The sequence below is a fragment of the Mya arenaria genome, chromosome 4, assembly GCF_026914265.1.
Source record: "Mya arenaria isolate MELC-2E11 chromosome 4, ASM2691426v1".
NCBI classification, from domain to species: domain Eukaryota; kingdom Metazoa; phylum Mollusca; class Bivalvia; order Myida; family Myidae; genus Mya; species Mya arenaria.
This window is the reverse complement of record NC_069125.1, coordinates 52,481,148-52,625,326: the sequence shown is the minus strand read 5'-3', so window position 1 is coordinate 52,625,326 and position 144,179 is coordinate 52,481,148. Positions and strand designations below refer to the sequence as shown.

Genomic DNA, 144,179 nt, shown 5'->3' with positions numbered 1-144,179 from the left:
ATCGTTTGGATTGTCTCAATTCCGGTTATAGCGATAAATAGCCATATACTATCAAAAATGAAAAGCGAGTCTCTGTCTGGTTGTATGCAACACTGATAGCTTTGATCCACGCTACAACATTCTCGCTACGTGTATAGTTACATTAGCAGTTATAGATATGACTATCAGTTCAGAATGACGATTGTTCTGAGTTCCTCTAGTTCCTACTGCAGAACAGCTATTTAACTCTTTGGCCCTTTACACAAATCAGTATGTGTAATAAGAAAACTCCTGCAGAAATGCGGACGTGTTTCATCCTGTGTTCTTGTTACGTTTTTTAACCCCGCGTATTGCAATACAGAGGACAGTTTCACTTTCAGCATGACCTTGTGAAATCACCGACTATTCAAGTTGCTGAGCAAGCGAGATTGTCTCTCAAAGAGTAACCATTCAAGATTTAGAGATGATTCTTGGAGAATCACAGGAGAGAAACAATTCCAATAGATTAACAGACGAACACAACAAAATGATCTACCACATACAGTTTTAAGGAATTGTCGAACAAAATATACCATTTATATCACATATGTATAACCGTATTTTGGAGACGCGGAACTCACTATAATATTTTGATAACTGCAAAGTGCTTAAACATTTCAGGGATCATGTAAACGGTCGAGGCTTGGTTGTCAACATGCTTGTTTTATCATCGAAACATATTCAAACCTAACAAACTCGGTCACATTTTGTAATTGACTGCCAACAGCTACCTAATGCAACCTTAAAGTGCTTTAAGATACTGAGATCGACTTTCAAAACAAATGTGTATAAAGTGCTTTTCTTACGATAATTTGCAGATCATTATACACATAGTCTCTTATTGTAAAACGCATGAAAAATATGCGTACATTTTCAGGAACCTTTCAATCACAATGTTACTGATATGCACGCTGAGAGGTCCAGTATTTCAAACACAATGTTACTGATATGCACGCTGAGAGGTCCAGTATTTCAAACACAATGTTACTGATATGCACGCTGAGAGGTCCAGTATTTCAAACACAATGTTACTGATATGCACGCTGAGAGGTCAAGTATTTCAAACACAATGTTACTGATATGCACGCTGAGAGGTCCAGTATTTCAAACACAATGTTACTGATATGCACGCTGAGAGGTCCAGTATTTCAAACACAATGCTACTGATATGCACGCTGAGAGGTTCAGTATTTCAAACACAATGTTACTGATATGCACGCTGAGAGGTCCAGTATTTCACGTCAACGAAAGTGATGCTCTGTTTTTGTATCTATAACATGGTTTATTTTTTCACCAACAATGGGAAGTAATTTTGGATGTCGGCTAAAGCAGCTGAGCCAAAAACAAGTTTTGGGTAACCAGTTTTAACCTCCCCTAGACTTTATATTTCTGGGCAAACGTGCATGCTCAAGTTCACAATCACCTGGACGCATGAAGACTACCATTCAAGGAGGAAAACGCCGTTACTATCAAGTTTTAGTCGGCTAAAATGTAATACTACACAGCAAATTTATATCAAACGATTGCAAATACAAGTTGGGAAGGGCGCTTAGAGACATTACTTGCAACCAGTTTGAAGGGGGTCAGCGGGCATCTTTCCCCTGGAATTTTCATTAGACGGTGCAATTTGGCGTATATTTCATGAATTGTTTGTGCTTTAAAACCCTAATATTTTACACAAATCATATTTAAAATTTTAACAAAGATGAAACATTCCGACCTTTTTTCAAACATTACGTCTTGTACTGAACTGTAACATTTGCTTTACATGTAACTATTATGGGTACTATTGTGCCTTACCTGGGTATGGGTTGTGATTTTAGATCAAATTTCACAATTAAAACGTATGTTATATTTTTCAGTTATTTTTTTAAGTAAAACGCACTTAACGCTAGGTACGCCGCTGGTTGGTAAAGATCGACCCCGATCAGTATGCAATTTTCCCGTTATCAAATACATCACTGAATAGATTTCCATGTATATATATAGGACTATATGTCCGATCAAGCCTTTTTGGCACAGACAATCCTAGAAAATAAAGTGTTTTCTCATTAAACATTGTTGTTTTGTTCGGATGCTATAAATAATAAATGATTGACCAATCTAATAACAGTCGCATTCCGGCACACCCTAGCTGATTTGTACAGTAAATTGTAACTGTTCAGTTTAACTCATCTGTTTAAAAAATATTCATGACTGAACTATTGTGAACAACGTTTGTCTGTCATTAGTCTTTCTGTCAGTCTTGCCGCCCATCCGTTCGTCCGACCGTCTGCCTGTGTGTTGGCAACAGTTAGGGAGACATCAATGCTTGTGGCAAAATGAAGCTTTCATATATGTCTTTATATATCAAGCTAATTCGGGTTATCTTGGGTTTAAAACTAAGTCTACTCCGATAATGAACTTTGTTAACACACACGAGACCAGAACGGTTACCAACTTTGAAAATAAACTTAAATTATTAAATTATTCTAAGACTTTATCTTCATAAAATCTCTAACAAATTCGATGCTGGAAATCTTGAGTAACGAGGTAGAGTGACAAGAACGCAAAGCCACAATTTTGCCTTGTCTCAATCTTTGTGTTAAAGTCATTGTCTGATATTTATTATTTAAAACAGTATTGAAAAAGTTTGATACTGCTTGATTTGATGGATAAAACTAGTTCATTAGGTCTTTTGTCACTAAGTAAAGTGATGGAAATCTGTTTACTTTGATAAGCGTTTCGAGGCCAACAAAGGCCCTGATGTTAAGTTATAAGTTTTGTTCTGAAAAATACCAGGATCATGTATGTTTTCGTTTTGGGTTTATTGCCTGTGCACTAATAAGGTCTTAACTATTTCGTAGATGGAAAGAGGCGAGGAAAGCGACAAAGAAAAGTTGTCGCATTTACAGCGTACTTGACCCATGAAATATCACATTTTGGACGTGGACAGCAAATTGAATATGACGACGTTTAGACCAATGGAGAGAATGGCTACAACATCAATAATATCATGTTCAGTGCACCGTATGATAGAATATACGTGTTGAGCTTCTACCTAGCGGAATTTAACATAAAAGAAAGACGGCGTCGCTGCCCTCCTGGTCAACGAGCTGATCGTCTTACATGGCATAGCTGACGGCGTACTACCAGGCCACGACGTACAAATCGGAAACCTCGCAGTTTTAAAGCTCACAGCAGGTCAGGCAGTGTGGGTCAAGAATAAACTTCCAGATAGTTCCACATATTCAACCAACGATTATAGGTTACATGTATCTTCTTCTCGACATATCTTCTGCACTAGCATTTCATTAAGAAATGACAAAAGAAACTCTTTGTGTTAAAGTGTTAAAGCTTACTGTTCGATTCCGACGTTGAGGCGGTACAATTATTCGGTGTTAATTCATTAAAATGGCCTTTTGACTGTGCTATAATTGACTGATTTACGAGCATGACTCGCTTGGTGTTTTTGCAAACAGTTGTATGGCTTGTAGGATTTGTTGAGTTATCTTGTCATTAACTTGTATTGCATCTTGTCTAAAGATACTAAAAAAATGGTTTAGTTCTTTTTTGTTCGAATTCCTTGGTGCATTACTTTAATACTGACATCAATTAGATCTTAGTTAAGACAAAGACCACACCTACTGATGGGCAGCACATCCTCTTGAACAGCTGGCACATGTGTTTGTTCACCAACCGGATAGAGTTGCCCAATGAGATCCCCGTGTTCGTCAGGCAGAGCAGCTACCAGGGCGGAGACGATTGTTAACAGGCGTCCTTCGAACGTTTTCGGGGCGACACTGATCGCAAAACTCTTAAGCAACCATCTCCACACCAACTGGCATACTCGGTCGGTATCGTGCACCATATATTGACTACACAGCACGGATTTTCCCAATGCACTTGGCATGATGGTAATATTAAGGATAAGTAAAGTAGGTTAATTGGTACATAATTGCGATGTAATAATGAATTGAAACTGGCTCGTAAGTCTCTCAGCGAAAGAACAATCAATGTTTGTGGAGCGTCGCTGAGAGCAAACAACACTACATCATTATTGAAAGCACACACAATAGGACCTGCCGTCTTGACAAGTGAACAGTTCGGACAAAAATGTAGATTTTCTAACATAAAACATTCTATTATAATAATTACGTACACGTATGTATAGAAACAATTAAAATGTGCATACACGTCTTTCCATATTACAATATTTAATCAATACAATAAAAATGAAATTCCAAGAAAATCATACATTTGTCTTGTCCTTGAATACAAAATCGGGAAGCGATCTGGCTCCTGTGGCTATTGCAGTATCGGATACTAAGCGGTCTTTTTTGCCATTTTAAGCAGCGTTTTTATCCTTACGCACTGCAAGAATAAGGATCATTTATAAACATCTTATGGAAGTGAATGTTTTAACTCAGCAATTTAAAAACATCGTACTGAACTGTGGACATGAGGACACATCCTGGTAGAGTAAGATTGTGGAAAAATGGCTTGCGAATAGTGAATGTTTTAACGCAGCAATTTAAAAACACCGTACTGAACTGTTGACATGAGGACACATCCTGGTAGAGTAAGATTGTGGAGAAATAGCCTGCGAATCGTCTATCTGGTGTGATGTTAACAAACTTTTTGAGTGATGGTATTAAAGTTCTGCGCAGAATGTCGATTTGTCCAGCGGAGGTGTGCCTTCAAATATTGTTATCATATTCGTATTCAATGCATTAGACAAAAACCAGACGAACAATTATCGCTATGTGTGGATAGGAGCACTGTACACAGGGGAATCATCTATTTTCTTGATTGGTCTATTCATACTATTCATATTAAACCATATTAAACCATTGGGACCATTAATTTTGAGTGAAGAAGTTAGATATCGTTCAACATTAATTACCAGTTTAGTGACCCTCTTTATACTGCAATTGTTTTAGACATTATCTAAGCTTAATACGGCACTTTTCACGATGGTTGATATGATAAAATCCAAACTGATGATTTGGTTTTGATACTATCCAGGTCCACCTGGATTTTTTTTTATTCAAATTGTGAATTTGTCCTTAAATGGATATCAATACCAGTAGGCACGTGGTGTAAATATCGTTATGGTCATTGATAATGTAATGGGTTTGCAAGGTCATGGTCTTGTTCATAGTCATGTGTATAGTACATACGGCAATAGTAAATGCATTACACTGTAAGTAGTATCGGCCATTCAGTATTTCAGCCAAAACAAAGCCAGTCCAGTATGCAAGTTTCAGGGACACGCCGGGTGGCAAATCACCTACTGTGGTTTTTGTTTGTTTTCTGTATTCATTTTTTTGCTTTGTGGCACAAAGATCAACATGTAATTTACTAGCATGCCAAACATGCATAAACATTGTTGCGCTCGTCGCTAAAGTTGAATGCAATTCTTTACAGTTTATTGAACTGTATGTAGGAGTGACAAGAAGATCTAAGCCGTCTAATGCTTATATAGATATATCAGTTAGAGACTATATTTTACTTGTCACAAATGTTTTAAAACAAAAGGTTCGTATTAATCACATAAACTTCATTAAAATTGTAATACATCGTGTAGCTGCGGTAATAAATGAACAATGTAATGAACAATGTAATTTTATAACGAGTTCTATTTAATTTCATTGAAAAGCTGATGCATTTGTATGGGTATCGTGTTGATAATATCATGTAGTCGTAGTAATATATTTTTTTATCTAATTCGCTCCCCATGTCCACTAGGGTGATTAGTGCAATGGTTGTTGAATCAATGAGTCAAATTGTGGGTGGAACTATTGCACAATAACTTTTCCCCTTGTTTTTGCACTATATTAGCGAACTTAAACAATACTACTAACTAGTCATTTGTTTGTAATCAGCCAACGGTTGACAGAAACCAACATGCGTTTTAGTCTTGTTTGAAGGTCAACCAAAAAGGCATAATATAAATAGTACACATATTTTGTTTTTACCTATTTCTTCATTTTTTGAGAATAGTGATTCTGGAATATTGGCAATTGTAGCAGATTTCAGAATATGGTTTCAGAGAAAAGTTCTCATTGTAAAAACGAAAAACTTAAGCAGTCATAATTTTACAAGGACATGAGGTTGAACACTCAAATGTTTTTACTGACTACTTCATCGTTCGAAGGACGTGCGCCTTACAAACAAAAGGTATTGACCGAAATATGTACAAACACTTACGTTTCAATAACACCAAGACTGCCGAGTCATAATTTGGCTTAAGTTTGCTCCCGAAGAATTTGTCTACCAGAATGTACTGTTACGACCACGAAACAGAAAAAGCGAAAGCGAAAGCTACAATAATCTTAAAACAATACAGATCAACATTTATTTACTAACAGTAACATTATTCAAAAGTAATTTGAAAGAAGTAACACAAGTATCCTTACCGTTGAGAGTATATATAATTATTATCTCGAAATATGTCACCTGTATCGTCTTTTTGTCATGATAATCTAAATCATCATGCTCTTGTGAGATAAGTTGTCAACAATTTGTTTAATATTGGACAGCGAGAATGAATATTTAATGTTGATGAAATATAGCTACCATTTACAAACTGTTCATTTTATTTTTTATAAATTATAAACAACGAAACCCATTGTAAATTAGAGATGAAACGAAAATAAGCCAATTCATAATCAATTTCAATAGTCCTTTTTAGAATATTACCCTTTAGTAATGTCAACAATGTTCGAAGATAATTCAGATATCATGTGCCTTTTTGGCACATAAATGAGAAAATGAGAAAGTTAACCTAGATTACTGGTGGATACAGACTCTGGTTTAAATATAGCATTTTTCGTTGTCTATGTGGGTTGATCATATGGTTCTGGCGTCTTAACTTTATTAAGCAATACCATGTCATGGTGCCAATTCAAATATTTAGCAACGAGTGAAATGAATCAGCTGCTCGTATACTGTTTACACATACAGCTCCGTTTGCAATATGTTTGCGTTGTCCGCTTCGTCTGGACATGTGACATTAGTAGAAGAAGGCGGGATTATCTTGATGTAATAATACAATCTGGTTAAGATGTCATTGAAATCAAACAATTCGTCCAAGCTGTGAAATAATCTGTTTTTGTCATTGCTTTAAATGTATATCGAAAAAAGACAGAATATTTATAAAAAGTTTGCGAGTACAAGCTGGTCAAGCTAGTCAAGATGGAATAGTTAAATAGTTAAATACCCATGTACAGAGGTAGGGTCTATTTATCCGCTATGAATAATACAAAAATGAACAATCTAATAATAATCTAGTTTAGGCACGCGTTACCTGATTTATATAGTAAGTTGTAAATGTTCATTTTAACTGAACTATTGGATCAATGGTTTTTCGTCTTACGTCTTTATGACAGTTTGACCACCCGTCTGTCCGTTTGCAAAAGTTTGGTCTTTTAATTGTGTTAGTGGGACGCGCATTCTTAAGGCACATCTTGGCCTTTATGTTTTTGTATATCAAACTAGTTTAGGTAATTTTGATTTTAAAACCAGGTCAATTCCGGTAACGAACTTTATGAACACATGGCCAACAATTTTTGGCCAAATTGGAACATTTTTTTTAAAAGGACTTATTTATGTGTCATTAGGTAGAGGTATGGATACTCTGATTACTAAGATGAGCAATTGGAGATGAGCAAAGGTCCTCTTGTTTAATTATAAGTTTTAGTTAGACAATTATAATATATTTTCGTGTAGGGTGTTTTGCCCGTGCACTTGAACGGTTTTACTATTTTGTAGCGATATAGGAGGCAAGGAAAGCTACAAACGACAAAAATGTCGCATTTGCAGCGAACTTGACCTATGAAATTTCCCATCTTGGACGAAGACAGCAAATTGAATATGACGCCGTTTCGATTAATGAAGGGATCGGCCCTCGTCGTCGACTAGCAGATCACCCTACATGGCATAGCTGACGGTGAACTAACAGACCAGAACGAATAAGGCGGAAACCTTGCTGTTTTAAAAATCACGGCAGGCCAGGCAGTGTGGGTTCAAAATAAACTCCCATGTAGTTCCGCATTGAACCAACGATTATAGGTTCTCTCGGGATATCATCATCACAAGCATTTTATGAAGAAAGCTACAAGAACAATGACGAGGGTTTTTGAACGAGTTGCCTTTTTTCGTATTCTTTTGCGTATCACGTTGAGCTACAGAAAGTGCGGACTTATAACCTGCAATGCAGCTCCATACATGAACGACGACCAATTTAATCGTATTTTTAAATTACGCCTATACAAGAACGACGCAGTGACATAAGAAACTTTTTCAAATATCAAGCTTATTACTTTAGACAAAGAACACATGGCAGACTTGCCTTCCCTCCTGGCGGGCAGCATATCCACTTCATTCCTTGTTGTTTGTTTGATCCAGTGGAGGTGTGTCCTCCAATAGTTTTATCATATTCGTATTCAATACATTAGACAGTAACCAGCCAAACTATTATCGGTTTGTGTGGAAAGGAGCATTGTACACAGGGGAATCATCTATTTTCTTGATTGGTATATTCATATTATATTAAACCATATTAAACCATTGGGACCATTTATTTGATATGAAAGAATCTATAGCGTTCAACAGTAATTACAAATCTAAGCGACTCTCTTTAAACTGCAATTGTTGTAGACATTACTTCAGCTTATTGTGGTATTTTGCCTCATGTTTGATATGTTAAAATGCAAACCGGAGGTTTGATCTTGTTCAGGCCCTTCTGGTTTATGAAAATATAATTTGTGAAATTTTATTTATAACATCCCTTCCTTAAATTGATATTAAAACCAGTAGACACCGAGATGTGAACATCGGTATGGGCATTGGTTATGTAATGGGTTTGCAAGTAATACTTATGCCTATAAGAAATACATGACTATGTTGAAAGTAACAAGGTCTTAGACGTCTATATCGTTTACATATATGTTGTATGTATAGATCTTTCGGGCGCAGAGCGTACGTTTATTTACTCAGTATTTACTCTTATTATACATTAACTTTGGTATTGACGACAGTACGTGACATACTAGACAACGACCAGAGGGACTGAACATTTGTTTATGTTCAAAATAGTTTATTCTGTACCTTTAGTTACTTTTTCCTCTTCTGCATCGTATATAAGTAACATATAGAAGTCATGACGGGTGTCAAGCAGGTCAGATGGGTTCTTCGTCGCGTTGTTCAGTAACGCATCGGTCCGAAAAAGGACCTGCAGCCGCTCCACAATCTGGACAAATATATACTTAGTAAAGGCTTACAAATGTTTCGTTAGTGGTAGGTAAAATCATATGATCCTCCGCCTTGATAAAGAGAATATATTTCACTTGCCACAAGTATTTTAAAAAATGTTTCGTTTTTATCACAAATTCTTCATTAAAATGTTACATCCTGTATCTGCCGTAATACATTTACAATGTACTTTTATAGGGATTGCTATTTTATTTATAGAACAGCAGATGCATCTGTATTATTATGGTGTAGACGATATCATAGAGTCGAAACAATTATGTTTCTATCGAATTAGTTCCAAATGTCCTCTGGAGCGATACGAGCAATGGTTATGTTTAATAATAATTAAAGTAAACAGGAAGTGAGTGGAACAATTGCAAAATAACGTACACATACAGGTTAATAGTATTCAAACTGTGTTGTTTACCCTTTTCTGCCTATTTAAGTGTTATAATATATGTCATGTGTTTCCGGTCCGGTACCTGTGTCACCAGGTTACGAGGTTTGTCGAGTTACTGGCTACGTAGCATGCCCTAGGGTCGAGATTTCAGTCTGGACCGGAAACACATGATTGATATGTTTTCTAGTATACGTTTAATTACTTTTTTTGTAAAAAAAACATAGACAAACGCCTTTTTTGTATTTTTCATCAAACAGTGAGCTAGAATAGTGATTCTGGAATATTTTCAATTAGCATTTTTCATATTTATTCAGAGAAACTGAAACGCTTAATCAGGCACTGTTTTACAATGACGTGAGTTTGAATGCTCGAATGTACCTACTGATTAATCGTTCGAAGGACGTTAGCCCAACAGACCCCAGATCAAAGAAGTGTGCTCTTATATTCAAAATGAAAACATCTTAAACTTTATACGAAAATCCTAAGCAACGTTCTCTTAAATTCAATAAATATCTTGTCTATTTTAAAGCGTATATACATAGACGAACTAGAACATTCAAAATCTTGACAAATACATGCTGAAATATCATAGACGAAAACACGTTTGATTTTAATGAATCTAGGTCACCATGCAGATGGAATTAGATTTTTAAACAAATGCCAGGGATTGAATACCAAATACATGAGTACTGAATTTAAAATACCTAAAAATGTAACAGTTTATATAATTGAATATGAATATACGAATTATTGTATTGGTCGCATTTTTGATGGACATCCGTTTATTCAATAATTCATGTGTTACCATATATCTATCCTTTTGGTGCCTATTATTTTGCCGTAAAGTATACATTGATGGGGTTTCTTTGATCCTTTGCCTGCATCTGCATTATTATTTTTATTATTATTATTGTTTGTAACAACTGCATTGCGTATTGTCATGTTACAACAACTGTGCAATGTGCATTTATATTTTGTGCACGTCACTTATGGTTACTTTCGTGACACCCGAACAAGTATCCTTACCCGAACAAGTATCCTTACCGATGATAGTACATGCATATATAATTGTGTATTATGATGATCGTCTGCATCGTCGTCTTGTCATCATAATCTTAATCATCTTAATCGTATATGATAAGATGCCAACCATTTGTTTAATATTGGATAGCGATACTAATTACTTAATAGTACTGAAATAAGGCTACCATTTTAAAGCTCTGTTTAAATTAGTGTTATACAATATAAAGAACGGGACTTGTTGTAAATTATGGATGAAACGTAAAACTGGAAGCAATATGTCAACACAGCATGTCTGTGTAAACTGATTCACCATCCCTTTCAATAGACCTTTTTAGAATATTTTCTTTTTAGCAATGTCAACAATGTCTGTAGAGATTTCTGCTTGTCTGTGCCAAACACTTTAAATTGTTAACATAAATTGAGAATGTTTGCTTAGCTTATTGGCGAATACAGTGTATGGTTTATATATAGCTGTTTGTTTTCGTTGTGGTGCGGTCATATGGTCCTGGCAACTCCTCGGTATTGATATTCACGAATCGCAATAGTTAAACTAGAGCGATTTATGAATGCCCAAATACAGGATGATTTTACAGTATTACACTGCCGTGCCAATGTGCCAATTCCAATATTTAGTTACGAGTTCTAATTAGTTACTGTTCACATAACGTTTTCCATTCCTTCTGGACATGTGACCTTCAAGTGCTAGTTTAGAAGACAAAGGTGGAAAATGTCCATATAGAATAACACAATCTGGATGGGATGTCCTTTCAAGCACACAGTTTATCCAAAAATCAACAAAATATATGGCTTAAAGTGGTTATTGCAAAAAACAAAACATACAAAAATAATACCGAGCCGGTGCAATGGGAACATGGGCAACATAGAATCATACCTTTCATACGATGTATGTAGTGTTGTGCTTCCAAAAGATCTCACATTCATGACGTAATAAAAATAACGTTTTTGCCATGGTTCATGAAATGGAGAACTGTTTTTTTCTTTTTTTTTGCGGATTGGCCGCATTCTTCGTCAGCGTTCATCTGATAAATACGTGTAATGTTTAAGATTAGAATCTATACATAATACATTGGTGTTTATTTTTTTTAATTTATTTTCAACCATAGAATAGTATATAGTTCAGCCTAAAACATACGTAACACACCAATACCTATTCTACCTACCCTTTTGTACTTTTCAATTTTAATTTTATGCAAAACGTTTTGAAACAAAATTAACAGGCTAGAGATTTTAGCCCTAATTTACTTTAAATATAACAAATTAAGGTTAATGTTAGTCCATTTACAACCACAAACATAGCCTATTGCTACCTATTGTGCACGCAATCAAAGTGACCAATTTTAAAGGCCCATATGTACAGTATGAGGTACAGAACGAGAGCAATATCGAATAAATAACGTGTCTAAAAACTACTGACTGCTAAATATTTATCTTTAGTAAAGTATAATATCACAAGTGAAAGAACACGGCATCACATAACATTTAATGTGCCCTCTTTTTACACCAAGTCAGCGGAACATGGCCCCGTATGTCTTCTTGCATAAGGTTGATGTTAAATGGATCCCGGAAACGATGAAAAATGACTGTGCTCATCTATAAAGTGCAAATCATCACAAATGATAAAGTAACCCCCCCCCCCCCCATCTACCACCACGAAATCTATTTCGCCTATTACACCTGGCGCCTCGTTGCCAGTTAGACTTGGACTGGAGCTTCGACTCCGCTTCTTTCCCCTATTGACCTCCTCACTAACTGTAACTTCAGGGGAGTTACTTTAACCTTTTTGTTGTGCCCTGGTTGTTCGTATTTACTTATAACACGTACTGCTGGTATAAGTCACTCCTACATGAGATGCTCTTACTCCTATGTATATTGCTTGGGCTGTTGACGGAGCGCCGCTTAGTGAGTCTCCACTGGCGGGCAATTCATCCACTTGAACAACTGGTAAATGTTCTTCTTTCCTTAATAAACCGTACCTTTATTAGTGTACAACTCCGACTTATGTTTACATATTTTGTTTCCAGCATATACTATAGTCGGAATATTGGAGAGTGCCGGCTAAGGACCACAGAGGTCCCACATCACCGTTCGCGCCGTCCCAACTGTCCTTATAGGCCAATAGCACATCCGTCTGGAACCTTATTAACAGCTCCTCCACAACTGCAACACATTGCAGACGACACTGCCAGATCCTGCTATACCACCGCACTTATGTTAATGTTCGAGTAATCGCTACTATTATTATACTGAAATGTGGAATAACATATTTACCATGTAACAAAGAACAGAATAAACAAAGTCTACGGTTATATGAATACTATTTTAGAAATCACAGCAGTTACTTTTTACGGTCTTAATTCTTAATTCTTGTATTACGGAAAACGTACAGGTTTTAATTTTTGCGACATCTGTTTTATTTCTTTACAGAGATGACGCATTTGCATGTTCATGGTGTTGATAAAGTAGTTGAAAACACTAGTTTTATCCAATTAGTTCCACGTTAAAGTAATGAATATGTTCAATTATTCAGTGAATCAGAAGGGAATGTCGAGACTTATGTATTATTGTAATTGTATAAAACTTGCGATGTCAATTAAGACTAATGATTAGTGACTTTCTGTTACCCTGACAATATTCTACAAAACCAACTATATGTGCGTTTGTAGAAGGTCAACCAAAATAAATATTCATTTCATATGGGCGAATGGTACATAATTTGGGTATTTTTTAATTCTGCTGACTCGGATATACTTAACTATTCTAGGTTCTTGGTAATACTTTAAAAGAGAACCAGAAGTATTCAGAAATTTATATTATTTGCTTAATTACTGAATATATACCTAAATAAACTTTTGCACAAGCACACCCAATCCATATGCATGCTTATAACGTGAATTTATGTGTTGTTTTTGTTTTTTGTTGTTGGTTTTTTTGTGTGTATTTTTTTTTTTTTTTGGGGGGGGGGGATTATCCCGTATTTTTACTTAGGTACTTTTTAAATGCAAATTTATTAGTCGTTTTCGGAATCTATATTGATACCAAATTAGTAAAATTGCATATCTTAGGAAGTGAAGTACCATATTCCTGTTAACGTATGAGCTTTTTATGCTGTACAGATCCTATAAAAGTTTTGCATCCTCGGACTGTTCATTTTTACAAAAGTTAATGTTAAGTAGTATACAAGTATATTAACTTTAGTATACCGACAAATAATAGCATATAGTTTATGCTGTCGTCACAAATCACTTAATGCCGCCGGCCGACGTTGTAAATGCCAGTTTTCACTAAATATCGGCCGGTGGCAGGACTGCGGCAGTTACGATCGGCCGGCGGCAGTCGGCATTTTAGACGTTGCCAGCAAGCAGCTGAGATTTTAAGAAAAAGTTAAATTTCTGGCGACGTCGTGGCGATTTTTTCTATTTTTGTAAATCGGCAGGTGGCAGGGCGGGCGCATTTTTTTGTTCGCGCGGTGGCAGCAAGTGACAGGCGGGGCGCAGGGCGATTTTTCCTCCGCGATCGAGACCTCAAGAGTCTACAAAAATCGGCCGGTGACTGCTAGAAACTAACTGCCACTCTCCAGCACCCGGCCTGCCACCGCTCTGCCACCGACATACCAACGCCCGATTTCAATATATCGGCCGGTGGCAGCGCGGAGGCTGGGAGGCGGCAGTCAATGTCGGTAGGTGGCAGGACTGCGATCTGCCGATTTCAGACTACCAGACATTAGTTTATAATGAATTGACTATTACCATAGTTCCCATGGCGTTCTTAATTGCACCAGATCGACTAAGAGACTTAAGAATAGCGGAGTTAAGATGGCGGCTTCGAAGAAATGAACGAAGACAGCAGTTTTTTTTTCTCTTCGGGGCTGGCGCCTTGCCCTTTCCCTTATTAACACTGACCTTCGACCGCATATTGTGATGTTACAACTTTTACAACTATGAGAAATCAAGACCACAAGGTATGATTTATATATCAACCGAATATCGGCCTGCCACCGTCAGATTATCGGGCGGGCGCAGAGCGGTGGCAGCTAGATCGCTCAATCGCCGGCCGGCGGCAGTTGTAAATGGGCTGTCCCCCGCCAGGTCGCAGGGCGGTGGCAGTTTAATTCTAGCTGCCGCCGCCCTGCCACCTAACTGCCACTTGCCGGATATTTTGGGGTGTCACGTTTCCCGCGAGCTTTTGAAACCAACTGCCGCCGACAGGCGGCATTTTGTTGGCAGTTATATGTGACTGCTCTCAGCGATGTGTAAAATATCGACCGGCGGCAGCCAACATCACGACTCTGCCGATGTCTAAAATCGGCCGGCGGAATTTAGCAATTGTGACGCTAGCATTCCACAGATAATTTTATCAAATCACTTTAAAACCTTAGACAAATAACCTTAATCAATCAAGTTACAGATTATTAAGATCATTTAAGATTTTGCGTTCTTTCGCTAATGATGTATTGTAACTTGCCCAAAACGTCGCAAACATTGATTGTTCTCCAGCGGAGATACTTAAAAAACAATTCTCTATTTGTAATAGCCTTCATGTCATGTTAGTTTATGCACCACACGGACCTGTTTAAAATACATTTTCCTTTTTCCAAGACTCTCTATCCAAGGATTGGGTTAATGAGTTGATTTGAATATTCAAGGATACACTGTAATTGATAATTCGTTCAGTCAGTTAAATACGCGTTTGACAATATTCGCATTGTGTCATGCCTTAAGGTAGCTACTGTCAGTCAACAGGGCTTTCTATCTGACTAAGAGCTTTTACGAGAATTGCAATCGGACGTGATATCATCTTGTTTTATGCAAACACAACAATCGCAGTAGAATGTGAGATACGCTTGTACACGCACTCACTTCTTCATGTGTATGTTTTTTTTTTAAATTTAGTTCATCATTGTTTAACAATATATGTGTCATCTGCACGGTGACCATATGTTTTACCATTTATATTTTTAATCTTCGGACCCCTAATTGTTAATAATAGTCGTCTTTAATGTTCTAGAATTTCATATTTATTCTATGTTAAGTAAAAACGGAATTTAAAAGTTCGTGAGCATTTTTGTGATAATTATGTTTTGGAACTTTCCCAGCAGGGCAAAATTCTCTGAACTTTTGTCTTTGAGAAAAGTTAAAGTTTCGTAAAAAAATAACAAGTCTTGACCAGTGCTTGGACTTTTCTGAAGTCTGATATTTGATTAAACTGTTTTTTGGATTTAATTAGTGCTCATATAGAGTGTTTACTTTTTGATGTGGATTAAATTATGTGGACATTAGATAACCAGCTGAAAAAGGACAACATTTGTTCATTGGTCGACTGAATCCATCTTTTCCTTCTGGAATTAAAACAGCTTATTTAACGCGTGCTTAACAATTCTCAGTAGAACCAGTAATGAGATAGGACATTCGCTTTTAAATGCATGCTGAAAAGAAGTCAATCGGGAAGTTTTCTTTTTGCAAGAATCAAGAGGTCCAATATTAAACGTTATTAAACACTTTTTCAGTTGTAAAATGACATCTTTTTTATCACAATGTATTCAGTAATAATACGTTATAACACTCGCGGGTGTTTAAAACAAACAGACTTCTGGTTAACATGATCACACGCTCATTAAAGGGATATAAAGCAAAACTACAACTGATTGATATAATTCTCATAAAACATTGAAGTATTGGGTTATTCTTCTAGGACTATTGTAACTGAAGTTGAATCTGTGTACACAGGTATGCTGAATTTACACTTTGTTTTCGTTTCTTGGTAATTGATTCCAGAACAGTGTATAAACATATTGGCCTCATGTTTAGTATTCATTAGAATTGTCATGTGGAAAGAAATTCATCGATTTCAGTAAACATGAATGATTTTAAGTGATTGTTAGACTTGAATGGCGCATTTTATTCAATAGAAACTGTTTGTCTGTCAATAAATGGCCATACTGTTTACTGTCAAGCGAAACGGGTTGATTTTGCATCCTTTCGCTAATGATGTATTGTAACTTGCTCAAAACGTCGTTCCACAAACATTGATTGTTCTCTCGCGTAGATACTTAAAAAAGCAATTCTCAGTTTGTAATAGTCTTCCAATTTATTTGTAGCATACGTAACTGGTCCGTTCTATTGCCCTCATGTTAAGAACAAGGGTAAAAGCGTGATATATGACAATGTATGTTGCATGTTACAAAACATATTTGATAGTTTATTAAAGTATCATCAATACAACATATATACATCACCTATTAAATATACATTAAAATATGCATTGCCACTCAGTATATGAGTTATAAGAGACTATAGCACACAAAAACATAAAACTACATATTACTTATTTAACATCTAAAATCGATATATACAAAAGTAAGAAACTAGAAACCAATGCTAATCTTGTTTTAAAACTTAGTTAAATCAAACAAAATAAAATACTGAAAACATGCGCCCAAACGTGCACACTTACGAAATGGGTGTAAAAAATCGAATATCACCCCGGTCAGACCGTAGATGTACTGATTAGCACTCATTTCTAGCTTAACGTAAAATAACACAGTAATTTAAGTTTAAAAAACAACAACAACATTACTTACACAAATAAAACATCCTATAATTAAGAATATCGTTGCAGGTTTTGGCACTAAGTCTTGACAACATGTTATTTGCTAAAATAAAAGACAACTTATCTATATCGGACATACTTTGAAATAATGGATTAAATGTGTTCGCCTTTTCTAACAATGGCATTCGTATATTATTATACAACTTACAATAGAATAACACATGAATTTCTGATTCAACAGAATTGCAAAAGGGCAAAGACGATCATTTAGGGCAAGATTTTCATATCGGCCCGTTTACACTCGAATAGGGGCTACCCCGCATCTAAATTTACTTAACGCTGCCCTATGTTTTGGCGGCATAATCAATTTACAATAATTTTCAACGGAATAGTTAATTTTATACTTGCAATAGTTTCTTAACTTATTTCCACCCCTTCCACGTATACCTTTTGGTCTATTAATAGAATCGTGCCACTCATTGATATACGCTGACATCATTTTATCATATATTTGGCTAACAACGATGGATTTTGTTGCATGGTCATTCATATTAGTATATATATCCAAGTCAAGGCTTACCATTTTCTCATTTACATAATAAAACCAAGATTTGTATGTATTACATGCCTTGCCGTTTGCCCAAAGAGCTATTCGTTTATTGATACGAGACACAGGTGTATTACACAACCTAAACCAATGTCCGACCATAGATTTCCATTGACGGATAATCGGTGGTACCCAGGCAATTTCGCCTGAAACAGCATCATTAGGTGTATATTTTCCAACGCCGAGAAAGAAACGCATGGCTCTATTATGCACGGCGTTGATGCATGAAAACGATTTTACACCCCAGATAAATGCACCGTAACTTATAATCGGCCAAACAATAGAATCATTTAATTTAGTGTATGCGTCATACGGCATACCACCAACGATTTTACATTTAGCAATAAGAAGCCCGAGCACACGGCTACCACTCTGAGCAACGGCTTTAGCAGTCACATTATAATCAAGAAATTCATTGATAACAATGCCAAGGTAAGTATACTTATCAACTGCATATAAACTGTAATTGCCACACTTAAAGTTGAAATTTGTGCGTTGTACAGGTTGAGGACGAAAGTGAACTATATTACTCTTTGTTGTATTAATAGTCATGTCATTAATATTACACCAGTCAGCTAAACATGTCGGTCGGTGCTGAGTTAGTTGTCTTGCATTGATTCCGATCAGGGTGGCACTGCCTTACTCTTAAGTGTCTGAAGTTAATTGCATCACAATTTATCGAGCGATGTTGAAATAATCTCGTTTGTTGTACTTCGGTCCATCTGAGTTTACTTATATTGACTTTATATATAAATTGTAAAACTTTATTTGGTAGAGAACTATGTTTATATCATACATAAATGTAATTTAACATGAGGATACCATTAAAATTTAACTCTTTATTCATGATTGGTCACACAGGGTATCTTATAGTTTCAAACGAATGAAGGCAAACAATTATTCGAGCCCATTTGGAGCAATTTTGCTTTGTGTGTGCTTTATATCATATATGACCGAAAAAGACCGTTGATTAGTCTGAAGACCTTACACAACGCCAAGTAGGATTATTTTGGTATTCTTTGTTCCAACGTTAACATTGGCATATTGTGTCTAACATTATAAAGCAGAAGTACGAACTTTCAAAATAACACCAGTTCACATTGGAAACAATAATCATAAACGTGGCGATAATTAAGAGAGACACGAACATTGGAACACTTTGGTCCTTCTTTCGACCCGTCTTCATTTCATATTGTCATAATCTTTGACCAGAATATTTATTTTTCTAATAATTTCTTTATTTTACTTGGGCCAGTTAAGTTAGACAGGGACTAGAGCTTCCTTCGTCTACGCAACTTTACCGGAGTGTTTTCCGGCACTATCGGCGCCTTCATAATCGCTACTTTAGTGTTAATCATGCCATTGCCGTCCGAATTCAGATGTAACGGATTCAGCTCCTGTTGCTGGAATTACTAACTCCAAGAAGAAACGCTCTTGATCCGATGCTTGCTGCCGCGGTTGTGTGGCTAAGCGCGGCTTGGTGTCCGTCTTCTCTGGCAGACAGTACACCTTCTTGAACAATTGGCAACACTTGTCCATAAACACCAACCCGAAACTGTTGCGAAGGAATCTTGGCCAGGATACAGACAATGGATTATATTAGGGCATATGAGGTCGTAATGAGGCATCGGGCGGACGTTTTTGATGACGATATGAACGAATTATTTGGTTTGAAATGTAAGGCGTGTATTCATTATATTTGTTTTACATGAGAAGTTAAATGAATTTGGATACCTTTATAATTTAACGTTAATATTTAGGTAGGAATGTACCATATTTACGTATAATTATTTTGTATTTAAATCATAATATGGAGTTGTCCTTTGATATATAAAAGCGTAAACAACGAGATTGCTCAAGCACTACTGGAAGGCTAGAGTGATATACTTGTTAGCAACTACACTATCAATTTATGTGACGGGAGTAAAATAGTGTAAATATTCGATCGAAATATGAAATATACTCAAGATCTTTACCTGGTAAGACCTTGAAAGTGTCGCTACAAAACGAATATATACTAATATTCTTATCGAAAAATATTTTGGTTGCATCGAAGCATAATAATTGAGATACAAGATACATGATACAAGAACTTTTAATTTTTAAAGTCTTGTTCATGAAAGCAAAACACCTTAGCTCAAATGAGCTATTTTTTCGACAAAAATAACAAACAAACATAACATTACAATACATAAAGATGAATTGGTGACCTGGTAATAAAAGCATATAGTTCAAGAAAGGTAACACATGGAAAACAAGTGTTTACAACAGCCATTTATATTCATGCAGACATTTACAAAAACTAAGATGGATAAGAGCGCTGAAAATAATAATAACATTGACTAGTTTTCCCGGGTGCACGACAATTCCACGGGCGCACCGATCCACTCGTTAATAAACTTTATAATGGTTTAATATTTCAAGAATATAAATTAAGGATGATAATAATATGCTTCTGAAAGAGCTAAGATGTACGTAGCATTATTTACATGGGAATTACAACATGGTTGAGTCAAGTGTAGTTAATAAAATAATACAACATCTTGTTAAGTGTCTGTTAACCATCCCACTGAAAACAAAACTCCTTTTCCGTTAAGGCAAAGTACAAGTTATTCATTGAGACACCTTATACATCTCAAATATCTTTTCTTATTTAAGTTATTAAAGATCATTTGCACTTTGAGAATTGACAAGAGGGACCAGGGTCGGATCATACTAAATTCTATGTAGTTTTGAGAGCTCTTTTTTCCTTTGGAAGGCTGCTTTACACCTGAGTGGCCTCAAAGCGGAAACAATTCTTACCATATTTAGTTTTTCTTACTGATGGGACATATACACAGTTTTCATATCTGAGATTAAAATAACATGTCTTAAAAGTTACAATGATTTGAATAATTGGTGAGATACCGTACAGACATGTGCAGGTCGATATGTCCAAATGCAAATGGCGTGTGCTTAGAGAGAACGACTGTTTCAAAATGACTATTATATAACGATTTGTTGAAAACCGCATTTTCTGCTAGTAAACATTTCAAGGAATAAAATAACCATTCATTATTATTTAACATTATTTTATACTAAATATAATGTTGATTTGTTCGGCTGAGGTGATGTATTCCGATATTTGTATCACATTCGTTTAAAATACATTAGCCGGATATCAGAAAAGCAATTACCGCTAAGTTCGGAAAGAAGAACTGGACACGAGGGAATAATTATATGTCCTTTTTTGAATTTCCATACATCATTTTTACCGTTGGGACCGAAGAAATAAGATATAATTCAACAAAAACTACCAGACAAGTTGCTCTCTTTTATGGTCCTTGTTTTGGCACTTTGTCCGATATTTAAATGCAAACATATATGCAATTCCTGTCTTGATCCTGTCCAGGCCCGTCTGATGTTTTATAAATGAATTTGTGAATATAATCATATCCTTAAATGGATATTAATACCAGTAGGCACTAGATGGTAATATCGCTATGAATATTGCTAATGTAATGTGTTTTCAAAAATGAGTGATGTACTACATGTTGTTGTATCGTAAAGAGAGCGCATGTTCTGATAGTTGTTTCTACAGTGCGCAATTCTTTTAGCAAATTAAAATATTTTCGGTACGGTTGAAAACAATTTTCTTAAAGAAGCATTCAAGTTTTTTACTACTTGCATTACAATTATGTTTTCTGTTTTATTTTAATGTTAAATTGATAAACGCAAGTTTTAACGCTGTTTATTTTTATGTTTAAACTGTGGGTATGGTAGGTTTAGCTGAGTTAAGAGATATGGTAAAGCCACAAATGAAAATTAATGTCTTGATAAAGGGGCTTCACACGTTTATTTAAAGTATTCCGAATTTGCATATGCAAATATACTGCCACGTGTTTTTTTTTAATTTGCAATAGACAGGGTTAGATGCAGTTTTATTGGCCGAGCGGAAATTCCTGACAAATTAAAACCTCGAATTCACATGACAGCCCTTAAATGACCTGAGAAACTAAGGGAACGTCCGCACGCTGTTCCGTTATTATAAAAGATGGCTACCGAAGTAGACGGCAGTTTCACATTCGATTGTAAAGTATGTTCTTTGTGCAAAGGAGATTGAAAAAAAAACCGGTTCTAGGTATCGCTTATGGGGTTCGGACTTTAAAAAGGAATACATTTATTACTCTGACTTGAATTGCATATGTAACATAGAAAGGGCATTTTTTATCATTTGACGACTCCAAAGCCCATAAAAATAAGGATGGCGTATCTACATTCTTTTGATAATGTTCATTGCTTTTATGGCTCTAAACTCTGAACTCTAACGTCGGCAGTTAAGATACTAACCGTCTCTAGCACTTCGTAGCCAAAGAGATACCCCAGTTGCTCAACAAGTACGAACATTTTTTGTGTATGTTTGATCTTAAGCAAAGTATTATAGAATCTACCACAGTAACATCTGTGTAATGTACTTTGTTACATCATATTATTAATCACATCATATCATGAAAATAAAGTAATTCAGTCAGGTACTCTACCATGTGGGTTAAATGCCAGTTTTTTTATTTGAAAAAAAAACCCTCCTAAATGTCAATTTTTAAAACATAAGAATGCAGGAATGAGATCATTAATAAACTTTTATGTTGAAAATTCCCCTACAATGTTGACTGGTCCAGCGTTTTCACGGTAGACAATGTCAACCAGGCATGGCAAGTTAGTAACACTATTTTTACCCAAGTCGAAGACACTGTTGCTCCGGTAAAAGAAGTAAAGTTAAAGCAAAAGTCGAACCTTTGATAGATTTAGAAATAATTTAGCTTGTTATTTATCAAACAAACTAGATGAAAATAAAAATATTCTTAAAAACTATGGAAACACCCTAAAAAATAGGGTTTAGCAACAAAATAAAGAGCTGTCCAAACGATAAGTCAAGTATTGAAAACATTTTTTTTTTATGCAAAGCAGATAGCGTGTCATTTGAACACCTATTTACCTTATGTCACGTCTTGTCTCAAAGTTACCCACCCCTACTAAGTTTTTAACACAGAATCTCAGATGTTTAAGCATTTAAGCTGAAAGAAATCTAACATCAAAACGTGTTTCTCTCCGAACTATAAGTGAAGAGTTTTTTTAAGGAATTATGTTCTCTAAACCTTTCAAAAGTATTGGCTCATATATCATTTTCAAGCTTCTAAGAGACTCAGTTTCTTTTTAAAATTTCCAACTACTTACATAAGTCACATGTCCATTTTAAATCATGATGTTTCAGTTAAGCTTCATTTTGCCCAAAATTATCGCCCTGTTAGCATTTTATGTATTGTCTAAAAATTTAAACAGAAAGTTTTTTGTAAAATTCTTGTCAAGTGTCAAATAAGCTACTCTATAAACACAGTTCTATTTTACAACCAGGTACTCAACAGACTCTTTCGTATTCATTTAACTGATTGCATACGTTAACAGTCATTGAAGGGTCTTTATACAGGAATTACTATGCTGGACCTACAAAAAGCATTTGACACTATTAACCACAAAATACTGTGTAAGAAGTTGAGAGGGATTAGGATGGATTTGGTTGACTGGTTTTGCTTTTATCTGTCTTGCACGATATTAGTTATATATTTTTATGTTAATGCCTTCTTCTGAAGAGCAACTAATAACATACGGCGTGCCTCCGGGTAGTATACTTGGCCCTCTACTTTTTATGTTACGTCAATGACATGCCTAAAGAGACTGTTAAATATTGTTATACGCAGACGACAATGCAGTTATTTTCTCCCACGAGAACCTTGATTTCATTTCTAGTTGTTAAGAGCAATTCATAATCTGTAAATATATTTGAATATCTTGTATGAGGAAATAAAGATTTGATAGATTGATAAACTAGAAATGACATTGCAAATGAATGTGTTAATCCCTAATCATATACCAAGCGCAGACAGCGCTGACGGTTTTAGACACTTGTAGAAAGAAATATAGAAATAACACATTTATATGAAATACCATCTTATTTATGCAAAATCGCACCACATTCATTCTATTCAAATACCTTCTTTATTAGATTTGGCGACATAGTATAGAACACAGCCATTGAAAGACCTGAAGAGCTGTACATCACCGTCTAAGACGTCCTAATGGTCCCCCTTGGCCAACAGCACATCCGTCTGGAACCGTACTAGCAGCCTCTGGACATTTTGAACTAGAAGAGATATCTGCAAGAACCTGATGTAACACTGCCGCACTTAAGTTTTTATTCGAAAAATATGTTATTCTTAAACTGAAATTTATTTGTTTGCGACGACCGACACTCTTTCTTTAAGTTCTAGAAAATAAAATATTGCAAAAGAAACCGAGTGTACGTCCCAAGTGAATGCTAATTTGCATATCACAGCAGTTGCTTCATAAGAATTGTCTCGTAAATCTGTATTCTTGCATTGCGGTTATGTAACGAGTATTACTTTTCAAAATTGAATTTATTTTCGGTAAAGAGTTTGAGTGATCGTCGCGTTGATGTTACTTGTTGTTAAACAATGCTTTTATCAAATAATTTTCTTATATCCATCTGGGTATTTGAGCATTTTATGTCCAATTATTTCCTTAAACAAGAAGTTAATTTGGGGTAAGCAGTTGGACTTGTGTACAATTATAGTTATCCATTGTTTTGGCACCATATTTATGAAAATATATAACATTTTGATGTATTGGTAGAAGGTCAACTCAAATTCACGTTATTTTCATAGAGAATGGTACACAGATTGGGCGTTGTACTAGTTTCGCTAATTTTGATTTTCTGCAAACTTATTCAAAGTAGAATCAGTGGTTTTCAGCAAAAACAATAAAATAATTCAAAATGTAGTACACATATAAATGAAATGAATACATATCAATTTCAAGGCTGCTAAACAATCCACTTGTTACAAATACTAAACGACTGACGTGCTTTCTAGTCATAATTGCCATTTTTATAATCGTCATTATGTTTACTTTCATGATATGCCTAATTACAAACATGCTAACATACTCATTCTTGTGTTGCTTTCTCAACAGTAAGGGTGTGATCGCCGTGGAACGCCATGTAGGACAAATACCTTACAGTTAATAGAATATAATAGAATCGACAAAAAACTATCGGAGGATCGACTGCATAAGAATCGCAACCTCTTGATCTGCCAATGTTTTTTTTTCTCTACAATATTGGAAGGCTAGAACAAATATTTCAGAAAGATAAATTATTGTTACCATTAACAAACGTGAGTGTATATACTATTGTTACAAAACTTAAACCGAAACAAAAAGGTTGATTTTAAAACATAAAGAAAACCGGAAGAAAGTTGTCCTGTCCGAAGCAAAAAAATGTTGCGTTATGACTGTCACGGTGGAAAAAATGAATCATCGATAATTTTTTACAATTAAATGCGATTTGATGGGTACAAAGAACGGTTCCTCTTCCAGGGTGTAGAATTGGAATGTATAAAATGGCAAGCGATGTAACTTAAGTTAAATGATATTCAATAGCCACAGGCGAATGATGGCTTCCCTTTCTTATTTTCACTTTCGTCATATTTGATACAACTATGATTTTACAATAAATGGTCAACACACAGTTAACCAACCTGTTAATAAGGAGTTCCCAGAAAACGTTCGATGGTCACCTGGCGACGATCTTCTACGACTTGGAGAATCTATGCCTGACCAATATGGTAGCTTCATGGGAAATTGCACAACTGTTCAAGTGGATGTGCTGCCCGCCTCTGAAGTCGGTCCCTAAGCGTTGCTCTGTCAACGGCCCGGGAAGTACAAACAAGAATATCTTCCAGGATGAATTTGCCCTATCAGCAGAAGCTGCATCTTCGTTACTTAATGCAGAAGAAAAGGGCATAAACATACTGAAAGTAGATTTAATGAAGGCGACGTTAGCGCGAAAAAGGTGTCGGGGCCAGTCCTGGTATCATGGGCAAAACTCGCCAAGGAGTAATCATATGCAAAAAAGAAAACGTGATGGAAGTTTATGACATTTTGAGTGCTTATAATGGAATCATACGAACGATTAGTGAACTATTCTTTATTATGAGCAGGTTTATGAAAGCCACTCATTTTTCTTTGGATTAATAAAAAATGTACATTATATATTGTCTTGTGTCTATGAATGTCCTGCTTCTTTTTATGGTACTTATCCGAAGTGCAGTGCACAGAATCCATAATTTTGAGTGAAGTAGTTTTTAAGTTATTGCCCTTTGTTTTTCATACTTATTTTTGTCCAGAGCAAAACTGGAAAAGTATTTCAATTATTGAATTCAAACAAATAGATCTCATTCAGAAGAAGTGATGTGCACAGGAACCATAACTCTGGTTGCAGTAAATTGTTTTAATTGTAAATTGCCATTGTCATCCTTTGTCATCAGGCAAAATTGATACTGTTCTAAATCCGGTGGGGGCTATGGCAGTCAGTGACTGCTATTATTATTTTAGATGTAACAATTCTGTAAGGGGTGGGGCGATTTTGTAATTATTTTCAATTATTTCGACTGGCATCAGTTGTTCTCAGTTCAAACTGTCCTTATATAAATCTTACACCACAATGTTTATTTCGCCAACTACTCCGGACTCATCTAGGACTGGCGCTTCTTTCTAATCCGCGATTTTTCCAAACTACTTTTATCGTGGAAATCAAATCGAATTCATCAACTGCCGTGCATTTTATTGTTAATGACCCTGTTATAACCGACACTTCCACAAGACGCCTTAACCATATTGCACATTGCAATTAATATAAATTGGTTATTGTTTAAGAAAATTGCGGATGTGATTTCCTCCATCCTGTCCCCATCTTATGGTCATATTGCGTTCTTGGTATGATTACTGTCATACTTTGCCTGTACCTCTATTTTACTGGATTATGTTTTTCAAGGCAAATGTTCTCAATATGTTGTGTTTGCTTTCGATACATTTACAGCAATACGTGTAGCATCGTGTTGCTTTCTTTCCAGCGAGCGTGTGATAATCGTGGGCACACACATATATGTAACCGTTGATAGAATAGAGATGATAAAGAACTCGTTAGTTATTGCCGGCATCAATTCTTTGCCATGAGAATCTTAATCATGATGATCTTAATATGATCAGTTGGAAGTGATTTATATTGAGCGGGTGTACTAAATATTTCAGTGATGAAATATTGTTACCATTAACAAATTGAAAACTACATTGTATTGTTTCACAATATAACAACAGTCTCAATGAAGATATAAAAGGAAGAAAACAAAGAAACGTTATACCAGCACTTTTGAGTATAAAGATTCATTTTCTTTTTCATTTGACTTTGCTACAATATTTCGAATTCAGATTATTTGTGCCACAGATTTTGAACTGTTAGCAAGAATCCAAAATGTTTAATAAGCTGAATTTAGTTATAAAGAAGAAATCTAGCTTGAAGGTTATTTAGAGAACTTGCCATGGAGTATACGCTTGCGAATATACAAATTAAGGGGTTGTAATTTTTAATTTCCTATAGAAACCATGGCTTGGCAAGATATTCCATACACCGAAAGACAGATTCCCTTCTCAATTACATTTATGTAGTTCTTGAAAAAATTACTTATCCCCCAATTTGTTTCATTTTGATTTGCTAGAATGATCAAATGTATTTTATATCTATTCTTCCCATGTCACTGTAGCCGCAAATACGTGTTGAGCTTCATTTACACGCGCATGTTTACATTATAATAATGCACAGTAAAATTTTACCGATTTTAATCTTGAAATGTATCGTTAGTACCATACATATTCCCACCCTGTTAACCGACGCTGTATTTAAACATTTATAAAGAATGTTGTAAAAACAAACAAACAACGACAAACAAGGGTAATTGTTGTTGTTGTCGTTGTTGTTGTTAAGTTGTGTATTTATGATGTAATTAATAAAACAATGGATCTCGACAATCCTCTCTTCTCCCAGATACTAAGCACATAATGTTAATTTACATTTCAGAAAATGTGTGTTTGTGTCGTCCGTTCCGTTATCCGCATGTTTTGGCCATGTGGCCTGATGCCGTCTAATGAGAATAGACGATGGTCAATATATGCCACTTGGCTTCTCCTTGTAGTTGATTTAAGCCTGATCTAGCGATTCGAGACAGTGAAATATCAATTAAGTCTGTGCTTGATTTAGCTGTGTGTTGCATTTACCAATGTTATAAATGAATATTGTTATGGGCTGTATTGATTTTGTGCTTACAAAACATCTCTCTTACAGCAATTGTCTTTGTGCATTAATATTCAAAACGATATAATTGCATTCATGCTTCCTTTGAGAACTGTTCAGCTCGAATGAATAGAGTTGTTTTAATTCCAGACTGAATTCATTAGTCCGCTAACATATATTATTTCGACAGGTAATCATTATGTTCATAAGCGCAACACTATGAACTCCAAATGGCAATGTAAATATAACACTTGTTTAATATAGTCAACCATTTAAGCTTGTTTGTTCTTCTAGAATCTGAAGCATGTTATTATACACTCATCGTTTATTTTAGCGCGAGTGTGGCGAAAGCTGATAGCTTATAGAATCACTCTCGAGTCCGTACCCTGGGTAGAAACTAGTGTGTCCTGTTTTGAGAGGCCAACAAAAGTACCTCTTGTGGTAACGAACCATCGACCTCTTTACGACTAGACCATTTTCACCCCTGAAGCATGTATTGGGAACAATAAAATTATCTTAGAGTTTAAAGTGTCCACAAACTAAAATAAACAAAATCCCTAAAAACAGACGTTGAAATAAATGGAAATTAATGACAAATCAAAGGTATTTTGGTATCCTCGTTTTCTCTTTCTAGAATGCATATTTAAGTTGAGAACAATAATATCGATGTTTGTGTGTCACAGATGAACACTTAAAACAGCAACTGCAGAACAGACCTTAATGTAAATGGAAACGAGTGAAAGTAGTAATTACAAAATTGCCAGTGTTTTGTGTCAAAACAGCTATTGACAAGTACATAAACGCCCATTATTGTAGAAATCATGCTGTGGTTTCCTGTAAGAATAAAACAAGCGATACGCATGATCTACTGCAATTCGTGTAAAACTGCTGAGTAGATAAAAAGTCATATGCAGCCGATTGTATAAAACTCGGAGAAGTTGTACGAAGGTTACCTTTAGGCTAGTTTCCAAATTTTAATGATGTGATTGGTTAATATTAATATTTGGATCAACACCGACCAATCGATAAACAATTTGGCCAACTTTCACCAAACCAAACAATCAACCAGTTTTATACAAGCGGCTGCTGGCTTACAATTCGAGGTGTGAAAGCGAATTTTCCAACAATAAACGCCATGACGGTGTTTGAACTATTTGTTAACCTAAAATACAATCTTTCATTAATGCACAGATTACTAACAGTATCTCTTTCACCAAACAATTAAGAAATACTTAATGAAAAGTGGGTACATATTGTAAAGAAACCACGAAATTGCAATCTTTCACTGCTTTCTTCCTTTTCAGAATGTCGGAGTAACCAAATCGGTAGCATTTCGCATACAAATTATGTGGTTTGAATATCCTTACATGTGGGAATTTCAACCATATGCATTTGAGCCGCAAATTTATTTAGAATGACACACATGTAATATCGCCATTGTTCACATTTTATATCAATTTATGATCAAGACTAAATTGTTTGGTGAAATAGAACACACAAGTGTAATTTTCCATTTATTTTCAAGCATTGAATGACACATTTTTTAGCATAAAATAATGCATGACGTATCAATACGTATTATTGGTTTCTTATAATTATGCAAATTATACACATGTTAACAACAATAAAAAGCTTACAACACACTAGTGTTTAAATTTGCGTTGTATAATGATCATGAATTTATTTTTATTTTATTAATTTGTTGCAAAGCTGTAATAGAGCCTTCGTCAACCTAACCCCTCGTACTTCGTTATTTTGATTTCATGCGAAACTTCCTGGTAGACCATTTACAAGCTAGATATCACACACACAGAAAGACTAACCCTAAACCATAAATACTTGAAAACTAAAACAACCAAGTTCAGTTCTAGTTCACGACTAACCATTGACATAGACAGTTGATAACTATTATATTAGTGCATAAATATACAATCAACGTAACCGATACTGGAGGTCGACATGTACAGACAGAGGTACAAAAAGAGGTACAGGTAAAGAACAAAAAGGTTTCAAAAAAAGGTCTATAAAATACTGACATCAGATAGATAATTATTACGTAATATCATGTATATCACAAAGAACACACAATCACATCACTTTTCACTTCTCTTCAATGAGCCCTAGTTTCACACCAAGCCAGCGGAACTTGGCCCGTACGTCTTCCTGCATGAGGTTGAAACACATGGCTATAACCGCCAGTCCAAATAGGAGATAAACACAGCATATAATTAGTTTCTTCCGGCTATCTGCGTTCTCCGTTCGGCTGATGGAACCCGGAACATAATCACCAAATCCTATTGTGCTCAATGTTATAAAGCAGAAGTAAGAACCTTCGAGATAATCCCAGTTCTCCCACATAGAAAACATTAATGCTCCCCCGATAATATAAATGGCGATAATTAAGAGACTCACGAATATAGGAACACGAATTTGCTCTACCTTATGATCCGTGTTCATTTTAGGATTGTCATAATCTTCCACCACGATATTTATTTCGCCTATTACTCCCGGTGGCTCTTTGCTAGTCGGACTAGGACTGGAGCTCCTACTCCGCGTCTTTCCCCGACTATCTTTCCGCACTATCGGCGCCTTCAGGGGGGCTACTTTCAGAGTATTTGTGCTCTTGTCGTCCGCATTTAGCTGTAACGGATGAAGCTCCTGTTGCTGGGATAAGTCACTCCTGGAAGATACGCTCTTGCTCCTAATGGTACTGCCGGGGCTGTTGACCGAACGCCTCTTAGTGACAGTCTCCTCTGGCGGACAGCACATCCATTTCAACAGCTGGCACAAGTGCTTGTACAACAGCCGGAAACAATTGCCAAGAAAACTGCCCATGTTGGTTAGGCAGAGCAGCGTCAGTGGAATCCCAAAAAGTGCGTAGAATATCGTAACGAGGCGACCTTCGAACGTCTTCGGGGCGATATGACCGTAACCTGAGGTATACAAATGTAACTCGTTTATATTGGCCAAAGACATGTATTTGTTGATATTGCCAATAAATCGACACTGATCAATTTGCAAAATACGTTTTTATTATAACCGTGGAAACAATATTGTATCACTTTTGACAAAATGAAATAAAAATGACATGAATGTTGACATTTGGATATAAATGTGCCGGAGATCTTATATATATAGTGCATTGCATTGCCAGACGATTTTCGTGATTCGTTTTGTAACTACAATATCAATTGATGTGACGGAATTAAAAACGTGCTAATATTTGTATAGGGTAAGAATTATGTTGTATCGGAGCGAGCTATCCCAAAGTCACTCGAATAAATATCAATGTAACATCAATGTAACGTTAGTGTCACCCTGATCGGAGAACTGCAAGGCATCCATCTCCGCACCTACTGACATGTTTGGTATCGTGCACCATCTATTGACTATACAGCAAGTTTGTCTCATACACTTGACATGATGGAAATATAAAGGACAAGTAATGTCTGATAATTGCTGGCAAGTGGCGGTGTGAAGACTATTACAAATTGAAAATTGCTCGTAAAAATCTCACCGCAGAAGAACAATCAATGTTTGCGGAGAGACGCTTTGAGCAAACAACAATACATCATTATTGAAAGCACGTACAATGTGACCTGTCCACTTGAGAGACGACATAATGGCAATTGCTTGATAGACATATAGTTTCTGTCGAAGAGCATGCACAATATAATATTTGCAATCTGTTAATATTATAATATACCTTATGTACACATAAGTACTACTCTTTTTGGATTAACTTTTTTTTATAAATACCTCAATCAAAAGACAGGACAACTAGCAGAGAATCAATCAATAAAATTACAGTTCATAATTATTTACCATTATATTATGCTGTTGATTTGTTCGGCGGAGGTGCTGTATTGTGATATTGTTATCACACACCTTAAAACGCATTAGACGGATGTACATTAAAGTTTTCATCCGTTACAGTTCTTGTTTTGCTTCAGATACACTCTTTTAAGTGAACGAAGTGAGAAGTGGATACGTCCAAATATTAATGGCGTGTGATTGGAGCGAGATTGTCTCAACATGTCTATGTAGTTTGTTGCAAACTTTCTTTTATACTACTCAACATTCAGGGATTAACATTACACTCCATAGCAATATTTTATAATCTTACAAAGAACATTATTTTGTTTCGTGTAAGTGTGCCTTATGTTATTTTCATATTACACGTCAGAATCATTTATTATAATCGACGGAAACAAACGAACGATGATCGCTAAGTGTGGAGAGAAAGAATGGTCACAGCGAATGATTAGTTGTCTTGATTGGTATATTCATTCATCATATCAAACCGTTGGGACCATTAATGTGGAATGAAGAGGTTAGATAACGTTCAGCAGACCAGACAAGTGGGTCTCCTTATCCCGGAATGGTTGTCGACATTATTTGTGATTGTTTTGCCACTTTGTCAGATGTTTGATATGTTAATATACAAACGGCTACGCAACTGTGGTCTTGATCCTGTCCAGGCCCACCTGGAGTTTCATTATTTCATTTGTGAACATAATCATATCCTTAAATGGATATTAAAACCAGTAAGCACGTGATGTGATTATCGGCATGGACATTGCTAATGTAATAGAATTGTAAGTGTCATGGTCTTACTAATAGTTCAAATGATAATACAAAGTATTTACGCTCCATCTCGCGCTGTTCGTAATGCAATATATACTACAAGTTCAAGGTAAGTGTCCAAGCACCTACTACTTTATCTTGAAGCCCACTGATCAAAAGTCTAACTACTTACAGACAATTTCTGTTTTGGAATAACGATGACGGACCATTTGAGAGAAACAGAGGCTCTCCACCGCTGTCCAAGCAAGATAAACCTACGTGTAAAGTAACCTCAAGTTGTGTTGACGGCGATTAAATAAAGAAGGAACACGTCGAGCAGAGGGGCTCGACATCAAGCCGTCCTAGCCGGCGTTTATATTAACCGATGATTCAATACCTATAGTAGTCGGTACTGTGTATTATAGACCCGGCGAATGAGTGGGGCCAAAACATCAACTCAAAACATCCGGCATGTGTTTATATTCACCTACAGTTAAGGTATGTAACCAACCCACTGAACACCGACGTCTTATTCGTTTTAATTATTCAAATGCTTACCTATTGTAGTGATGACGGTGACGGAGTATAGGAGAGAACCGGCAAATGACCAGAGGGGCTCTACATCACCGTCCGAGCCGTCCCAACCGTCCTTCTTGGCCAGTAGCACATCGGTCTGGAACCGTACAAGCAGCATCTCCACAACTGGAACAAATATAAGAGGCGATAAGTGCTAGTTCCAGATAATACCATGAAAACTACACGGACAATATTTTCATCTAAACATTGATAAAGACCTATTTTTTATGGCAACGTAAACAAATAAAGTTTTTTAGATAAACATTTATATGCACCCTCCAAATACTAAGTTGCATCCCTTTTGTTATTGTTGCATCACTGTAAGGATTACTTTTCCAAATTCTATTTATTTTCGCTGAAGAGTCGCCGTGTTGATGATATTTGTGGCAAACAATACTTTTTATCATATTAGTTCCATATGTCCATTTGGGTGATTAGTGCAATAAGTATATTCAATTATTTAATACATCAGATGGGAATTAGTGATAGTGGGTTGGACTTGTGTACAAGCAGAATTGTCCTTTATTTTCATACAAACGTTACGAAAACAAATACCATTAATAACTATTCATATGTTATTACTCAGCAAACGATTTCCTAAAAAAGTACGTGTTTGTTGTCTCGGTAGAAGGTCAAACCAAATTCAAGTACTTTTCATTTAATGGTTCACAAACTGGGTATTGTTCCATCTCAGCTTATTCCGATGTAGCAATCTTGGTAGAGGTTTAACTGCACTATTTCAAAGGAGAATGCATTATTTTCACCCCTCCCCCCCACACCCATATTATTTTTTTTCAAAGTATCATACACCAATAAATGAAATGGTTTTCCACCAATTTCAACCCATTTTGATCGCAAAAGATTAAGCTCAGCAGATACCTTACAACTGTAAGTTTTTTCATTCTTGCACGACCTTGGCTAGTATTCATAAAACATCTCATGTCATTTCTTAACTTCAGTCTATTTCTCATTTATCTCATATTTAAATTTAAGTATGACTATTGTTTTGAAAAAAGTATGTTTATTCAATAAAATCAATGAAAATGAAGTATTTCAGATATTATTAAGTTATCAAATCAAATGAGCAGTGAGATACTGAACTTAGGAAAGTGACTTAAGATAGGAAATGACTTAAGATTTATGGATACCGACCCTGTTATCGTTCACAGTGGCGGGTCCAGGATTTAACGTTAGAGGGGGTGTTACGTCGGGGAAAACAAGAGTCCGCAGAAACGAAATTTATTTGGTTTTAAATGTTGGCAGAGATGTTTCGGGGGTACTTCCCCACGATACTTTAACAATTTCTAGTACAAAATAATTATTTTTTGGCGTATTTTATCCCTTTCCCGACGTGCCGAAAACGTAAACAGGGGTTTGGGATTACAGTGATACCTTGTCTGTGTAATCTTTTATTCAAATTATAACTGCGCATGCATTTTTGTTTCATGCAAGGCAAATGTACACGAAACATTATGTTTTTTCTTTCAAAAAATGCACAGTGACTAACATACTTAGTCTCGTGGTGATTTCTTACCAGCAAGGACGTGAAAGTCGTATTAGCGCGCTTATAGAACAAAGTACACGTTATCATTGAAAGAATAAACATGACTTAAACCGAGGGTCGACTGTATCATCTCCTTTTCATGAACATCGAAATCGAAATCAGCTTTATATGATCAGTTGCCAAAGATTTGCACGGCGAGAATAAATACGTAACTTAGTACCCAAAGCTGTAAAATGTAGAAGAATACCAATAAATGCAAACTATGTAGTTCAGCATTTCTTTGTTCAGGTTGCCAACGTAATTTATAGTGACCCCTTCTAGAAGAATTTACCAAAAGTTATTTTCCAAATTCAAAAGAAAATTCATTTTATATATGCCAAACATTTTGGGCAGTTAGTAAAGTTGAAAAAGTTTTCTTATTTGTATAAATATGGGCTCTGGATTATATATACGTCTAAACCTCATTGTTTTGTGATTAATACAGACTGTTTTCGAAATCCAGTTATCATTAAAGTGCACTAACCTAGCGAATGTGTATAGATCCTAGCATTACCTAGTCAATGCGTAGAAATCCTAACATTAAGTGTGAATAGTATACGTGAAGTTAGCGGCCTAGCGTTCTAGCGGCGTGAAGTAAGAGGCATAGCGGCGTGAAGTTAGCGGCCTAGCGGCCCGGCGGCCCGGCGGCCTAGCGGCGTGAAATTGGCGGCCTATGCCGATAAGCCTTGATCGATTTCCTAGAAACTTGTTGAAGATCGTTTCAGGATGTTAATTTATGAATAAAAAACATTAACATGTCATTGTTTTCAAGGAAAACGCATGAACAATTGCTTTGAAATAGAGAACAACTTTAGGCCGCCAGTCCGCAAACTTCACGCCGCTAGGTCTCCAGGCTGCTAGGCCGCTAACTAACGTTGCAAGCTGCTAACTTCACGCCGCTAAGCCGCTAGGCCGCTAACCTCACGTGCATCAATTATCTGCATAGAATGTGTTTATATAGTTCGTTCCTTGTGGACATGTACCCTTGCTGAACAAAATTCATTAGAGTATTGAAATAAAAGATAGCTGATAAGTATTGGGAAGTTACATATTAGACATATTTACTATGGTCTAACGTTCTTAAAATGACAGGATCAAATATAAATAACAGCACATGATTGCATCATCAAACCCGCGACTTTGAATTCTTGACAAACAACCCTTGAAGCAAACAAGGCTTGTCTAGGGATCATTTTGGCGAACAGGCTTATTAGTTAACCATGTTAAAATGCTCTGCAACAATGCAATTTTGTTTACCAAAGTTTGTTTGTCTAAGGGGTTTGATCATCTATACAAGTACTATAATACATTTACGTACTCTAATATTATATATTCATATATACTTATTGGTCACATTTGTAACTGGTTGGCAACGGTGGCTTAAAGTATTTGCCAAATGACTTAATAATATAACTTAAAAGTAGAGAGGAACCTGACTACTAAAACTAATTACCACGTGTGTAGTTTGGTTCGAAGAATATGTCACGGCTGTCAGTGAAGTTCCACAGCTCCTGGGCGTACAGGGCCCGCCGCTTGGTCATCAGGTGACGCTTTTGGATCTCGTGGGGCGCCTCTAGTGTCTGGAAAATGAAGCCACCCAGAATGGAATAAGCCACCACCAACGAACACAATCCAATGTTCGAGAAGAAGAATGTCATAAACTTTTTACAGCATTTCTTACACCGTTGTTCGCAGGTCCGCCTGCGTATGGAATTGTCTTTCTGGCTGCAATCCTGTCGGAATGTTTGTATATCGCTTATATGGTCCTCCGTCGGTGTGGTGACAAGGTTATCCGCCATTGACGACGACGGGTCTGTGGCGTACATGGCCAACCGCGCGCCGTTCCTACTGTTAGGCCCTTTCTCAATGACGAATTGTGCTGGCCGCTTACAACAACAGCAGCACCAGCTACGCGTTGCTTTTCCTTCCTCTCGTTTGCTTTCCTTAAACACACTTTCTTCATTTCCACCTTCTGACATAATTAAAAATTAAAAAGAAATTAATACTGTTAGCAAAGTACTCTTTTTATTTGTCGTTTACATTTGTTACTGATGAATGTGATAAACATTACTTTATTGAAGTATATCCTTGTGCTTTTTAATATTGAGTTATTATCAAGAAAATGCATCCTCCTTTATATGTAGCATGTGTATCGCACTGTCAAATGTGCGGAAGTGTCGACACTTTATGAAGATTTCCTTTCACTTTGATTACATACAGATCCATGGAATCCAATTCAGACTTATTGCAGTCTCAGCAGCGATATCCGATAAAAGAGTTCCCTTACTCTGGGAGGACCTATTGTGCTGATGGCGTCATTTTATTTGAAAGTTTCTGCAATTAGCATGCATCGGTTGACGCAAGAGTTTTCCGAGCGAGTGATTCCTTTTTACATCGCTGTAATCGCTCAACGACTTGTCCAATCTGAAAATAAACGTGTTTCTTAGTTTAGTTATTTGACAATTGATTTATAGGAATGAGATCAATGTGTCTTTTATTTTAGATAATAGCCTTCCAGTCTGTTGGCAATAAAACAAAGGAACCACGACCCAGGCCATACATTGAGTACGGAGAGACAAGAAAAATAACCTTACTTGCATCTCCACCCTTACTAAATACTTCACTATCAAGTATGAACACCACTTCTGTAATCAAATGGAACAAGGAACACAACACTGTACTATTACAAACAACCGAACATTCTCTAGATCCGTTGAAGCACTTTTTGATGATTTGTAAATTGTTGCAGTCCTACATGTGACGCTCTCATTCAAAAACAATACATACACATTTATAACAAAAATAAATTTTGAATAATCAACCTTTAACTACTTACTAAATAATGCAATAATGGAAAATATTTATGACTGAAAACAAGATTGTAACCGTGTATTTAACAGTAGAATAAGCAAAAATATTTAATGATTGGTGAATGCTAAAAGATTTACTGTGATCTACTATAGTCTCTTAAGGTAGAAATACCGTGTTTTATGCACAATTCTTTCAAATTAAATTCGGCATTCTTCATAAGAACCATTGTTTTCGACAATTGTTCATCCTTTAAGGACTATTAAAACAATAGTATAGTAAGTTGTGGTAAATCTTTTTTGGGAGTAAGAGTGCATCTTTCACATTTCCAATTGCAAATTCAAAACTCCGACAGTGTCCGTATACAGTTGTTGTATTGACTGTTCAATTTTGTTGTCTCATAAAATTGTTGTGACATGTTTTATTTATTCAATTATTTGAAACGGTTAAGTAGGGTTTCACGCCATACATGGTTTTTCATCATTAGCATTGTTTGATTAGATGATTATTCAAACTTGATCAGGATAAAGCAATTGATTTCATCTCGTGTTAACTGGAAGTCCCATCTACGTCATACGGAACATGCATTATTTATATTGTCATATCAGCTGAAAACTACCTGAAATTCTTTGTTCCTAAATTTAATTAATGCGAAATAATGAAAATCTAATACGATGTTTGTATAGTATGGTAATTGTACGTCATGGCCGAACGCAGGAGAATCGATCGTGAATGATTACAACAACAGAGCTTTAACAGTTTATTAAATTCTTTTAACCAGATTTGTTTCTCGTTTTGATCTTCCGTATTGGAGTAGCTTGATGAATTTTCCTATACAAAGGAAGGCTTCATGAAACCAATATACAAACATAATTTCTTGTTCGACATAAAACAGTTTCCGAAAAAAAGTCCTCCAAGAATCTGTAACAACGATCATTATCTTTCAGGGACGCCGAAAGAATTATAAACCCTGAATGTCAGAACATTATATTACTTTTATTAAATGCCTACAATTAGATTTTAACATATACACATGTTTTATTTTTATCATAAATACGCGTGCCACTTTGATTGCACACCGGTAGATCATATGTAAAACAAAGGAACCTAGACTTTTTCTAGCAATTAGCCATTAATGAATGATATAAACTGGCGCTTCTGCTTCACAAGAAACAATAAGTTCCATTTGATTGTTTATTTTATGTACCAGATTATCTTTTAAGTCGAAGTATCTGGCATTTCCATTTCATTCCTGCACTCCGACGGTCTAAAACGATGGACAAGAAAGTATATCAAGGGTAAGATGCACGCAAAGGTTTTCCTTTCTTTCTTTTTTTTGACAGAATCCATTTGAATATTCTGTTACAAAAAGTGTCTAACTAGTTTTGCAATTGAATCCGAGGGTCACTTACCTGACAATACTTAAGTAGTAATGTAATTTTCATTCTAGATTTCAAATTTCTTTCTTGCCATTTTTTAAACCACTTTATATTTGGACATTTTGTAAGAAAAGAAAGAGAAATCACACCTGTATGACTATTAACAATACCGTAGATACCAGTAGAGCTTGTTTAAAGGCACATCGATCAAAACTCAACAAACGCATAATAAGTAATACAGCGAGACACCCAACAATATATTCATCGAGACACCCAAAGAGACACTTAACAATATACTCAACGAGACACATAACGATACACTCAACGATATACTCAACGAGACTCTCCACGAGACACAAAACGATATACTCAACGAGACACACAATGAGAAAATCAACGAGACACACAACGATATAATCAACGCGACACTCAACGAGACACAAAACGATACACCCAACGAGACACAAAACGATATACTCATCGAGACACATAACGATACACTCAACGATATACTCAATGAGACTCTCCACGAGACACAAAACGATATACTCAACGAGACACACAATGAGAAAATCAACGAGACACACAACGATATAATCAACGAGACACTCAACGAGACACCCAACGATACACCCAACGAGACACCCAACCAGACACTCAACGATATACTCAACCAGATACCCAACGAGACACCAAACCAGACACTCAACGAGATACCAAACCAGACACTCAACGATATACTCAACGATATACTCAACGATATACTCAACGACACACTCAACGAGACACTCAACAATTTACTCAACAAGACACTCAACGAGACACCCAACCAGACACCTAACGATATACTCAACGATATATTCAACGACACACTCAACGAGACACTCAACGAGACACCCAACCAGACACTCAACGATATACTCAACGATATACTCAACGAGACACTCAACGAGACACTCAACGAGACACCCAACCAGACACTGAACGAGACACTCAACGAGACACCCGACCAGACACTCAACGATATACTCAACGGTACACTCAACGAAACACGCAACGAGACACTCAACGATATATTCAACGAAACACCCAACGAGACACTCAACGATATACCCATCGATATACTCAAAGAGACACTCAACGAGACACTCAACGATTTACTCAACGAGACACTCAACGAGACACCCAACGAGACACTCAACGAGACACTCAACGAGACACTCAACGAGACACTCAACGAGACATCCAACTAGACTCTCAACGGGACACTTAACAAGACACTCAACGAGACACTCAACGAGACACTCAACGAGACACTCAACAAGACACTCAACGGGACACTCAACGAGACACCCAACAAGACACTCAACGAGACACTCAACAAGACACTCAACGGGACACTCAACGAGACACTCAACGAGACACTCAACGGGACACTCAGAAAGACACTCAACGAGACACTCAACAAGACACCCAGAAAGACACTCAACGAGACACTCAACGAGACACCCAACGAGACACTAAACGGGATTTACAACGATACGGGATATACAACGATACATTCAAGACATACACTCAACGATATGCACAACGAGAAAATCCACGAGACACTCAACGGGGTGTACAACCAGACACTCCATGGAATATACAACGGGACACTCCGTAGAATGTACAACGAGACACTCCATGGAATGTACAACTAGACACTCCATGAGATGTACAACTAGACACTCCATGGAATGTACAACTAGACACGACATGGAATGTACAACTAGACACTCCATGGGATGCACAACTAGACTCTCCATGGAATAAACAACTAGACACTCCATGGAATGTACAACTAGACTCTACATGGAATGTTCAACTGGACACTCCATGGAATGTACAACTAGACTCTACATGGAATGTTCAACTAGACACTCCATGGAATGCACAACTAGACACTCCATGGAATGTTCAACTAGACACTCCATGGAATGTACAACTAGACACTCCATGGAATGTACAACGAGACACTCCATGGAATGCACAACTAGACACTCCATGGAATGTACAACTAGACACTCCATGGAATGCACAACTAGACACTCCATGGAATGTACAACTAGACACTCCATGGGATGTGCAACTAGACACTCCATGGAATGTACAACTAGACACTCCATGGAATGTACAACTAGTCACTCCATGGAATGTACAACTAGACACTCCATGGAATGTACAACTAGACACTCCATGGAATGTACAACTAGACACTCCATGGAATGTACAACTAGACACTCCATGGAATATACAACTAGACACTCCATGGAATGTACAACTAGACACGACAAGGGATGTACAACTAGACACTCCATGGAATGTACAACTAGACACCCCATGGAATGTGCAACTAGACACGACATGGAATGTACAACTACACACCACATGGAATGTACAACTAGACACGACATGGAATGTTCAACTAGACACGACATGGAATGTACAACTAGACACGACATGGAATGTTCAACTAGACACTCCATGGAATGTACAACTAGACTCTACATGTAATGTTCAACTAGACACTCCATGGAATGCACAACTAGACTCTACATGGAATGTTCAACTAGACACTCCATGGAATGCACAACTAGACACTCCATGGAATGTTCAACTAGACACTCCATGGAATGTACAACTAGACACTCCATGGAATGCACAACTAGACACCCCATGGAATGTACAACTAGACACTCCATGGGATGCACAACTAGACACTCAATGGAATGTACAACTAGACACTCCATGGAATGTACAACTAGACACTCCATGGAATGTACAACGAGACACTCCATGGAATGCACAACTAGACACCCCATGGAATGTACAACTAGACACTCCATGGGATGTACAACTAGACACTCCATGGAATGTACAACTAGACACCCCATGGAATGTACAACTAGACACTCCATGGAATGTACAACTAGACACTCCATGGAATGCACAACTAGACACCCCATGGAATGTACAACTAGACACTCCATGGGATGCACAACTAGACACTCCATGGAATGTACAACTAGACACCCCATGGAATGTACAACTAGACACTCCATGGAATGTACAACTAGACACTCCATGGAATGCACAACTAGACACTCCATGGGATGTACAACTAGACACTCCATGGAATGTACAACTAGACACTCCATGGGATGTACAACTAGACACTCCATGGAATGTACAACTAGACACAACATGGAATGTACAACTAGACACGACATAAAACGTACAACGAGACAATCCATGGGATGTACAACTAGACACTCCATGGAATGTACAGCTAGACACTCCATGGAATGTACAACTAGACACGACATGGAATGTACAACTAGACACTCCATGGGATGCACAACTAGACACTCCATGGGATGTACAACTAGACACTCCATGAGATGTACAACTAGACACTCCATGGAATGTACAACTAGACACTCCATTGGATGTACAACATGGGATGTACAACTAGACAATCCATGGAATGTACAACTAGACACTCCATGGGATGTACAACTAGACACTCCATGGAATGTACAACTAGACACTCCATGGAATGTACAACTAGACACTCCATGGAATGTACAACTAGACACTCCATGGAATGTACAACTAGACACTCCATGGAATGTACAACTAGACACGACATGGAATGTACAACTAGACACTCCATGGGATGCACAACTAGACACTCCATGGGATGTACAACTAGACACTCCATGAGATGTACAACTAGACACTCCATGGAATGTACAACTAGACACTCCATTGGATGTACAACATGGGATGTACAACTAGACAATCCATGGAATGTACAACTAGACACTCCATGGGATGTACAACTAGACACTCCATGGAATGTACAACTAGACACTCCATGGAATGTACAACTAGACACTCCATGGAATGTACAACTAGACACTCCATGGAATGTACAACTAGACACTCCATGGAATGTACAGCTAGACACTCCATGGAATGTAAAACTAGACACTCCATGGGATGTACAACTAGACACTCCATGGAATGTACAACTAGACACTCCATGGAATGTACAGCTAGACACTCCATGGAATGTACAACTAGACACTCCATTGAATGTTCAACTAGACACTCCATGGAATGTACAACTAGACACTCCATGGAATGTACAACTAGACACTCCATGGGATGTACAACTAGACACTCCATGGAATGTACAACTAGACACTCCATGGAATGTACAACTAGACACTCCATGGGATGTACAACTAGACTCTACATGGAATGTTCAACTAGACACTCCATGGAATGCACAACTAGACACTCCATGGAATGTTCAACTAGACACTCCATGGGATGCACAACTAGACACTCAATGGAATGTACAACTAGACACTCCATGGAATGTACAACTAGACACTCCATGGAATGTACAACGAGACACTTCATGGGATGCACAACTAGACACCCCATGGAATGTACAACTAGACACTCCATGGGATGTACAACTAGACACTCCATGGAATGTACAACTAGACACCCCATGGAATGTACAACTAGACACTCCATGGAATGTACAACTAGACACTCCATGGAATGCACAACTAGACACCCCATGGAATGTACAACTAGACACTCCATGGGATGCACAACTAGACACTCCATGGAATGTACAACTAGACACCCCATGGAATGTACAACTAGACACTCCACGGAATGTACAACTAGACACTCCATGGAATGCACAAGTAGACACTCCATGGGATGTACAACTAGACACTCCATGGAATGTACAACTAGACACTCCATGGGATGTACAACTAGACACTCCATGGAATGTACAACTAGACACAACATGGAATGTACAACTAGACACGACATAAAACGTACAACGAGACAATCCATGGAATGTACAACTAGACACTCCATGGAATGTACAGCTAGACACTCCATGGAATGTACAACTAGACACGACATGGAATGTACAACTAGACACTCCATGGGATGCACAACTAGACACTCCATGGGATGTACAACTAGACACTCCATGAGATGTACAACTAGACACTCCATGGAATGTACAACTAGACACTCCATTGGATGTACAACATGGGATGTACAACTAGACACTCCATGGAATGTACAACTAGACACTCCATGGGATGTACAACTAGACACTCCATGGAATGTACAACTAGACACTCCATGGAATGTACAACTAGACACTCCATGGAATGTACAACTAGACACTCCATGGAATGTACAACTAGACACTCCATGGAATGTACAGCTAGACACTCCATGGAATGTACAACTAGACACTCCATGGGATGTACAACTAGACACTCCATGGAATGTACAACTAGACACTCCATGGAATGTACAGCTAGACACTCCATGGAATGTACAACTAGACACTCCATGGAATGTTCAACTAGACACTCCATGGAATGTACAACTAGACACTCCATGGAATGTACAACTAGACACTCCATGGGATGTACAACTAGACACTCCATGGAATGTACAACTAGACACTCCATGGAATGTACAACTAGACACTCCATGGGATGTACAACTAGACACTCCATGGAATGTACAGCTAGACACTCCATGATATGTACAACTAGACACTCCATGGAATGTACAACTAGACACTCCATGGGATGTACAACTAGACACTCCATGGAATGTACAACTAGACACTCCATGGAATGTACAACTAGACACTCCATGGAATGTACAGCTAGACACTCCATGGAATGTACAACTAGACACTCCATGGAATGTACAACTAGACACTCCATGGAAAGTACAACTAGACACTCCATGGAATGTACAACGAGACACTCCATGGAATGTACAACTAGACACTCCATGGGATGTACAACGAGACACTCCATGGAATGTACAACTAGACACTCCATGGGATGTACAACTAGACACTCCATGGAATGTACAACTAGACACTCCATGGAATGTACAGCTAGACACTCCATGGAATGTACAACTAGACACTCCATGGAATGTACAACTAGACACTCCATGGAATGCACAACTAGACACTCCATGGAATGCACAACTAGACACTCCATGGAATGTACAACTAGACACTCCATGGAATGTTCAACTAGACACTCCATGGAATGTACAACATGGAATGTACAACTAGACACGACATAAAATGTACAACTAGACACTCCATGGGATGTACAACTAGACACGACATGGGATGTACAACTAGACACTCCATGTAATGTACAGCTAGACACTCCATGGACTGTTCAACTAGACACTCCATGGGATGAACAACTAGACACGACATGGGATGTACAACTAGACACTCCATGAGATGTACAACTAGACACTCCATAGAATGTACAACTAGACTCTATATGGAATGTTCAACTAGACACTCCATGGAATGTACAACATGGAATGTACAACTAGACACGACATAAAATGTACAACTAGACAATCCATGGGATGTACAACTAGACACTCCATGTAATGTACAGCTAGACACTCCATGTAATGTACAGCTAGACACTCCATGGAATGTTCAACTAGACACTCCATGGGACGTACAACTAGACAATCCATGGAATGTACAACTAGGCACTCCATGGGATGTACAACTAGACACTCCATGGAACGTACAACTAGACACTCCATGGGATGTACAGCTAGACACTCCATGGGATGTACAACTAGACACTCCATGGAATGTACAACTAGACACTCCATGGAATGTTCAACTAGACACTCCATGGGATGTACAACTAGACACTCCATGGAATGCACAACTAGACACTCAATGGAATGGTCAACTAGACACTCCATGGAATGTACAACTAGACACTCCATTGGATGTACAACTAGACACTCCATGGGATGTACAACTAGACACGACATGGGATGTACAACTAGACACTCCATGGGATGTACAACTAGACACTCCATGGAATGTACAACTAGACACTCCATGGGATGTACAACTAGACACTCCATGAGATGTACAACTAGACACTCCATGGGATGTACAACTAGACACGACATGGGATGTACAACATGGGATGTACAACACAACTAGACACGACATGAGATGTACAACTAGACACTCCATGGAATGTACAACTAGACACTCCATGGAATGGTCAACTAGACACTCCATGGAATGTACAACTAGACACTCCATTGGATGTACAACTAGACACTCCATGGGATGTTCAACTAGACACGACATGGGATGTACAACTAGACACTCCATGGGATGTACAACTAGACACTCCATGGAATGTACAACTAGACACTCCATGGGATGTACAACTAGACTCTATATGGAATGTTCAACTAGACACACCATGGAATGTACAACTAGACACGACATGGGATGTACAACTAGACACTCCATGGAATGTACAACTTGACACCCCATGAGATGTTCAACGAGACACTCAACGGGACAATCCATGGGATGTACCACGAGACACTCCACGAGACACTCCATGGAATGTACAACGAGACATTCAAAGAAACACTCAACGAGACAAGCAACGAGACACACAACGGGCCAATCCATGGGATTTTCACTGAGACACTCAACGAGACAATCAGCGAAACACTAAACCAGGCACACAACGAGACACAGAACGAGACACTCAACGAGACAACCAACGAGACAACCAACGAGACACACAACCAGATACTCAACGAGACACTCAACCAGATACCTAACGAGACACTCAACCAGATACCCAACGAGACACTCGACCAGATACCCAACGAAACACTCAACCAGATATCCAACGAGACACTCAACCAGATACCCAACGAGACACTCGACCAGATACCCAACGAGACACTCAACCAGATACCCAACGAGACACTCAACGAGACAACCAACGGGACACTCAGTGAGATACTCGACGAGACTCTCACACTCATAGAGTAACACAGCGAGACATTCACTAAGACACACAACAAAACACTCAACGAGACATTCACTAAGACACACAACAAAACACTCAACGAGACATTCACTAAGAAACACAACAAAACACTCAACGAGACATTCACTAAGACACACAACAAAACACTCAACGAGACATTCACCTAAGCACACAACAAGAACATGAAGGAGACTCAAAATAAAACATTCATAGATACAGAGACATATAACGCGACACTCAATGAAACACGCAATGAGTAACACAATAAGACACTCTACGTGATATACGACGGGACACACAAAGAGACACACAAGGAGACACACAAAGAGACACGCGATAAGAAACACCATGAGACACTCAGCGAGAAACTCAATGAGACACAAAATGGAGACACGCAACGAGTCACACAACGAGACACACAATGCCGCATGACAAATGATTACGTTTAGAATATTTTCGTAAAATTACTAGCCTACATACTGTGGTATTTTCAAAGGATACGATATTCCGCATAAACCTATCTATAAAATATATCTCACAAACTTTACCTTTGACCACACGTCATACTTTTGTAGGATATTTGAAGCAGTTGGCTAAAAAGTGGTACACGAAATAAAACCGGAATAATTCATTTCAGATGGTTAACAATATGAAAAAAGGACATCGTTCATATGGAGGTGAAGTAGCGGTTATTGGCAGATTTAAGATGTTAAAAAAATAATTTAAGATGCAAAGAACAAAACATTACATAATAAATAAACTTAAGTTGTACTTCAAAGAACTCCGTCCGTGTAATGACAAGACAATACGACACATATAGAAATAAGATTGTGTACCGTTGTCATATACCATATCCCTTAAACTGGAATGTTTTGCTTTCGTTGATATAATTGGGGGTACATTTGTCACATTAACATGCTTTTTTATTTGAACTGATGTCGCCTAGCACTGAAATCTTATATTGTGGTTATTGTTATCAGATTTCGGGAGCGGATACTTTATAATCTTGAATCATCTTTGATGTGAGTAAGAGGAGTCAAACCAGATATTCAAAATCATTCTTTTTATCGCCTGATGAAAACCAATACTCCATTAGATAAATCTGTATCTCGCCTGCTGTCGAGTTATACAGACTTTCATGCACCTCTGGAATAAACATTAACCTTTGTTTCCTTTAATTCAATTGGTTGTGACTAGTTGATTTGTAGACCTCTTGAGAAAAAGGTATAAGCATCTCCTAAGTGTTTTAAGATTTTTTAAACAGCTTGTATTTTAACACGAATTTCCATGCCACTCGGTCTGTGTCCAATGAAACATGTTGGATAGGTTTTTTTTTAGAACAGGAATGTCTTTTTTATGAAAATTATTGGATGGAACAGCAAGCTATACTTTGATAAAATGCTATCCCGTTAAATTGACACTCGCTGAAGCCACACATATTATCATAAATTTACCCAAACTTATTACCCATTTGCCTCTAGCCGATTTTGCTTTATTGTCTCTTTACGTAAGGCAGTTGTTTTCTCGTCTGTCTAATCAAGTAGCAGCCGACAATTTTGATATCAATATATTTTTCCATTGGACTAAATGTATTACTCGAATTGTCATGGCGTGGTTTAACAACATCATAGCAATTAGTTCAATATATCCTTTGTCGGCAATTCAGAATGCAAAGCTTTTACGTAATTGTCGTCGCATTGTTCATATCATCCTGACGCCTATCTATATTATAAAGCAAGCTTATGACTTTTGTAAAGTACACAAAGCATAGGCGCGAGGTCGCGAGTAACTCGGGTTGACCTAACGTAATTATACAAAGTTGTACTAAGCAGTAACCTCAACGTAATAGGCTGATGTGTGTTTTCCTTCACAGTGTTTTCGATTCTTTAAATGAGAGTCTTAGGGTTTTGCTTTATATGTTTCTGCAACTGCACTTAAACATTATTTGAAATTTGATTATGCAAATCGTTCATAACGCATTACGGAGCTGCTGTGTCGACATTGTTTTAACATGTAACGCGACTTGTCATTATTGTTGCATTACTATGCATATCTGGTAACTCCGATCTGGGCAACGTTGCAATGACACACATCAAGTTTATGCGAAATATGCTAAACACTGTGATTTGTCTTTCAATTTATCAATCGTGATACTTCTCAAGTCGCCTGTATTATTTATGCGTGTTGCAGTCTTGTTTAGGGAGGCATTATGTATTGTTTACCCGGCAATTCGAGCAAGTCCGTTTGCAAGTATATGCCCTAAATTAGTCTGACTATGATATAATTAAAACAAAATCTGTTAACAGCAGCAAAGCTAGCTGTGAACCACTGCAGAAAAGGCATGTTGGTTGTGGATCATAGGACAGGAAAAGTGCCGTATGACAATAGCTCCACTTCGTATTAATAACACTCAAGCGGAACATCCATGATCAATACACTTGACGATAATTTTGTCATTATTAGACACATGCTCGTGAATGGGCAATATTGAAGCCTTAGTTTTAAATGAGTTTATACCAATTTATTTAAGGTCGACTGTGTTGAAAGCTTACAGCTTATTTTTAACACTCTCGAGTCCGCTTCCTGGATCAATTTCACGCGTACTGAAGACATGATCAATATGTTAACGAAATTAGATATATATATATATATATATATATATATATATATATATTTTTTAATATTATAACTTTTCTATTACTTAAGAAATGTGAAAAAATGTCCAATTAATAAAATATTTATTAAAATTATTGCGCATTTGTTGGCCAAACATATATTCTCAATTTTGTAGAGTCAATATTACTATCAATTTTATTAGTTTTTGACTGGACGCAGTAGGTATTTTACCTGATTCGGGTTGTTAATGTTGTACGATAGGTCACCGTGATATAGTCAGTCAAGATATTTGTGTTGATATCTCCCCCAACTTGGCAAACATTACCATTGACCTCACAATAGTGATAATTTCTGACTCAGTCTTTGGAGTGGCTTCATTGTTGATATAATTATGATATGAATAAAAGATAATATTAATTACTAAGCTAGTTCAGAAATAATTTACTTTGTAAGGCCGTATTGGCTTTCTGAATCCATCTATATTGAACCAGTTTTTTATCTTAAGAATAAGGCTAGATATAATACTATTCATCGCAACCAATTTTACAAGTTTAAATTAAGAGGTCGATATAAATATGTTCATGGCCTAAGGAATATAATGTTTTAAACAGTTAAAAGAGCTGAGATAAAAAGAGCAGTTTTAAATGTATTGTTTATCTGAGTAGGGTACGTGTGTCTGCAATTAATATGCTATGAACATTCCAGCATGAGTTGAAATCTTAGAAAAAGACAAGTTACCAGAACTATTCACAACACCCGGGGGATTCGAGAGGACCGAACACAAATACTACTTAATAATACTCTGAATGTTTTGGACAAGTATGTTCAAACTTTCTTATTCATGTTGATACATTTCGTTGCATTTTTAGATTAATTGCAGAACGGGCTGATCTCTTTAAGCTCTCGCCGCTCGCTTGCAATTGCTCAAACATCGATTAATCTTAGAAATTTATACATGTCAAATGGGAAACTTATATGATAATTAACACAAACATGCACAGTCTGATCAAATTCTTGACTTTTGCAAAATTATTTACCTGTGTATATGCTATAGCAGCCTGCGCGTGCATATGTTTTGGCGATCTTTGACCCATACCTTCGTATTTTATTTATCTATGATTGTTTTTCTCTGTTTATGAGATGATGTGTAATTTATAACTACAATCAGGAGCTGCACAAGCCAAGACCATTACAATCTCCAATGGAAGGCAGTGCTGTCGCAAATTTTACCTTAAGTATAAACACAAACTCTTCAAAAAATCATTATCACTCCAAAATATACTGGGGCTTTCCAAAACCTATAAGTATTTTGGACTCTGGAGGGAAAAGGTCAATGTGAGCAGATTGTAGCCAATGGTTGGTATCTAAATGGCGAATTTTAATCATCTAGGCTCTTATCACCATGCCATTTTCAATTAACATTCGTATTTTGATTGATAGATTTTTACCTTAGAACACCATACATTAGAAACATTTAGCAATAGTGTATTTTCACTATTAATAGCATTTGATAAGGAAGTCCAAACTAGTTATTTTTATAAATATATTTTTATAATACCCTAAGTGCATGCTAGTTGGAAGTATTGAACTTGCTTTATTTATTTTGAACACAGTTGCAAAATATAGTTTTTAAAAACCCATCTCTTCTATATATAGTAATATCCTTCTAAATATACAGAAATATACAGAAACATATTTACTGATTTAGTAAACAAAAGTCATTCAAATGCTCTTTCAACGTGTTATGGTGTGAGAAACCCAAGTCCCAGTTAAACAGTGTATCGATCCGCGTTGAAGGCTTTGCAATTATTTAATTTCATTTATTTTTAACCACAATTTACTATTTTATGTTTAGTGATTTAGTTATATGTAATATACTTTTTAAAATGTTTTTAGGTATTGGGTATGTTATGGTTGCAATGCTTGTCACGGTTGTAGATGTAATATATATATATGAAGGTGTTAATGCGAAACAATATTTTTCAGTTCATTTTACTTATTCAACGTAGTGTTAGAAATAATGATATGTAAAACAAAAGCAAGTGCACAACTGCCAATGGTGACCAACATTGTTATTAATGTCGTGGGAGTATATATGCAATACTTAATGAGTAACAATACATTTGGCCATAGACACTCGATTTTCCGGCTTTTTCTTATAAGGTCAAGGGCCATCACTGTTGTTACACCGAGTGAAGTGTCAAACAAATTGAGGGTATTCAATGGCGCATGCTAGCAAACATTTATTTAAAGAATTCTAAGTGTAGGTTTTGGAGCTTCATGCCACACAATATTTCGTGATGCGACAGACACGAAATTACATGACGCCTAGAACGCGTATCCTATATATAGACCCTAGTTTTATCTTTTATGCGAAAGTTAAATACATCTTTTTTCTTTAAATGAATTTGTAAGGAATACGAATCAGACATAACTGAATAGAAATCATCAGTATAATCAAAGAAATTTTACTATGTAAAACAAATTTTGAAACAAAAGTTTACTTTTATATTCTGTTTGATAATAAGCTAGCGTCAATTATTACAAATGACCTTTTTATAGCTGTGTATGTCATGACAGTTCTTATTATCATCAAATAAACAGACATCGATGAAAAGAAAGTGTATTGTGACATTTTAGAATATCGATACCACTGTCGCCACATCTCTGTGATTGGACCAAACTAAACCAGTGCAAACTGTATGTAACCTTTATATCAAAGCGTCCTGATGAAAGGACCCCATATATACGCACAACATAAAAGTAAAGAATAAATACAAAGACGTATGGCAAATGATAATAAAATATTTAGATGATTCCAAAAGTAAGAACAGGCAAAACTTGGAAGAGACTGGGTATCATGCGTTCCCTTAAATTCACACTTTCTCGTGCCTGCCTTGAAAAAATGTATATATGCTTCATAAGACCGCTTTTGGAGTATGGGGACGTTATCTGGAACAACTGTAGTGCTAACTTACAGAGTGAACTCGATGCAATTCAGACCGAAAAAGCGAGGATAGTTACCGGTGCCACTAAGATGTGAAACATACAGGGTCTTATGGCTGATATGAAGTTGGATACCCTTGCAATTTGAAGAAAACAAAAACAAAGGCTTGTTCTTCTTTATAATATGAGTAAAGGCATGACACCCGAATATCAATCGTCGTTGATTCCCACCCAGTCTCAGGTCAGATATCCACGTAGAAACTCTGAAAACGTTCCCCTACCAGTTTGTCGCACCCAGTCATATGCGTCATCATTTCTTAGTGCTACAGTCCGAGATTGAAAGTCCCTGCCAATAGCAACAAGACACTCGGAAACAGTCCACTCTCTTAAAAAACTTCAAACACACTCAACAAAACCATCTCCACTTTACAATGTCGGTTCGCGCCGCAACAAAATCATGCATTGTCGTCCGAGACTTGGGTGTAGTTCGCTTAACCATGATCTTCACAGAAAAATATCAGTGCCTCTCCTTTATGTACATGCACCGCAATTGAAGATGCTTCCCATTTCCTCATGATATGCCCTTTATACTCCACCCAGAGACAACGATGTTTCAATGACCTTCCTTGTGCACCAACCATTCATACTTTACTTTCCGGTTACGATCGCTTAACTTTTGAACAAAACAAGGACATATTTCTGTGTGTGTAGATGTTTATATCAAGTTCAATGAGATTCGATGCTTGACCTGGTCTGTTCGGATAGCGTTCGGTGTCGGGAGCAGTGTGTCATGCATGAGATGATTAACCTATTATGTAGCTACATGTGTTAGAAATGATAACAGTATATAAGCAAGTATATCACGCATTTTATTTCAAGCATCTTGATCAGATTTGAATATTATACGTTTATTGAAATTAATAACTATTAGGAAAGGAATTTACATAAGTTTCTAGTAACTTGTTTTCAAATCCTTATTATTTGTATTGTTATTAAAATACCTTGTATATGCAAATTCGAAATAAATACTGTTTAAACTAATTCACCAAATACCATAATATCTCGTGTTGATTTGTAACATTCATGATGAGTTTTGAATACTTCAGTTGAAAATTAACAACTATACTATTATCCTCCAAACCACATACCCCAGAGCTTAACAATACTATAGGTGTGATCATAGCATAAAATAAATCGAGTTGTAGATCAACATAAAAAAAACAATGACCTTGATTTTCTATGAAAAGAGTACATGATATTGCGAGCTTGGTCACACAAAAGTTTTTTCGTTTCACTAACCTTGGTGTTATAATTGAAACAGACACCCAGGCATCTGAAGTTATCAACTACGTCCAATTTGTTTTTGTTTTTTTAAAAATCTGATAGATTCCTACATTTTTCCTTAAGAGAATATAGCAATTTTTATTTTATTGTAATTGACTTCTTATTCAACTGGTTACAATAACACTACTTGGCATTTTAAGCACATTGTACATAAGAGGCTTATTCTGACAAAAAACAGTGTCATTAGCATACAAAAACAAATGTGAGAGTACCATACACGATTGAGAAAATTATTGTGTCGAAATATTGAAAACGCACACCAGGAAGGAAACAGAATTTGACTGATCACTCGATTTACTATATCGCATTATAAAATAAACAGTATGTTAAAAATTATTTGATATTTCTTTATACAGGATCATTTTCGTTGACACCGAACAGTATACCTTAGCATTTGTGCTTACGTTGCAGTTTTTGTTTACGCATATTTTCTCTTCTGCGACAACGTGTCAACATGCAAAGGATTTACACACATAATAAACGAATTGTATTTGCAATAAGGCTACCAGACCATGTAAGCAGGGAACGATACATTTACATTGTATATCAATAAAACATGCACAAATTTGCTAAGCATTATTTTCATCTACGATAAAGATACACAATAATAGAGTTTATACGGTGTCAGCATAGAAAAACAGTCACCGCAATGCTTAAGTGATATTTGTGATATTTAGAAAACTACATATTCACACTTGAAAAGCTAATTTTTGTCTTCCTTGATGCTCAAAATAAATGAATTGCCGTTGGGTGCAATCTTACTGGACGTCTAGATATTACACTTAATGACAGTTTGATCAACATATTCCTGTAATCAATGCTAAAAGAAACCTTTCAATAACAATTCTTCGTTCAATAATTGTTTAAGTAAAGAAACAACATGCACCAGAATAGTTTAAGCGAGTGCACGATTGAATAAACTAGAATAACTTTCCTCTTACACGACAATCACGAGCAATCGGGGAACTCTTATTGTATAAAGAAACACATATGTTATAACATTTTCTCCCATCCCAGATAAGTCGATCCAATAATTAGGCTTTATGAAGGGAAAAAAAATTAAAAAGTACCCGTATGGAACTATTTTTTCACTAAGCACAAATTCAAGCGTAAAAAGACATTCCTAGTATATTTTGTTTAACTGAGGTTGGAGAAATAGCATCTACAATGGCCGCTCGTGTAAGATCCCAACCCTCGCACAAGGTGGTTTGCGGAAACTCGGTAACCACAAAAACCTACGCTCGGGTTGGGATGAACATTTCTTACACGAGCGGTCATCCAGGATTGTTTGATCAAGATCATTCAGCGCCGGTGCTCGATCAGACGCTCCAGCAAAAACCTGTTCCAGTAAAACAGCTGGTAAACAATTGAGTTAACAATATATCTATCCATGATATATACTTATATATTGATATAAATAAATATTTTGGCGTATTTCAGGATAACTCTGTGTTTGCAAAAACCTACTCATTTATATATTAATAATCGTTTTTAAAAGGACATTTTGCGCACTTTATAATACAAATGTTATGTGTATGAGAACAGTATTGCCTTCGATAACATAAAATCAGAATCTAAGATAATATAATTTCATTTTGTAAGGTTTCGGACGGAGCTATTGTATTTCATGCAGTTTCATAACTTCAGCAATTAAGGGACATTTAAACAAGGTCTTTGTTACATGTTCGGCTACTGGGCCTGTCTATGCCTTTGTTACATGTTCGGCTACTGGGCATGTCTATGTCTTTGTTACATGTTCGGCTACTGGGCATGTCTATGTCTTTGTTACATGTTCGGCTACTGGGCCTGTCTATGCCTTTGTTACATGTTCGGCTACTGGGCCTGTCTATGCCTTTGTTACATGTTCGGCTACTGGGCATGTCTATGTCTTTGTTACATGTTCGGCTACTGGGCATGTCTATGTCTTTGTTACATGTTCGGCTACTGGGCATGTCTATGCCTTTGTTACATGTTCGGCTACTGGGCATGTCTATGTCTTTGTTACATGTTCGGCTACTGGGTCTGTCTATGTCTTTGTTACATGTTCGGCTACTGGGCCTGTCTATGCCTTTGTTACATGTTCGGCTACTAGGCCTGTCTATGCCTTTGTTACATGTTCGGCTACTGGGCCTGTCTATGTCTTTGTTACATGTTCGGCTACTGGGCCTGTCTATGTCTTTGTTACATGTTCGGCTACTGGGCCTGTCTATGCCTTTGTTACATGTTCGGCTACTGGGCCTGTCTTTGTTACATGTTCGGCTACTGGGCATGTCTATGTCTTTGTTACATGTTCGGCTACTGGGCATGTCTATGTCTTTGTTACATGTTCGGCTACTGGGCATGTCTATGTCTTTGTTACATGTTCGGCTACTGGGCATGTCTATGCTTTTGTTACATGTTCGGCTACTGGGTCTGTCTATGCTTTTGTTACATGTTCGGCTACTGGGCCTGTCTATGTCTTTGTTACATGTTCGGCTACTGGGCCTGTCTATGTCTTTGTTACATGTTCGGCTACTGGGCCTGTCTATGTCTTTGTTACATGTTCGGCTACTGGGCCTGTCTATGTCTTTGTTACATGTTCGGCTACTGGGCCTGTCTATGTCTTTGTTACATGTTCGGCTACTGGGCCTGTCTATGTCTTTGTTACATGTTCGGCTACTGGGCCTGTCTATGTCTTTGTTACATGTTCGGCCACTGGGCCTGTCTATGTCTTTGTTACATGTTCGGCTACTGGGCCTGTCTATGTCTTTGTTACATGTTCGGCTACTGGGCCTGTCTATGTCTTTGTTACATGTTCGGCTACTGGGCCTGTCTATGTCTTTGTTACATGTTCGGCTACTGGGCCTGTCTATGTCTTTGTTACATGTTCGGCTACTGGGCATGTCTATGTCTTTGTTACATGTTCGGCTACTGGGCCTGTCTATGTCTTTGTTACATGTTCGGCTACTGGGCATGTCTATGTCTTTGTTACATGTTCGGCTACTGGGCATGTCTATGTCTTTGTTACATGTTCGGCTACTGGGCATGTCTATGTCTTTGTTACATGTTCGGCTACTGGGCCTGTCTATGTCTTTGTTACATGTTCGGCTACTGGGCCTGTCTATGTCTTTGTTACATGTTCGGCTACTGGGCATGTCTATGTCTTTGTTACATGTTCGGCTACTGGGCCTGTCTATGACTTTGTTACATGTTCGGCTACTGGGCCTGTCTATGCCTTTGTTACATGTTCGGCTACTGGGCCTGTCTATGCCTTTGTTACATGTTCGGCTACTGGGCCTGTCTATGCCTTTGTTACATGTTCGGCTACTGGGCCTGTCTATGTCTTTGTTACATGTTCGGCTACTGGGCCTGTCTATGTCTTTGTTACATGTTCGGCTACTGGGCCTGTCTATGTCTTTGTTACATGTTCGGCTACTGGGCCTGTCTATGTCTTTGTTACATGTTCGGCTACTGGGCCTGTCTATGACTTTGTTACATGTTCGGCCACTGGGCCTGTCTATGTCTTTGTTACATGTTCGGCCACTGGGCCTGTCTATGTCTTTGTTACATGTTCGGCCACTGGGCCTGTCTATGTCTTTGTTACATGTTCGGCTACTGGGCCTGTCTATGTCTTTGTTACATGTTCGGCTACTGGGCCTGTCTATGCCTTTGTTACATGTTCGGCTACTGGGCCTGTCTATGTCTTTGTTACATGTTCGGCTACTGGGCCTGTCTATGTCTTTGTTACATGTTCGGCTACTGGGCCTGTCTATGCCTTTGTTACATGTTCGGCTACTGGGCCTGTCTATGCCTTTGTTACATGTTCGGCTACTGGGCCTGTCTATGCCTTTGTTACATGTTCGGCCACTGGGCCTGTCTATGTCTTTGTTACATGTTCGGCCACTGGGCCTGTCTATGTCTTTGTTACATGTTCGGCTACTGGGCATGTCTATGCCTTTGTTACATGTTCGGCTACTGGGCCTGTCTATGCCTTTGTTACATGTTCGGCTACTGGGCCTGTCTATGTCTTTGTTACATGTTCGGCTACTGGGCCTGTCTATGTCTTTGTTACATGTTCGGCTACTGGGCCTGTCTATGTCTTTGTTACATGTTCGGCTACTGGGCCTGTCTATGTACTTTATGTAAATTTATATACATATCACTAGCAGATCTTTTAAACATATAATTGCCTTTCAACATGGATTCTATTATATTGATATAATATCCCAACTAGCTTTAATTATTTTTTTTATTTTTTTATTATTAGTGTTTAATGACCTTTTCAATAAGTTATTTGAATAGTCTTTGTTATAAAAAAAAATCCATTTATAAAAAAGGTCAATACCATATCAATATTTCTTCCATTATTTTTTCAACTGCTTTCACGGAAATTAGTTTGGATTACCAGTTGTGTAAATTCAACCTGATTAGAACAAAAAATTGCGAACCTATAGATCGACATAGCCGTATTTCATTTGAAAGGAACCCCATGATTCCTATTAGCCGCACAGTCTATCAATATATTGAATTATAATATGATTTTAAAACCAAAATGATTGATAAATTTCACGTTTATCTCATAAATCGATAAGCAAGGCTAATAAAACATCACATTTTTGTGATGAGTCGACAACAGGTGGATTTTAAAGGGGTTCACGAAGTAAAACAAGTGTTGATAAAACATAGCGAACATGCAAACGTTTTGGATCCATTTCAAATGGAGGTTGAAGGCCTTATAAAACCCATAAGAACAAAATATAAATGAATTAAAACTTACTTCAAAGAATTCTTTCCGTGTGATGACATGATAGCATGGCAGTGAAGGGAGGGGAATGGTAAACATTATAATACAATGACCTGAAACCATAAAACATAGAACATAATTCCTTGCTTTTGTTGATCATTGTATCATATCTCTATTTATTTAAACTGATATCTCATAGTTCTGGAATATTATATTTCCAATAATGTTATCATATATCGGGAGGAAAACGTTTTGATTGAGAATTATTGTTATAAGATATTTTGAAAGTAATTGTTTTGCTATGCACTTTACCAGCGAATAGGGCGAACTATACTAGCTATTTGGAAGCAATATTTATATTTTATCGGCTGGTGAAAAGCAATACTCCATTACAATAATCTGTATCTCGCCTGCTATCTACAGTGTTCATGCTTTTTGGACTAAATAAGAACCTTTGTTTCTTTTGATTCATGGCAATGTACGCATTGGTTGTGACTAGATGATTTTTAAACCTCATGGAATCAAGGAAAATGCATCTCCTAAATTATGTTTTTTTTAAATAACCTATATTTTAACATGAATTTCCATGCCATTCAGTCTGTGTTGAAAAGGATTTTTTAAACAGGAAGGTTGTGGTATGGGTTGTTTTTGGATGAACAGCAAGCTATATGTCGCACAAATGCTATCCCGCTTAAATGACACAACACTCGCTGAAGCCACACGTATTAATCGTAAATTTAACCAAATGTATTACTCATTTGCCTATAGCCGATTTCTGCACGTAAGTCAATTGATTCTTCTTGTTCCATCAATTCATACAGAGAACTGTTATTCTAAACTTCGAAATAACTTCAACGCTCACGTGAGGTTACATGTTGGTGTCGTGAATCGAGTAAACGAAACCAATACAATTCTAGAAGCATTATCTGTATATTTATATGTTTAACTGTGTCAACGTCATTCAATCGTATTCTGAATTTTTTATCAGAATTACCAAGCATAAAAGATGGCCCTGTGATGAAAGTTTATTTTATACATTTCATTTTTGTGAGTCATTGGCGTATAACATTAAAATAAAAAAGAAACATTTTTTTTTTACTTTTACCATTTCGGAAAAAAAGTGCTTGTAATGTATAGCTAATGATTAATTTTGCCGGAAAACCATGAGAAAAGCAGTTATTTGACATCTTATATCTCCATGTCTTAAGGTTAAGATTTGTGTAAAGCCTCTCCCCAAACTTGGTCAATATTATCCTTTATCTTACAGATATGATTGTTTTGGCACCGCTTTGAGTAAGGCTTCAGCATAATGCTGATGTTATTATGCTATGAATAAAAGATAATGTTACAAAACATATGTTCAAAAGAAACGCATGTCTGAGACTTTCTTGGCTTTTTGAATCCATCTAGATTTAATCGGGAAGATATATACAATATACTTGGGGTGCACTCTTGAAGAATAGGGCCAGAAATAATGTTATTCATTGCAAGTAATTTTAATTAATGTTGACATACAGTTCAATTAAACAGTTCATGGCCTTTAGAAGTCCATGTCTTATAAACGCAGTCCCGAAAAATTGTGGAACTCGCAGTTGCATGCTATTTGTTTATAGGAATATAACACAATGTGTCTTCAATAAATGTGCTATGAGATCCAATCTTTGTAAACGAATAGTTACTCTTCACTATGCAACATATTTTTTCTGGTATTCTGTCCTGGAAGTATGGGCAAGTGTGTCCATTTTGCCGCCTTCGACACATAGCTTAATATCGTACATCATCCATGTATCATGTTTTCTAATTATGAGATAGTTTACGAGATTAAACATAGATCCAATTGGGATGTTTATGTTCGTGCTAAGTACTACTGACACTATCGGTCGTGGAATTCAATTGTGTGAATTTATAACTGCAATCAAGGTATCTGATCGGCGCCAAGGACCCAAATGTTCCTGAGGGCAGGCAGCCTAGTCTCAACAACAACATCTCCCATGGTAAAACTGCTTATATCACAGTATACCAGCTTGTGAATATTCCACAGTGAATACAAGAGTACGTTATTAAACACTAATCTGACCAATTTTGATACTTTTTATAACAATATAAGCTACAAAAGCTTACACCACTGACTCTTATTAAATAATTTTAATATTGGGTAATGGTGAGTTTTTGTCCGAGGACATATGTTGGCATCTAAGCGTTGAATTTTATTTCGAATCCAGCTCATTAACCGGTGTAATTCCCGTGTGTATATACTGGTTATGCCGCAACTTACAACATTTACATTTTGCAAAATCTTGCCTAAGTGTTAAGCTTGTATGTGTTGTACTGTACATTTGTGTTGTCCTAGCGTATTTAAATATCGTATGCGGATTGTATTTTGTCACAATGCAAGTTCACTTAAATTATATTTAAAACTGGTTGAGATGTAAATTGTTGTAGTGCTTGACCTATATGAATACTCAGTTTGAAACATTAAAATGACTTCGTCGAGCAATGTTGGATAACTGTCTTTTAATTATTGTAACGCACCTTAAAGAAGAAGGCACTGTTGCTCCGGCGTGATTCATTCATTTGCATATGATGTCTGTATTTGGTACTTGAACTATATTATTTGTGTACTTTATACGTCATTGTATTCAAATAAATGCCGATATCGGAATATATTTCTGATTTGAAAACAAGTGAAATATTGTAAGTTCTTACACTGGAACAACACAATTTCTGTTTCTTTGGGCTTATTTTCGGAGATTTATTTGTATTTTATTTCGTTTTTCTGAAAAAAACAACACTTTTTGAATACCCCTTTGCTACTACCAGTGGGACGCCCCTCACTCACAGTTTAAATCACCGATGACATAGACTGTCGTTCCTACTCAGTTAACTTTTACTAATGCATAAAACTCCATATTCCCCGAAAAGCGTGAAAGACGTTTTTGAATTGCAGATTAAACACAAGATTCTTCGTCATCATTGGTCGACCGTCATCATACAACAGCAACATATAACACATTAATTACACTAGCTTTATTAGTAAATGTTCGGGAAACCGCCTCCTAACAGAAGGTGAAACAGGAGGTTTATTATTATAAGCTAGCTATGAGTATTCAACCTGACTGATATATGGCGAAACATTTCTTGAAGCATGAGATGGGATAACACTATACTAGTATTTAAAACAATGGGATTTATAGGTACAAACCCCGTGACCAAAAGTTGAGACAAATATAACTATATATTTGAATGTTCTTAAGCTGATTCAACCAAATTCAATTGTTAATACCGGTATTTATCACCAAAATACCCAAACATAAACTATATTCTGGATGGATATCGATGTTGCTAAGTAAATATAGCTGACGACATATGTACATCAATTTACGGATTATCTCTTACGAGGCCTATAGGCGAATTCCAACATTGATTTTTTTAAGTTTTTATATGTATTTATAACGTGCTTGCACTGTATTGCACTGTTTTAGATCCCCATGTCCTAAGGTAAAAGTTGCATAAAGCCCTTCCTCTACTTGGCAAACTTACAATAGCGCTTGTTTCTGGCCCAGCCTTGGGAAAGGTTTACGTGTACTTATGACATCATTATGCTATGAATAAAATATATTTTTACGAGGCAGATTTTCAAAGGAAACATACACTCTCAGACTATCTTGGCTTTCTGAATCCATCGATATTTAAATTGGAGGATATATGCAATATAATTGGTTTGTCATCGTAAATAAAGAAGAAGGCTAGAATATTATTCATCGTATATATTTTATAAAAGTTTACAGATACAGTCCACAAACAATAATGTCATGGCATTACGCATATGTTTTAAAAAATTGTTCCGACGGAATGAGATAAACAAGCAGTTTTAAGTTTGTTTTATCGGATCATAAAATGCAGGTGTCTGAAATAAATATTTTATGAACATTCATCAACATGAGTTGAAGGCTAAAAAGTTTTTAGAAATATTCACAACATACGAGGTTTCGAGATGACGGAAAACAAATACTACCTATGTATTGGGAAATAATGTACAAACTCTCACCTACGTATTCACACATTCATGTGTTTCATGATTTAGAATTAATAACAAATGCCTTTTTTTTAAATTTCAAACAATTACCTTTTTTTCAGTATTCGCCATGTGCAATTGCTGGTAAAACGGTATTTAACCCTTTGCATGCTGGGTAAATTGTCGTCTGCTCGAAAATGTCGTCTGGTTTATTCTAAATTTCTTTCAATTTACTTAAAACTTTGGGGATATATTGACTGAGTGGCAAACAGCTTGGAACCTGACCAGGCGCCGAGTTACTCGGTGTCTGGTCTGGTTTCCAAGCTGTTTACAAAGCCTTTAAAATTGCCATCAGCAGCCTAAGGGTTAATTAAAAAAAAATAGCCAACACTGTTGCAACAGGGAACTATAAGCAAACACATTTGCAATGATAAATATGCAGTCTGTTTAAATCAAATTCTTCACCTTTGCGACATAATTGACTAGTGTATATGTCATATGGATAAGCATGCACGTGCATATATATTTTGACGATCTTCGACCAATACATTTGTACTTTATTTATAAATTATGTTTTCTGTGTACGAGATAGTTTACAAGAGCCAACATAGCTCCAACTAGGATATTTATGTTTGTGTTATGTACTACTGGCACTATTTGTCGTGGAATTTAATTGTGTGAATCTATAACTGCAATCAAGGTATCTCTGATCGTCAATAAAAGCTCCTGTGGCAGGCGGTGCAGTCTCAACAACACAACAGGGTCCCGTATTCAATATACACGAGTAAATCCTTAGATACATGTACAGTTTGCATGTATGAACATTTTTTAAGAATCCCTTACCTACCAAACATATGCTGTTCGAAGTGTTTTCATAATTTATGAGTATGTTGGACTCTTGAAGAGAAGGTTAAGGTGAATGTTAAGGGTACAAGATTGTCAATTAATGGTTCAGTTAGTCATATTTCCAGTTAAAATCAAAACCTCAGGTAAAATTTGACTGCTTCATTCTAAAACATTTATAATTTCTCGAAAACTTGACAAATCTCTTGAAGAACGAAAATGGCTGTTTGGGAACCTAAATTAGAGGATAAAATAATTCTGGATACTTAGGGGAAGAAGAAGGGAAACTAAGGTTAATTTACGGGTTAAATAATGGGTTGATAATAACTCTGTTGTTATGCAAGTTCACTGTTTAAGATTGTTTCCCGTTCAACATAGTTGGCATCTGAATGATAAATTCTGTTCCAACTACATCCAGCCAGGCTCCTATCACTTTGACATTTCCTATTATCATACTTCTTTAGATTTTCACCAAAGATTAGAATTATTTAGCAATTGTGTCTATTCCCTTTTGATATCAGTGAATAAGTAATTAAATACTTTAAATAAAGATCTTGCGTGTAAGTTCTTGGTATTGAACTTGCTTGATTTATTATGAACATATTTGCAAAATACAGAAGTTGTTAATTTATCACCCAATGCATAACTTCTAACCATTATTTTTCAACTACGAAACATATAGAAACTGATATAGTATTTCAAAGTATGGAATATTTAATTGAATTTCAGAAAAATACAAATTCACTCTTGAAAATACGGTGGCAGTGAGGTTACATACATAACTAAAGCGCTAAATCGACTTACTAACTCATTAAATTAAAACTACGTACGTATGTCATTAAAACGAAATTTCAGGTTTTACTAATAATGGGTATAACTGATAACATAATTCACCAGTTTCTAGTGTTTACTTTTTGAATCTTTCATTATAATGAATGGATCATGTGTGTGCTAAGACTCACAGTTAGTAACTTTTTGCATAACGAGTAACTAAGTAATCATGGCGAGATACGTAGGTCCTTTTAATGCGATCAAATAATTTCTATTCTCTACTTCACTTCTATGCCAACGTATGGAAAGCTAATTGTCTCTTAAATAAATATTTTGCCAATTATATTCAATGTTGAATTTACTTGACATGAAGATATAACACTGATTAATGGTTTGATCAACATAATACTCCGTCATCAATGCTTACAGAAATCCTTCAATAGCAATTCATCTTTTAATAATTGTTTATGTAAAGAAACAACAAGCACCAGAATAGCTTAAGCGAGTGCACAATTGATTATACTAGAATAATATTCCTCTTACATGACAATCACATGCAATGTGAAAATAATTACTGTATAAAGCAACAAATACATTATAATATAGTCTCTGCGCTTGTGCACGGGAACGTTAAACTGACAAGCCTCCCCCAAACCCCTCCTCCCACCTCCAGTAAAACAGCTGTTAATCAACTGTCTTCTGCAATTTATTTACTGAAAGAGATTAGTGACGATATTGTCTATGCATACTTTATCAATTGCAATGATTATTTTACGCATCTCATAATATCTCTATATTTATGATCGTTGATGATTATTTGAAGAAAGATAATTTATTTTCGCCAAGCTTCGTACGTAACATGCATCTAATGCCTTATAATAAAGTTAACAATTCAATTAATAAACTCGTTATGATTGCCTATTTGCATTTAAAAAAGATCTTTGTTATGGTTCGGTTACTTGGCATGTCCCTGGAGTTTCCACTTCTTAAGTATTTGAAGCAGTGATATTTATTTTATTTATTATCGAAAGTGTGTCTGTTCTTATTAACAATATTAAAGGTTTTTAGACATAGCATTGGTAGATCCAAGAAGGTATACGGTTGCCTTTCACCAGTGATGCTCTTACAAAAATTTCATGACTAACTTTATTTTGTATCATAACCATTTCAACCAGTCATTTTAATAAGTTAAATGACATGAAATTAATAAAACATATTGTTTTTATTAATTGATGAACAAGCTTTCCATTTATTAAACAGAAATGATTGATACATAAAGAGCAATCGTTCGATAAACAGTTTTATTCAATTTGATAGAAAGCAGTTTAGACTGTGAATCTACTGACCTACATTCCCGTTTTTTTCAAGCGAAAGAAACATGAGTCATGTGTGCCGCGTTATCTATCAATATATTGAGTTATTATATGATTTTAAAGCCAAAATGATTAATAGATTTCACGTATATTTCACAAAATCATCAACACATAATACTGAGGAAGATTTTGATTTTAATAAAACATTTTAGTAAAGAGCCGACGTGGAATATTTTGAAGCAGGTGGTAAAAAGCGGACGGCAGATTTTACATGTTTGAAGACATTATGAAATGAAAAAGGACAAAACATTAACTGACTCAAACTTTATTTCGAAGAACTCCATCCGCGTGTTGATGACCACTGGCTGAATAAGCATGGGAAACATTATAACACAATTCCCTGAAACCATATAGCAAAAAGTATCCTTGGTTTTGTCGATATGCGTCTGTCTACATTTGTCACTTAATCGTATCTTTATTTATCTAGATTGATATCTTCTAGCCCTGTAATTTGCCAATATTTTTTTTATCATATTTAGGGAGGGAATATGTTGGGTTTTTTTAGAATTGTTATTATAATATATTTTAGAAAGTAAACTTAATTTTTCTTTGGTTTTCTATGCACTTTGTAAATTATCGGCTGATGAAAATCAATGCTGCATTTGAGTAATCTGTCTCTCGTCTGCTTTCGAGTTCAACACTCTTTCATGCACCTTTGAAATAAGCAAGAACCTGTTTTTTATTCAAGACGATCTACCCAATGATTGTGACTAGTTCATTAGTAGACCTCTTGAGAAAGGGAATATTCATCTACTTGCTTTTAAATAAATTGGACGCACATTTTAAACGAAACTCCACTAAAGATACCATCCTGTATGTTTCTAATTAAACATGTTGAATGGGTTTTTAAAGAAGGAACGCTTTTATGAATTTCACTGGGTTGAACCAGAATATTTAGGTCGCACAAATGCAAAACCGTTTAAATGACATACCACTTGCTAAAGCCACAAACATTTATCGTACCATTTCGTTAAAGAAGGTCTTTGTCTTGTTTAACCGGCAATGCGAGGACATCCGTTTGCTTGAAAATGACATAAATTCGATTTGTTGGAATTTGTAATACAGTCAAAGTTATTATGCACCAGTCAATTGTACCCCCCCCCCCCCAGGGTCCTGGGAATAGCCGGGACTTTGACTTTCGGTCCAGCTAACCCCGGGTAAAATCCCCGGGGACGAACTGATGGTTAAACCCCGGACAAATGCCCCAGCACCCCAGAGACCTTATATAAGGCCCAATCTTGGCTTAATTTGGCGCTATGACAAAACCACCGCGGTCACCCGGCCCTGCGGGGCCACCTGGAAAGTAAAAACACGACCCTTTTCCCCGGCTATCCCCGATATACCCCCGGACCTGGTGGGAGGGGTGTGGTTACAATTGACTGGTGCATTATCATACTGACAACAACAGAGCTAATGAACCACTGCGAAAAAGCGCATGGTGGCTGCGAATGAGTTGGGCAAGGCGATATCTTGAGTAGATATTGATCAAACGTAAATGTACTGTCCTTTATTATCAGGTAAAAAACTTGGGTCACATTAATATGGTTATTTACGGTCTTCCTGTTTTTTTATGTAATAGTAAGATGGCATAAAGTAATATTTAAATGATTAAGCATGGTCGGAGTGAGCGTAGCGAAGGACCCTTTCTGTACCATTAAGTCTATATTTCAGGTCATCTTACTTGGCTGACACATTGTCGACACAAAATTTGTCCTTTAATCGGACCTTTAAACACCTTTAAACACTCGCGAAAGTTGACAGTCTGAATGATATAGCCTAGATTCTAATGATTGCCTATGCTGAAACAATAGGTTGTATTCTAACAATAGAAAATTAAGCGAGAAAATAACGTTAAAATTCACAGGGGAAATCATAGGTTGATTCAAACACGATTCTAGATGCATGCACTGGGATTATATAAAAAAAACACACAAACAAAAACATCAAAAATAACATTTATTATATTATGTTGAACTGAGTCAACTTTATTCAACTCCCTATTTATCGTATTCAAAATAAGCCATCATAAAATATTTTCCTATTGGTTGTTTATGCCACTAAGTACTCAAAGCTTATATAATCTGTCATGGAAATCAATTTTATGGGCCTCATTATTGCGGGCGGTCTTGATGAATCACATGAAAACAAACTGTATTTTCTATTTCTGTTAACATTTGATAACATTTTCAAAAACGATCTGTCTATGAATTGCTAAGAATGGATTTTATTTCAAACCCTGAGCAATATGGTTTAACTGTTTTGTATTATATCTTTATGTCTTCAGGATGTGATTTGTCTAAAACACCTCCCCCAACTTGAGAACTATACACCTTGCCCTTACAATAGCGATTGTTTCTGGCAAACGATGGCAGACGATGGAAAAAAACTTCAACGTAATGTTGCGGTAATGATGATGTCAATAAAATATAATATTATAAACATACATTGTAAAGAAACGTACAATCATAGACCTACTGTTTTTAATCGATTATTATTTTATCAGGAGGATGCAAACATATATTTCGTGTGTCCTCTTAAAATAGGGTCTGAAATAATGCTATTCATTGCGTCTCATATTTTGTTAGTTTTCAGCTACAGAATCTTCATTGATTTCATGACCATCTTTATCGCCGTACAAATTCAAACTTTTATAAACGAAAATCCGAATAAATCAAGATAGAACATGCTTAAAGATTTTTGTTTATATACGCTACGTGTCTGCAATTCATATACTTTGAAAACTCCTACATAAGTTGAAAACTTTTACTTGAAATAAACTAAATCCCATTTACCATCTTATCCGGATCAGGAAGACCAAGCAAAAATACTTACAGTGGTACAACTATTGGTATATATGTCATCATATTTGTATTCCATTTTTTGTCTTTCTTTTAAGTCAGAATTGTACGAACAGCCTAAACATTAAATCGTGAAATAGAACGGTGTATTTTTGAAAACGTTAATCTTGAATCATAAAAAAGTCGGATTTGTAAATTTACGGGTTACTGACCGTTCCAAGGCGGTACCTAACAATCATTGATAAACATACCTAGTTTTATATATAACATATTTGCACTGTGGTGTTGGTGCAGTTTTATGCTGTTGTTCCATGTTTCGTGTTTTTCACATATTAAGTATTACTAAAACATATACATAATGAAAAGTCGAAAAGCACACTTTGGTTTTTATACAAATCTGTTTGATGAAGTGTTAAATCAAACTGTTAAGAACTTTTTAGTGAACCCAATGACCTACATTACCGTACTTTTACGCGAAAAGAAATCCATGATACATCTGTGTCTGGCAGTCTACTATCAATCAATAAAATTATTATTTCATTTTTAAACCGAAATGATTATTTGATTCGACGTTTATCATATAAACCTATCAAATAAACATGTTTTGCAATACTTTTGATATTTGATAAAACATCACATTTTCATGATTAGTCGACGTACAATATTTTGAAGCAGATGGTAACAAGTGGTACACGAAGTAAAACAGGTACAACTCGCAAATGATTAAAAAATAAGAAAAATGTAAATCTTTTGGATCTCCTTTCATACGGAGTTCGAGTAGCGGTTGTTGGCAGATTGTACATTTTCGAAGGCATTATAAAAAGAACAAAACATTTACTGAAACAAAGCCACTATGGTTTCAATTCTGTAAGTTTATTTCCAAGAACTCCGTCAATGTAATGACATAAAATCAGTACACATATAGGAGTAAGAACGTTTAACGTTATAATTTAGTGACTTGAAACCATAAAACATAAAATGTGAGTCCTTGCGTGTGTTTAAATTAGTTTGGCTATATAAGATACTTCAATACATTTATTTAATACATTTTATTAATTAATTTATACTGATATCACCTAGCTCTTGAATATTATATTGTGTTTTTGTTATAAACTTTGGGAGAAGATACATTTTGTTGAGATTTTTTTTCGAAAAAAGTATATAGTTAAAATATTTAAAGAAAATACTCTTAAATTATCTTTTAATTGCTATTCATTATTGAAGTAAGGTGATTTATAACAGCAATCCAAAATCGATTATTTTATCGGCTGATTAAAAAACAATACTGCATTAGATTTATTTGTATCTCGCCTGCTTCGCAGTTCTTCAGACGTTCATGCATCTTTGGAATAAACGAAAAACATTTGTTACCTTTGATTCAAGACGATCTACCCATTCGTTGTCACTAGTTGATTTGTAGACCTCTTGAGAAAGGTGTTTTTATTTATCTTAAATGGATTGCACTTGCGTTGTAACACAAATTTCAATAAAAGATGCCATTCTGTCTGTGTCCAATTCAATATGTTGAATAGGTTGTTAAAAATAGGAATGTTTTTATTAAATTTATTTGGTGGAACAAGAAGATTGTTGCACAAATGCTATCCGGTTTAAATGACTCACTGTAGCAACAAACATTTGTCGTAAACTTTAACCTCAATTTATACTAATTTTCCTATAGCCGAATTTGCTTTTTGTCTCTCTATGTAGATGCATAAGCATATCTAGTTATTATTTTATCGTTTCTCAATTTAGTAGCAGACGCAAATTTTCATAACAATATATTTCCATTGGACTTAATGTATTACTCGAATTGTTATGTCGTGGTCTAACAACCTCAGGGCAATCAGTCTAATATATCACTTATTGGTAATAGTTTCATAAAGACGTTATAGCCATGCGAAGTCTAACGCATATATCTATTTTAAGCAAGCTCATGACTTTTGTAAAGTACACAAATCTCAGAAAGAGGGCGCTCACAGACCGGTTAAACTTTTGAAGTTCTATCAAGTGATAACCTCAACATAATAAGCTGCTTGTAAAGAATAAGGCGATATAATCAACGTACCGGTTAAACTGCTTTGTGTTTTCACTGGTTGCAACAACATTAACATTGCAATTTATTGCAGTATTGTGAAGCTTGTGTTCAGGGGCCTTAAAAAACCTTATGTTGTCGTTTTAATCAACATTATTCTAACGTTAGTAAAATTGTGATAACAATGTCAATATATACCCTTTAAAGTGTGTAAAATCTTACCCTAAATGTGAATCTTGCACTTTCATTTGTAATTTAATTTGATCGATAATTCATAGATAACTATGACATAATTAAAGTGTTTATCATGTTAATAGCAACAGGGCTAACCAGCCACAGCAGAGAACCGCACATATTCCCTATGGATTATTGGACACGAGTGACATATGGCGATACCTTTTCTACAGACTGATAACAGTTTAACGGCACTGTATCCTTCCTTCTCAATGAATGTTGCAGCGGGTGTCACGGTCACATAATTATGAAAAAGGTTCCTGGAGTTCAGATTCAACAATGTTTTATTTATATTAACATTACATCAGCAGGACGCTGAAGCCTTTCCCCATCCTGTTTACAATCACTAGAGTAAGGTCAACGATAATATTTACCCATTTGAGGGAGGAGCTTTACATAAACTTAACCTTACGACATGCAATATCCTTTTCATGGTTTATATGCAGCCTTTCAATCAATCTTTATTTGATAAGGAGGGTATAAATACAATTTAGCTGACTCACAATTATGAAGAATATGACTATCAATAAATTCATCAATCTATACAGCTTTTATAAACTTAGAGCTACAGTCCATAAATCGTAATTCTATGGCCTAACGAATGCAATGTTTTATTAACAACGCTCCGAGGAAATACAGACAAAACTATCATTTTTAAGTTAAATGTTTACAGTAATACGAAACGAGGTGTCTGCAATAAATATGCTTTGGTTAGAAATGTGTTTCATTCATAAACACGTCATGCCCGAATTTCTCGATATCTTAAAAAATCATATAAAATTATTCATCTAAGGTCAATTGTTGTTTATTTTTTATATTTTTTATTGTGTATCATTTACTTCTTTAAGAGTTTTTGGATTTTAAATAGGTCTTCTCAATGATTATCTGAATAAACCATTATTTAATTTATCGAAATCAAATTTTAGTATGACTTTTAGCGATTTGAAATATGCTCCATTAGCCTGTTAAACTTAAGTTATCGACCTGCGGTCCGAAAAACAACATCAATGTGCGTGCTTAAGGCGCTTATGTTCATAAAATAAATTTTCTTTAAAAGGTAATTTTGCAATATTATAAGAAATAAAAATATATGTGTTTAATATTTATAATGAAATTTTTATACCGAAAACCAAAGTAAACGAATGTATATAAACAAAGGCTGCTTTTAATATAATTCTAGAATTTTACAGTATTATTTACTTGTTTACTGACAAATCTGCACATGACATTTAGTTTGACCCTCTTCGACCCATATCTAAATATACGATACTTTTGTTGCTTATCTTTCTTGTTTTCTGTGTTTGAGATAATTCACAAGAGCAAAATAGTTCCAATTGGGATGTTTATGTTCTTGCTAAGTACAACTGACACTATCTGTCGTGGAATTCAATTGTGTGAATCTATAGCTGCAATCAAGGTATCTGATCGGAACCAAGGCAGAACAACCTCCTGGGGCAGACAAAGCAGTCTCAACATCACAATTGCTATCTCACACGATAACTATACCGTGTACTACATTATTTGGACAACAGCGATTTCCCAAAGTTGGCAATACAAAACCTCAAACACAATACTAGAATGGGACAAATGTCTTTGTTATCTTCGTAATATATAAGCATAATTACATGATGAAGTTCCACTCTTATTCAATTTACACTGCATGTTGCAAACTGTTCTCCTACATTTTATAGTTATCAAAGGTTTAATGAAAACTACAAGGAGAAGCCAAGAAATCACACGTTCAAGAACAATTATATGTGTGTAGCCACACGGCAAAGGCCCAACGACAATGAGCTCGAGACACAATATATAAACACCACATTCATACCACATTCACACCACATTCACAAACACAAACAGATCACTAACCTATCAAAATAGCTATACCAAAAACCTTTCACCACTTGCGCTATAATCGAAAACGTTTGCTGTGTTGTCAATGACTTTTCTTAGAAAAAAAAACAGAAAAGGAAAGTATGCGCCTGTTAATAATTGCACTTTCATGACTTTTCGTAGACATTTTACTTATTTGTAGTTCAAACATGCAGATAAAGATAACTCAGTTTTAATTATTTTGCTATATGCACAATTATTTTTGTCAGTCAATTAGTAAGCCCCAGACGCACTGTTTTAACATGCACGTCGGAATATATCCAGTTGAATTAAGTTTGACAGCTCAATGTTGAGATATACGCCGATTTCGTCCATCAAAACTCCCCTCACTAATTCATTTTATATCAACCTACGCATATGTCTTTATAGAATTTGACCTTTAATTAGACACTTAAATCATAGGGCGTTTCTCCTAATAAATATCATTTGTTAAAGGAAGCTTAAAAAATATGTATTATCTGACAAAGCCAATATGCATTATAGTTTTAAGTGTTCAACTTGCTGTATTAATTTTGATTGAATTTGATAGAAAACTTTGCTGAGTACTCACGCATTTCAAGATCACTTCCACGTTTTCAGTAATTTGTATACATTTATGCAGATCAATATACATAATTATACACATTTAAGGAACACTATCACGATAATGTTTAAACTTTTTGCTTCTGAGCTTGTTTCTGTAGCTTTTCGAAAAAAAAAAAAAAAAAATTGTTTCTTTCAGAACAGACGTCTTCAACATATTCGGGGTTTCCTGCCCTTGTATGGTAAAATTTTGTCACCAAATGTTTGTCAAGTTGTCTAAAACAGCAACCTAATGTTTCGTTAAAGTAGTCAATAGGAGCATATAACCTCCTTCACCTGAATACATATTTATCTAGAAGAGGGATCTATATCACAAATCCAGCACTGACACAATGTGAACCTAGGCATGAAAAGGCAACATAATCAAGATATACACAACCATCGAACTCATACCAGTTACCAAAGAAGTACCAAACCATATAACACACAAGCATATCAAATCATCTTTAAATAAATGTCACGAAAAACAAAGACCCTCCTACGTTAGAAACACGAGCAGGAGGCCAATCGTTGTAAAGAGCATCTACTTGGTCAAATTAAATCAGTGCCGGTGGTCGGTGCCATTAAATCGGGTTTATGTTTAAACTGTTTGCCACTGAGCTTTTTTCTGTAGCTTTTCGCAAAAATATTGCCTTTTACATTGATACACGTACATCTAATTGTACGATTATTTCTCTACAACTACAACTTATTTTATCATTATTCGTACATTAATTAAACAAAGATTTGTCGCATTAACAAATACATCCTTTTTCGCCGAAGTCTCGTTCACAACAAAACGCCTGTAGTCGATGTCATCTAAAAAACAATGATTGAGCTATTAAAAGGACTCGCTCAAGTTTTTTGTAAAATGAACTTTTTTTGTATGACGAAGTAAAGTGTGGCAAATCATAAGGAGTGTTAAAACTATGATACTGACGGCGAGCACCCTTCAACAAATGTTGTTATATGCTCAAAAATTGTCTTTGAAGTCCACGATTTTGAAAAGCGTTAGTAACGGGATGTAACAAAAGGTTTAAAGGCAAGAAATAATTCTGATTGTGTATGAGCTCTTGTGGACTTAAGATTTTGTTGTCAGTTTTACACAAAAAAATGGTGCCAAAACATGAGCGAGTCCTTTTAAGTGCTATGACATTAAGGGTATGAAAGCATCTGATGGCATTGAAACCAAATTATCTGTAAAGACTGCATGTTTATATTGATAGTATGATAAACCTAATGATATAGTTAAGCATACTTTGGTTTTTATACAAATCAGTTTGAACTAATGTAAACTCAAGCTGTTAATAAATATTAAGTGAACCCAATGACCTACATTACCGTACTTTTACGCGAAAAAATGCATGATTCATCTGTGTCTGACAGTCTACTATCAATCAATTAAATTATTATTTCATTTTTAAACCGAAATGATTATAAGATTCGACGTTTATCTTATAAACCTATCAAATAAACATGTTTTGCAATACTTTTGATATTTGATAAAACATCACATTTTCATGATAAGTCGACGTACAATATTTTGAAGCAGATGGTAACAAGTGGTACACGAAGTAAAACAGGTACAACTCGCAAATTATTAAAAAATAGTGAAAATGTAAATCTTTTGGATCTCCTTTCATACGGAGTTTGAGTAGCGGTTGTTGGCAAATTGTACATTTTCAAAGGCATTATAAAAAGAACAAAACATTTACTGATACAAAGCCAATTGGGTTTCAAATCTTTAAGTTTATTTCCAAGAACTCCGTCAATGTAATGACATAAAATCAGTGCAAATATAGGAGTAAGAACGTTTAACGTTATAATTTAGTGACTAGAAACCATAAAATTTGAAATGTGAGTCCTTGCGTGTGTTTAAATTAGTTTGGCTATATAGATTACTTCAATACATTTATTAAATACAATTTTTAATTAATTTATACTGATATCGCCTAGCTCTTGAATATTATATTGTGGTTTTTGTTATAAACGTTGGGAGAAGATGCTTTTTGCTGTTTTAAGAACATACTCTTAAGTTATCTTTTAATTGCTATTCATTTTTGAAGTAAGGTGATTTATAACAGAAATCCAACATCGATTATTTCATCGGCTGATTAAAAAAAAATACTGCATTAGATTTATTTGTATCCCGCCTGCTTCGCAGTTCTTAGACGTTCATGCATCTTTGGAATAAACAAAAACATTTGTTACCTTTGATTAAAGATGATCTATCCATTCGTTGTCACTAGATGATTTGTAGACCTCTTGAGAAAGGTGTTTTTATCTATTTTAAATGGACTGCACTTGCATTTTAACACATTTTCAGCAAGAGATATCATTATGTATGTGTCCAATTCATCATGTTGAACAGGCTTTTAAAAATAGGAATGTTTTTATTAAATTTATTTGATGGAACAAGAAGCTATACGTTGCACAAATGCTATCCCGTTTAAATGACTCATTGAAGCCACCAACATTTGTCGTAAACTTTAACCTCAATTTATACTTATTTTCCTATAGCCGAATTTGATTTTGTCTCTCTTTATAGTGCATAAGCATATCTGGTTATTATTTTCTCATTTTTCTTTTTCAGTAGCAGACGAAAATTTTCATAACAATATATTTCCATTGGACTTAATGTATTACTCGAATTGTTATGTCGTGGTCTAACAGCCTCAGGGCAATCAGTTTAATATATCACTTATTGGTAATAGTTTCATAAAGACGTTATAGCCATGCGAAGTCTAACGCATATATCTATTTTAAGCAAGCTCATGACTTTTGTAAAGTACACAAATCTCAGAAAGAGGGCGCTCACAGACCGGTTAAACTTTTGAAGTTCTATCAAGCGATAACCTCAACATAATAAGCTTCTCGTAAAGAATAAGGCGATATAATCAACGTACCGGTTAAACTGCTTTGTGTTTTCACTGGTTGCAACAACATTAATATTGTAATTTCTTGCAGTATTGTGAAGCTTGTGTTCGATGTTAGCGTATTCAAACATCGTATGTGTACTTCTTTGTTACGATGCTAGTTCGCTTGTATTTGTAATTGATTTGTATGTAAATTGTTTGCAACGTAGTTGTTGATGTCACATAATTGTAATACACACTGTTGAGCATTCAGCACAACAATGTATAGCAGGGGCCTTAAATAACCTAAGGTAGTCATTTTAATCAACATTATTCTCACGTTAGTAAAATTGTGATAACAATGTCAAGATATACCCTTTAAAGTGTGTAAATCTTAACCTAAATGTGTATATTGCACTTTCATTTGTAATTTAATTTGATCGATAATTCATAGATAACTATAAAATAATTAAAGTGTTTATCATGTTAATAGCAACAGGGCTAATCAGCCACAGCAGAGAATATATATTCCCTATGGATTATTGGACACGAGTGACATATGGCGATACCTTTTCTACAGACTGATAACACTTAAACGGCACTGTATCCTTCCTTCTCAATGAATGTTGCAGCGGGTGTCACGGTGACATAATTATGAAAGAGGTTCCTGTAGTTCAGATTCAACAATATATTCTTGGCTAAATACATCGCCATCAATACGTGCATGAAACCTTTTCCTAAAGGCAAAAATAACAAAAACATAACTTTGATTTGAAAGCAGCTATTGGTTCCTACCACAGCGGTTCTTTTTGACAAAGCATTGGTAAAGGGTACAGTGTATTGACGTAATGGTGTTATGAGTAAAAATATAATACGTTCTTATTCAATTGCTATTGATAAAAGCTGCATAGAAACCATGAAAAAGATACTGCATGTCGTAAGGTTAAGTTTATGTAAAGCTCCTCCCTCAAATGGGTAAATATTATCGTTGACCTGACTCTAGTGATTGTAAACAGGATGGGGAAAGGCTTCAGCGTCCTGCTGATGTAATGTTAATATAAATAAAATATACTATTACGAAACATATGTTCAGAAGAAAACATACATTCCATGACTGTCTTTGTTTTCTGAATCAATCTTCATTTGATAAGGAGGATATAAATACAATTTAGCTGACTCACAATTATGAAGAATATGACTATCAATAAATTCATTCATCTATACTGCTTTTATAAACTTACAGCTACAGTTCATAAAACGTAATTCTATGGCCTAACGAATGCAATGTTTTATAAACAACACTCCGAGGAAATACAGATAAAACTATCATTTTTAAGTTAAATGTTTACAGTAATACGAAACGAGGTGTCTGCAATAAATATGCTTTGGCTAGAAATGCGTTACATTCATAAACACATCATGCCCGAATTTCTCGATATCTTAAAAAATCATATAAAATTATTCATCTAAGGTTAATTCTTGTTTGTTTTTTTATATCTTTTATTGTGTTTCATTTATTTCTTTAAGAGTTTTTGGATTTTAAATAGGTCTTCTCAATGATTATCTGAATAAACCATTATTTAATTTATCGAAATCAAATTTTAGTATGACTTTTAGCGATTTGGATTATGCTCCATTAGCCTGTTAAGCTTAAGTTATCGACCTGGGGCAAGAAAAACAACATCAATGTGCGTGCTTAAGGCGCTTATGTTCATAAAATAAATTTTCTTTAAAAGGTAATTTTGCAATTTTAAAAGAAATAAAAATATGTGTTTAATATTTATAATGAAATTTTTATACCGAAAATCAAAGTAAACGAATGTATAAACAAAGGCTGCTTTTAATATAATTCTAGAATGTTGCAGTATTATTTACTTGTTTACTGACAAATCTGCACATGACATTTAGTTTGACCCTCTTCGACCCATATCTAAATATACGATACTTTTGTTGCTTATCTTTCTTGTTTTCTGTGTTTGAGATCATTTACAAGCGCAAACATAGTTCCAACTGGGATGTTTATGTTCTTGCTAAGTACTACTGACACTATCTGTCGTGGAATTCAATTGTGTGAATCTATAGCTGCAATCAAGGTTTCTGATCGGAACCAAGGCAGAACAACCTCCTGGGGCAGATAACGCAGTCTCAACATCACAATTGCTATCTCACATGATAACTATACCGTGTACTACATTATTTGGACAACAGTGATTTCCTACAGTTGGCAATACAAAACCTCAAACACAATACTAGAATGGGACAAATGTCTTTGTTATCTTTGTAATATATAAGCATAATTACATGATGAAGTTCCACTCTTATTCAATTTACATTGCATGTTGCAAACTGTTCTCCTACATTTTATAGTTATCAAAGGTTTAATGAAAACTACAAGGAGAAGCCAAGAAATCACACGTTCAAGAACAATTATATGTGTGTAGGCACACGGCAAAGGCCCAAACGACAATGAGCAAGAGACACAATATATAAACACCACATTCATACCACATTCACACCACATTCACAAACACAAACAGATCACTAACCCATCAAAATAGCTATACCAAAGGACTTTCACCACTTGCACTATAATAGAAAACTTTTGCTGTGTTGTTATTGACTTGTCTTAGAAATAAACAAGAAAAGGAAAGTATGCGCCTGTTAATAATTGTACTGTACTTTTATGACTTATCGTAGACATCTTATTTATTTGCATTTGTAGTTTAAACATGCAGATAAAGATAACTGAGTTCGAACTATTATTATTTTTTGTAAGAACAATTGTTTTTGTCAGGAAAGTCAATTAGTAAGTCCAAGATGCACAGTATTAACAGGCCACGTCGGAATATATCTTGTTGAATTTGGAATCTCAATGTAGAATTATACGCCGACTTCATCCATCAAGACTACTTTGTCTATTTTATTTTATATCAACGTACGAATATTTCTATACATAATTTGACCCTTGCACACCATTAATTAGACACTTAAATTATAGGGCGTTTCTCCTTATAAATGACATTTGATAAAGGAAGCTTAAAATATATATGTTAATATCTGACAAAACCATGATGCATTATAGTTTTAAGTGTTTAACTTGCCATATTGATTTTGATTGAATTTGATAGAAAATTTGCTGAGTACACACGCATTTCAAGATCACTTCCACGTTTTCAGTAATTTGTATACATGTATGCAGACCAATATACATAATTATACACATTTAAGGAACACTATCACGATAAAGTTAAAAAAAAATTGTTTCTTTCAGAATAAACGTCTTCAGAACATTCGGGGTTTCCTGCCCTTGTATGGTAAACCTTTGTCACTAAATGTTTGTCAATGTGGCTAAAACAGCAACCTAACGTTTCGTTCAAGAAGTCAATATGAGCATATAACCTCCTTCTCTCAGTTACGTTATTATCTAGAAGAGGGATCTATAACACAAAACTATCCAACACTGACACCATGTAAACCTAGGCATGAAAAGGCAACATAATCAAAATCAACACAATCATCGAACTCATACCAGTTACCAAACAAATACCAAGCCATATAACACACAAGCATGCCAAATCATCTTTAAATAAATGTCACTAAAACAAAGGCCCTCCTTCATTGGACCCACGAGCAGGAGGCCAATCGTTGTAAAGAGCATATACTTGGTCAAATTAAATCAGTGTCGGTGGTCGGGAACATTAAACTGACCAGCCGTCCAAACAAACCTGCAATAGTGGTACAGCTGGTAAACAAATTGTCTCTAGATTTTTTCCTTATATTTTGTTTTATATAGATTGCCGACATTTTCTATGATGCATATTTCATCAATATAAATATATCATTCTACCTACACAAGCGGAGTAGAAATAAATTTGTTATTTGATGCGTCTTTGAAATTCAATAGTTGCCATTAGACAACCCCTCTGTAATAAATTGATAACCATTATGATAACAGACGTCAGCAGATCTCGTTTAAATATCTAGAGGTTTTGCGATTATTTCTCTTCAATTACAACTTATTTTATCATTATTCATACATTAATAAAACACATATTTGTCGTTTTAACCAATAAATCCTTTTACAGCGAAGTCTCGTTCACGACAAAATGCCTGTTGTCGATGTCATGCAAGAAACAATGATTGAGTTATTAAAAGGACTCGCTCATGCTTTTAGTAAAATGCACTTTTTTGTATGACGAAGTTAAGTGTGGCAAATCATAAGGAGTGTTAAAACTATGATACTGACGGCTGGCACCCAACAACTGCCAACACATGTTGTTATATGCGCAATTATTGTCTTTAAAGTCCACGACTTCGAAAAGCGTTAGTTAAGCGATTACACAAAAGGAATAAAAAAGTTTAACGTTGTAATATAATGACTTAAACCATAATTCCTAGAATGTGAGACCTTGCTTTTGTTTAGATGAGTTTGGCTTCATAAGTCACTTGTTATTAAACTTTGGGAGGGGATACATTTTGTTGAGATTTGTTTGTTTGTTATTTTTAAATATTTTTAGAAAATACTTTTAAATTATCTTTAAAATGCTATTAATTTTTGTAGTAGAGTGAGTTTTTTACCAGCAATCCAAAATCGATTATTTTATCAACTGATTAAAAACAATACTGCATAAGATTTATCTGTATTTCGCCTGCTTCGCAGTTCTTCAGACGTTCATGCATCTTTGGAATAAACAAAAAACATTTGTTACCTTTGATTCAAGACGATCTACCCGTTCGTTGTCACTAATTGATTTGTAGACCTCTTGAGAATGGTGTTTTTATCTATTTTAAATGGACTGCACTTGCATTTTAACACAAATTTCAACATAAGATGCCATTCTGTCTGTGTCCAATTCAACATGTTATATAGGCTTTTAAAAAAAGGAATGTGTTTTATTATATTTGTTTGGTGGAAACCAGAAGCTATACTACGCACAAGTGCTATCCAGTTTAGATGACTCACTGAAGCCACTAACATTTGTCCTAAAATTCAACCTCAATTTATATATAGGCGAGTTTGCTTTTTGTCTCTGTGCATAAGCATATCTGGTTATTATTTTCTCGTTTCTCTATTTCATTAGCAGCCAAAAATTTCCATAACAATATATTTTCATTGGACTAAATGTATTACTCGAATTGTTACGGCTTGGTCTAACAACCTCAGAGCAATCGGTTCAATATATCGCTTATCGGTAATAGTTTTATAAAGACGTTAGGGCCTTGCAAAGCTTTTACGTAATTTTCGTCGTTTCCAAACGCATATATCTATGTTAAAGCAAGCTTATGACTTTTGTAAAGTACACAAATCACCGACGCAAGAGGGCGCTCACAGACCGGTTGAACTTTTGAAGTTGTATCAAGCGATAACCACAACATAATAAGCTGATGTGTGTCCTCCTGTACAGTTGTTTTATCGGACACCTGTTTGGAAAAAAGACATAGTGTAGATAAACGAGTTATTTTGGACTATGGTTCGTGTTCATTTAAATACTATTTGGAATTGGTCATTAAAATTATTCTTGTTGTTCCATACGTTTATCAAACGATTATTTTAAACCGTGAAAAAAACATTATTTTTTTCAGCGGAGGTTATAGGTCAGTGTCGTTACCAAATGACGCAAGAGTGAATGAAAATCAACTTAATTCCAGAAGCATGCATTGCGATATAAAAAAAACATTTGTGTGTTTAAATCTTTACGTTGAGTCAACGTCATTTATTTGACTTCTGAATTCATCAGAATTACCCAGCATGGAAAATAGAAGTTTTTGTTACTATTGCTGTTAGTGTCTGTCATAAAAAATCAATTGTATGGACCTCATATTTGCAAGCCGAAGAATCATTCCCAATGAATATTAGTTTTGGTGAAATATACGATGAATGTTTGTGGTTTAAGAGGACATTTTTTGCGACATACAGATTTTTGTTCCACACGATGAATTGTTTTGAAAACATTCCGTTTTAAAAAAACTACTCAACATGGGATCATTCGTGTAAAAATGCAAGTGCAATATTTTAAAAAGAAATTAAAACACTATGCAGATGCATTTCTCTTTTCCCAAAGAGATCTACAAATCATCTTGTTGTAACCAATGTGTAAATCGTCTTGAATCAAAAGAAACAAAGGGGTTTGTTTTGTTCAAAAAGTGCATGAAAGTCTGTTAAACTCGAAAGCAGGCCGTAATGGAGTTTGGTTTTCCATCAGCCGGCTCAACGTATCACTACTGTCTTTTAAATTCGGAGAAATCGGTTAAATAGGTTATTTATTGACAAAGGTTTCATAATATCATACATTTCCTACGTTTTTTTATTCAAAACTCTGTTTATCAGTCTATCAGTTCCTGCCTGTGTGTTTTCACTGTTTTTCACAACGTTAACACTATAATTTTTGCAGTGTTGTGAAGCTTGTATTTGATGTTAGCGTATTCAAACATCGTATGTGTATTATTTTGTTACGATGCTAGTTCGCTTGTATTTGGAATAGATTTATATATAAATTGTTTGCAACGTAGGTATTTATGTGACATGATTATAATACTTACCGCTGAACATGCCACACGACAATGTTAACACAGGCTTTAAATATCCTCAGGTTGTCGTTTTAATCAACATTATTCAAACTTTAGTCAAATAATGATAATATTGTCATGATATACAAGTGTTAAAAATCTTCGTTTAAATGTACATCTTGAACTTTCATATGTAATATAATTTGATCGATAATTTATGGTTAACTATGAAATAATTAAAATGTTTATCATGTTAATAGCAGCAGGGCTAATCAACCACAGCAGAGAACCGCACATATTCTCTATGGATTATTGGACACGAATGACGTATGACGATACACTTTAAAGGCACTGTATTCTTTTCTCTGAATAAATGTTGCAGCGGGGGACACAGTCCTGCAGTTCAGAGTCAACAATAGATTCTTGGCTATATCCATCGCCTTCAATGCGTACATCAAACCTTTTCTTAAGGGCAAAAATAACGTGAATCTAATTTTGAATTGAAAGCTGCTATTGGTTGTTACAACAGCGGTTCTTTTTGACAAAGCATTGGTAAAGGGTTCAGTGTATTGCTATTGATAAAAGCTGCATCGAAACCATGAATAAGATATTGTATCGTCGTAAGGTTAAGTTTGTGTAAAGCTCCTCCCTCAACTTGGTAAATATTACCGTTGACCTTACACTAGCGAGTGTTTAAGGTTTCAGCGTACTGCTGACGTAATATTGATATAAATAGAATATACAATTACAAAACATGTGTTCAAAAGAAAACATACATTCCATGACTGTCTTTGTTTTCTGAATTAATCTATATTTGATTGCGGATATATATACAATATAGCTGACTCGCAATCTTGAAGAAAATGGCTATCAATAAAAATTATTCATCTATACAGCTTACGGCTACTGTTTATAAAACGTAATTCTATGGCCTAACAAATGCAATGTTTTATAAACACAGTTCCGAGGAAATACAGATAAAACGATCATTTGTAAGTTAAATGTTCACAGTAATACAAAACGAGGTGTCTGCATTGAATATGCTTTGAACATTCCAGCAAAATGAACTCTTAGAAGAAGAAAAGTGCTAGACATGAGTTTCATTCATAAACTCATCAGGCCCAAAATTATTCAATATCTTAAAATATCATATAACATAATTAAGGTCAATACGTGTTTGTTTTTTATAATTTATTTTTATATATTTTTGGGTATCATTTACTTCTTTAAGAGTTTTTAGATTTTTAATACTTTTCAGTAATTATCACAATAAACCATTTTTTCAATTACCAAAATTAAAATTTTAGTATGAATTTTAGCCTGTTACGCTTCAGAAATTTGGACCTCGATTTGAGAGGCCCGATCAAACACCATCAATGTGGGTGCTTAAGGAATTTTCGTTTATGTTCATCAATTTAAAAAAGAAGCTCAATTTGCATTACAACTATACATAACAAATATAATTATAAACTTAATATTTGTAATGATATTTTTTATAACCGAAGTAAACGAATGTATATACAAAGGCTGCTTTTAATATAATTAAAGAATTTTTCAACATTTTTTACTGACATGGCAGTATACACAAGTCTGCACATGACATTTAGTTTGACCTTCTTCGCCCAATATCTAAATATGCTATACTTTTGATGCTTATCTTTAATGTTTTGTGTTTATGAGAAAGTTTACAAGAGCAAACATAGATCCAACTGGGATGTTTATGTTCTTGCTAAGTACTACTGACACTACCTGTTGTGGAATTCAATTGTGTGAATCTATAGCTGCAATCAAGGTGTCTGATCGGAACCAAGGCAGAACAATCTCCTGGGGCAGACAACGCAGTCTCAACAACACAATCGCTCTCTCACATGATAACTATACCGTGTACTACATCATTTGGACAACAGTGATTTCCTACAGTTGGCAAAGCAAAACCTCAAACACAATGCTAGAAGGGGACAAATGTCTTTGTTATCTTCGTAATATATAAGCATAATTGCATCATGAAGTTCTCCTCTTATTCAATTTACATTGCATGTTGCAAACTGCTCTCATACATTTAACCGTTATTCAAAGAATAATAAAAACTACAAGGAGAAGCCCAGTAATCAAACATTCAAGAAAAATACGTATATAGACACAAGGCAAAGGCCCAAACGACAATGAACTAGAGACACAATATGTAAACACCACATTCACACAACACTCACAAACACAAAAGATCAGAGACATTGACCACATGCACAAAGCTTCTGCTGTGTTGTCAATGACTTTCTATATTACAAATGAACCAGAAAAGGTAAGTCTATTAATGAGTGTTCTGCATGTCATGACTTGTCGTAGACATTTTACTGATTTGAATTTTTATGCAGATAAAGACAACTTATTTTTAATTACTTTGCAATCTTTGGTAAGCACAATTATTTTTGCCAGGAACGTCAATTAGGAAGTCCAAGATGCACAGTATAACAGGCCACGTCGGAATACATCCTGTTGAATTAAATTTGGCATCTCAATCTTGAGATATACGCCGATTTCATCCATCAAGATTCCTCTCACTACATGTATTTCATTTTATAACAACCGACGCATATTTCTTTATAGAATTTGACCCTTACACACAATCTATTAGACATTTAATGCATAGGGCGTTTCTTCTTATAATGACATTTGATAAAGGAAGCTTAAGATATATGTGTTAATATCTGACAAAGCCAAGATGCATCATAGTTTTTAGTGTTCAGCTTGCTATATTGAGTTTGATTACATTTGATAGGAAAATATGCTGAGTACTCACGCATTTAAGATCACTTCCACGTTTTCAATAATCTGTATACATTTATGCAGATCAATACACATAATTATACACATTTAAGCAAAACTTTCACTCTAAAGTTGAAAAACAAAACTTTTTCTTTCAGAATAAACGTCTTCAAAACATTCGGGGTTTCCTGCCCTTGTTTGGTAAAACTGTGTCCCTAAATGTCAATTTGGCTAAAACAGCAACCTAACGTTGCGTCCAAGAAGTCAATATGAGCATAATTATCTAGAAAAGGATCTATATCACACATCTATGCAACACTGACACCATGTGAACCTAGGCATGAAAAGGCAACATAATGAAGATCTACCCAATCATCGAACTCATACCAGTTACCAAACAAGACCCAAACCAAATAACACACGAGCATTCCAAATCACCTTTAAATAAATGTCACTTAAACAAAGACCCTCCTTCATTAGAGCAGGAGGCCAAAAGTAGTAAACAACATCTACTTGGTCAAATAAAATCAGTGCCGGTGGTCGGGAACATTTAACCGACCAGCCGTCCAAACAAACCTGCCCTTCTGGTACAGCTGGTAAACAAATCGTCTCTAGATTGACTCCTTATATTTTGTTTTATAGAGTTAGATTGGCGACATCATCTATGATGCATATTCGATCAATATAAATATATCATTGTACCTTCACAATCAGAATAGAAATAAATTTGTTATTTGATGCTTCTTTGAAATTCAGTAGTTGCCATAAGAAAACCCTTTTGTAATAAATTGATAACCATTTAATAACAGACATCAGCAGTTCGCGTCTAAATATCTAGAGGTTTGCCTTTTTACATTGATACACGTACATCTAATTGTACGATTATTTCTCTTAACCACAACTTATTTTATCATCATTCATACATAAATAAAACATATATTTGTCGTATTAATCAATACATCCTTCTACACCGAAGTCTCGTTCACGACAAAACGCCTGTTGTCGATGTCATGCAAGAAACAATGATTGCGTAATTAAAAGGACTCGCTCATGTTTTTGTAAAATGAGCTTTTTTGTATGACGAAGTAAAGTTAGGCAAATCATAAGGAGTGTTAAAACTATGATACTGACGGCGAGCACCCTTCAACAAATGTTGTTATATGCTCAAAAACTATCTTTGAAGTCCACGATATTGAAAAACGTTAGTAACGCGATGTAACAAAAGGTTTCAAGGTTAAGAAATAGTTCTGAATGTTTATGAGCTCTTGTGGACTTAAGATTTTGTTGTCAGTTTTATAAATTTTCCTTCACTTTACCGGGGTGAGTTCTCACCATACTAAAACAGAATGATTTTCTGCAATATCGCTATCAAAGAGTTAAATAATTAAAAAGTTAGTGTTAAGATGCATTACCGGGAAAAATGGGTGCTATAATATGAGCGAGTCCTTTTAAGTGTTATGACATTTAAGGTATGAAAAGCATCTAATGGCATTGAAACCAAATTATATGTAAAAACTGTATGTTAATATTGATAGTATGATTAACCTAATGATGTAGTTAAGATCATGTTTGAAAAACTAGACGATTGCCTATTTCTTCCATAATTAAACACTGCAAAACTGATAAATATTGACATTTCGTACATTGTACATTTATTAAGCATGTATTGGAAGAAGAAAGATGTTCAAGGAAATATAACACACTACTTTATTTATAATATTATTTAACGAACATGGCACGTCTATGAACAGAAACTGCGATAGTTCAGTTTAAGTCCCTGTATGTTTTAGTGACATTGATAATTTGCATTCGAAAATACTTGCATCACATTTATTTGAGAAACATGTCATGTGAAATATCATTTGGAAATAGTCTTGCAACTGCTCAGGTACTGTTTGTGCAACGCGATATGCTCCGCCCACTTATGTACCCCATTAGTAAATAATTAGTCAGTGGTCGAGTAAGGGTTCCCTTGGTATTTCCCATCCATTTCTGTTTTATATCGCATCGAGTGAACCTTGGGATTTTATAGAACATTTTCTGAGACTTTATCATAGTTTTACACGCACTTTTTTCTCTTTTAGTATTTAATTCTAAGTAGTATTGGGCCTTTAACAATATATTACATTGTGTTACATGTAACAATTAATATAATTTGAACAATCGCATTTTCTATTCATATATATATATTAATGAATTTATAATTACCTTACTGACCCTGAATACACTAAAATAACTAATAATCCGTTCTAGAATTATTTTTGAACTTGAAGAAATATTCTAGAACAAACATCCTTTTTGACAAACTTCCACCATTTGAACAAAAGATAAACTTCTGAGCATACACATACTACACAATAACTTTGTCCATACACTTACTTCTATCGATGCTATATGATGTTAATCTATAAGACCGATCACTAATTTGTCATTTGTATCTGATTTCAGGTTCATGGGCCCGAGGCTACTTGATTAACATTGTAGAAAAGGCAGATGTTTAGACTAAGTCCAACTTTTATGTAACCAGTGACTCAAAGATTTCATTCATTTGTATCAGTAAAGTATATTTCATATAACACTACATTTATATAAAAAAACTTCATGTTTATCAAACAAATACATTAAACATAATTCAACAAATTGTGTTGGTATTACGGCATTAGATAAGCATTTCCAGGAACTGATAACAAGGCGATAGTCGAAATACACTTAATGTTCAGAAAGGTTTAAGGATCAACTAAAAGCGTTACTGAAAGTTGTTTCTTAAACCTTCTTATCAATATCAGAAACAAAAGATATCTTTCAAAAAGATAAACGGCGATCATGAAGAGTGTATGAGAAAGTGCGCATTGTTTTATTTGAGTTTCAACATTGTATTTAAAGTATTGCTGAGGTCAAAAAAAGTTTATACACACATTTCTTGCTCAATAATATTAATGTCAACTACGTTTTTTGCTAAACAGTTGCGTAATTACTCTCCCAGAAAGGAAATATTTATTGATTGTTAATAATATCACGGACCTATAAACAAGTCCGTGATAACATAAGCAATCAGTTACTTTGTCATGTAGCGACTCGACCATTTCTGGCCAACTTAGCTAAACGCGGCTCTAACTTTTCAAAATTGAACGAAAAGGCAACCATTCGTGAAGAAGTGCTAGTTCCTGCTGGTTTAGTTTTTTCAAAGTCATTTTTAGGGAGGTCAATCTTAGAGCGAGGCTGCGATTATTAGTCGAGTTATCAAGAACACATTGGATTTTAATTTATTCGACTTTGTTTCGGATTTGTGTTTTGTTTTGGAAAATGGTAATTTTCAAAAGCTTATTATAGGAGATATAAACGAATATTTGTATTCTATAAATAATTTACCATTCTTACTTTAAGTCTTCCGATTAGAAGGATCATCTTATATTATTGTATGGTTATTTTTTTAAATCGTGAAAAATTGTTACAGTTGGAACTTTATAAAAAATAAACTGTAATATCATGATTCAATTCGGGACGATTTCTATATCTATTCATTGAACAAATTGAAGATACACGAATCTTAATGTTTAAGCACTTTTCTAGAAGCCTTTTCAGTAACTGCGCAGGGGTGTGCAAATGTTTTTCTGACATGTCGAGTCAGTATCAGCGCGTTTAAAATATGTTTTGAAGCTCATGACAACTCTCTTCGCGGGATGTTTGATCAAGACTAAGTCTGATGGTCGCCCACCTTTAAACATTCCCGCTCACACAAGAAAGGAGAATGACGTTTGATCTAATTATAATATTAATAATATTAGCTGTCGATTTCTTGGAATCAATTCGTTTCACTTATAAGATATGAAATTTAACTTATACGTACAGAACGTGAACAGGGGTAATGGTTATGAATGAGTTTACACTCAGGTGGCAAAACTGTAAATTTTCATTGAATTGCAAGTTTCCTTTGCAACGAGTTGAAATTGACAGAATTTTAGAACTTTTTGAAATTGTACAATTATACACAATTATTTTGTTATTTTAAAGCAAATTGTTTCTTTGTAATTTAATTTAAGTGTTGTTTTTCCTGAGTCTGAGTCTAGACTTCGACTTGAGACTGGTCGTGATTATGGTTCCAGGTTTAAAAAACCCAGAAGTGAAACGTATGAGTCGGTGATGCAGGTACTGTTGGTAGTTTTGTGAACCAGTTTTGTGAATCTAGCGATAGCATAAAAGCAATGGGGTAAGTGTAATCTACAAATAGCAATGGACGAGAACAAAACACTGTTAATGCTAGAGGTATATCAAATGAAAGAAATAAATTCAACCGACAAAATTGCTCAAGTAAATTATCTAGCGAGCTGTCTTTTAGAAATCATTTCATGACAGTGCTACCACTAAGTGAACCGACAATGGTACATTGTGGACCGTTAGAAATGAAAAATTAACGATTCAATTTGGGAAATTTTGTTATAAAGTTATATGCTATATGTTAGATCGTATCAGTGTGTATAAAAATCTTGAAATATGTGTACTATTCCATGTTTGGCCGTTAAACTTACATTAAAATACATATGTGTTTAATTGTTAGATAGCCAAAATGCTCTGAATACAATCCACATCATTGTAACACAAGCAAAAACAAACTTGGGGCTCTTTGATTGTTACAGAGAACCAGAACGAGTTTCTGATAATTTCAGAGTTCACGTTAAAATGTCTTTTTTTCTTCTATTTATTTGTTACAAATTGAGCAGACATAAAAGTGACCATTATCTTGGTTTTCATTCAAACAAAAAAAAATGGTTTTTTTTTTTTTAATTTGGTTTGGTCGGAGAATTTTCCAACACTAGACACTTAACAGCAAATCTTTAATTTATGCTCCAAAATCATCACATTTGGTATATTATTTTTGAAGAAATAATCAACTATTTTCTGAGTAGACATAATCAGAATACTATCACTTGAAGAGCCATTCAGTAACATGTTTACAATAATGAAAGTGTTTATTATCGCCTTTTGGAACTTTCTTTATAAACAGAGAAACGGGAAACATAGATGGATATCTAAAACACGAACGTTACAATTCTATTACACTGGGTTAAAAATGGTAAACAACGGAACTAGGCATGAATGTATAAGCACCGGAGGAGCCATTACGTTTAGGTGGTGTGATTTCCACTAATGACACTCAAGGCAACTCGAACAAAGGGTATTTGGTGATAAAACAAACTGACAAAGTGTTAACACTGAGGCAAAACATGGAACAGCACGACGGCTCAATCACTTTAGTTAACTTCAAATGTATCCCAGCAAACGATACAAACAATTCAGGAGTGTGTCAATAACATTTCATTGGCAAATTAGAGATTTTTTGAATGCAAAAGAGAGTGAGTGTTAAGATACATTGATACATCAGTTTCGATTATAGGAAAACATTCTTAAAAATGCTTCAAAAGCATAGAATGCACACATAGTATGACACTACTTCGTGGTTCTGTTTAATTGATGTGCACTGAAAATGCCCTGTGCACTGGCTTGCAACTTGAACCTTTACCTATTGATGATCCCGAAGGGATATGGGGGATCTCTTAAATTAGAATTGCAGTGAACAATTTAAGATCCTTCACAATATTCCTATTTATGTTAGATGTAACATACACTTGATTCCTGCATGTCCGTACTAGGCAACAAGAAAATCAACCCTGTGGAGACCATCTTATGCATGAAGGAATTGTGTCTTTTGTTTGGTTCAACAATAAAGTGACATCTCAATCTATATGAGCAAGAAAGATTTTAAGAAGTATTCGGTACGCAAGTGAGAGACATATTTTGCCGTGAAATTCAATTTTGTGAATATATGAATGCAATCAAAGTATCGGATCGGGCTCAAGGCCAGAACAAGCTCCAGGGGGTCAAATGGCTGCAAATGATAACAATACAGTGTCTGCCAACGTTTGGAAAACAACGATATACTTAAGTGCAATCCATCAGTTCGCAATGCAATACCTTAAACACAATGTTAGAAGGGGGATACTTATGTTTGTTATCTTTGTAATATGTAAGCATAATTACATTAGGAAGTTCTCCTCTTATTCTATTTACTTTGTATGTTTCAAACTGCTATCGTATAATTTACAGCCACAAAAGACCTTTCACCACTTGTACTTTAACAGAAAATTACATCTATCTTGTCAATAACTTCAGAAAGAAAACAGCATAGGAAGGTATACGTCTGGCAATAAGTTTAGTGGATTTTCATGATTTATCGTAGACATTTTACTAATTAAATTGTAGATATAGATAATTTATTTTTAATTATTTTGCAAACATTTGAGATAACACAGTTATTTTTGTCAGTGAAGTCAATTAGTAGCTCCCAGATGCACGGTATTAAAAGTCTACGTCGAAATATATCCTGTTCAATTAAGTCTGACATTTCAGTGTTAAGATATAACCCGATTTTATCCATCCAGACTTCTCTCACCATGTCATTTCATATTAACATTCGCATATTTCTTTCTAGGATTGGAATTGTGAAATCGTGGCACCCATAAGTAAGACGCACTCAATTCATCGGGCGTTTCTCGATATTAATAACATTTTAGAATGAAAGTTCGATCTACAGTGAAATCATGTCCCATTGACCCATCGTCAATTTATTCGTTTTGCTAAAAAGTAAAAATGCTTTACCACTTACAGACATCTGTCTAAAATAGTATAAAGTTGTTTAAAACAGAATCTTGAGTTGTTTGAGTAATTTGTATTCATGCAGATCAATATATCTTTAATTTACCATAGGCCTGTCTTAAAAAATTAAACAACACTATCAACATCTCAAATGCTCAAGTTTTAAAACACAATATAACTCATTTTCTAGCCGTAACAAATCAAAATCATTAGGTTTATTTTGCAGTAATTTGTGCCGCCAACGATTTGTCAAATGCGCTAAAACCTAACTTCCATATGAGTATATGTCAACCATTCGCAAAGGTATGCTTCTACCCGTTGAGCAGAATAAGTGCAATATAATCAGTATGCGAAAGCTACACTTATCAAACAAGAACCAAATACAACAGCGGTCAAGCATTCAATATCAATATTTATGCTAAAGGCTACAGAAACAAGCTTAATAACAACCCGGTTTAATGGCAGGGAGGTAAACGCCAAAGACATAAAACATAAAATCACAAACAAGAAACATGGAAGAACAGCACAAAACTCCACAAACAGTACAGTGCATACATACAATATATAAAAAATAGGTATGTTTATCAAGGACTGTTAGGTACCGCCTTGGAACGTGAGTAAAATGTAAATTTACTGGGGGTTTCAACCAGTTTAAGTGCACAAACCTCAATCTTCTCAAATCATATTTAAATAAAAGAAACGGGCACAAACAACCCATCATCTTTATCATGCTTATTCAAAATATTATACAACTGAGTCCGCTACAATAACGTCCCTCTAACATTGGAAGAAGGTACAGGAGGCAAAGCTTTACTTGTGTAAAGAACATTAACTAGTCAAATTAATTAAGTGTAGGTGGTCGGGAGCATTTCACTAACCAGAAGCCAAACACATCTTCCATAGTGGTAAAGTCTGTAAACAAATTGGCCCTGTATTTACGCCTTTTGTTTATTTTATAAACTTGGATTGATTGATGACATCTTTGATGTATATTTCATCAATATGAATATACTAGTATCTTTATACATTGACCATTGGTTTTTCATTTCAAAAATACTTGTCTGATGCTTCTCAGAATTACAATAATAAACAATTGATAATCATGAATCCGTTTTGACTTGCTATATGGTTTGTGGTCAAATTGTATTTGAACAATTCCAGTTGCAAAAAAAAACACAAAAAAACTAATGCACGTAGTGTTTCAAATTTTTGAAGCATCAAATAATCGTAGCTTTTGTTGCGCCTCAAACATGAATTTTAAATCAAATGCAACATCTACAGCCGGTCAATCGACTTTAACCATTTAAGTGAACCTGTCAACGATTTACAGTATTCTTTTACGAAGTCCCTGGAACCAACAACGGACTAGGCGGGGTCATATAATTATTTATACATGTACAGTTTGCATTGGTTTTCGGTTAATCCGGCCAAGTTAATCGTAACATTAAATAACGCTCACGAGAGCGACGCGGTGACAAACGAAATCCCTTGAAGAGTTGAAACATCCTGTCCGAATCCGCCGTTAAGGCGGTACAATTTGACTGTCGCTTCGTGCTAAATGGCATATTGTTTAACTGATTGACCAAGTTGATTTGCAAACAGTAGTTTATGGATCTGAATACCTCAATTACATGGTTGAATAACTGTCTAGTATTGTCATTGCATTAAAATAAATATCCATACAAAAATAGTACATCCTTGACTAAAAGTATGTTAACATATATTCTCTTATACAAAAATGGTTCATCATAGGGCTAATATACTGGATTTTGTCAGCTGAAAACAAACGTCAAAACTTAAAAAAGCTACTGAGCTTGTTTATATAGCTTTTCGCATAAATATTAAAAGCTTTATCTAAGAGCGATTTTGACACCAAATATTAAGTTTTTGGAATTAATAAATAAAAAACTTCCAGATTAATTATCAAAAAGCTTATATGTTTGTTACGACAAAATACAGCTTAATATACGACGGCAGATCGTCTCCACAAATCTAGACGTTTGTCTTTTTATTGATAGTATTACATTAATACAACAAACATATTTATCCCATTTACCAATATATCCTTTTTCACTGAAGTCTGGAATACAGTAAGCTGATCTCGATCCAGACAAAATGCATGCAATAAGTACCATATAAGCAGCATTTATTGCGTTTTTAAGTGCTTTGACATTAAACGTATGTAAAACATCTGGAAAGACTGTATGTTTAGCTGATAGTTGATTAATCTATCTATATAGTTTAGATCATGTTGGAAATGTTACACGGTTGGTCTTTACTTCCATTTTAAGAATGCAATAGTTCAATTAACAATTTATTACAGTTGATGCATATAATGAAATACCCTCATATTCAAAGAAAGCACTTGAAATAAGATTTGATTTATAAATAAGATCTTAAAATTATGCGTTTTAAATTGAAGATGATTAAATCATTCAAAAGTGTTTTCATATCTGACTACCTAGTGCGAAAATGCGAGTTTTATAGCTTGTCGAGACTTTAAAAGTGAGTCATTTGGGTGTTTTGTTTTATGAATTTTGCATTGCCAAAGCTTTATCATCAACAAATTTCAATTTTCACCGTTTGTGACATGAGTTCAAACAGATTGTTTGACAGCTGTGCAAAATAAATGTATCCCAAAACTCGTTCATATTTATGTCTCGTCTTCACTGTGGTTATTTTATTTGAAATAAATACGTTTTATCCTTGACATGTCAATTCGATATTAAACATACCATTATCGTAACGTTTAAAATGTATTTCTACAGCTCATCATTAACTCTTTTCATTTGATCCCGGGTCAAGCTGAAGTCTGATAGTGACCAACCTTTGTAATTTCTGGCTCAAACCAGAAAGGGGATAGTGTTCTGTCACATTATAATAGGTCCATGACAGATTCTTACTAGAGCCTACACATACTCGTACCTTTAAAAGTTCTACAAATAATGCACGACTGGTAAAAGTTATGTGTCATTCCCGTTTCTGGTGTCTATATTCTTTATTAATGAATTCAGTCATATTGAAATCTTGTAAACCGATTTAAGCATCCAGTAAACAACGATTTTGTTCATTCTTTCACTGACCGATCCAAGGCAGTAACCAGTGAACTATGTTTGTGTTCACATTACACTGACTGATCCAAGGCAGTAACCAGTGAACTATGTTTGTATTCACATTACACTGACCGTTCAAAGTGGTAACCCAAACATATATTGATAACAATATACATAAATATAATCTGCCTTTGTTGACGTCATGTGTTTCATTGACTATATGTTGGTCTTTCATCCGTATGCCTTTATTAGATCGTCCCTGTAAACCTACGGAACGACCCTAGTAGTTGCGAGTTGTACGGTATTGTTGCCAATGAATTGTATCATGACATTCGTGAAGAAGTTAGACGAATCATTAATGACTACCTAATCAATTATCTCGTTAAATTGTTGTAAATATACTATTTTGAATAAGTAATCAAAACATCAAGAATGAAAGTCATGTATAATAAATAGTGCCTGAAGGGTCCAAATTGCATATGACTTACTTGCACATGGATATGTTGGATTACATGACTGAGTGCTGTCCATTTAACGCCGCATGTCATGTTATGTGAGTGAATCTTCATTGTTTGCTCTAACGTATAAATTTTCAAATACTACTCTTCATTTGCAAAAAAAGTCGTATACAACATTTAGCTCCCTACCACTAAGAGGTTGCAATATCATATTATGAAAGTCATATCATGTCTGCTTCAAGTAAACTTTCAAATATAAGCCAGGAAATGCTGGATGTAGTCAGCATTTTCTCAGTTCATTCCTATTTCACACCTATGCCAAATGTCTTTAAAGACGTAAACTCGGCCAGATATATTAGCTTTAGGCCATATGCTTGTGATCATTATCAATGTGATCGAATAAAACCGAACTTTTTATTGATGCTAAGGAGAAGTTATAGTTATATGAGTAAGTTAATAGATTATCGGTAACAGACTTAATGATATGCCTTTCACTGCATGAATGCTTCAAATACTGAAATTAACAAAGCTTTTATATTGGTAACACTAAATTTGACTTCGAGATCCGAGCCAACGCTTCTCTTAAATATACGGGTTAAAGCTGCACGAAGTAGTAACCAATGTATTTGAACCTCTTTTCAGCGTCTTTATATCATACGATATCTACTTAATTGCAGTATTGTATTTTATAATATGATGTGGCTTTGAATTCCACTGCTTCGTTTAAAGTATTTCTAAGGTCTTACATTTTGTGGCAAATCAAAAATTAATATGAATTGATAAAAATTGATACGTTATGGTGCTTTTGGAGGGGAACTTAATTTATGATTCTTTATTTTTTGTTAGTTTATAAAAAATGGAGCATTTACTAGTCTCATTAGAGTACCATTTGATTAAATCGCATAGCCACATGTTGTAATAAACATATATTAGTTTTATCAAAACTACATTAATAATTTCCTTGAAGAATGTAGTAAACAGCTACGACATGGGAGAGAGAGAGAGAGAGAGAGAGAGAGAGAGAGAGAGAGAGAGAGAGAGAGAGAGAGAGAGAGAGAGAGAGAGGAACACCATTCTTACCAAGGTTATGTTTTAAGTAAGGACACTAGGAGTACCATGCTTATAGTTTAAGTAATAAAACAACTAGTATTGAAATGATTCAAGGGTCAATGTTTCACTTTAATCGATTTGATTAATGATTGCTGCAATTATTCTGATTTAAATTAGTTAATAGTAATTGCAAAGTTATCTTTCTTTACTAAGGAGTGTTTTAAATCTATGTTATTATCTTTGTCTTTAAATACAAAAAAGGCCTTGGTTGAAATTTGGGTTTTCTTAAACAATCATGCAATGGAGACTTACCATAGCATCATAAGAATATCCATACAACTCAAGATAAGTGTCGTCCTCCAATTATGAAGCCAGAACTCTCCGTTACTTTGCTCTAGATTGGTGCTTTTTGTTTCCATGAAAACACAATTGTTACTCGCGGAAATTCACTGGAATGGTAACAACGTTGATGCCAAATTTGTATTTAATCGGCGACAAACATGTCTAAATCAACAAATCTTTTTTATTTATATTGCTTATTACTTGAATGATTCTCTACACTTGTAATGCCTAGGACTGCGAGTGTATATACGTTACGCGGCTAGATCACGGCACAAATGGCCCTACCATGGCACAACTTCGGGAGTATTCGCCAAGGAGGACTTGGTCGAGAAAAAGAACAGGTATTTCCAATTGATAAGTGAAATAGGTTGTCAATTGATGACTAATGTTTAACACATGTATTTTAAACAAATGTTCAAGTTCTTCTCATAAATACTTAATGTAAATAAGTAAAATTATTGAAGAAACACATCATTCTTATTATCGTAAACTAATTTGAAACATTCTGGCACCACACTGTTTTTATCCGATGAAATATGTGAAAGCTGTTTTTATCGTACACGTACTGTGAACAAATGTGTGTTTCAATGAATCTTCAATAACATGTACATATCCAAATTAAAATTATTTCAAATACATTTTTTTATGGCCATCGAAGAAAATTACCCCAAGGTAAAAATATGCATTTTAAATTGTTATCATTAATCCTTTAATAATTCATCACTCTTTTATTTTACAAACCTTGCAGAGAATTCGAATTTTATAGACTTCTGATGTGAGAATCAAATAAATTCAATAAAAAAAATCATCTTAATAAGAGATATGTAGTTTTTATACAAATATTGTATGTGTGTATTTAAAATTCTAGTGAAGCATTACAGATAGTTACAAGTAGTTTCCAAATAGACTTTTTTCACATTTTTTATCTTCAGGACCTGATTTACGCGCATATATCTACAGCGGAGTTATTTTCTGAAACTCACGACCAACTTCTCTTTACGGAGTCTCGGTAATGCATCAAGTCTGATGGTCACCTACCTTTGAAATGTCCTGCTAACAGAGAAAGGGAGAACTGCCTTTTATCGTATAAGAGAATGAAGGCCCATGCTTTAAACAGATGTTATTTCTGATTCTAAACTAGAGCTCGTACGTATCTGTATACATGTTCCTCTCAAAGATACATACAACGTGTATGGCAGTTGATATTTCTTGGCTCTTTGGGGTACTAGATAATTGATGCTTTATCAAAGTATTATTGATGGTAGTAAATCTGATAAAATTCTTCTGCGGATTACAGAACAAATGGTTATAGCGTTTTCAGTGCTTATACCTTTCTCTCTTTTTATCTATAAAATAAATCTAACACAACCTTAAGTTGTGGATAAGGAAATTTTATTCGACGGGTGACACACTATCATTCGAAGATATTGTTTCGATGAAGTTTCAAATATTTTGAGCGTATTAAATGCAGCATAATTTCACCGCTTAAATTGCGGAAGGCATACGCGCACCTGCAATTGTTCTGTATCCAATGAAGATGTTCGACGGTTATACCAAAAACAGGCGGAGATGCCGTCATTGGCGTATCATACATACAATGGAAGCTAGCTTCAAGGACAAACCAAGTAGACAACTGTTTAAAGGTGACCCCGTTAAATTAAACAACGCTCAAAATATATGTGCAAAAGAGATTCATTTGTCCAAATAGCTGCGAAGAATGGTACTGGAACACATATAGTACTTTAGTTTAGTTTAATTTAAACATATTTATTTGACAACGATTGTGAAACAAGTTATTACAATATTATATTAAACACTCTCGTTGTAACGATGTTACGCGAGTGTGTGGTCTGTGTTGTGAGGGAAACCGGAGTACCCGGAGAAACTAGTATCAACTAGTCCGGCTTGGTGACCACATACCAAACTCACAAGCGCCCAAGCCATATAGTTAAGAACCAGCGATGCAAACGACGAGTTTACGGCATCAAATTGTACATCTGATTACTTTCCATAGTTTCATTGTTTCCCTTTATATGTCACACCACTATAACTGAGACATAAGAAATACTCACAAAGAATAGGGACCAGTTTCATGAAAAAAACGAGAAAATGTTTCCTTGCCTAAATTCCTATAATCAGATAGGACAGAAATAATAAAAATCAATCAGGTGGCCGCATTTGTTATTTAATATAAGTTTTAGTTTATTGGCAATATCAGCAAATACTTGCCTTTGGCCTAACTCAAACATTATTATATGTGTTGATAGACAGATAGAAATGATCGTGAAACATTGATAGTCGTAAACTGTGAACATTTTCGCTACAATTGAAACTTTGAATGGAGTCAGACATAAAATATAGTTTATATGTGTGAGTACATCTAAATAAATCAAAGAAATGTTATATTTTCATTTCTTCGATAAAATAATTATATTAGGCTACTGGAGTCATTGTTAATATACTAAAATACAGAAGAAGTCTAATGTGTGTGCGACATATATATCACACATTTAAATAGAAGAACTGATCTAATCGTATTATATTATTCAAACAAAGTACGTTGAAACATTCGAAAATATAAGGAAATATAGATTTCCTCAAAAATAATCCAAATATTGTATTGAAGAATCCTATTAAATGTTAATCGCGAGTGTAAAAGATCGGAACAGTGAGAAAAGAATGCATTCGATGGACACTGTTTCTGTTTGAGAGAATGAAAATCATCATTATGAGTGAATAAACATGCTTTGTAACTTTTTAATTGTTCTTTTGTAAAGATATAATATCAGTGCTGCGTTTATTTATATTTGGTGAAATTGTGTTTATATAAACTCATGGGAATTTGTTTAAAACTGTTCCGTATAATATATACTCTTTTTCTTAATACGAAATTGACATAGATATATTTTTGATGAGTTACATATCATACAAAATATTATATCTGTTATGTTTTACAAAACAAAGAAAATCTTACGACTCCTACTAATAAAATACAAATATAAGTTGGCACAAAAATAGCTGACTTACCATGATGTAATTCAAACAATCCCATGCAGTTGTTACGCTCGCGTAGTAAAAGCAATTTCGCCTTTACTGAAGTTCTAACCTGGCGCTACACTTCCAAGAAACACCAAATGTTACTTTCCGCAATTAACTGTCTTAATAAACCCATTCATGCCGCTATTGTGGCTAATCGCCGGCAATCATGTCAGAATCCACAAACCTATTTATTTATATTGGTTATTACGTAGATAATCCTGTGTAATTTTGATGCCTAGAATTGTGACGTTGTATACGTTTAGCGATTCGATCACGGCACAGATGTCTCTACCGCCGTATCAAAGCAAGATAACTGGCCACTGGAGGGCTTGGTTTTGAGACAAGTGAACAGGTATTCTAAATTGCCGTGAATATCGTTTGGGGAACTGTGTAAAAGATATGTTTACTCCGCCGCAATAATTACTAAGATGTATGACATAATTATATCAATAGTTTAACACATGTATACGAAATAAAGCAAAACATAACTATCAAAATCACAATTCAATGGAAAAATAGGTTAATTATAAAAATGGAAAATTAATAAGATAACAAATTATTATACAATCGAAAATTAAGTTGATACAAGCTTGGGTTTTCGATATATTTTTGTGTTGTTGTTTTTTCAGATAAAAAAACACGTTTTTATTTATTTTAATTGTTCTACTGTTCCAACCAATTGACAACCAGGGCGCCATACAGACAGACAAACGGACAGATAGAATAACTGAACAACACCGTTACAGACAAATTGCAGACAAACATAGTGACAAACAAACCGCAGACTGAAAGATAGACATATATACAAGCGGATGAGCATACGGACGCGCTGACAGTCAGGTAGGCGGGCTGACAAACAGATATGTACAGATATACAAGCTGGTCGTTACGGTTGGACGTACCTTCATATGTACAGAAAGCATACCGACAAACAGCCAGACTGGTAGGTAGGCAAACACATGTATACAATTAAGGTATTTTGTCTTCAGCCTATATATGGTTTCGAGACATACAGTTGCCCTTTGTATCTTCTTTTTAACAGAAAGCGATTTAAAGGATTTAGGATGTTTGAGAATATCCACTTAATAGTGGAAACGTTAGACCATATAAAAATCTACGTACCATAATTGGGGATCTTTAAACAATAGAAATAAGCCACGTCTTTTAAAAACACATATGTATTGAACAACGAATCTAAATCAGATTCTTACAAAACTACAGCTTGTGATACTTTCTTTTCAATCGTGGTGATATGTTAATATCATTTTCATTTGTTATAAATGGTTTTAAAATACATATGTATACCGCTGTCATCGATAATACGCACTGCCGTTAGTTCAGCAAGTTGAGTTTAGCCTTTGCATTTTTCCCCTAATCCAGAAAATATCAATGATCAGATATGATAAGGAATAAGCTTTCATTGCAATCAAAATATACTAACGCACACGGAATCAATACACATATTCTGTTGCCTAGACTTATTTGAAATCAAATGTGTCTAATTACAAACAACTTAACATGTCATCATGTTACGAAAGTATAAAATATAACTTGACCTTTTAAGTGGAAGATTAAACCTTAACATTAAACCTTTCAGACCTATCAAAGATTCTGATCGATGAAATGGAGTGTGTCTCAGACAATGGTGTTGTTTTTTCACCAATATTCCTGATTGAGATTTAGGCGATCAAGCTACCAGCAAGAACACATTTTCTTAGAGCTAGTGCTGTTGTTGTTCCAGGTTTTTAACTAACTAACTGATTTTCAAGAAGACACTCAAAAGGAAGTTAACACTCCCGCATTAAATCTATTTTTTGGACGAGATCGAATGGAAATATGTATACATAAGATGCATTAGCATTTTAAATTAAAGACGAACTTTCCGAACGTAAATATATTTTACAACTTAAGACAATCCATTGAAAAGCAACATTAAACATACTATAAATACAAATTATGTTGGGTTAATAAATTGAGTGAATCATTCATGACAGGCAATCGCGCATCTCCCTTAAAGACATAGTTTAACCTATCTGTAATGGGTGTATACGTTATGTCTATATAACCTCGTGTGAGAGTCCAAGCGTACACCTTGTGGTTCAGTTGGAAGATGATAAGCTAGTTAGGAAGGGAAATTGAAAGAGGTAAAGAGTTGAATAGAATGCATTGGTTCAAATGGGGAGGGTTATGGGGGAGGCGGATGAATGTAAAAACAAGCGCAGTTTGTAATATTTACCAGCGACGATATGCTTTGATATGTGTGTAAATTCTAATGGCTGTTTTGGCGTCGTGTCTCCCGCTCAATAGAATGATCAAAACGAACCATTCAAGTTTTGCTTAAAAATCCAAGCATCTGTAAATACTATTTATGGCAAAATAATCATATTTGTACATGCCTATCCATATCCTTTTTCAAACCCGATAATGAAAAAACTGTACGCCGTACTCAAAATTCTATAGCGCGCTAATGTCGTTTTCCGACCCAATATATCAGCATAGTACCGCCAGACTTTTACACATCTATGTTTATTTATAAAATATAATGTTTAAAATATGCAAGAAGAAACTCAGATGTTTTTATCTGTATGATACATAAAAGTTACTTATACTCATATAAGCATCCAAAAGAAAAAAAAAACTGCTAATAAGTGTTAACATTGAAGAACATGCACTAAATCAATACAATGTAATGCGACTGATTTATGACGTCGTTTCAGGCATGGCGAATGAGGGAAAATATGTAAAAGCTCCATTATATAATAAATAAAAAATGTATTTGTTAACAATTATTTTTGGCATTATCATATTAACTATCAATACGAAATCGTTACCGACATTAACAGTTTAACCTTAATAGACAACGGAATTACAAATAAACGATTTATTAGACTTTAGAAAAAAATCTGCATTTTAAATTTAGCATGATTTAATCGTTCTTGATTGTTTTATAAGTCTGGCTTCTGCTTGCAGAATATACTAATCAAATATTATGCGATTGCATTATAAATGGGCCGTTTGGGTGCATGTGAATTACAGGTTTCAAAGTGCAAAACAGTTCCAACATTTCCTACATAATATAATAAAGCAAAGACAAACATATAAATCTTGATTGATTAGAAATGTAATAATAACGTATATAATATTAGTATTTTTGTAAAGCGCTAGTCTGAAAAACAAGAAAGAGATTGATGAGGGCAATAAAGAGATAATTCTTGAGAGGACATAACAAATCAGAAAATCATCAGCAGTTGGTTTGCTTACTCTTACCATATATTTTTAATAATTTATTATCAAGTTCATCTTTTTACTGACCACATTTGTGCTACAGAAAGTCAAGTATGGAACACTGAGAATTTGCAATCTGCTTCAAGAAGCCTTGAAAATTCAAGACTTGTTGGCTGCAGTCAGTTTTTCTCAGTTTATTTCTATTTCACACCGATGCCAAATATATGTTTACAGAGACATAAACTACACCAGATATGTGAGCTTGGGGCCATATGCTTGTGATCACTATCAATGTTATCGAAAAAGAAACGAACGTCTTCATAGATGGAGAGAGAATCGTGTTAGAAATTAGCTAATATAATACCATAATCTTATACCGTTCAACCAAGCACATTTATATCTAAGCTCCATATAAATTGAACACACACGAAATCTATGTACAACTGTATCTTCGTAATCTTATATCCAAAGCGTTAATGGTCATGTGTCAGATTAAGTTCAATGAATTCTAATTGATGACATACTTTTCTACAACAACAACAACAACAACAACAATAATAATAATAATAATTATAATAATTATAATAATTATAATTATAATAATAAAAATAATTATAATAAACTGACTGGCATGCTGCCGTTTTCTTTGAACTCTCCTCATTGGCTTAAAGGTTTTCAGATTACTGGATATTAAGTTTTTTGTTCGTTACTCAGAGACATTTGTTAAACAGTGGATATACCGATCCGAAAGCAATTAGCAACTCTTGCTAAAATTATTATAAATGAATACTATCAGCGTACTTCAAATGTTATAGGAACGAGATAAACAAAATCCTACCAAGGCCAAGGTTGACGGCTACAAGATAGTATTGTCATAAAAATACTCCAGCATATACACGATTCAAAATACATTGTATACATCAGTTCAGCAAATTAAATGATCAACTATGGTTGTTTCATATTTTGTATTGCAAAAAATACACATTCAATAACTGCAATATAAGAAATATGTGTGTGTTGGACAACGATAATGTAGACAGAAATTATTGTAATAGACAGTTGTGTTTTATAAATGTGTCATAAATGTGTCAACAAGAAATTGAACTAGTACATAGATGGAAAAGCAAAATTGTTTTAAGTGGCATCCTTATAATTTATCTTAATGATGTTATAATAAAATGAAACATAGGTTTTGTCATATTCACATATGATGACACATTCATACATTATAACAATTCCGTTCACCATATGGCCATGGTTGCAAAACTATTACAGTGATTCGGATACTGCCAAATGTGTGCAAAGCTTCAATCAATTTAATGGATGGTCAGCAAAAAAACACACCACAGAAACATAAATACAAATCACTGAAATGGATTGAATATTGTAACTGTTATTTTCGGTATAATTAGTGGGCTCTATTACCCAGTCTTTGTGGTAAGTAATAAGACCAAACAAAATGTTACAAAATTTATATTCATTTATATGTAATAACACATTCCGACTCATCAAGTGACTATCAATAAAACCAAATATATCGAAAGTGTCACTCTTCTGTAATAAAGACTAATATCGCTCTAACGAAGCTCTTTATGCTTTTCGGAAACATAAAATGTTTTTCTCCGCAATAAAGGTGTCTAGATAAGACCACTGATGCCACTTCTGTCGCTAATCGGCTGCAATGATGTAAGAATCTACAAATCTATTTATTTATATTGGTTATTACATAAATGATCCTGTATACGTGACATGCCTAGAAACGTGACATTGTTTGCGTGTGGCTAATCGGCGGTAATCTTATCAGAATACGCAAACCTTTTTTATATTGGTTATTACATAAATGATCCTGTAAACTTTGATGCCAAGTGTGACTTTGTTTGCGTTAAGCGGTTTGATCACAGCACATACGACTCTACTGTCGTATCAAAGCAGGCGTATTCGCCACTAGAGGATTGGTTGAAAAAATGGACAGATATCTTAAGTTCCTGTGAACATGAAATGGAAAGTTGTGTAAAAAAATATGTGAACACCTACATATGAACTAGTTAGATGGGTGAGATAATAATTTCAGTGGTTGCAATTGTCAACAAATTTATAGTACATGTATAAGCCGTCTCCGTTGCCTAGTGGTTAGGGCGTCTGCTTTTATACAATCTTGCGCTTTTAAGTGTTTCATTAGCTCTGGTGATGTCGACATGATCCTTCTTTAACTTATCTTTGTCAATTACTTGCTAACGGATGTCTTCTAGCAAACGATTGCTCACGGTTTGCTGGTTAAGCAAGAAATAAGATATTTTTAAAACGAGAATGGAACACGCCGTTATTTTTCAACAGCCTTCAGAGGGGTCACTGTTTTTTAACTAAATGACAAGTATAATGTTCGGACAGTTTGCATACGCGCGTGTCATGACACGCTACCCATATATTCGGGCATAAATATAATGTTTACCAACATAAATTTGTTATCGTTCAGAACGACAACGTCGGTGAAATGAAGGACAACCCTGATATTCATGGTCATGCCATTACAAGTCACGTAGCATGTTTAAACATGTCGACATAGCGCCTACGTTGTAAACAATAAACATTGTGTCTGATTTTCAATACTGTTTAAATAAATAACAACAATACATAAACATATAGGATCATATGGTTTAGCTACATAAAGACCATATGGCTCATTAGAAAATCGAAAAACGTGTAGAAAATACAACTATATTTGGCACACACAAGCTGAACACTATCGTATTCATTATCACCAACAAAGCAAAAACTGGATGTGTGTCCATAGGACACGGATGACTCCACCTGCCTCATGTGACACAGGAAAGGTTTACACCAGTACTAATCTATTTCCAAACAAATGTATTCGGTCACACATATTTGCATACAAAATAGTCCTAAAATGCCATATTTTGGTTATTAAATGGCAATAACTCTTCCCTATTCATGTGGAGCTGCAAGCAAGAGACCAGATGCACAACTACATCATTTTACAAATATTCCCCCGGATGATCTAAGACTCTTGATCAAATAGTTTTGGAGTTTTGAATGAAAACTTACAGAGCCACAGACGGACGCAATGACGAACGGACAAGGGCATATATATATAGATATTTATATATGTGTATATATGCAGCTCTATAAGAAGGGTCATAATGATAATTTTTGTGTACATGTACGGTTCAAGCAGCAATGGGCCATTGTTTAAGAACTTGTAGTTATATTTATGGTGTCCAAGAGCCGGTCATTTAATGTCCGTGTACTGTTCTTGAATCGGGTCCTTGAGCAGTGCTTGAACGTTTATTTTTAGATTCTAGAACATCAAGTTATACAATATTTCAAAAACTTATATTTAGATGAAATAAAGAATTTCGTAGATTCTAGAACTTTATTATCTGGAACCGGCCATTTATATTTCTTTCTTTATTCTAGAACCCAATTATTGAACTGTTCGTGGTATTATCTCAATGGCGTCAATTAAATATCAAACATCTTGTCATTGGAGGGTTTAAAAAATTGAAATGTATTTCTTAAGGTCATGACAAACTATCTTCACGTGATCTCAAATCTGCAAGGTTATGTATAATGGTCACCAACCTTTCAGTTTTACCTATCAATAAAAAAGGTAAAATCGCATTTTATCGAATTACCATCGGCCTATGTCGACTTGTGTTGCTAGTGTTCCATTGAATCAATATTTTTATAAAACATAAACTATAGCCTATACATACAGTATGTCGACAGTTGAACAAAACGGACTGCACCGTTCATTGCTGTTCTGTAGGTGCTGTTATTGTTCGTTCTGTGCATCTTCATAAAACAAATGATAACACAAAAGTAATGGCAAAATTATTAAGAAATGGACTTCGACAAAAATATTCATACTCTATATTAGAAATAAAAACAAACGACAAAAAAGATCGTGATCATGTAAATTATCGAGCGGGCTGTCTGCCAGTAAGCAAAATGGTCAGTGCATGACAATGCTACAACTGAATGGGTAAACAATGGTACGATGGCGTTAGCACAGAGGTTCCCAATGTAACAACGGTGGTCTGAAGTGGTGCTGGCCAGCAAATGATAGAAAACTTTAAAAAAAAACTTTTGAAGAGTAAACTTCATTTCCTTATTTAAAAATAATCCTGACTGTTAATATATCTTTTCTTTATACTTTATAAAACTTTCTATCAGGGTCTAAATATTTCGTAGATAAAAATGATGTTATCTAAATAATAGCATTTTATGTTCAGTACTGACTTATTTGTAAGTGTGGTATTGGAATGTGTGTACCGTTCCCTGTTTGCATGGAACGGTGACATCGGCAGCAAACAACATGGGATTTATTTTGGTTAAATGGTCAAGAAATATGTAGACAATTGAGATCACCGTAATAGTAGTTGACGCAAAAAAGAATGATTCTGATCGTTTCAGAGAACTTGGAGTAACAGATGCTCTAACAATTAATACGGATTCTGATGAAATTTAAAAAAAAAAACTACATGAAAAAGAAACTTATCTTGGATTTTTATCTAAACATAAAACTGTTTCTGGTTTGTATTTGAATTGGTCGAAGGCCTCGTTTTCCAGTAGATATCTTATCCGAGAAATAGCAGGACAGATCAAAGCGAATCTCCAGAGTTTCGATTCAAATTCTTCGCGAATACGTTTATTCTTTATGACGAAATAATCCCAAGTTTGTTAGAGTTTTATACAAGCAAGGACGATAAGAAACAGCCATGTCTGTAATATGTTTACTATAGTGATCTTGTCCATCATCGCCTTTATGGAACTTTCTACATTAACAGATGACCTAGAAACATACGATTCTATATGAACGTCCATTTCATTGAGCTAAAACTGGGTAAACAAAGGAACTATACAGATCTCTAGAAACATCAGAGGAATCATTTAGTTTGCGTAGTTTTATATCCAATCATGATCCAGACACTTCGGAACACTTTAAATGTTTTTTTAGATTATATTTTGCCAACTGCGTACGTATATTTTACGAGAAAAAATCGTTGTTTTTTTTGTTTTATGAGCGGCCTTTCACTACATGCTACTTTTAACTGTAAAAGAAAACTACAGCGTTGTTTTCACTTCAATAATCCGGTTGGTAATATGTGTAGAGCTTTTCAATGAAATATCGTAGATATCTCGCACATGGAGCTGAAAGATGCAGATAAAACAATTAAGTTTTATTTGTTTTCCCGTCGGTGCCCTTTTTTTTTTTTTTGGTAAGCGAAGTTATATTTGAAGTCAATTAGTTAATCCCAGATATTCGGTATTAACAGGGAATTTCGGGAAAGATCCTGTTCAATTCCGTTTGGCATTTCAATTTTAAATATACTCCGACTTAATCCATCCAAACTCATCGCACTTTGTCATATTAATTCAAAATTCGCATATTTCCCTGTAGAATTTGACCCCTACAACAATTTTATTGCATATTATCAACTAATTAGACGTTTCTCTTTTTAAAAAATATTATATAAAGGAAGTTTGAAATATATTTCTAAATACCTTACATTGTCTTGATGCGTCATGGTTCTAAATCTACAACATTTTTCGTGTTTGCTGAAATTTCTAAAATGTAGTCGTTGCTGAATACCTACCAATTCCAGACGTCTGGTTTGCTAACATAATAACATATTCTTATTACTTTTGAAGTTTTGAGCAATTTGTATAATTATGCAAACGACTGTCTTGGAATTTTACACAAAACTGTCAAGGGAAGAATAAGTAATTACCGGATTCGCAATTATCGTGTTTATATTTATATCACAATGTCTATTAAATTGTTCGTTCCAGCCTTCTTCTTGGCAAATGAATCCAGTTCCGCTGATCTGTTACATTAAACTGACCAGCCTCCAAAAAACACACTTGCAACAGTGGTACAGCTGATCAACAAATGAGCTCTGTATTAACTCCTTTTATTTGTATATGGTTCGATTAATGACATTATCTATTATGTTTATATCATTAATATAAATAGCTTTCTACCTACAACTTTGATATTTAATTTCAATAATTAGTTGATACGTCTCAGAATAAAACGCGTTGCCAATATACTTTCCCTCAAGAGTATATTAAATTGTTAACCATTTCATAATCCACAGTGAAAAAGTAAGTTTAAAGTGCAAAACATTAAAGTTTCAAAATTTTATTTTGTATCTAGTTTTGAGGTGCAATATTCAGGAAGCATAATGCATACAACTTTTGCAATATGAGTGAATTTAATAAGATTAAATTAGATTTTCAATAAAAAATCGTTTACCTTTTTTTTCGGAAATGTCTTTATATGAATTCGATTTCTTTTTGAGTCAAACTGTTCATGACATCTTGATCAACAATGTATTGTGGCTTTGAGGAGATTGCATATATTTTTAGAAAGATATTTGCATTTTTGAAAACCAGGAAATGAATTTACTCCAAAAGTTTGTATTATTTTCTTGAATATCTTTCTTTTTTTAAAGGTATCATCAAAAAACCACAATACATTGTTGAAATAGTAGTCTGGAGCATTTTGACACACAAATATATTCATATTTTCAACAGACTTTTCCGAAAAAAATGCAAATGCTTTTTTATCCAAACTCTACTCAAATCTTTTTTCTTGAAATTTGATTAACTCCTTATTACCTGAAAAAGATTGTTCCTCAAAACTAGGGAAAACAAGAGCTTTTGAAAAAAAAAATTTTTTCGCTTCCTCTGCCCACATTTGCTTTGTGGAAGGCCCTTAATCGATCATGACTTTAATATTAGTTAGTCGGTTAACTTTAGTTGCAAAATATGAACCTGGACAAAATATATATACATTAATTGTTGAATAGTTGTCTAATATTTTCATTTTATTTTAACTAATAATACTCTAGTTATAGTACCTCCAATATTAAAATAGGCTAAAATTTATCATTCATAAACTGTTTATCATAAGGCTAATTTACCGAATGCTGTCAACAAAGTACATATTTTCAGACAATTATTTTTAATGTTATATTTTAACGTCATGAATCGATTTTTATCAACATAAATAAGACTTTTACATTGATACTCGAACACTAACTTGTACGATTATCTCCCTGAACTACAAGGTTTTTATTATTCATACATTAATCAAACAACATATTTATCTCGTATATCAATATAATGTTTTAACCGAGGTCTGGATAATTTATGCTTGTCTCGTTTTAAACAAAACGCCTGTAGTCGATACTATGTAAGCAACAATTATTGAGCTTTCAAGTGGGTTGACATTATTAGAAATATGTTAAGCATATGGTGGCATTTCAGACAAATTTTGTGAATAGACTGTATGTTTGTATTGATATTACGATTAACTGATTAATTTATACCAAATTATGTTTGGAAAGCTAGACGGTTGCTCTTTCTTCCGTTTCGAAATTTATTGCAAAACTAATAGATATAAATAGTTTGTACCATGTACAAGTAATCTAGTCTGTACATAGTTTTACGAATGCTATTAATCTTTTTGCAGAAAATGAAACAGTACAATTCGCAAGTTATAACTTTTAGATGCATATACACTTATACCAAAATAATAAAAGTATCCTACCAAAGAGACACTCAAAATAAAATTGATTTAAAAACGAAATAAGGCATTTCAAATTGAAGGTGCATAAATCATACAGAAGTGTTTACATCACTGTCTACCCCTAGTGCGGAAATGTCAATTTATATCATGTTGAGATTTCCAAAGTGCGTTTTGATGTATTTGCAGTATAAGTTTTGCACTGCAATTGCAGTGATTTTCCACTGAAATATAGTTAGAATTGTACCGATGCTTGAAATGATTTCAAACAAATTGTTTAATAACTGAACAAAAACATTTCATTTATCGAATTATTCATGTCTGTTTTTCATTTTCACTGGCGTTATTTTGTCTGGAATAAATGGATTTCTGAACCTCATGACCAACCTTTTTGACGGGATCTCGGGACTGGATTACGTCTGATGGTCACCAACCTTTGTTTTGCCCCTCATACGAGAAAGAGAGAATCGTGTGTTATCGATTAGTATAGATAAGGCTCATGTGGGTTCTTAGCCTTAAACAGATGGTATTTCGAAGTTCCTGCTTGAGCTGGAACATACCTTTATAGCTATACACATTAAATTATAATACGTAAAATTCATCCCAATGTAAAGTATGGTAATTCGTTGCAGTGTTCTTAAAACAGGTGAACGATTCTTTATCAATAAATTTTCGAGCACCAGCTTTTTCAATAATGCAGCTTCTTATCATTCTTGTATACGGTGTTGTTGGGACAATTGTGGGACTAAAATCTCGTAAACCGGTTTAAGCATCCAGTGAACTATATTTTTGTTCACCGTTTCACTGACCGTTCCATGTACACTGCATGTGTCGATGAGTGCCTCATTGAGTGTTTGTTGGGCTTTCATCCGTGTTTGATTTCTAAATTGTCCCTGTACACAACCGGCAGTCAAGCCTACCGGCAGTCAAGCATTTTATTGCACCTTCTGATAACAATAGAAGTTGATGTAATCTGCGTGTGTTAATGTTATGGGTCTCATGGAGTGTCTGTTTGGCTTTGATCCGTATGGCTTTAAATACCCTCATACTTATTGTGTTACTGCTTGAATTGTCCCTGTACTCTACTGGCAGTCAAGAATTGCATTGCATCTATTGATAACGATTTAAATTGATGTAATCTGCGTGTGTTGATGTTATGTCTTTCATTGAGCGTCTGCTGGGCTTTGATCAGTGATTAAATGATTAAATACCCTCATACTTTTTTATATTGCTGGAATTGTCCCAGAACACTCCTATTGTATTATTGGCGGAAGATGGGACGGTCATAAAGTAGTACCTTATCACATGTGTCGTTCAACTGTAAAGCATTAATTTGAGGGCGGTTCAAGACGTTAGTAGATATTTTTACATAATTTCTGACGTAATCTTTATTATGTTTGGACAGGATAAACAGCAGATTGTGATCGTATTCTTACATTTTGCTCTAATATCTGAATAGTGTATACAACTTTTTATTTGCAAAAGAAATGTATATTGTCGCAAAAAAACATTTATTTTCACTCAAAGAATTTGCAATTTTTATAATCAAAGTTGTATAGTGCTTTAAGTAAACTTACAAATATGAATACTTATATGGAAAACAACTACAGAAACAAGTCTAGTAGCCAAACATCGTTGGATACATTCAGTATTTCTTCTTTATACCTATGAAAAGTACATAATTATAAAAACATTCACCAGACCTGATATGTGAGCTTGTGGACACATGTTTGTGATCACTATATCGAATACATAGAGGATAATTGTTTGTTTCAGAGTAGCATCGCTTTATATTTAACGGAGCGAGCACCAAAAGTTATATATTTAAAGAGTATATTGATGCGAAGGCGAAAAATTGTGATATGAAACATTTGATTCAATTATTATTATGCATTTCACTGCACGAGTGCTTCAATTAGTGAGATTTTCTTTTCTTTTATATTGGTTGTAATAAATTAAAATAAAGATAAAAGATTCCACAATTCAAAGGTTGATGTTCAATGCTAACCAACAGTTTTCTATACATTATATATGTTAGCACTATTTTAACCGCCCAAATTAATTTGAAATTCTTTCAGCAGATGCCTTTATAACACACACAAAGTACTGCATAGCAGTTTTGGGGTATATTAGCTATATTTGATCAATTAAATATGCCACGTTTTAATTGGTAAATTACATTACCAAAGTTCTGTTACTTTGAACTGCAATTATCGGGTAAATATCTATTATAATTCTGTACATTAAGAGCTTGTTTCGTTTCTTAAAATGAGTTGTCATTTTTTTCCTTTCTTTATACAGATAATTCCCATCGGAATCAAAAGAAAAAAATAAGAACTTGTACATCAATTTGGTAATAAGAAATGTTACCTCATTGTTATGAATTTATTGCGCTTCCGGTTGCAGCTTATCTCACAAGTAAACGGAAGGAACACGTGATAATAAGAATAAGAAGTAAAAGAAGAATATGTTGGTTGTAGTAAAAATGATAATTACTACGGCAGTGCGAACAAACTGCATGTAATGTACACTAATTTTTCCAAGGATATGTTCCTAACAATGAAACCTCTAGTACCAAGGCTATATTTTATAGTATAAAGTTACTAGTATTGAAAGTATTCAATGGTCCCCTTTTGTACCTTTTTCCATGTCATCTAATGGTAAAAAGGTAATGTGTGTTGCAATTACATATACTTTGATTATCAGTATTTTTTAGATGTTTGGTCTTATCTTTAAAAATAGACATTGACATGGGTTCTCGAACAAAATCAACGAGTTTACAATGCTGGTGAACAGATAACGAGCAATGGAGACTACATTTCTGACTTACCTCAGCATCATACAGCTATCCATAAAACTCAAGATAAGTGTCACACTCCAACAATAAAGCCAAAACTCTCCATTAAGTATGTTCTACTGTGATGCTTTCTGCTTCCATGAAACACCAAATATTACTCTCCGAAATTAACTGTCTTAATAACACCATGGATATCGTTATTGTTAATAATCGGCAGTAATTATGTCAAAATCCGATAACCATTTTATTTATATTGGTTATTACATAAATGATCTTGTATACATTTGATGCCTAGAAAAGTGTGACTTTGCATACGTTCAGCTGTTCGATCACAGCACATACGTCTCAACTGTCTTGTAAAAGCATCTGTATGTACAACTGGAGGGTTTGGTTGAAAAAAAATGAACAGCTATCCTAAATTGACGCGAACGTGGAATGGAACCTTGTGAAAACGATATGTAAACACCAACGCATCAATTAGTAAGATTGGGGAGATAATAATTCCAATGGATGTCAATCAATTAACCTTTGTAAAATACTTGTATTAACCGCCTCTGTAAGCCTTTTTAGAGAAATGTCGAATGTTCGAACCCCACACGGCCCCTCTTCTGTTATAGCCGGTTGCTTGACAAGCAGCTGGTTAAGATCTCGTGAGTAAATTTGTTCATCAATTAAGGTGTCTTATTTATCCAGCTGAGTGGCCACGAATTGGGAGGGACGACTCTATAACAAACAAATTAACTTTACTGTATTTAAAACAAAATACACATCAAACATCCAACTTTCATGTTATAAACAAATAGTGATAAAAGTAAAGATATTACGGAAACAAATTATTTTCAAAATCGCAAACTATTGATACATTCTGGCACCACACTGGTTTTATCCGATAACTCTGAGATACCTTTGTGTTTTAGATAAAACGTATTTGCTCAATTGGCAAAGAGATCATTTTTAAAATAAAGAGAGTTAAACAATGTACAGACAGACAGACAGTCAAAAACAGTCAAAAAACATATATAGTAAGTTATTGTCTTTACCGATACTGATTATCGAAACACACAATTGCGTTATTTGAAGTACGTTTTGTATTACCTTTTGAAATTAAATTATAAATTACACTATACATTTTAATAGCGGTTTAATAATGTTTCAATTTATGCATCAAGACATGACATTAAAGTGGTGCAATTTTATTCGAAGTATGTATCTAGACAAATATTTGTATCAATTTAATATAAAATTGATAGGATCAGATAGAATAGAAAATCAATTCCGACAGGGATGCACCAGCGGACAAATTTCTTTGTTCTATTGTTGCTGTTTTTCTTGTTGATGTTTGTATATAATACTAGTAGTATGTAATATGAACTTATTTCATGTAGACACGCAAACGAGGAATAAAAGTCCTGTACGTGATGTAAATTATCCGGCGGAATGGATTTTAATCTATAACAATGGAGGAAGAACATTCATTTGGAGAGATTCCTAAATTGTTTGAGGAAAACATTTTTGTCGACACCAAAGACTCTCTTAGAGTATCACAAAGTACGAATCTGCGACATTTAAAAAATAGTCTTCAAATAAATTTAAACGTCTCTCTCTGAAACGACAAAAGTTTTATTATAAAATATTTCCAATACAAAACACTTGTCTTAGAGTCGTTTGGCTGCATGAGTATTGAGGGTTAAGCAGTATATTGAAATATCTTGACTAATACAATTGTCGAACATGATTCCAAACAAATCGTTTGCCATCTATACATGTTAAAGGAACTGTCTCACAGATGATAAAATAGCGGGGGGAAAAATTGTCGAAAAATGACATAAACTTGGCATCGATGTGTACAATGCATTGGAACTTACTAACTGAAATACCACATAGTTTACAATTTATTTAAGTTCAGCAGTTATTTGGTATTTTTCCATTAAAAATGATTACTGGGTATGTCTACCAGGTAGAATTCATTCCTTATGCGTGATTGGCTAGTCGGTGTTATCACGTGATATTACCGAGGTAGGTGAATAGCTTAATTATGTCACCCGATTAGAGTAAGCTTTAATAGCTCAGTTAGTAAGACGTTAGACTTTAATTTTGGCGACGCGGGTTCGAACCCGGTCACCGACACAATTATTTTTTTTTACATTTTGGTACTTTTTTGTACAATTATGATATCAAAGCGTAACACATTCTATTAGATAATTGTCCTGAGATTCGTTACAGAAAAAAACTTTTTTTGGTGCCAATCTGTGACACAGTCCCTTTAAGGTTTTATCTTCGCTTTAATATATATCTAAAGCTTGTGCTCAATTCTTATCTAGAATAATGTAGACACAGTCTAATTTTTTTACAGAGTTGTCTTTCGTACGTTTGTTTTCGGAACGTTTCTGGGCACGTACTAAAGTGCTGACGAGTAAGCTGACAATATTGAAATAGAGTAGAGTTGCTGACCAATTGCTGACCATATAGACAAAAAAGGAAAAAAATAAGTTTTGAAATTAAAGATTTTTTAAGACTTATTTTGTTTAATTTATTTTATATACTCCTTAAAGTGTACGTAAAGACGGATGTTTGTATATTTTTATTGAAAATGGCAGTTCATTGAAATGAATTGAGTAATTTTATTTTTTTGTTGCTGGTTTGGTGACAAGATGAGAAGATATCACGGATTAAATTACTTTTTTTAGGTGTTTCATTTACAATTGTTTGAACCAATTATTTTAATTGAAAATGTAGCTTTTAATGTTAGCCTCACAACTTGTGGAAAACTATCTGCACTACATCAAAGAACGATCAAAAGAATGTTGTTTGCCAATCCATTATTGATCATTTTAAATGAAATAAAGTTCTCTTTAATCTGTTGTATTTTCGAAGTTGTTTTGAGGAAAACAAGGCAATCTGTTGCTAATGAAATGTTCATATGATGTAAAAAATAAAATAAAGCATGAATCATTAATGGCGAAATAAGTGTAATCTTTTCATTTTTATTTATTATTTGTTCATTAACTTGTATTGTCCATTAAGCCTCAAAGGCGTGTTGTCACATTTCGCACAAAGCCCCTCGGGGTGTTGAATTGTTGTATGGTCATTACATTTCATGGTCCAGTGCATATAGATGACCAATTACTGCCTCATTCAGAATTCAATGACCAATTTCTTAGCTGACCAATGTATGCTTTAGAGAAACTCGATACTGCCGTATTGATAAGTTACTGACCAATTCCTCAGCTGACCAAAGTAACATATATGAAAACTTGACTCTGATGCATTGTAAAGCTAGTGTCAATATACATAGTGATTTAAATAATATGTTATTGAAACTTATTTTCAATATAAGTAACTAAATGTCCCGAGAATTGTTACTGAATATAAAAATGGGTACCAAAAAAAAATGTGTTGTTACAACTGTGCTTGTGCAAGAACTGTAACTTTGGTTTGCCTTATTTATGTCTTTTCCCGAGTAGGCAAGAGACATATTGATTTAATGCTGTCTGTCTGTCACAAAACTTTGTCCCCTGTAAAACTTAAAGTTGTACTGAAACATGGAAGAAGCGTTTAATATAAACTGTAGTTGTGCATAGACTAATGTTTTACCAAAATAGGTCTCATTTAATTCCTTCTTAGCCTTGACTCGACATCAGCCATCACCAACTTCAAAATATTTACATGGTAGATTTGGTTGTGGGCCCGCTGTGATACTTTGTATCACAGTTTTTCTTGTTTCGAACTATAACAGGTAAAAATCTATATCCAAGGAAATCGCACAGCTATTTTAAAAGTGTAAAAGTCAATATTACAGTTATGCGTTTGGCTATTTTGGCTGGCTAGAATATTTATGCTTCATCAATATTGTATTGATGTTAGTTAAGTCATTCAAGTGAAATGTTCGAACGGTCATAAAGTAATACATACGAGCATTACCAATAGTAACCAGAGAAATCAAATTACGTGTCTCCTCTTTGATTATAGTCTTAAATTGATTTCCGTTTATCAGATTAACAAAATATGAAAAGTGAGGCAGAGAAAATGAAATAAAGAAAAACATAAACCTTGCATGCACAGCGAAATTCAGCATAGGCGTTCAAACAGGAAGGATGTATGTATTAATTGTTTATTCGTCATGAAATAATTGATTTGCCATGCGTTGATCACAATGCTAGGGCAAATTGACCATGCCCTAACAAATATATGCGCTGAATGCCTCACGCAGTATTCTGTCAGTAAAGCTAAAATTTATCAAATATCTGAAGTTTAGATTCAAAACTAAATATAAACTTTATAAGCAAAATATTTAAATATGCTGTTGCGGAACGTATCTGTTTTTTCTTCACTCAAAATTTGCAATGTTATAAGCCAAAACATGTTGGATGTACTCAGTATTTTCTCAGTTTATTTCAATTTCACCCCGATGCCAAATTTATGTTTACAAAGACATAGCCTAGACAAAACACGTGAACTTGGGGCCATATGCTTGTGATCACTATCAATGTTATTGAAAAAAAGAACTTCATAGACGCGTAGTAGAAAATACATTGTCATGAATTCGCTCGCTCCCATTACTGTAGATCGCCCAAATGAACTCTAAAATAAGCATGTCCTCGCTTCACACAATTATGATCCTTCTCCTTAAAGTTAAATATTAAAATCCGTATTGAAAATCAAGTCGCAGACGGGGACCTCTGACCACAGTCAGAAAAGGTAACATAATCAATATATAAACAGTTACCAAACAATAACCAAGCAAAACGATAATATACATTAAAAACAAATTCATCCACTTGATCAATTTAATACAGTGCCGGTGGTCGGGACCATTAACCTGACCAGCCGCCCAAACACACTTGCCCCCGTGGTACACCTGATCAACAAATGAGCTCTGTATTTTCTCCTTCTATTTATTTGATAGTTGGATTGATGGCATTATCTTTTATGTATATTTCATCCAAACGCGTATAATTATTACTCTATAGTAAATTGATAACCATTTCATAATCATTAATCCATTTTGACTTTCTTATTGGTTAGATTGTTGCAAGATATATGGATCTGAACACGATATATACGCATATGGTGCAATTGCTGTCTAGTTTGCATTTAAACAAATAAAACTATCGAAAAAGTATCTCAACGGTTAAACATTTGTTTAAATCTATCATTCATAAATGTTTAAATATTAGGCTATTTTACCGAACGCTGTGAACAAAATGTTGCCTTAGACAAAAAAGTAGCATTTAATTAATGTAATAGTTCAACGTCAGAAATTGAGTTTAATGTTCTCTGAAATATCAGGAAAACCCCCCACATGAATTCAGTGTTTGAAATTATATTTTCTTCGAAAGGATGGCAGTACTTTTTTTTAAAACTGCCGTACATTTATTTTCGTAAATCAGCAGTCAGCCATCAGATGCAACGGTATATTTGAACAAAGGCAATGTCAGTAAACAGTATAAAATATCATTAACTAAGCTGACTATGGTTATTTATTATTAACTTATTACTTTAGTTTAGATCATGAGGGTTGCGCTCTTCTTCCGTTTCCAAACATTACAAAATGTTTACATGACTGAATATTTTAGAGCATGATGAGCACTTCAATTGCAATGATTTTTTATTTTAATTATTTAATTTTATACCGTTGCGTGACTTGATTTTAACCATATTTTTTAATAACAGTACGAAATCATTTCATCTATCAAACCATTGTTGTATATTTCTCATCTTTAATGACGTTATTTTGTCTGTAATAGTTTCTAGAGCTCATGGCCAACCCTTTTCACGGGATCTCGGGTCTGGATTACGCCTGATGGATGCCAACCTTTGATTTTCTCGCTTATACCAGTAAGAGAGAATAGGGTGTTATCGAGTTATAATAGGCCCATGTGGATTCACAGCTCGTGCTAGTGCTAGTGCTGGTTATACCTTTATAGCTAAGCATACAATTCAGCTCAGTGTAAGGTAATTCGTTGGTGTGCTGGTAAAGCAGGTGAACGATTCTCCATTTATGAACTTTCGAGCACTAGTCCAACGTTGTGCTTGTGTTTGGTGTCTTTATTCTTTATCATTGAATGATGAAACAAGTATGTGGTTGGAATCTCGTAAACCAGTTTAAGCCACCAGTGTTGTTCACCTCTTCCCTGACCGTTCCGATGGAATATAAATTGATGTAATTGATGTAATCTGCGTATATTTATGTTATGTGTCTCATTGAGTGTCTGTTGGGCTTTAATCCGTGCGCCTTTAAACACACTTATAGTTATTTGTTTGATTTCTAGGATTGTCCCTGTATACTGTCGGCAGTCAAGAATTCTAATCCATCTATTGTAAACGATATAAATTGATATAATCGCGTGTGTTGATCTTATGTGTCTCATTGAGTTTAAATATGGGCTTTGATCCGTGTGCCTTTAAATTCCCCCATAGTTATCTTGTATTACTATAATTGTCCCTGAACACTCTTGGCAATCAAGAATTATAGTGTATTATTGATAGTTCGATGACACTCTTAAAAGGTGTAAGTCCGGTCAAAACGTAGTACCTTATCACATGTGTTGTTCGATTGTAGGCAGTTATCTGAGGGTTGTTCAAGATGTAAATATATAACGTTGTTGTTTTAAATTATCAGTTGACGTACTTTGATGTTTTTGGGTAGGATAAACACCAAAATATTCACCGTATTTAAACAATGCAAGGAAGGGAGAAAGAAAGAAAAAGAATGAATGGCGTCTAATTAACCCTGCATGCACGTTCAAAACCAGCATTATGCTCATTTGCAGAATACCAAGAATACCATCTTAAAAATCGTTCTCAAATTTCTTATTGACTTCTGTTTGGTTACACGAGTGATTTGAATTAACGCCATCTGCCATGGTTTGTGAGTAATTACACGTTTTACTCCAATTTCTAAATAGTGCAAAAGGTAAATATATGTTGTCGCATCAAACATTTAATTTTATTACCAGTAAAAATTTGCAATATTGTATTATCAAAGTCATATCATGTTTGAGGGAACACGTGATGTCCTAGTAGATCTCAATGGGATTTGTGAACAACTGAGTTAGTCTTATTTGAGGATCATTTTAACTAATTGTATTAAAACGAGTAATTATTAAAAAATAGTTTCGACAAATTTACATAAAACCTAGATTAAAGAATGTAGTAAAATGATTACTGTTACGGCAATGCGAACAACATGAATGTGACATAAACTGTTCTTACCAAGGTCATGCTCTTAATTAAACTTTTTTTACCTAGAATACATTTCAAATAATAAAACTACTAGACTAGTATTGAAATCATTCAATGGTGAACCATTTTGTTCCTTTTCCAATTCATTATATGGTAAACATGTAATGAGTGCCGCAATATTTTGAATCTCAATCTAAGACTGTTTAGATATTTTGTCTAATCTTTTAAAACAAATGCAAAATGACGTTGCTTGTAAACACAATCCAAGACTGTACAGATGAACATATTACGAGCAATAGAGACCATGTACAATTCTGGTTTACCATAGCATCATACAGCTATCCCTAAAACTCGAGATAAGTGCCACTTTCCAATAATGGAGTCAAAACTCTCCATAACCTATGCTCTTCCCTGGTGTTTTCTGCTTCCAAGAAACACCAAATGTAACTCGCCCAAATTAACTGTCTTATAACACCATGGATTTCGCTATTGTAGATAATCGGTGGTAATCATGCCAGAGTCCGAAAACCTTTTTATTTATAATGGTTACTGCATAAATGATCCTGTTTCCTTCCATGCCTGTAAGTGTGACTTTGTATACGTTTAGCTGTTCGATCTCAGCCCATACGTCTCTAGTACCGTTTCAAAGCATGCTTATTGGCCACTGGAGGGTTTGGTTGCGGGATGAACAGGTATCCTAAATTGACGTAAACATGGCAAGTCCGCTAAAACGATATGTAAACGCCGATTCATATATTAGTGAGATTGGTGATATAATCATTGAAATGACTGACCCTTTTCCGAATACATGTATTAACCGCCTGCGTAGTTAGTTCGTAGAACATGTCAAAGGTTTGAACCCACACGGAGCCTGTTCTGACATGGCCGGCTGCTGGTCCTGTATCTAGTCAAATCAGGCCATGCCGATTGCATTCCTGACCGGCCCATGGCATATATCAAAGGAATCGTTGGTAAAGATGTTCATCAATCACGGTGTCTCATAAGTCCAGCGTGCTGGCATTTAATTGAGAAGGGTGACAATACAATAGACAACCACTTTACTTTATTGTATTGAAAAAAAAACATTCATGCTATAAATAACTCATGATAAAAAATAAAACTATTACGGAAACAAATAGTTCTCTTAATCGCAAACTAATTTGATACACTCTGGTATCACACTGGTTTTATCCGATAACTCTGAGATAACTTTGTGCTACAGATAAATTGGCAGAGAGAACGCCATCGCGTTCATTTACATAAAAAAGAAAGATATTCAAATGTGCAGAAGGACAGACAGTTAAACAAACATATATACCAGGATATTGTATCAAACCAGTACTGATTATCTCACAATACATTCTCGTCATTTGAAGTACGTTTTGTATCACCTATCGAAACTCAAATGTAATTACACTATACATCATTGTAACGGTTTACAAATGTTTCCGTATGTGTATTTGGACATGGCAGTAAATTGGTTGAATCGTATTCATGACTTTTTATATATTGTTATCAAATAAAATCAACAAATAGCCATTCCTTATAGAAAGATAGAAAACTTGAACAAAGAATAAATTCTTCACAGAAACATTTTAAACAAACACTAACAATTATGCAATATAATGTTAAGCTTGATGTGGTTCATTAAACAAATACATGAAAAATGTCTTATATTTATTTTTGTTGAATTGATCTGTTTTTAAATGAGTTTGTCTATGACAATGCACAAGCTTTGAGCTCCAAATCCCATAGGTATTTGATGACCAGTTAGGGAAATGTCGACATTGAAGACTTGATATATTTAAGGACATGACCTGGCCAATTAGATTATACATATTCATCCATTAATTACATATTGGCAAAACATCAGCTTTCATATCCATCTGCTTTCCTTCCGTAGACAACAATATACAAAGTGTTATTAAATCCCACGTAATGTGACTTCTGAATGTCCATGGCATACACAAAACTAATAGAAAAAATGGACAGGTAGTCATGTTGATATACTGGATATCTCGGGTTGCCATTACAGCTGTCATATCTATCAATATCATCGTTTGTTGAATTCAAAACTATTTACCGAGGTTTAAACAAAGTTACGTTGACACCTGATAGGTTCAGAGGAAAATTAATTACGACAGTGAAGCACAAGAGGACAAATGTTCTTGTTCTATTGATGCTCGTTAATGTTTGAATATGATAGTACTTAACATGATATCTTTTCATGTAGACACGCAAACATATCTAAAACAGTCCCATAGTGTATGTTTATTCTCCCGAAAGATTGAATGTTAATATATTTTAAGTAAGAGGTTAAAGCATTTAAATTGAGGAATAAAATCAATTTGGAAAGATTGCTAAAATTGTGGAGGTCAACGTTTTTAATAATTGCAGGACACTCTCTTGAAATATAAAGTACGAATCTGCAAAACTCAATACAAATTAGTTTATAAATCTTGAACACAGTCTCTCTCTCTCTCTCTCTCACTCTCTGAAACAATAAAACTATTATTATTATATTTTCTTTTCCATTACAAAGCACTTGACTTGAAGTAATTTAACATTTCCTTTCAAAAAACAGGAAAACAGGTGTGTGTAAAATGCATTTTCAATAATTACAGTTCGTACATTTACAACCAAACTACAAAAAAAGTTCAATATTGACAATATAATTCATTTTGATTCAAATACACCAAGTCTATAATAAAATATCGAAGCAAACAGGCACTGATAATAACATTTGATTTATATATAAGACCGTTAACAAAAACATGCATTTTAAATGAAACACGATTTAAGTTGGACATGCATTGCAAAGAATTTTATAGCATTCACAGACTTCTAAACTAAGTAATTGGGTTGCATGTGAATTCAGGATACGATTTATCATTTAAAATATTGAAATGTATACCATTGTGCAAGATCATTTCAAACGAACCGTTGTGTATATGTACAAACACATTTTACCGAATACCTCATGTTTACGGCTCGTCTTCACCGGAATTTCTTTCTAAAGCTCTTGGTCAATTCTTATGTAGGATTAGGTGTGATGGTCACCTACTTTTGAAATTTCCAGTTTACACTAGAGAAAGGGAGAACAGCGTTTTATCGTATTTTAGAAATTAGGTCCATGTCGACTCGCAGCTTGAAACAGACGGTGATTCTGATTTCGAACTAAAGCCGGTACATATCAATATCCATGTTCTACTCACAGTTATATGTAAAACGTATTTGAAGTTGATAATTCTCGTATATAATTGCAAGAAAGAGATTTGATTACATATCTATATTGTATTATTAGTAGTTAATCTGACAACATTTGGGGAAATATTTGGACGGTTAAAATATAGAACGTACGAGTATTACAAACAGGCATTTTTAACCATCAGACGAAGTACGTGTCTCCTCATTGAATAGATTCTTTAAATGATTTTCTTTCATCAGGTTATCAAAAAATGAAAGCAATGCAGAGATATAAATAAAGAAACATAAACCTTGAAAAAACAGCGTTATTCAGCATAGGCGTTCCAACAGAAGTATGAATGAATTTATTAATATAATTCATATTAGCAATACAATCAATTATGTTGTTGCGGACGGAATTAAGCATTCCTGCCACCGAGAATTTGCATTATTTTAGTCATACAATGTCTGCTTCAAACAAACATTTAAATATAAGCCAAGAAATATTGGATGTAGTCAGTATGTTTTCAGTTTATTTCTAGTTCTCACCGATGCCAATTATATGCTTACAAAGACATAAACTAGACCAGGAATGTGAGCTTGGGGCCATATGCGTGTGCTCATTATCAATGTTATCAAATAAAACCGAACTACTACATAGATAGGAAGTAAAAATGATATTGCTGTTGAAAGTTGAATAAGTTAAGTTCGACAATAAACATTCATGTATTTAGAGCTTGCAAATTCTAAAATTGCTTAGCTTTGTAAATTTGTACTAATAGCTCGTCACCAAAAATTGAATCATTGTTAGTTTATTGCGCGGGTTCATATCATCAACTGACAAATTAATTATGAGTTTTTATGAGATGCATTTTTTTCTTCTACTATCATAACAAGTCAATGAAATACATTCTGTCGTTTACTTAGAGCTCCACGCCTTGGTTCAAACATATTTCAGATATCTCAGATTTCTTTCCATAAAAGAAATAAAGTTTTAATATTTGTTCGTAGAAGATTCCTTCTTTTTCGCGCACCTGCAATTGATTTATATCCAACGACCATGCTCGACAGCTTTACCGGTATCATTCGAAGATGGCTTCATCGGCCCGAAACTAACGCATTGCACAATCGGATATGACACAATGGAAACTACAGGTACAAACAAAGTAGGTCAAATAAAGGATGGCCGTTATTTGATGCACAAACATCAAGAACTCAGGCGATACCATTCAATCTTAATCAAAGGAAAGTACATGGACACATTAAGTAAATATATAACCTTGCTCAGGCTTAGTTAACGGCTTAAAGATTGCATTGCCATAAGAAGACAACATGGATACAACACAAACCTAAACGTTTTACTTCCAATTATGTTCCTTACTCCTAGGTAGTAAATCTCACTGTAATTGAGGCATAAGAAATGGCACACAAGATAAGGTTTAAACGATTATATATAAAACAGTGTACTATGGGAATATTCGCTTCATTCGAAAGTTTGGATGGAGTCTGACATGATACAATAATAATTAAATAAATAAGTCATATAAATCTTATTACCCTCTTTAATTATATAAAGATTCTGGGAACTGTCTCATCAAGAATACAAGGAACTGTTTTGTTCCCAGAAAAGATAAAATATTTTCAGCAGTGCAGTCCTAGGATGCTTGATAAAGTGGCCCCCTGGAGTCAGTGGTATGTACTGGAATAGGGAAGCAACGCATTATGTGCCTCATCCTTAGCGTTCATTTAAATAGGAGAACTTACTTATTCAGCGTTCATTTAAATAATACAACTTACTTGATCAGCGTTCATTTAAATAATACAACTTACTTGATCAGCGTTCATTTAAATAAGAGAACTTACTTTATCTTATTATAGGAACAGAATGCATCAAAAACCTGTACTATACAGTATACAGATTGAAAGATACAATTTGTCAAAAATATGTAACACATTTTATTCAAGAATACTATGAAATAGTTATTTCGAGTGCAATGGTTGGAACAGTTCTAAGAAAATGAAAGCTATGGACACTGTTCCTGTTTAATAGTTTGAGGACAAACGTTATACTTTAATAAATAAGCTATTAACATTTAATTGTGATATTTGTTTTAGTTATAAATCAGCGAATTATTTTTTTTGTTGTAAAAAGGGTTGCAATTTATTACTTTGTTAAAATTGCATTTAAATCGTTTTATGTTATTTGAAAAACTTTTTAACTTTTCTGTAATTTTATTGATCTAACACCTCTGTTTTAAATACTAATTCGACATGAAGTTTTATTTTGAAGAGTTAATCAATTTATAAAAAATGTTATTTTCGTTATTTAAAGAAACAACAATGACCAACATTTAATATAACACAACTAATTTTGCAAATATCTTACTTACCATGATGCTATCCATAAAGGCACATGTAATTGCCACTCTCATATAGTAGACCCAATCTCGACGTCACTGATACTCTGAACTGACAATTTACACTTCACAGAACCATCGAATGTTACTGTCTGTAATTTACTGTTATAATTAAAACCTTTGGTGTCGCGTTGTGGCTAATCGTCGGTAATCAAGTCAGAATCCACAAACTTTTTATTTATATTGGTTTATTTATATCGGTTATTACATAAATGACCCTGTATAATTTATGTTGATACCTAAAGTTGTGACGTTGTATACGTTTAGCGGTTTGATCACGGCACAAATGTCTCTACCGCTGTATCAAAGCGAGATTATTGGCCACTGGATGGCTTGGTTTGGGGAACTGTGTAAAAAGATATGTAAACACCGACTCAGTAGTTAGTTTGATGAGAGACATAATTATATCAATGATTGTACTCATTAATACAATAAAAAAAATCAAATGTGCAAATGAAGTAAAATAAAAACTGAAATTAATAAGGTTATATAAAAATATATTAAATCATTTTATTATCGCAATCTAGGTTGATTGATAGGTGTGGTCTCGTAATTTAAGACAAAGAGATATTTTTTATAACGTTGCATCATATTTAGTCAACAAGTGGAACCTTTTGCCCATGTATGGTGTTGGGGTGGTACCATAAGGGTTATTTCGTTGGCTTAGTGGTCAGCTGACAGTACAATATTTGTGAAATATTGATTTGGATGAATGTAACCTTAAAATTCAAATCCCTTAACTATCAAATATATGTTTTTCCCCTTTTTGCCCACCAACAGTAGAAATGTTACATTTAAATTAATTTTCAGCCTTTACATAAGATTTTTTTGGATTGTGATATTATTTTTGGTAAAGCCCCAAGCCCCATTCCTATTGAATGATGAAGCAAGCACCTCTCATGTACACGAAGGAATTTATGGAAGGGCATCGGAGTCATTATGAACTAAATTATTTTATTGCATGAATTTATGTCAACTCGTGACTTTTGATGTAATATTTTAATTTAAATCTTTAAAAATCTGCATTCTGATAAGACACACAAGTTAAATTGATTTGAGTGAAAATATGAAAAGCATGTCTTGTGTTTCCGCAAAAACACGATTCTGACCGTGGGGGAGGGGGGTGACTATTTTCAAAGACCTCTTCAAATTTCAAATAATGGAACAGAACTTCTAAATCAAACTTTCAGACTATTGTCTTTTTTTCATCATTTGCAAACAAATTATATATAATATATATGATTATTTAGTGTTGTCTAGCCTGTGTGTTATTTTTTACGAATGTTTCCGAAAACCCGCGTGATGGCGACAATAAGTTACACATGAAAACCATAAACAAATGGCGATAACTATTTGCATACTTATAGGATTTAGCCATGACTTCAAACATTTCCTTTTTATGTTAGAAAGAACGCATATCCACAAAACTTCATAACTAGGTACAAAAAACAGCTTGTTATGTTGTGTGTGGTTTTCAAATAGAGCATGATTAAATTATGTTTTGGATTTATTCCTTGTGGTTTTATAATCAATTGCAATTAATTACATTAGTTTACAAATTACCGCTGTCGATACGCACCGTCGTTAGCCTAACAAGTTGAGTTTAGTCTTTTCATATTTCTTACTTAGCCCGGGGTATTTGATGATCAGATCTGTCCATTTCGACATTGCAGCTCTGATACGCAAACTGACATGACCGGGCCAATTTGATTATACATCTATATCCATTAATCAAACATTGGCAAGAAAACAGCTTTTCAATTTCCACATGCTTTTCTTGAACTTTGAACTATAGATTACACTCACATGGTATGTACCACACTCTGCAGAACAGAATTATATGATTATGAAATCAAGCCTCTTTATTTACATTCTGCATGAACCTTCTGACTGTTCGAGGTATTCTTACAATATGAAATGAACAAATCAAATTATGGATATATATAGAGAGAGAAAAACAAGCTTATATCATTAGTATGGACCGCGGAAACGGAATAGAATAATAATTTAAATGTATATGGTCAGAACAACATCATACCAGAAAAATAAAGATAAGTCACGAAACTTGACGTGTACGCGTACTTGTTATTGGGTGTTGAATCGTAATTGAAATCAAAATATGCTACAACTATTTGAAATCAAATCGATGTCTTAATCTTACTCGGTTTCTTACAAACTGGAGAAATGCGATGTCGCGGGTTGCTCTTAAACTGTCAGATCCATCATTTGCATTGCTCATTAAATTGAAAAGACTGTTTGTCTCAGAAAGAGTTGTTGTTTTTTCACCAATATTTCTCGTTACATTTACGTCAACAAGACGACCAAACTGCAACTGCTGTTCATGTTTTTCTGGTTATTTTCTACATAAATTTTCTTTAAAAGAATTCAATTTATGTAGACACGCAACATGTACTTACCGATCCGGTGTAAATCTAAATTTTCGAGAAGATTGAATGCAAATGTTTTTATACGCGCTCTTTCAACCATTTAGAAAATAATATCCTAGTATGCAGATTAATATCTTTCGTTAAGATAATATTTCGGAAAGCAGATAAAAATACACTTTATCATTAAATGATCAAAGGTGTATATAATTGACTGGAAATCGCACCACTTTTTGTGGAGAAGGGCCTAAGTGGAAGGCGAGGTCAAGCCATTTCCGGCCCAAATTAGTTTTTTTTGTCGTTTATTTGTTGTTGTTGTTTTTTTGAACGGGTATAAAACAAAATCTTATAAATGCTAGCTCATAGCATCTGTCATGGACAAATTTTTTGCCTCATATTTTTGTCTTACTATGACTCTCTCATTCCGAAAAAAATGTCGATTAACATGATATTCTCTATTTCATTTATGACAGTGTTCGTAGTTAAAATTGGAAATGGAGGAAGTCAAAAAACTGTTTTTGCTATGTGTTTGGTTTGAAACAAGACACGTTTTGTATTAATTGTCCAAGTGAGTATTAAATTCACAGAGAACTTTCCACGATTTGCCCTTGAATTATCTTAAATTCTTAAATGTGTATTTTGTATAATAAAAATATTTTGAAGAAATAAAGAACTACATGAATGAGATTTGAACAGACAGGTACAATTAGTAAAAAGCATGTAAAGATATATGCTGTAGTACGTGTACTATAACAAATTTGTTCAATATCGATTTTTGGAGCAGCAATGTGTTGTTGTTTTTCATCATCGGTTTTGGGGGCAGCAATGTGGTGTTTCCTGTTCATCGTCCGTTTTTGGGGCAGCAATAAGTTGTTTCTTTTAATCATCGGTTTTGGGGGCAGCAATGTGTTGTTTCTTGTTCATCATCGACTTGGAATGCAGCACTGTGTTGTTTCTAGTTCATCATCGGGTTAGGGGGCAACAATGTGTTGTTTCTTGTTCGTCATCGGTTTTGGAGGCAGCAATGTTTTGTTGTTTTGTTCATCATCGGTTTTGGGGTCAGCAATAAGTTGTTTCTTGTTCATCGTAGGATTGAGTGACAGCAATGTGTTGTTCCTTGTTTATCGGAGTTGATGCCAGCAATGTGCTGCGTCTTGTTCATCATCAGTTTCAACATCACCAATGTGATGTTTTTTTTTATTTTCATCTGGGTGTTCAGCTTTTTATTGTTTTTTATGTGTTTTTTGTTCTTTTTAAGCCGAAAAAAACTGGATACAGAGATGGTTTTCTTTAAGCACAAACGTGATCAATCCGTGACAGTTACCTATAACTGGGTTAGCAGATGCACAGCATAACTATTTGTTTGCACAGGAGTGAACAATGAAACGATGCGCTCGAATCACCAGACGCATCATCCATATCATTCTGTGACAGTAACCTACAACTGGGTCAACAGATGCACAACATAACTATTTGATAACGCTGGAGTGAACAATTAAACGATCCGCTCGAATCACCAGAGGCACCGTCCATATTGGAGGATATCTCAATACTGCCATGCGTCAAAACAAAATGTTGTATAATTAGTTTCATTTGCAACAGCGGTGAACAATATTAATTCGTAAAGAATATTCCTCGTTTTTGTGCAGTGGTGTTTAACATAATTCTGATTATTATTTTGAAATGATTGTAGATGAAAGCGGAAATAATCTTGCTTTTCGCTGAAAGATAAAAAAAACAACAGAAAACTGCTTCTGGTTTGTATTTTGCTTGGAGATTGTTCAATGAGTTATATAATCGAGTTTCTGGGAACTCGAAATAAGCAGGATGTAATGCAAATATCTAAGTCAATATTCAAAATGTTGCTTCAAATTCCACGCAAATGTGTATAATTTTGTTCCTGATGAAACAATCAACTAAATAAATGAAATGTCTGGATCCAGATACGATCAGTCAAAAAAGTGTACACAACTATTCTGTAACTTGTTTCAGATTAACGAAGTTTTCACCATCACTTAGTGGATTACATCATTGTCATTTTAAACACAGAATTATATACATATCAGACCAAACAATATTATTTCTTATCTTCTGTTAACCAAGGTCCTGTCTTTATTTTAGATTAAGACCTCAATAAATAACAGACAATTGGAGCTAACACGTACGTGATTACTTTTATGACTATGCTGCCTTGGGACAGGGTGTTTTTACGTGACATTATTAAAATAGAAAACATAATATTTATTAGCGATGTGAAAAATAATTAGTAACCTTAACCCGGTCATGCGAGTGGCCTTAACCTTAAAGCTTAGGAACCCGGATCGTGTCTTATTTTGGTGGTCACTTATGCCAAATAATTTCGGAATTGAACGATGCATGGCCGTCTTGAATCGGCCACGAGCCACTTTTGTCTCCGAGGCTTATGTAGCAGAACTGACTAATTTCCGAGACGTCGAAGCTAAGGACCCAAGTCTTGAGTGCGATTTTTTCGTTATAATGTGGTGGTCACTTCCGCCAAATTATTGAAAAATCCCATTATGAATGCAAACGTAATGGACGATACACGAAAGCGGATCGGACAGCAAAACGGACAGGGACATACGGATGGAAAGGCGGACGGTCAGACTGACCTAATGACATGCGTTACAAATTCACTTTGTAAGGTGGGCGTATAAAACTCATAACACTATCTCAAAAAGCGCATTCTCTGATTTGAACCTCGAGTAATTTGGTTGCATGTTAATTCAGTGCTTCGCAGGGCATACCATTTATCATTTTAAGTACTGAAACGTGTATAAGTGTGTAACATCATTTCAAACGAATCATGGTATTTAAACAAAAACATTTCTCCCAACATCTCATTCTGACCGATTATGTATTATGGTCAACTACCTCTGAAATTTCACGTTAACACCATGCTAGTTTAATAAAATGGAGAACAGCGTTTATCGTATTTTAGAAATTAGGCTCATGTCGACTCGCAGTTTGAAACTGGTGGTGTTTCTGATTTCGAACTAAATCCGGTACGTACTAATATCCAAGTACCTCTCAGAGATATAAGTAAAGTTAGTTGATAATTATTGGCTATTTCGGTTAGATGCTTGGGAATGTTTGGACGGTCAACAATTAGTACATACGAGTATTACGAACACACATTTTCAACTTCCAGGCTTATCAAAGTACGTGTCTCCTCATTGGATAAATTATTCAATTGATTTCCGTTCATCAGATAATCATAAATTTGAATGCAAGGCAGCGATATAAATTGAGAAGCATACACCTTGCACGAATAGCGTATTTTAGCATAGGCGTTCAAACAGGAAGGATCTATGTATTTATTATTAGAATTTATCTTTACATGTGTTGTATCACATTTCTACTGCAAGATATCCATGTCCAACATGTTATAGTTTGTAAAATATGCCTCTTTATCAATTATCTGAAATTTAGAAACAAAACTTAATAAGTAATACAATCAAGAATCATGGTGTTGCAGTCGATATCTGGTTTTCCTACCACATTAAATTTGCAGTGTTTAGCTCATATCAGGTCTACTTCAAACAAACATATAACAAGAAGCCAAAAATATTGGATGTAGTCAGAATGTTCTCAGTTTATTTCTAGTTCACACCGATGCCAAATATATGTTTACAAAGACATAAACTAGACCAGGAATGTGAGCTTGGGGCCATATGCGTGTGATCACTATCAATGTTATCGAATAAAACCGAACTGCTTCATAGATGAAAAGTAGAAAATGGTTTTACTGTTGAATATCGAATTAGTTAATGGAATTATTACATAGAGTATTAAGAGCTTTCAAATTCTGAAATTGCTTAGTTTGATAAAATTTCTTTTGTTATTTAGTATATGTATAATATACTTTTTAAAAACAACGCTTATACTGCTGTTTATGGGTCCGATTTAATCCTATATTCCATATATTATAATATAGTTCCATACGGCACGTTAACCAATTGCTACTTTGCACTAAAATGGGTATATCGGTAATAAAATTCTCAATAATAATTTGCAAAGGTTATTTGCATGATCAAAAGTGCTTTCAGCCGCTCATATAAAACATTTAAACGTGATCATCCGTTTACGTACAGTTCTAGCTCGTCACCAAAGAAAGTTTTAATAGAATTGAATTATTCTTATCCTATATTTTCCACGTACAAATGATCGAAGGACAAAAAAAACTGAATGTTTATGCATTATAATAGATATTTTGCACGAACAAAACTTATTTTAAACGTTGTTATGAATATATTAACTGGATCGTCAGTACACATATGGTTCTTTCTCGTCAAAAAAGAAAGGTTAAATAGAATTGAACTATTTGTCTTTATTTTCCGGGTTCATATGATCAACTGACAAATTCATTGAAAATAATTATGCGTTTTTAATGATTTACATCTGTTTTCTTCTACAATTATTACAACACCATGAAATGCATTTTGTCTCCAAAACGCGCTCCTGTAACGGATTTGTATCCACAGAATGTGCCCGACAGCTTTACCGGAATTATTCGAAGATGGATGCATGGGTCTGAAAATGACGTTTTGAACAATCGGAGATTATATAATGGAAACTACAGCACAGGTACAAACCAAGTAGGTAAAAAGTTCAAAAACCTCAAGCTCAAAAGCTCAGGTGAGAAAATTCAATCTAAATCAAAGGAAAGAACTGAACACAAAGTAAACCCATTACCCTAACAAAGCTTCGTTTACGGCTCAAAGATTGCATTGGCATCAGAAGACAACATGGATACAACACAAACTTAAACGTCCAATTATGTTCCTTACTCTTTGTTTTTCGTATTGTACTAGTTAAACTAGTTAACCCCACTGTAAGTGAGACATAAGAAACGTTCATACAACTATAAGGTTGAAAAGACAAGATTGTGAAACAGTGTAAAATAGAAATATTTGCTTCATTTTTAAGTTTGGATGGAGTCAGATATGCTAATACTTAAATAAGATTAAATCGCATTCAAATAATCAAGTCACATAAATCCTATTACTCTCATTTATTTATATAAAGATTCTGATTGCTGTCTCATCAAGAATACAAGGAACTGTTTGTTCCCAGAAACGATATACAGCAGTGCAGTCCTAGGATTCTTGATAAAGTGGCCCCCTGGAGTCAGTGGTATGTACTAAAATAGGGAAGCAACACATTATGTGCTTCCACCTTAGTGTTCGTTTAAATACGAGTACTTACTTGATCTAATTATCATAGGAACAAAACGCGTCCAAACATGTACTGCATAAGTCGAAAGATTGATGTTGTAAAAAAGTGTGACACACTTTATTCAAGAATACTATAATATATATAAAAAATACTAAAATAAGTATTGATGTTCTATGTCTATGGCGTTTACCCTGTGTCATTAAACGGGGTTTATGTCTAAACTTTTGGCTACTGAGCTTTGTCGGACCGTATTTGGTACAAAAACGAATATGGTACAAATTTGTACCATATTCGGCCGAATATGGTACAACTGTCTAATTGTACCATATACGTATCTGCAGTTTTGGGGTAAAATGCCTGACCAAATATGGTACAAACTTGTACCATATTCGGATGAAAAATGTACCACATTCGTTCCGAATATGGTACACACTCATCATCGTCATCGTCATCATCATCATCGTCATCATCATCATCATCATCATCATCATCATAACTACAATTTGCATCAACGTCATCAATACCATCATGAAAATAATCATCATCGTCATCATCATCATCATCATCATCATCATCATCATCATCATCATCATCATCATCATCATCATCATCATCATCAGCATCATCATCATCATCATAATCATCATCATCGGCGGCCGGTAATCATTGGCGTCAACATAATAAAAAACTTTTTTCATCATCATCATTATAATCATTATCATCGGCCGATAAACATCGCAGTTATCATCATCACAATCATCAAACCCCAATCATCATCACCATTGTCATCATCATCAATTACATCATCATCGTCACCATTAACGCCATTATCATCATCATCGTCATGATGATGACAAAAGTTTTGATGATGATGACGACGATCAAAATTACCGTCATCATCATCATCACAAACTTTTATCATCATTGTCATCATCATCACCATCATTATCACCACAATCATCAAGGTCATCATCATCAACACCATCATCATCATCACCATTATCATCATCGTAATGAAGATCACAAAAATGTGATGATGATAACTGCGATGTTTTTCGGTCGATGGTGATGATGATGACAAAAGTTTTGTAATGATGATAACGACGGTCAGCACATCATCATCATCATAATCTACCGATAAAAATCGCCGTCAGCATCATCAAAACACATTTGTCATCATAATCATCATCATTATAATAATCATCATCGACCGATAAACATCGCTGTCATAATCATCAAAATACGTTTGTTATCATCATCATCATCATCATCATCACATCAATTATCAACACCCCAATGATCATCATCGTTGTTATCTTCACCAACACCACCATCATCATCACCATCAAAACCAACATCATCATATCCATTATCATGATCGTAATGGTGATCACAAAAGTTTTTTTTGTGATGATAATGACAGCGATGTTTTCGGTCGATAATGAGGATGTTGTGATGATGATGACGACGATGAGAATATCATCATCATCATCGGCCAATAAACATCGCCATCATCATCATCACAAATATTTTGTTATCATCATCATCATTATCATCATCGTCGGCCGATAAACATCGCCGTCATCATCATCTAAAATCTTATCATCATCATTATAACCATCATCATCGTCCGATAAACATCGCTGTCATCATCATCCCAAAACGTTTGTTATCATCATCATCATCATCATTATCATCATCATCATCACCACAATCATCAAACCCCAATCATCATAACCACTGTCATCATCATCACCACCACCATCATCATCACATTTTTTTTACCATCATCATCATCACAAATGTTTTGTCATCATCATCATCACATATTCATTTTACATTTTGTATTTTATAATTTGTTTCATTCAAGAGATTCAACAAACTTGTACTTTTTTCATTTATTGGTATACTGACAGGATTTTTCAAAGTAATATTGAAGAACATAGAACAGCATTTAAATTTTAATCCAACTGTAGCATTTTGACCAGTCATAATATACATATATACATTCATTTTAGTAGCAGCCAAAATATCCCAAATGTGCTTCGTAAAAAGTTACCATTAAATGAGCAAATGACAACAAATTTCCGGTAGAAGAACATAATCATCAATCACAAAAATAACATAACAGGTTTCCAAACACCGATATACATGTATATTTCACCTGTAATGTCTGTACATGACATCTATGATATCATACCAACCGATTCCACTAACACGCAAACGCAGCCATGCGTTTGCCCATTTTGGCCCCTTGATGATTTCTTTTATTGCCGAAATAAGACCGCTGTTTCTGCCCGCTCTTGTTAATAGGAAACGAACGCTAACAGGATTTCTGTTACTAGTATCTAGTCCAATATCCGGCCGAATGTAAATTCTAGGTGTTTGCAAACTCATTGACCTTATTAAATCTCTAAAGGGTTTGCCGACCTTCGCCAACACAAACTGGATTGACGGGTTTGATTGTATGCAGAACTTAAAAATTTCAACTTGAATGTGAAGTGGTAACATCAGAAATGGAAAAGTCGTTCGCCTCTGTGCCCTCCTATTGTTTATCATATCTTGAAGCTCTTTCAGGGCTGAACACACAGAGACGTCACCGTTGTCGCCAGAGTCACCGTTGTCGCCGGAGTCACCGTTGTCGCCGGAGTCACCGTTGTCGCCGGAGTCACCGTTGTCGCCGGTGTCACCGTTGTCGCCGGAGTCACCGTTGTCGCCGGAGTCACCGTTGTCGCCGGAGTCACCGTTGTCGCCGGAGTCACCGTTGTCGCCAGAGTCACCGTTGTCGCCGGAGTCACCGTTGTCGCCAGAGTCACCGTTGTCGCCGGAGTCACCGTTGTCGCCAGAGTCACCGTTGTCGCCGGAGTCACCGTTGTCGCCGGAGTCACCGTTGTCGCCGGAGTCACCGTTGTCGCCGGAGTCACCGTTGTCGCCAGAGTCACCGTTGTCGCCGGAGTCACCGTTGTCGCCGGAGTCACCGTTGTCGCCAGAGTCACCGTTGTCGCCGGAGTCACCGTTGTCGCCGGAGTCACCGTTGTCGCCAGAGTCACCGTTGTCGCCGGAGTCACCGTTGTCGCCAGAGTCACCGTTGTCGCCGGAGTCACCGTTGTCGCCGGAGTCACCGTTGTCGCCAGAGTCACCGTTGTCGCCGGAGTCACCGTTGTCGCCGGAGTCACCGTTGTCGCAAGAGTCACCGTTGTCGCCAGACGCAGCGTTGTCGCCAGAGTCATCGTTGTCGCCAGAGTCACCGTTGTCGCCAGAGTCACCGTTGTCGCCGGAGTCACCGTTGTCGCAAGAGTCACCGTTGTCGCCAGACGCAGCGTTGTCGCCAGAGTCATCGTTGTCGCCAGAGTCATCGTTGTCGCCAGATGCAGTGTTGTCGCCAGACGCAGCGGTGTCGCCGGAGTCACCGTTGTCGCCAGAGTCACCGTTGTCGCCAGACGCAGCGTTGTCGCCAGACGCAGCGTTGTCGCCAGACGCAGCGCTGTCGCCAGAGTCACCGTTGTCATACGACTGTTCTAAGCGTGATATTATGTCCTTGTACACGCGTTGATTGATACGGATACTAACGTAATGCATGCCAAATCCTTCTGGGAAATACCCCAATGCAATTGTTCCAACATCACCATCGAACTTTCCATCTGCTGACACAATTGATGAGTGTTCTAGTCCTCGGGTACAAACTACCAGGCACTGCAAATTATATTCTCTCATAAGTGCAATGAGCGTGAGGTTGTCGCCGTATGTCCCATTCTTAGACATATTCTTAACGTATTCATCAAATGTTTCATCATAGACAAAAGTTTCATAGAAATATCTGTTTTCTACAATGTGATGGACTGCTTCCTTACGTAAAGCATCTACGTCTTTGTATATACCAATTTTACCAAGTTGATGCGATATAGCAGCAAATTGACAATTTCCATCCGGATTTGGGTCCATGGCAATATTCACCCCATCCAACAACTGCAGATTTTCATGGTGTGTTGAAACATGATAGTACTTAGTTCTGTGATTTTGTTTCTCTGAGCGGTTCTGTTTTAATGAATGTTTTTTTAATTTTTCGTTGTTTCTCTAACGCAACAGTTAGGCTAGTCATGTTTTCGACCCCAACCGATTTGCTTACGAATCCAAGTTCGGGTTTGTTCGGTACTTGAAATGACACGATATAAACACCATTTCGTTTTACTTTTTCTACCTTGCCTTCGATAACATATCTTTTGGTTGGCACCCTGGATTTTCGAAAGGGATAGCGAATTAATACTGTCTCTCCTACTTTGTACTTGCTTGGGGAAGTTGCGTTTTTCAACAGCGACCTGTAAGCCTTTTTATTTGCTCGCCGTATGGTTTTCTTTATTTCACGAGAACTATGACGTTCTTTGGTAAAAACATGACTTCTTCCGTAGTAGGCTTCAAAGGGCGTGAGACCCCCAAGAACTCGTTTGAAACTTGTGTTTATGGCATAGGCTAAATCTTGAAGCCCTTCGACCCAGTTAAATCCACGTTTACTTTTTGTTGCAAATAGAATCTTGGCCTTTATAACACTGTTTGACCTTTCACACTTGCCCTGTGATTGAGGATGATACGGCCTACTATTGATCATTTTGATGTTGTACTTGTTCAACAAAAGTTTCATACTAGGGCCTTTAAATTCCAGTCCGTTGTCACATTGGATGATGTCAGGGGCAAGGTTAACCATCAACACGTCCTCTAATGCCTTTGCAACTTCACGCGAACTCTTCGTTTTCAGGGGTTTTGGCATAACGTACCTAGAATAAACGTCCACGACTTGTAGAATATAACTGTATGTGGACCCCTTGTAGCTAACACTTTGATTTTTCATGTTAATTAAGTCAATCTGCCATCTTTTGCCTGGTTCCTCTTCTGTAATTGTCTTTGGCGTTGGCTTGTTTGTAAATCTCGGATACTTCTCATGGTAATACTTGCTATTGTACAGTATTTCAAGGATAGCTTGTTCCGAGAACCCCGTGTAATTTACTTTCAGTTTGTTGTAAATAACCCTTGCTCCACATCCTTTGTTTTCCATGAACATCTTCTCAACAAATCTAGGAAGATCTTCTTTCACAAGGACTTGCTTTCCGCCACACAATAAAGAACCCCGGTCACCAAGCTCGAAGTCCTTACGTTTTCTAATCATGGCCAAACAATTATTCTCTTCAGGTGTCCGTTTCTTCACAGGGACATCGAACGATCCGTTTAAACATCTGACAATAATGTCGTACTTCGACCTGGGCAAGCACCCTAATTGCTTCCTTTTTCTCCTAATTGCTTCCTTCATCTGAAATAATATAATAAGTTATTATACATTTATACTTCATTAGTTAATAGAGCTTGTATTGAACACCGCGTGTCGAAAACGAATGTCTCACGACATGAGCTGAGCTAAAATCACTCGTCTGATAGCTCCGCTAAAATTTACAATCCGAACTTCCGGGCAATATGCGCAATGAAAGTAGCAAGTACTTCATGTAAAGTTTCATTGAAATCCAACCGAATTCAAATTCAGGGGAAAAATAGCGGGCAAACTTATGGCGGTCAACGGACAAACGGTCTGTAGAAACCAATGCTACGTGGATGGAAGGGATATAAAGAAGGGGCCCTGGGGGCCTAGGTCGCTCACCAGAAGTCACGACTAGGCAGGGTTCGAAGGTCAAAGACCTATAAACTCCATAAAATTTAAAATGTTCAAATCTACAGATTAAAGGAGCTCGATCTGATTTTGGTGGAAAATACACTTTCGAAAAAAATTGTTTCCAAAAGTCGCTATTAATGATTTTGTGAATTGTTTGGGTTAATCTAAAAATACTGACCAGAGGACATTGGATGACATCAAATACAATCCGAAAAAATAACAAGATTTTTTATTTTTCAATTAAAATACACCAAAATTGGTATTTTTGTCCTATTTATTGAATAGGAATGGAATAGGCCGAAAATATCGCGTTAGTAGATCTAACGCGAAATCCATTTTCCATGCATTTTCAGTTGTTTTACGATAGAATTTCTTCGATATAATTCAATATCCTTTGGTCAGTAGTTTTAGATTAACCGAAAACAATTCACAAAATCATTAATACTTTAATAGCGACTTTTGAAACAATTTTTTTCGAAAGTGTATTTTTCACCAAAATCAGATTGAGCTGTAATAACTGTAAGGAAAATAAAGGCAAAAGCTTCAAAATTAAGTCACTTGGTCAAGGTTTAATTCATCAAAAGTCGAAAGTTCAATAGAAAATGTCACATAACAAATATCAAAGCTCTGGGCAAAGTGGTTTTAGAGAAAAAGATATATATTTTTAAATTTCTCTATATAATAATTATATAGTTAAACTAAGCGTTTTTGTACCAAATACTGTCCGACAGAGCAGTATAAGTATTTCAAGTATGTTTTCATTTATTTTATGCTGCTTTTTACTTTAATTTTCATTTTACAGTGATTAGCGTTTATTTTCTGGGTTATATGGAAATCCACACAGTCATTTGAACGTAAATGAACTAAAAAAGCATTGCAATTTGAAATGCTAACGTCTGACAAGCTTTACCAGTCGGTATATAATTTATTTATGAATTTATTTTAAAATAAATGTCTGTTTTCATGGGCAAATCTTGCCCAATGTTTGGCTTGGGAGTTCGTGCATTTTGTTTTCAGAAGAAAAGTTAACAAAAATGAAACAGTAGAAGTATGCAGATGTATATTATGTAAATATTCAACACAGGCACGGGACGGTGCCAATTTTTACCCCAGGGGCATAATTTGAACAATCTTAGTATAGGACCCCAAAATTATGTCACATACCAAAATTATGTCACATACCAAATATCAAACCTCAAGGCCTTGCAGTTTCGGACAAGAATATTTTTAAAGATTTCACTATGATTTGCCTTTTCGTTGCCATGACAACCAGAGTTCTTCATGAAATGGAATTCTTTGAACAACTTTGGTAGAGCTTGATGCAAGGACTATTCCTGCCAAGTTTCATTGAATTTGGCTTAGCGGGTTAGGAGGAGAAATCGTTTGAAGAAATTGTTGACGGACGCACGTACGGACGCACGCACGCACGGACGATGGACAACTTGCCATCACAATAGCTCACCTTGATCACTTTGTGCTCAGGTGAGCTGAAATGTATCTTGAGAGCTGATGATGGACAACATTTTTCATGAAGTTTCATGACTGTAGCTTAAATATTTTAGCAGTTTAGGAGTTACGCACCCGGAAGGAATGCCACGGACAATTGGATAGACGGACGGACAACTGCAAATGCACTCTGAGGGGGGGGGGGGGGCATAAAACATAAAAATCAATGCATGTTAAAACATCAATGCATATTAAGACAACTGAAAATTAAAATTATGTACAGTACTTACTGTCAAGAATTCTTTTGAAGTTTGAAGAAAGTTTGGATTTCAATTCTTTCTAGTCGAAAATCACAACTTTTCTTGCCGACCGCCAAGTCAAATATGGTTACTGACTTCTGAGTAAGACTCGTGTGCAAAATTCCCGCCTTTTTAAAGCGGCACGTTATCAAAGAAAAAATCGGAAACTTCAAAGCTTTGTCGGCTTCTCAGCAATATGACGTCGGAACGACAAATCAACTTTACAAAGTAAGGCCAAATAAAACATTATGTCTGGTTCCGGTGACATGCCCCCAAAAAGTAGGTAGGGTAGGTCGGCATTTCTTTTTATTTTATTTATTTATTTATTTTTACTGATGCTGAGTGAAAGGTGATATAATAACGTTATTTTAATGTATATTTTGTGTGATTAAAGTCTTCTGTGCGTGCAACACTAAGCTTTTTATGTACTGTAAACATGCATAGTGTGCAAGCTGGAGGAGTTTTATGCACATTTAACCCTATAGGTTTAATAATTGTTTCTTTCTGTACGTGTTATATTTTGAAAATATAATTCGCTATAAACGAGACCATTTTCGGTGCTTGCTATGACTAGTACAGTATTTATGCAATTATATGGCAAAATCATGGGTTGTAGAACATTTTAAATTGACTGAATATCAGCGTAAAAAGAAGTCGCAGGGAATGCTTTACGTTGAATGCTTTAGTGCTGTGCAAATTCGTACATTTATTTAAAAATATGAGGTTTTGATTCGAACCTTGCCACAAGATCAATGTATTTCTATTTTCAAAATTTACTTTCCCTTAATCAAGACAACATATTATAGATTCAAAACTTAAACTAAAATTATTAAGTTTTGTTTTATTTTTAGAATGTTTACATGAACGCTTTAAAAACGTTCTTTACAATTCTCTTGAATATTGAGTAAAAAATCGGACCAATTTTTTCGTATTCAAATAAAAAAAAGTTTAGGGTCGGGCGAAAAAAATAGGTAGGGTCGGGTCACCGGAACCAGACAATTTTTTTCTTTTTGCCTAATGTTTAGGTATACAGTCACACCTGTCTAAAGCAGCCAGTCAAACATCCTTATTTTTGGAGAGATATATTCATTTAAAAGAGCTCAAAATCTCTTAAATCGGATTTTGGTGAAAATACACTTTCGAAAAAAAAAGTTTTAAAAATTTGAAAATTGCTATTAATGATCTTGTGAATTGTTTGGGTCAATCTAAAACTACTGACCAAAGGATATTGAATTATATCGAAGAAATTCTATCGTAAAACAACTGCAAATGCATGAAATATGAATTTCGTTAGTTATTTTTTCGGCCCAATTTCTTGTTTATTTTTCGGATTTTCTCATGCAATATCTTCTTGTCAGAAGTTTTAGATTGACTCAAACAATGCACGAAATCATTAATATGGCTGACGCGACGTCATTCGACCAATCGAATGCGACGTCGACATTCCTGCAACGACGTTTGCTTAAAGCAATCATATCTGGACAAAACCTACCAATTATTATTAAAATGTATTAAAATATAAGCATTAATACCGAGGGGTATTAAACGATCAAATTTTCCAAGAAGCGCTGGCGCGCTTCATGGATTTGCTCGCCTACCTTTACCCTTACAAGTTCACACTCTATGAACATAACCAAAATGCGATAATCCTCAAACTTTTACAGAGTTACCTGGAGCAAGCACGTCTCTAGTCTTAGAGTACTAGTACTTAGTAACCAGTACTAAGCAGATACATTCGCCAGTAATTGACAACTGCCCTACTTGAAACAGCGGTAGGGGAAGAAATCATTTCGTGACCAATCTCCACGAAAGTATCTGGCCCGCCCGGGAATCGAACCCAGGCCGCCTGCGTGCCAATCTGACGCGCAACCGACTGAGCTAGCCGGCGAAACAGTTACACAACCAGCAAAATCCATGTAAAGTGTGGTTAGGTTAGCTGTTTCTGTTACTGCTAGTTACGACGACGACGACGACGACGACGACGACGACGATGATGATGATGATGATGATGATGATGATGATACTTTTGTCACTTCCAATATTAGGTTAATACAATGTATTTGAGTTTGAAAAAAAGTTTACACATTGGCAGACTATTTCATTTATTAAGAAATACATAATTTATGTACCATATACGTAGGCCATTTTCATTTTATGAGTTTTTTTGGTATGTACCAAATACGTTTTGGCGAGCATAGAAAAACTTATTCCAACCGAATATGGTACAATGTTTGTACCATATTCGGTCGAAAATTGTACCATATTCGGTCCGAATATGGTACATTTGTACCATATTCGACCGAATATGGTACATTTGTACCATATTCGTTTTTGTACCAAATACGGTCCGACAGAGCTTGTTTCTAAAGCTTTTAACATAAGTATTGCAATTTATTAGTTTGATAAAATTGCATTAAAATCAATTGATTGTATTTAAAAACAACTTTAGACTTATAAATTCTTCTGTTATTTGATAGAGTATCCATCTTCTGTATAAAATACTTAACAATTTAAAGAAAATATTTTTCCGTTATATTTAAAACAGAACAACAATGAACAAACATTACTTATAATAGAAAATAACTAATTTTACAAATATCTTACCTATCATGATGCTATCCATAGAAGCATATGCAACTGTCATTCTCATATTTTAAACCCATTCTCGCCCTCACCGATGCTCTGAACTGGCGCTTAACACTTTCCAGAAACATCCAATGTTACTGTTTGTAATTGTCGCTAGTGTGGTTATACGTCGGTAATCAGGTCAGAATCCACAAACTTTGTATTGATATTAGTTTATTTATATCGTTTATTACATAAATGACCCTGTATAATTTATGTTGATACCTACAGTTGTGACTTTGTATACGTTTAGCGGTTTGATCACGGCACAAATGTCTCTACCGCTGTATCAAAGCGAGATTATTGGCCACTGGATGGCTTGGTTTGGGGAACTGTGTAAAAAGATATGTAAATACCGACTCAGTAGTTAGTTTGATGAGAGACATAATTATATCAATGATACAATATAAAAAAATCAAATGTACAATTCAAGTAATAAATGATTTGATATGGAAAGTGAC

At 35.0% G+C, this 144,179-nt stretch overlaps 2 protein-coding genes across 4 annotated transcripts; one reads left to right on the top strand and one right to left on the bottom strand.

Annotated features, from left to right (window-relative positions):
- Nucleotides 1-28,655: 28,655 nt before the first annotated feature.
- On the bottom strand, nt 28,656-143,954 carry LOC128232523 (potassium channel subfamily K member 18-like). 3 transcript variants are annotated; one of them, XM_052946114.1, is made up of 5 exons: nt 99,739-100,032; nt 58,546-58,625; nt 36,171-37,141; nt 33,157-33,300; nt 28,656-30,965 (listed from the first exon to the last, which is right to left on the bottom strand). In XM_052946114.1, exons 3-5 carry the CDS (start codon nt 36,694-36,696, stop codon nt 30,133-30,135), a joined length of 1,503 nt encoding a protein of 500 aa, XP_052802074.1. In that variant the 5' UTR covers nt 36,697-37,141; nt 58,546-58,625; nt 99,739-100,032; the 3' UTR covers nt 28,656-30,132. The 3 variants fall into 3 exon arrangements, with proteins under 3 accessions (XP_052802074.1, XP_052802075.1, XP_052802073.1); XM_052946115.1 differs by lacking the exons at nt 58,546-58,625; nt 99,739-100,032 and adding an exon at nt 143,698-143,954; XM_052946113.1 differs by lacking the exon at nt 58,546-58,625.
- Nucleotides 46,349-46,885, top strand: LOC128230902 (acidic phosphoprotein-like). Its single transcript, XM_052943329.1, has one exon. It carries the CDS (start codon nt 46,349-46,351, stop codon nt 46,883-46,885), a length of 537 nt encoding a protein of 178 aa, XP_052799289.1.
- Nucleotides 143,955-144,179: the final 225 nt, after the last annotated feature.

Excerpts from the sequence above, each read along its gene's own strand:
- LOC128232523 (XM_052946115.1), bottom strand. The coding sequence starts at position 36,696 with ATGTCAGAAGGTGGAAATGAAGAAAGTGTGTTTAAGGAAAGCAAACGA. Across the intron at positions 33,301-36,170 it reads CGAACCAAACTACACACGTG|TTGTGGAGATGCTGCTTGTA; the intron begins GTAATTAGTTTT and ends TATTTGTTCCAG. Across the intron at positions 30,966-33,156 it reads CACCGTCATCACTACAATAG|GTTACGGTCATATCGCCCCG; the intron begins GTAAGCATTTGA and ends TGTATACCTCAG.
- LOC128230902 (XM_052943329.1), top strand. The coding sequence starts at position 46,349 with ATGTACAACTTGACACCCCATGAGATGTTCAACGAGACACTCAACGGG.